We start from the raw sequence: 144,179 nt of genomic DNA on the forward strand, positions 1-144,179 counted from the left end.
TGGATCAGTTAATGCTCCTTCATTCTGCTTAAGATATTTTTCTTATAAATGAAGCAAAAGAATTCTCTATCTTTGTTTATAAAGCTGTTTTTCTGAAGGCTCTTTACCTCTTCATATCAATCAGCCAAGACTAATATGTGTGACAGAAAGTAGGACAGAGATCCTCAAAAAGGGACAAAAAAAAGGAAATGACAAATAAGCTGGAAAAGATGCAGGGTCATTTCCCTTTCAGCTTCAGTGAAATACCTTGCTTTATGAGTCAGCATTGAAGACACAAATAGTTTGCAATTATAAAAATAGTAAGTTGATGAATGCCAGACATTTGCAGAATGTATTTTGCTACTCCAGTTTAGCAAGGCAGGAACAGGACTGATTGGTCTGAGATATCACAGCTAAAAAGCTGTGATACCCAGGAGCTGAGTCCATGTTTTGGATACCTAATCAAGCAGCCAGAACACCAGGCCCTTGTGCAACAGAAGCAGAATCACCTCACAAAAAAAAACAGCCAAGCAGCCTAACATTTCATAGAATCATAGAACAGTTTGGGTTGGAAGGGACCTTTAAAGGTGGTTAGTCCAACCCTCCTGCAATGAGCAGGAACATCTTCAACTAGATCAAGTTGCTTAGGTTTCAGAAGCTTCGCTTAAGAAATCCTCATGTGCACAGAGACACACTCTCCTAGCCGCAGAAATAAACACTTTCCAGAACCTGAGAGAGAAAACAAGAGGCTCATTGTCCTGTAGCCTTCACCAGCGGTTCAATACTGTCAACATCCAGTTGAACTGCCAAGAGAACATCCCTTTTTTGATTTCTGACTGGATGAACAGGTCAGAGTAGTTCAGAAGGTCCACATGAGCTTCTACATTCAGACCTGACTGCCCTGCAATAAGACTTGAAGAATCTGGCTCTGGTTTTGCTTCTTTTCCTTTTATACTGGTGAAAATAATCTGATTTTTACCAATTTATTCCACTATCCCACAAGCATAAATAAGATTAAAATGTGTCTGGAAGGGTTTATGCTGGGTGCAAGTATACTCACATACTTACTTCCAGTGCATGGACAGCAGAACTTACAGATCCTTCTGAGCTGATGTTTAAATATTTCACCCAAATACTTATCTTCATGTAACCATGATTTTGACCTTGCTTTAGAACAGCAGTCCTTTTTTGAGGAAATGTGGAAAGCTAATTAATTTATATTGTCAGAGATGCTTTTTTTTCCCATTTAAAACAACTGTTGAGAGGGAAAAAAACCAAAATTTTGCAGGTGGAAAGAGTACAGATACTCTCACTTAGTGATTCTCTCCCTGCCATTCTCAGATGAGAAAAGTCATTTTCCAGGAGAGCTTTAAAGTCATCAGTTCTAATGAAAGTGACAGGTAAATTAAGCCTGATCAAGGAAAGTAAAAGGCAATGTACTCCAGGGGAAGGCTGGGTCAGGCACGTACAGAACTGTCCATGTTAATGCCAGGCAGCCAGTCTGAGTCTGAACAACACATACAGGGACGGGGAGCAGAAGATGCTAGTTGCAGAAGGTCCAGCCCTACAAATCAATATTCTTGTGCACCTAAAGCTTGTCACGTACTCTCTGTTCCCAATTTTTTCCATCTCTAAATAGGAATGATCGATACATGTCCACTGGGATACCATATAGCTCAGCTGCCTAATGTTTGTAAAGCAGTTTGACAGACCCAGATGGAAGCTGCTCCATAATTATGGAGAGTTGCCTCTACCTCCTTGACGCTACTGCACTTTTTAATCCACCCTTTTATCAACTGGCAGTTCACGCACCCTCCCTTGCAGCCGAAGCAGCGAGCGAACAGAAATGACAAAGTGCACTTCCAAACTCCCCTCCCACTCACCTCTCCTCCATCTGTTGGAGAGAGAGATTTTATTTGCTGCAGAAGTGCTGTCTGGCTAAAAATGTGAGCATTTTTTTACAGCATGATCCCACTCTCTCCTCCACACACACCTACTGCCCAAGTGCTTCATTTTGAAATATGACATCGCTTCTTAGCTAACACCCTGTGTAAGAAGAGGCTTCTACAGCACGTTTTATTAGGTGTTGACTAAAAAGCTGCTACAAAATCCCTCATGGTGTTCACTGCTGATCATCTCCACCCTACCTCTTAGGAGATGAAGAAGGACTTATGTCCTTAGGGCTGGTGATGGAAATAGGCAAAATTCACCTCTCTCTACATCCATATTCACAGTTCAGTAACAAATGGCAATCTAGTTTTAATTCCCAACACAAAAAATATCCCACACAACAACCAAAGTCTTCCCCCCCTACAAGAAGACTGCTGCAGAGCACAGAGCTATAAATACCCCAGCTCACAGGTACAGTTCATTGTACTACAAGTTTATTCCTTTTTTAAACATCAATGACTCCTCCAGCCAAAGTAAAGAGTGGTACATTGGGAAATTCCCTCCTATTAGCTGGTGTTTAATCTTGTCTTAACAGCATCGGACTGAAAAGCAGACAGATTCAAAGTGACAGGGTCAAGAAAAAGTGCGAGCTGCCCAGGCATGTTATTTACAGAGACAAGCAGAGTGACTTGGAAGCTGACAGGTTTTTTTCATTACTTATTCACTTCAGCTTGATTCCTCTGTTCTTTATGCATGTCTCCAGCCAAAAGTTCCTTGTTAACTGCTTAAAGTGCATCTTTAAGGAAACTTGACCATGTTTTATCTAGGAACTGTGGAAAATGTGGTTCTGCATGATTTGTTAAAATGAAGTATTTAAATGCTTTATACCTGCCCCATAATCATGGTTCAAATAAATACAACAGCACTGCTACCTTCCTCCAGCACTTTGCAGGGAAAAACTATCATATAAGATTGCAAAGCACCAGTTGTCCTAAAATCTCCCAACTTTGAAAATTGATGGAGTTATGTAAGCAATATTAATATCAGCATTTAATGGACACAGGGCAGAAGTAGCCTCATCACCACAGGGATGGGCTGTGAAACAGCAATCCTTGCCTTGAAGGTAATGTCACTTTGAACTTGATGCTGTAAAGGAGCAGACTGACTGGGGGAAGGGAAAGGGCTTCAGAAGAAAATGGGTGGGACTAGCAATTGGCCAATACCAAAACAAAGATATTTGGCTGCATCACCCTTGGTCTGAGCCAGTACCTCCATTATACACCCAGAACTGCCGTATTTTGACAAGGTTGAGCAGCTCAGCGTGTTACCCACCTGTAAGTCCAACCAGGATCCAGAAAACAGGCACCTCTTTCTCATCTTCTACCTTAGTTCAGTAAAGTATTCCCCACGGTTCTTGCACACCATGGGCATCCCTGTAAAACACAGAATGGTCACTATCGACTAGTCTCTGAATCAGAGCGCTCTCCCAGGGAACAGGAGATCCACATTTAACTCCACATCACCCATAGCTTCGCAGAGGACGAGCCTGGCTACCGGGCTGCTGGCATTTCCACCTCTCCTGCTGAAGCTGTTTCACTGCACGATGAATTCAGCAGTCACTTGTCAGAGAAAGGGGGCTCAACCCTGCCCTGGTGACCAAGCACCACAAACACTGGACCTACAGCTCCCCTTCCAAGGGCTGGGTGTTTTTTCACATGTAAGACTACTAGTGTTGACAGCTGCAACTGCAATGCATGGCTTCCCTTCTTGAACGAGTCCCTCTCCCACCCTCTCTCTGGTCCCTCAAAAAAATCCTGAATTGTCACCTTCAGCAGCAGCTGCAGTGAATGCTCCTCGAGGCAAATCAGCACATGGCTCAGAGCATCCTCCTGGGAGAGGCGAGTTTGAAACCTGGCTGTCTCAGCAGCCTAGAGAAGTACACCAGCCACCCAGCTGTTACATAAGTACTCATCATGTTCTCCTCCAAGTAAACTTTTTTCTGGTTGTCTCCTGGTGAAAATAAAGAACTCTGATCTCTTCTTTTGACCGAGGGACTACTAAAGGTTTCCATGCTTCACACTCTCCTACTCCAGGATTCCCCCAGTCAAAACTCTGATGATACAGAGGGTCTGAAACTCACCTGCATTCAGCGTTTTCCTTTCTGCATGTCTTTTGACATCTGAAACACCATTTCAGATCACCAGTACCTCTCTTTGCTCTGTACCCCATATTGAAGTACCCAACTTTCACCATAGGAAACAGGTACCTCATCTACTCCTGCTTCAGCGTCCTTTTAAGCAGCTCCACGTTCAAGGGCTCTTCTACTTTTGGGAACCCCGCCCAAACCTAGTAGAAATGCAAACTTCCTGAGAGAAAGACTATAATGCATGTAGAGTGCCCCAAAATACATAAATAGCAACTTTGCCTGGAACGTCACTAATACTGGAGTAACTCCAGTGTAGTGTTTTGCTCGAGCCTGTTTATTTCTAGGGAAGCAGCCAACTTTAAAACAGCTCAAATGTTATATTCCTGATTGCTTGAAGGTAAAAATCTCATCCCGTGATTTCATAAAGCATGTCTAGCACAAGACAAGCAAATGTTACACGGAATAGTTTGCAGAGAGGCACATAGCACTGAACTGGTGTGACAGCTTCAGTAGAGACCTACTCACCCCTTCACAAAAGGGAAGTACAAGGATTTACTTCTACAAGGTTTAATGAAAACTACGTTCTGGCATCACTATTATTTATCTGCCTGCAGAATGTCTTAGAGGTAACCTAATTCTGTCAATTGTTTGCTAAAATTTCAGCACTGGTTTACACGGGACAATTTAGAAACCAGTTGATCAGAAGCCCAATCAAAGTCTGGAGTATTGATATTATTTAAATCACTAGTAATTGCATCTTTACTTAAACCATGAAACTTTGTGTGCAGACTAAACAGAAGATGGACTGAAGGTAGGTAAGTCTTCTACCAATTTCTTTCCAAACACTATTTCCACAGATCAAGCAGCACAGAGTGATGGTAACAGACTTCAAAGACACTGCAACCCATCCTCTTGCAACAAGGCAGGATCAACACGGCAAAGATGACAATGAGAATACATACCACCTACGCACATGCACATACCATGCTCGGATCACAGGCTGAAAGCAGTATCAGAAGTCCACATCAGAAATCTGAAATAAATGCTCCAATTCTCACAGAGTATTTGTTTGTAATGGCTATTAATCTGAAAATTCAACTGCTTTGGTGTTTAAGTAGCTGACTCTTAAATCTTTCACGTTGACTTTGAGTATGTGTACAGTCAGTAATCTTGGCATACAAACGTAGTCTTGAAAACTACAAAATAAAACATGTGAACTCTTCCACTCCGCACCACAGCAGCTCTTAGAAATGGGCATTAGGGAAGACACTCAAAATTTCTGGCATCTCCTACACCAAGATAAACAAGAGTATGGGTGTTACCTGGTACTTTGCTAATACATTTCTAAGTTACATGCTAACTGAAAGCCTGAGTGATAGATATGCCATAAATCTAATACACAGCAAGACCCAGAGACACTTTATAAAGTGCAGGTGTGAAGGTTTTCATGAAAACTGAATGCTCCAACAACAAAGGCAGAAGCTCAGCAGCAATGGCTGTGGTCCCTTTTCATATAAGGATGGGTGCCTCATAATTGGTTTTCAGCAAATAATGTCATGGAGATTGCTGGGAGGAAAACCTTTTATTTACAGAGATAAGAAAATTTCTTCCCTCCTACATCTTCAGTGAGCATAAAGGCAAAAGGCTTCACTTTAGGAATGGAAGCAAATACTTAAATAAAAAAAAAACAGCGAGTCTTTAAATGTTTTGCTGAGTCACAGTTCGTAACAGCTAATGGTTAGGAAAGTGTTTTGGAATAAAACTGTGGGCAATATTATGAAACAATGCTTTTAAGAGGAATAAAGGAAAAAGGTGGAAAGTACCCATCACTTACCACACAGTCCTTTGGTATTAATGAGGTCCAAGCAAGTAAGAGATTTTTTTCTTGAGGAGTTTGGAATTTGGAGAATTATCATCTTTCAGACTACACCCCTGTCTTCCAACTAAACAGCTCGTTCTTCTTTTTCATTTAGGTGTCAGTTTTGTATCACCAGGGAGAGAGATTTTAAGTCACCAGTTTCTGTGCTTTTGAAGCCTTTTCTAAATTCTTTTCAACTCAACATGGCTTAGACAGGCAGAAGTGGGTGGATTAGCTTGACAGCCTGCATCCACTACTCAGTTCCAAGGTTTCACTGCAACATGCAGCTCGCACGTACCAAGGCACCTGCCATGGCTCTTAAGCCCTTGGAGTCAAAGGCTGGTGCCAGAACACTGCAGCTTCCACCAGGGGTGAGAAAGATTTTTAAATAAACAAAAAAAAAAAAACCCAAGGGTATATCTGGACAACCCCCTTTTGCTAATTAAACATTCAAATAGGATTAATGCACACAGATCATTATTATTGGAAGAGATTGCAATGGAAAAGAAAGGTTTATGTTTATTTCTGCATACCATCATAGCAGGAAAAAAAACCTTTAAGCACTGATATTGGACTGGAGATCCAACTAGATTTCCCAACTCCGCTTGAACATTACTGAAATCTTGGCCTCATATAGCTCGGAAACCATGAGCCCTGAAATCTGAATTGCCATTAATTTTGGCAGTATCTCACATGCTATTGAAATAAGTTTCATCTAGGAACACTGATTCGAAGTCAGAGAATGACCAGTGGTTTGTGCTGAACCAAACCAAGGATCACAGGTCCCTGTACCAAGGAAATGTACCCGAGATGAAGTTCTTGATGCAATATAACTTCTGTTCTTAGTTCTCCTCCTTTGTTTTCTCTTCGCTTGGCGTTTTGCAATAATGTTTTAAAGCTTTATTTTTCCCATAGAGAGAAAAAAAAAGTATGATCACTACATCTTTAAACTGTGGCCAGTAGGGATTTTTAAATTGTAATTGTCTTTAAAGAAGTTTAGGTAGCATTTACTGCCACAGATGTAAATACTCAAGCTGAGAAACTAAATCAGGAAAGTTTCTTGGAGTAACCTCAAATGCAAAATACACACCATTATAGAAAACAAAGCCAAAGAAGTTAGTTACATTAATGATCTTTCTTAATTCTTGATTTCTATACAGTGAAAGTGTACATTTCATCAACGTATGTTTTTAAACTATCTGCTAGATGCTTAAGCAACAAGGCTTCTTTAAACGAAGCACTTCGTTAACGACTCTTATGGCATAAAACAGCCATTACAGTGCGATAGATGACTATTACTGCTGCCCACATTGCTCCATTCTACAGTGGCATTTCATTTTTACTCCTGTAAAATGTCCCACTTCCATGACATTGAGCATAATAAGATGTTCTTAATTTTTTGGCAAAAGGTAATTATTGAAACAATTTGTTATCTATACAAAGTGGCTCCCTTTTCAAGACAAAATATTTCAACAACTAAATAACACTAATTAATTATGTTTCACACTCAAATGCATTAATTTAAAATGCTGCTAAACGAGACTACAGTATGTTGGAGAGCTTGAAATCCCAGAAGTAAAACAGTGTCGGTATGAACTGATACTCTAGACCCGACTTGTAAATCTCATCCATGCAGTCAGTCACATATGGCTATCAGAAAGCATTCAAAAAATAAGACAACATCAAGTGATTTTAAAAATCTTACAGGTTTTATAAAAACATTATTATACATTACAAAAAGGCTTTTATCAACTAAAACTTACAAAACACTTAAAATGTGTCATATATTCTTTTAAAGAAAGATTATCTGTATTTCAATATGTACAGGTAACAGTTTATAACAAAACTTGATCAAATAGAAGACAATCTGTGACTTTCATACCTATCTCATTAGAAGTATGTACACTGTCAAAAATATGAGTGTGTTTAGAAATTACTGTTCTTGTCTATAAAAATAGAAAAGAGAGATACTCTAAGTACCTCACCTGAAGACTCAAAAATTTCCAAACATAACAAGACTCAGAACACAGCAGGTTTACAGTGGTAACCTAAAAACATTGATTAAAACCTCTTAAAAATCAGAGAAACTACCCTTCTATTTTGCGGAGTATTCCAGCTCAGAAGAATGATGATGTAAATTAAGAGGGGAAAAAAAAGAAGACTGAGTGGAAAAATACCCCTGAGATAAGGCAGAAATGTGATTATTTCTTCCTACTTGTTTCTTTGGCTTTTTGTTACTTTCAAGCTACCACATAGGTTTGAAATTTATCCTGTTGTAGGTTTTAACAATTACATCATCACCACATACATGATTATTCTGACACATTACAAGTGATAAAAAAACAATAGCATAAGTTGCTCTTTTTCTTCAGACTCTTCTCATTTCTGACCCCATCCCTCTATTCTTTTTAACACATTTTTTTTTTTATTCTAAAACTAGATCGTTAAGAGGATAGAATAGCCACCTGCATATTTTTTCTAATTATCATTTCCCACGTCTTCCTTTTTTTCTTGAGGGTTTTTTATAGACAAGTTCTTCAAAAGCCATGCTCTCATCTTCCACTTCATTTTCCAAGTCTCTATCATGCACAAAGCCTGTATTAAAAAACAAGAAATTAATGCAGAATGGAAAACCCCAACACCTTTTCCTCTTGACAGTATGACAAGCTGTATCACTGCTATTTTATATGTCAGCAACATACCTTCATAGGTGTATAATCCTGTTTAAGAAGTATTGGGCTTAATATGACAATGTGCTTAAGAGCTCCGCTAGGAAGCGGAGACTGCTAAGCCACTTGCTGCGCTAGTAATTAATTTTTACACTGAAAATCTGTTTCTATTGTTATTGCTTTCGTCTTTTTTAAGAAGTATCTCCTTCCTCTCTCAAGGTTCAATTTCAGCAGACAATACATTTGCTTACTGACTTCAAAGACAGACTATAATGTTGTTTGTGAGACTACGAGAGCACCCCCACGTAGTCTTATTAACCACACCTTCCCTGGAATAGAAAGGTGTAACACAAGGCTTTATCACAATGAAATTCTATAAAATAGAGCTACTTTAATGCTTTACAGATAGTGCAATTTGTAAGCCTGATCACTTTGTTGCTGCCTTTTCATGCAATTGTTGCAATCCCACCACCTAAATATGTGCTTAAACGTAAACATACAGGTAGGCACAACGAAGTCTTAAACCTGTCCTCGGAGGTCTGGGATGCAACAGGCTGCCTCAATGTATGTTACTTTTGGTGTGAAGCCAAGTGAAATGGAAGTGAAAACAAAAGAAAACCAACTGCACATAATATTTTTCCACAGAACCCTTAAAAACAAGCTAAGGATTAGTTTTGTTTGGAAGCTGGTTTCCAAGAACTTGGATCCACACTGCCCATAAATGCACTGCTGCAGCAGAGTTAAGAAAGAGCAGTATCTTATTGGTGAAGATGAAGAGAGCTTCTTTTCTGTCCCCCCTGCCCAAGTTTCTATCCTGAAGACTGCACTTGAACCACGCTTACGTGTGCATCTGCGTGTGCCTGTGTGCACACGCATGCACACATACTTTATGCACGCTGGGATCCACTGACGGTCAGGGGAGGAGGCTTGCTCCATTTTGGCTACCCGGCAACCAACTGGGAGGCTCATGCTCTAAGAGCCACTGAGGGAAGACTGATTAACTCACGTTCTCCAGAGTGCCCCTATGGAGGTGCCCGTTTCTTGTTGCCTAGAGGGTAAGTGAATATCCACAACACTGCTGACTTGGAGACTGAAGTGATGCTAAGAGACCATGCCTGAACACTGTCTTCTAGGGGGCACAGAAACCTGTGTAATTTGAACACATACCTCCTCCTTTTATCCTATGAGAGTCCATTTTCTTCAGCCACTTACGAGCCTCATCAACGGTGACAACCAATTTGTTGGCATGTTTGGTTATTATTTCTTCAGCTGAAAGGGAGCGCAATGAACATTCGGTGAGAACGCTGGCCGAGAGATGGACAGCAGCTAAAAGCCAAGCACAAAACGAAGCTACACGGAGCTGTGTTGTATGATGATACTGCAAAGCAAGGAGTCCCAGTCACCAGTGATCTCATGGGCAGGCAAATTCACTCCTGGGGATGAAGATGCTGTATGTATTACTCCCCATTCCAATCAATATTATTAGCACTATGAGAGAAGCAGCTCTCCATCCTTGTGCTGTCCCTTTTAAGGTATACCTGAAACTCCTGAAAACATTCTGGTTTATCTGTTTTGGGGTATTGAAGTTCCTGGCTTTCATTACCCCTCTGAAATTATAAAAGTCAAACATGAACCCGAGATGTTGCAGCCCTTGCTTAACTGCACCATTAACGACTTGAAAAATGCTTGTTATAAAGTGAGAGGAAAGTAATCTCAAAGGCAAATCATTTCTGTAAATATATTTTCACTGAGTGGAAGAACAAGGCAACATTCATCAAGCAACTGTCATCATAAAATCAACTATCACCTAATTAAGTGTACTACATATATTCATCACTACCATGGTTCACTGAGCAGAAAGCCAACTAAATAATAAGCAAAATTTTATGGACTTCATCCATATATAAAAGCTTTCCACTAGGAGTAAAGATAAATGCTTACACATGAAGACCACAACCTAACATTTATTTACAAATTTAACATATTTCACTGATCAGAGCTGATGAACGTATCATATATTACAGTCTTCATTACTGTCAGACATCACAGGCAAAGTGACAACTTGACAGGGTTGGTGGATTTCTACAACTAAAGCCAGTAACAATGTTTTGATTTAAGATGTCACTTTCCCACAGCAAGTACCCGAAACAATTTTGCTCCTAGGCCACTCATTCAGTGATTCAATTTTGCTTCAAAAATCAGCACAGAATAATGCTTTAACCATATTGGGGGCGGGGGGTGTGTGAAATCAAATATCAAAATACATATCTCTTAAGCACCATTATTTACTGGACTTCATAATACCACGGTTGCCTTTAAGTGCCTGACACCCCACAAATTTGTAGTTAAGTATCAACTTTCATTCAGCCTTAGCAAAATTACAAGTTCAAGGACAGACTAGTCAGAGATATCCTTAACCAAAGACTCCGAGTACTCCTAACACTCTACCCTGCATATCCAAATTACTATGACTAGCAGAACTAAGTAAGTAGGAAATAGTAGAGAAATTAATAAAGATTACCTGGTTTAATGTAACAGGCTGCTGCAAGGCTCTATAGAGAACACAGCACATCTGATCATGTGGTTAAAATTCACTTTAATATATACTAAAATTCTCCATACTATTTACTAAAATCCTCCACTATTCACTTTACCTGTACTATCTGATGTATTACTTTGTGTTTGGAAGAGCTGAGAGTTTATTTGTTAATATTTTCAATTGTCTCGGTTCCTCTTTTCCTCCGCTACCTGAAATACCTGGAAATACCTTTCTCTTGACCACATTAAGATTTTCAAATGGAGTTTTGTCAGGTCTAGGAGTTTGGCCACAAATGACATAGTAAATTGTCTACAAGAAAACTGGAAAGGTCCTACCTTTAGCCCAGGCTTTTCTCTCATAGACTTCCTCTACTGCATCTGAAATCTTCTTAATATTCTCTTTGATTTTTCTCTGGCGTAAGTTGGAACCTTCTTTATATGCCAAATGGTCTTGGGTGTAAGTCTTTTCGGTAATGGCCTCCACTACTTCCAGTCCATCATGTATTATTGGATCTATCTTTCTTCTGAAAAAGTCGGCGTAGTATTTGTAGGCAGCATTATTATTTCTGTGTTCATCTGTGTTTCTGTGCTCTGTGTAAGCCTCACTGGCCACAGAAACTGCATTTCCTTCTGCATGCAACTTTTCTTCCCCACTGATGTCTGTCGGTGCCACAGCTTCAGAAGCGTCTGCCTCCATGTTTTCTGACCGACTGAAATAGTTCTCAGAGCTCTGGATGAATTTGACGCCACAGAGGTCACACTGGGTTTGGTCAATATCTGCTTTTTTGAAGATCTCTGATAAAAACTCCTCTCCTCCCATTGCAACAGGCTCAGCTTTGGAGCAGGCCTTCCTTTTCCACCTCATGCACAGAGAAACGAAATGGAAGACACGACGCAGCTGGCGTTGAGCAGATGCTTTCTGTTCTTGCTTCTGTTGCTTGCTGAGCGCAATGACTTCCAGGGGATCCTTTTGGTCCTCTAAGCAATGAACCCTTTCAAGTTCCTTTTCTAGCTCATCAGCGTATTCTGTCTTATCCAAAGAGGTCGTAAACCTGTCAAGGTTTATCGTTTCATACAGGACGCCCCGTATGGGTGGATGCCCCTGAGTGTACGCAGAGTCCCACTTCCATCGACAGTCAACTAAGTACTCTGCATCTCGCTCTGTCAGAAGCTCTTGCAGGCCTGTAACAATTTCTCTTACATGTGTAGCATCACTCACTTGTTCCACAACCCTTAGCAATCTTTCAGGCACTTTAGAGGGAGAGTCTTTTCTCATTGAATTCAGCATCGCCTTGATTTCAGTAAAGTGGTGGCATAAGAGGGATCTATATTTAGAATCCTGCACCTGGTCAGCATTCAGCAACATCACTAAGCACAGCACTACAGTCCGCTCAGCCTCCCCTGAAGTTATGCAATCAGGATCCTCAAAAGCATCCAGAAGGACATTGAACTTTTCATGAACTCCACACAAAACTTCTGCTAGATAACAGAGATGAGATCTGAAATTCTGTACAGCTAAATAGGCGTCCTTTGGTCTATACTCCTGGATAATAGAAAACGTGTCTCTAAGGTCTTTGTTATGGCCCTTGCTTCTGAACAAAAACTCCCAATAATGAATGAGAGCAATGTAGCTCTTCGGAAAGCAGAGAGTAATGTTCTTGGAGAGACGCATCAGGACAGCACAACAGAGAATATACTGGAATTCCAACAACATCACTGTATTTCCTATGCTTGGAATCAGGTATCTCGTGCATTTCTTCACCAGGACATTCATAAACCGGAAAAAAAACCTTTTACAGTTTTCCGGGTTCTTATGAACATAGAATTGCTCAAGCGAATTTTCAAGAAGTCGAATGAAGCACAAGTGCGTTGTCCCTGCCTTTTCGACATTTTTGTCAGGTAGCAACATACCATGTCTGCCCTCTATTCCTTTGGCCTTTCCTCCTTGGCCTTTACTCTTTTGGGAGTTTTTTGCCTTTGACGAAGCAAAGTTCAGCTCTTTGTTATAATCATCCTCCTCCTTAAAAAGAAGTTTCTCAAATTCTTCAGGATATCCCGAAGATAAGATGAAAACTTGCATGGCGCTTAGCCACAAGTCAGATGATTCTCTTCTGGCTGCGGTGTCTTCATTTTTAAACTTAAATGTGATGTACTCCTTCAACACTGTTCTACAGGGTTTGGAAATAATGTTACTGAACTCCAGTATTTCTTTGCATGCCTTTGGGTTCTCAGACAGTATTCTCAAATGAAAATGATTAGGAAAAAACATTTCTAGGAGGGCTTTACATGATGCGTATTTGTCAGCATTCAAAATGTCATCAAAGCTCTTGCACTGATTCAGCAGCTCTTTAGGGAAAGTGTGTGTGGCTTCCAACAGCAGTCCGTTTATTGCCACCAGATGCATTTTACACTGAAATATTGTCTTTGCTTCATGGCGCAACAAGGGCTTATGGTAATCTTCACAGGTTTTATCTTCGCATTTCAAGCCAACAATGAACTTCATACAAATAGCAGGGTAATGCTTGTTCAGTAACTCATGGGTGATAGAGCACAACCTGCTTAACAAGTGATGCTTCAAAGCTGATTTTACCTCCTCCATGCTTACTGAGAAATGGCCTCTTACCTTCTTCTCTTTTAGACTTGGCTTGTCTGACAAAAACTTGAGAATGGGTTCAGCTTCATTTTGAGCCACCTGGCAACTGTCACCTGTTGGGACAATCCCAAAATAGGCAAAACACGACTTCACCATGTCTTTCTCCGCATTGGTGGCTGCTTTCTTCAAAGCCCTTACCAGACTCAGAAGAGCTATTAAGCCACGCGCTGCCATGAAGAGGATGTTCTGGCTAGGAGCGCTGCAGCGAGATAAGGCAAAGAGAGCTTCAACTGCACCAGCAGAATGATTCAGAGATAGGAACTGACAGTACGCGCTGCTCAGCTTTGCAAAGTCTCCCTTCAGAGCTCCCTGCAAAAACACAGCCTCAGCAATGCCAGACTTCTGCTCAGTTTGTTCACAAAGTTCAAGGGCTTCTCTTAGGATAACCTCCATGTCCAGCAGGTCCAATTCTGAACAGCGAGTCACACCAGCACGTACTGCAGCAAGCAAACATGACGCACGAAACTCTTTTATAGCCGTGAGGTTGGCTGCTTCCAGAGCAAACCCATGTTGTTTCATCAACTTTGCAGCTTCTTCCTCTCGACCTTCCCTTTTCAATAAGTCTGCTGTTTGGCGCAAGCATCCACGAGACTTCAGAAACTCGAGCTGATCCTCTGTATCAAGTTTTGAGAGGACTCGCATCATTTCCTCCGTTCTGTTCATACTCAGGTACTTTGCAGCTGCTTCCAAATACAGCTGATTCGCTGTACATGAGAGTTTGGAAACCATTTGTCCTTTTGTATTTAACAGCTCTTCGTATCTGAAATAATAGATACATCAATTTACTACCATAGATGACTAACCTAGACAAAAAAAAAGACTGCATTTTTTAAAAGCCTCCAAAACATCAAACAAATAGCTGCCCCCAGAAGCCCTTCCTTCAAAAAGGCCAACTATTTCAAGTGATACGTCTGTCATGCGAAAAACAATCACCTTAGAAGATCTACAGAACGAATTTAGTTACAACATAAGGCTGTCTGAAGCAGGATCATTAAAACTTCTGGTACAAACAAGATCACAAGGTTTGCAGTATTAGTGAATCTTCCTCCATGCTGTCAAATCACCGTACAAATTATTTTAATCACATTTTGCCAGTGATAATCTTCTGTTTATTAAAGTAAGCCTCAATATAGAATGGGTGTTTACATGAACAAAGCCAGAATGAAATAAATCAGAATTGCAATGAATTAGGCCAATATAGATAATATTCTGCAAAATCTACATAATCTGGGCAGTTTAGAGAACTCTTTCAATTCCGTCGTATGTATCTACACATACTTTGCTACTTATTGAATGCCTGAGCAAAGTACCCGGTTGCATCTTTCAAAACACGCACTTTAAAATGCTCAGTCATTAATTATTATTGGCTGATGTGAAATTATTAAGATATCCCCTAAGCCAGTCTTGCAAAAGTATTCTCTCCTGCATGCTGAGAATGAGTAATTTTTTCCTAATGCGTGAGTAAATTATCATTAGCTTTTCATTTTCATCTTTTTCATGATAAATGTGGGAGTGCAGATTTTTGTACCTGTGCTGATGAATTCGCCTGAAAGACTTGGGGAAGCTGATTTAAAAGATCGTCAGTTGGTAAGGTGACTTTAATGCTTAAACTTTTTAATCAAACTAAGTATTAAACAAGCTTTAGTCCTTCAAAAAACAGCTGCCGTTATTAAAGGTACATCACAAAGGATTTCAGGGAAGGTGTCTAACAGTAGGCCTTGCTAGAATTCTAACTGGTGTATATATTCTTTCGAAGTCATCAATCAATTTAGGTGTAATGAAAGGTGCGGCCAATAAATGAACTGTTTACACAAGAATGTGCTAATGAGGTCACAGGAATGGTGCCAGATGCAAAGTTCTGTTAAAGAGATACTAATAAAATCAGTTTATCAAGCACAGTGCGAGGCAGTTCTTAACTGCCCTGAGCTACCAGAGGGGAGATGGTATGGAAAAGCTCATCTCAGAGACTGGGACCAAGAATCTGTCAGAGAGGCAGTGCAAGCTGGTCATTTAAATTACTATTCTTTACTTTAAGTTAGAGATTTCGAGGGACAAATAGTTCATTTGCCACAACAACTGCTGCATTACATACCACACATCTAATGGTTATACTCCTACAGAAGTCAGTGACTAAATCCATTATTATTTCACTCTTAAAAGAGAAGTATTTAATATTTCTGTTAAATGTTTTTGTCATATTTACCATAAGAGCTTGCTTCAGAGCACTGGCTGAAGGAGAACTTGCATAACTGGTAATACAGACTGGAAAAAATTCCCCAGAAAATGAAGCTACTCACTGCTCCAGCTGTGAGCGCAGTAGAACGCTCTCACCATGGTATCATTGCCCAAGTGAGAATTCTGATGAAGTTACTTTAACTTCATATAAAACAAAGTCACCAGCCAAAACTCTTGTGAAAACGTTATGGTGAGCCAGCTGTATTATGCTGAATTTGGAAATGGAAAAGAGAATTATATTCCAGTACCATCTTGGAAGACATACCTTTCAACTGCCTTTGCTGCTTCTTCATAGAGTTCTTGCTGACAATACATTTTAATTGCCAGATCAAACTCCTCAATTTGTTCATAACATTCAGATGCTTCTTTGTAGCACTGGCTTTTCTGATAGTAAACTGCAGCATCTTTCATCTGCAATGCAGAAGTCAGGAATGAAACTGAAATGCTCTAAACAGTCAAAACTACATGAATAGAATAAATTTAGTAATTCCATCATGTAGGTGTCTCATAGACAAGCACACTTTAATAAAGTGTAATTAAAGTATCTGAATGTAATCAAATACATATTTAAGTAACCATCATTAACACTGAATTGATTTTTAAAAATCTTCAAAATATTTGTGTCCAAAGAACTAGAATGTAAAATTAAAGGTAATATTCAGGATTTCCAAAATACTTTTTATTCACCCAGCCCTGCCTGTTGTTACAAAACACCACACACGCTTCTGTGGACTTGCAAATTTCTCAGAATCAACACGATTAAATTAAAACAGTTACAGATGAAGAATGGGAACCCTAACCTCGTATCTTTAAATATTTGGGAACATTCTTTACATTCTTTTAGTGGAAATGCATTGCAAATAAAAAATGTTAAATATCCTCATACACTTATTGTTAGTACACTACTTAACCCTTGCAAGTTTCAAGGTTCCATTTAGATGGCTGTAATCAGCGAAGCTTCAATATCATCAGAGTACTGAATGAAGTAACAGCTTAAGTTTCATGAAATCATTAATTAACTTTCGGCTGCAAAGCAGAAATGCCTGATGGTGACGCTTGAGGAAAGCCAAAGAAATAAACCTAGACTGCAGAATTGCATCATTGTCCTCTTCATTCCTCTTCTGGCTATTCTTTGACAAATCTTTCCCCTCTTGAACAGCCCAGCTTAAAGAGCTGTTTTAGTTCAGCTACTACCACGTCACAGAAAAATACTATTACCTTATGAGTAATAATGAGGGGAAAAAAGCTGTAGGAAGAGGAAAGTGATAAGGAGAGGATAGTTTAAAGGATTTAATACCTTTCCTAACTTTTTACACAGTTCTGCACAAAGCCGGAACTCCTTTGATTGAAACAGACATTTTAGTGATAGTTTTGGTTCTCCACATTCCAAGTAAGTTTTGGCCAATGTCATGTATTCCATCTGTTTTTCCCTGTAGAAAGTAAGAGGAAATTACCGCTTACATCCAAATTAAGTTTAGGATCACATGACCTGTGACTGAATCCAACCAACACTGACATCATGCCTTCTTCATCCATAACCTGATGAGTTATTACCTCACAGTTAGCTATATTTTGAGCTGGCACTGTTCTGTCCAGAAGTCTGTTCCAGAATCTCACCGCTCTAGCACTAAAAAGCTGCTTTTTTAAAAAAAATTCTCAAACTAAGTATATTAGTGTGGTTTTGTGTTGCTTCTCTTTTCTAGCTTAACTTGCTCCTTCTTCCTTTCTGATGTTTAGCCCCAGTGCCATTAAAGACAAGAATTAAATTCGTTCTCAGCCTTTGTTCTGCATAACTAAACAAGCCCAGCCTTCCTGGTATCATTGCAGCATGTCTATTTTCTTTCCAGACATAGTTTGAATTCATCATTCTTAAGCCTGGACGATCAGAATCATACAGAGCATTTCATATTAGAGAGCACAAAGGAATCTTACTTATGCTTTGTACACCAGCATTAATACCACTACTAAAAAAAAATGCCACTTTTGCAGCTTCGTTATTACATATGTTCTATCAATTTAACATGTCGTAATATACCCAATTCCTTCTTCTCAAATTTTATCCAGTTGACAAGCATCCCAGCTTACAGCCAACTGAAAAAAAGTTTTTTTCAGCCCCATCAACAAATTCTCTGTGATCACGAAATTTTATGAGAATCCTTATACTTCTAGCCAGGTCCACTAATATGAAACAGGTAATTAAAAAAGGTAAAACCTTGATTAACTCCAGTAATAACATTTTTCCAGACTGTTCCCCCTTCTCCCTTCAGTGCTAGCTTCCTCTGCTCTAGTCATTCCTTACCCACTCTGCTATCACTGCTAGTTTTCAGCCTCCCCAGCACAACCAGGAAGCAATTCATTTAGGTCTGGAGTCCTCCCCATGAAGTTTTTTTCCTGTCTTATTTGAGACAAGTCCCAAACAGTTTTTCAGCCTCTTCAGGAAACTGCAAACTTTCTCCCCTGTCAAACCCTTGAGCTATTTTGCCCAGCTGACAGCATGAACCAAGCGATTTATCTCAAAATCTGTCCCTTTAAAACTGCCCTTTGGTTCAGACTTTGTTCTGCTTGTTTAGTTTAGATTGACTCTAACACTAATTTTACCTCAAAGCTCACTTCTGTTCGCAGCTTTTCTTCCCCAAAATACAACACCATTCCTTCTTTGTTAAGTGAATATGCAATGGGATTAACTGGAGTTGAGCACTGCTGATGACATATGCTCTTCTATCTATATCTAAGAATATAAAGCCTCTTGAGGTGATGAAAACCCTATTGCTTTTCCCTCACAGAACCAGTAAGCCCTTTCAAGGGCCACATTTGATTTGGACAGCCTACGGCATACAACTGCTTTCACTCCTCCCCAAAGGGAGCAGTGCCCCAGATCTTGTTGGAGCTGTGCTAGACTTTACAATTTCTTAAATCTCTTTTGCCACCCACAGAAAAAGACGTGAAGGCATCTTGCCTCAGTGGTTCTCCGATGTCTCCAGTCTGGTCCCATAACTGTGGTGGGAATCTCCCCCTGCACACAACCATGAGGTCTGCCACCACAGAATGACACTCGCTCAGCTGCGTTTACACTTACCTGGGGCTGCTTTTCTTTAAGTGCACTTTGAGAACAGCATCGTGTGCCAGGGCCAGTTTTGACTTCTCAGCTGCTCCTCCCTTTTGGTAACATTTGGCTGCCACCTGGCGTGAAATCATACAGAGCATTCACACGTGTGCATCCAGCCCATGGCTTATCACATAAAAAGCAATACTTAATTTTACAGTCACTGTAATGGAAAACAGAAAGACCAGCAGTGTGCCTGGAAAAAGGAAAAGGTAAAACATTGCAGTGTATTTTCAGGAGAAAAAGAAAAGCTTTGAAGTCAGTCCACATGCGACTATCACAATTAGAATTTTAATTAGAGTGCTTTTATATGGAAGTAGTAGAAGCAGAATTCCTGGTAGGGGGATAGAACAAATAGCACATGCAATCTGAATGATGGCCTAAACCATTAATTGGTAAGTCACCAGGCACCCACCACATAAATTCTATTAATAAAAGTTAGGAGAACCAACGTGTGCAAAATTAAATCGAAAAGCATGGAACATTTATTCATGCTTTTACCACACCAGATACTCTTAGCAAGGTTCGCTTCATTATCACCTCGCTCATTCTGCAACACCACTATTTTTTTATTCTATCCATTAATTTAGTAGCTGCTTCTGTTTGAAAATTGCATATTGCAAGCCACTCTTAGAACTGCCAAATTCACCAGGTAATTTCTTTATGTAGCAATGATAAGCAAAGATCAGGGTTATAAAGAAAATGAATAGCAGATAATATAGCTAATATCTTTCTGATTTCACGATGAAATTTTTTCAGCTGTGTGTTTTTTATCTACACACTTTTCTGTCCATTTAGGAAACTGCCTTTTTTTTTTTTTTCAAGGGGAGATAAAGACTGTCTGGATAGTGGCAGCTAATTATTTTGATTTTTACCTTGTTATAAGTATCTATTTTTCCACACAAAAAAATTGCATGTTGCTATCAGCAAAAAATGGAGGCTCTCCTTCTGCCATGATCAAAAAAAGTATGCAAAATTCTATTTCATAGAATATCTCAAGCTGGAAGGGAATCATAAGGATCATTGAGTCCATCTCCTTGCTCCTCGCAGGACTCCCTAAAACTAAACCATAACTAAGAGCATCATCCAGACACTCTCTGAACTCTGACAGGCTTGGTGCCGTGACCAGGGAGCCTGTTCCAGTGACCAACCACCCTCTTAGTGAAGAACCTTTTCCTTATGTCCCATCTGAATTTCCTTTGACGCAGCTTCATTCCATTTCCTCGTGTCCTATCACTGGTCACCAGAAAGAGGAGATCAGCACCTCTCCCTCTGCTGCCCTCCTTGAGGGAGTGGTAGACTGCGACGTGGTCACCCTTCAGCCTTCTTTTCTCCAAGCTGAACAAGCCAAGTGACCTCAGCCACTCCTCATAAAGTCTTGCCTTTGAGACTTTTCACCATCTTGGTCACCCACCTCTGGACACACTCTAATAGTTTGATGTCCTTCTTACACTGAGGCACCCAAAACCACCCATGGTACTCAAGGCAGGGTCACACCACTGCAGCGTAGGGTAGGACAATCACCTCCTTTGACTGGCTAGCTATGCCTTGCTTGATGCACCCCAGGACACAGTTGGCCCTTTTTGCTGTCAGGGCACACTGTTGACTCATATTCAATTTGCCATCAACCCAAACCCCCAGATCTCTTTCTTCAGGGCTGCTCTCCAGCCTCTCGTCCCACAGTTTCTATGTATAACCAGGATTACCCCGTCCCAAGCGCAGAATCTGGCACTTGCTCTTGTTAAATTTCATATGGTTGGTGATTGCCCACCTCTCTAGTCTATCCAGATATTTCTGTAAAGCCTCAGAGAGAGTCCACAGCTCCTCCTAGTTTAGTATCATCAGCAAACTTAATGTACATTCAACTCCTGTGTCCAGATCGTTTATAAAAACATTAAAGAGCACTGGCCCTAAAATCAAGCCCTGGGGAACCCCACTGGTGACTGGCTGCCAGCCTGATACAACTCCATTTACTACAATTCTTTGGCCCAACCCACCAGCCAATTGCTCACCCAACATATTATGGACTTGTCTAGCTGTGTGCTGGACTTTTTGTCCAGAAGGATACTCTGAGAGACAATATCAAAAGCTTTGCTAAAATCCAAAACCACCGCATCTACTGGCTTCCCTTGGTCAGCTAGATGGGTGACCTTGTCATAAAAGGAAATTAAGTTGATTAAGTAGGACTTTCCCCTCATGAACTCATCCTGGCTATAACCAATGACTGCATTGTCTCCTAAGTGTTTTTGAGTAACTCCCAGAATAACCTCCTCCATAATTTTACCAGGCACTGAAGTGAGACTGACAAGCCTGTAATTACCAGTGTCTTCCTTCTTACCCTTCTTGAAAATTGGGACAACATTTGCCAGCTTCCAGTTGACTGGGACCTCTCCAGACTTCCAAGACTGTTGAAAAATAATGGGAGAGAGGTCCCGCAATAAATCAGCCAGCTTTCAGTACCCTGGAATGAATGCCATCAGGCCCCACAGACTTATGTGCATCCAGCTGAAGAAGCAAGTCTCAAACAAGTTCAGATTCAGCTGGGAGTTTATCACCCCCCCAGTCACAGTCTTCCAACACAGGGCTCTGGGGGTCCCCGGGCCCATCATTGGTGTTAAAGATATAGGCCAAGAAGGCATTAAACATCTCTGCTTTGTCTACATCCCTATTTGTGAGGTCACCAACCTCATCAGGTAACGGACCAATGTTATCTCTGGTCCTCTTCTTGCTGTTAACATATTTAAAAAAGCCCTTTTTGTTGTCCTTCACAGTGCTGGCCAGCTTGAACTCTAATCAAGCTTTGGCCACATGAATTTTCTCCCTACAGGGGTGAACAGCATCTCTGTAGTCCTCCTGTGTTGTCTGTTCTTGTTTCCAATATCCATACCCTTCCCTTTTCTGCCTAAGTTCTAGAAGAAGATCCTTACTCAGCCAAGCCAGCCTTCTGCCCTGCTTGTTTGACTTGCGACACTTTGGAATTGCCTGCTCCTGTGCTTTTAAAAGACGTCTCTTAAAAAGTGTCCAGCATTCATGGACCCCAAGATCTTCAAAAGCAGATTCCCAGGGGACCTTACTAACTAGCTTCTTCAGCAGCTCAAAGTCTGCCCTCCCCATATCCAGGGCCAAAGTTTTGTTCATGGTCACTGTGACTAAGACAGCCACCAATCACCACTTTGCCTACAAGTCCCTCTCTGTTTACAAACAACAAATATAGGAGGGCACCTTTCCTAGTTGGCTCCCTTAGTACCTGCACCAAGAAGTTACCTTCAATGTGCTCCAGAAATTTCCAGGAGCTGTTTGTGTCCTCTGTATGATATTCCCAGTTGATGTCTGGGAAGTTAAAATCACCCATAAGGACAGGGGCAGTTGATCTAGAGATATCCCTTAATTCCTTGTAGAATTATTCATTGGTGTTGTCATCCTAGCTGGGTTTTGCTTCCATTCCATTAACTGTCATCCCATATCGGGATTGTATTAACTATCAATTTAGGAAATAAAAGACTGTAAAACCTCCACGTTTTTTAAACGTGGAATGAAGCCATCATTTTGCTACTCTTTCTGCAGTTTTCTTAGTGTTCCCTTGGTTCTTACATGCTATTCTTTAATGTGTTTTGTATCCATCCCTAATTACTGTCCAAAAAGCATAAAAGGGCTCTGAGATCATCACTCAAATCAATACACTTCCAAGAAATGTTTTCATTTTCCTACAGTAATGTGTAATGATATTGTCAAGAACATGGTTTAGATTCACAAATTCCAGTCGTTGCTAATAATTGTTTTCTCCAACCATCTTTCATTTGTGTGCATTAAAATGTTTTTCCCTCATGGGACTGCAAATTTCTGAGTAGTGAAGTTACAACTACAGACAACAGGCTTGTTCTCCCTGCTTACTTCTTGCAAGTAGTTCACAAGTAGTCTGTGGACAACTACAAACCACAAACCAAGATACACTGCTACAGAGCAACTGAAGGCTTACAGATAATTTTATAGATGCAAAGAAGAGGAAAAAAGGTTTCAGAACAGACAAGAATCCTTATTTCAGATAAACATATGCTCCTACCTCCCAGAACTGATGTTTAGCATAGTAGTCTCCCTGTGCAATCCATTCTTCTGGAGTTGAAGTTTTAGCAAACATGCTGTCATCTAAGTCTAGAAGGTTGGGGTAATCATTTTATGTTAGAATGGCTAAACGACAGAAATCACTGTCCAAAACTAAGCATTAACATCTCATAATGTTCCAAACTATGATTTGTGCTCACATCAGTGAGGGTAACTATGAGTTAAATACATTTTATCCCTCTCAATCATGACTGAAAATCAACAAGTTTGGTTTGGTTTTGAAAGACCTTTAAAAATCATGCTTGTTTTTTGGACAAAACTTTTGAGTAAATACACTATCTTTATAGAAACCAAATTCTTTCATTTTATACGTTTCTTTTATCTGGAATGGTTTTCCATGAACAGCCTTCATTACTGTGCAGGAAAAATTATACTAATGAACTAGCAATGAAGTTATGTATTAACATATACAACCGATCTTTAGAGTCAAAAGAAATAAGACCCACTGAAATCAGTGGAAATTTGCAAATGAAGTTATCAATGTTAGAGGGACCACGGGATTTAACCTTCTTATTACACAGCCTAAAAGCAAGAAAGCATGAGGAGGCTGTCCTGTTTGACAGTCTTTTAAGAAAGTTTTAGGATAACTTTACCTTTCTTTTCATCTGCTTTGACAACCTGAACAAATTCTCTTTTGATGAAATACTTAAAAGCTGGAGCCCGTTTATCACTGTCTTCATCAAAGATCCAAAGATTGACCCTGGCTCTTGTAACGGCAGTATACAATTGCTTTAGTTCTCCATTCAGCATCTGAAGCAGAAACAAAAAGCAAAAACAAAAAAAAAAAACAAAAAAAAAAAACAAACCAAAACAAAAAGGAACACATCAAAATAAAATAAATGAAATACCAGATGAGCTAAATTGTCAGAAGGAAATGTACTTTGCAGTTGTAAGAAAACAGCTAATATATACAGAATGAATAACAAATAATGAAGTATCTTTAAGTAAGCAAGTCTAAACATTAAATATGTGATTTTTCAATTACAAAAGCCATTGTCCAGCTAATTTGCATGCTGCAGCAAATCTAGCAGCTGCAGGTGTGACAGTCCATTTTCCTTCTAATCACGTGCACATATAATTATGCATTTTTTACCATACAACCTTGAAAATATCTGACTCGCTAGATTCTAAGAAGTTTCCTTAATTTTAAGGTAGTGACACCAATCTGAAACCAGACTAAAGCAATAATAAATACTGGCAAGCTGATTTGCCATTTGCTTTAACCATAGCTGTTCTGTAAATATACCTAGGAGTCAATTTCATGTAGTTTTTGTTCTCTTATAAAATTACATCCACAAAAAGTCTCTTATCTTTCAAAATCAAGTTTATATTATACAAATGTGAACAACTACCAAAAAGATAAAGCAATCTTGATAAACACGGAACTACAGGGTGAAAGCATTTCTTGAAGAAATTTCCCTATTTCCAAGATTTAAGAATTTAGTTCATCCTTCCTATTCCCAATGTTACAAAAAACTCACCTTGTACATTTCTACATTAAAAGGAATTCTTTTCTGCATACCAGTAGCATCCTCTAAAGGCATTTCAATTAGCAATTTGCTTCCTGCTTGAACATCCGAATCAGGAGTATAAGAAGAAATAATCTTCCATTCTTTGCTAGCCTAAAATGTCAAGAAAATTAGGTTTACTTGTATGCAGCAATCACTACTGCCCACATATGCAAAAGGTAAGGTCAGACGTTGTGATCGATCAACACACCCCCAACAACGGAAAAAGGCTCAGAGGAGATGGGTGGAAAAAAAATAATTATCTCAGGGAAGAATGTAAAGAATGACCACCAATTTCCATCAAGAAAGCTGAACTTCATCTCAATACAAGCGGTATTAGAGGGTAACCTTTGTTTGAGATACATAGCTGTACCAGGCAGTCATCAGGCTGAATAAACAACTTTCCCTGAAACAGCTAGTGATGTCCTCCTGAGCAACAAAGAAAACAAACCTTGAAGAGTCCAACTGGCTTGAGCTGGCTTCAAGCTATGTAATACTTCCCAGGGACTGGGATCATGATGGTGGAGCATACAGGGACCACTAATGGGAATCACGTTTGCATTGTGATTCTGCTGTATATTGCCACTGTTATATTATGCTTGTCTTGTGATTTCAGGATACTGCTGTATCACCCTTCTAAACCCAAATCATATGCAACACCTAATATATCAAATAAGTAAATTTGATATTAAAGATGAAAACCTCCTTGGGTGCACTATAAATTTTCAGCTAAACTTGAAGATACACCCCTCCAATGGATGGCCCATCTATGGGGAAAAGGAAGAAATCAGGTTACCCTCACCATGGACGAGGCTCAAGATTTAGTCCTAGTGCTGGGGATTCTCCTACAAACCCCAATGCCACAACAGGCAGACTCACTGTGGGGGTATGCTGACTGCTGGGCCAGGCAGCTCCCTGCCAGCTCAGGGCAGGGTGAAAGGTGAATAGAGGTGGAATAACGCTCACGAGTTGCAATCTGTCACGCTAAAATCTGCTAAGACATGTTGGATAGATCCTAGCCTGTAGGTCAGGATGGTAACCGCCAAGTCTCCTTGACACTACAAGACTGACAAGCTCAGTGAGTTGCAGACCAGCTGGCCCACAACTCACCAACGTCCTCATCACCGTAGCACCAAGAAGACTTGGAGCAAGGCTGATCCAGACAGTGTTGCTCACTGTGCAACACCACTAATCACTAGTGCTGGTCTGAGCCAGGGCATGGAATGGCACCTGCCAACACACCCCCTTGGAAGAAAAAACATCCATGAAAAATACCTAAAAAAGCAGCCTGGTCAGAGGGTATTGGACTCTGACATAAGGACATGTGAGAAATGTCTACAAATGTGCACAAACATGCTTAAATATATGGTAAGTGTGGCAGCAGATTGGTGGTGTGCACTCTCACGCCATGTAACAAATGCCAGCTCCTGATCACAGCGTTTTGTGGGTTCCTGATCCCCCACAAAACTAACAACCCACAAAATCATAAGTATATTTTGAGTTATATTCATTTTTCCTCTTTTTCATATTTAATTGAAATCTGGTTACACGGTGCCAAGTTTCTTGAACAAAATGAAAAATACTCATAATAAGCCTGAAACAGTTTGGGTTTTTTAATATATATAGTTCAGAGCTTCAAGCAACCTGATACAGGTTAACCATCTTCCTAAGGGGAAAAATGCAAGAAACCTTTCTTGCAAAATGTATTTTGAAGTTAAGATTGCACTAAATCATCAATCAAAACACTCCTAAGCCCGCCATGGATTACAAAATAACAACAGCTAACGGTATCAGTTTGGTTAACAGCTTGCTGGGTTTGGGTTTTTTTTTTTTCGTTTTAGATCCTTCATTCAAATCTGCTTCTTGAAAAAAGACTCATTTCAAATCTCATTTTCAAGCCCAATAAAAAAAAACAAAACAAAACAAAAAAGCATAAAGAGCACACAGACAGGTGTTATTTTTTTTCAGGTTCTCCAGGCCTGACATACATTAGTCTAAGTTAAAATGCTCTACACAACTCAACTATGTTAAACTGATTCTGCTAAATTTGGATAAATGGTTCAGTGTTTTTCCTGAGCACAACTTGCATCACCAAAATGAAAACAGCTTTGAGAAATCTACCATGACAGCCAGTATCATACTGTCCACGAATCTCAGTAAGCCAGATACAAGGTCATTTACCTCAAGCTTTTTCCTTCTGCCCTCACCACATAATGTTCACTAAACTCTATGAAGAGTCACCAAGTCACCAGCAAGCTGCCCCTCAGTTTTCCTTTATACATCTGTAGTTTTCATCTGCTGAAAACCACATCTGAGACACTGTTTTGAGGGCTAGAGGCAGGGGGAATCTGCAACAGAGATGTTCACACTGAATGTTTAATTGCAGAGCAGCTCAGTCACGGGCATTCTCGAGTCTATGCAGGCATGTTCAGGAAGGATGCTGTCTACTGCCTGGCTAGGGGCAGGGAGCGGGGAGGCTCGTTGGTGCCCCAGCAACAACAGTGAGGCTGCTGTGGTTGACATCTCTTTGCAAGGAGCCTCGAGGACTGCACCCCTGCCAGGTCTGGAGTCACAGGAAACCCTGGAGAGACAGGGTCTGAGCTCCCCAGAGAACCATAAAGGGGGAAAAAGGAGTACATAAATACAAAACACAACACCTCCAGGGAAGAAAGTCGACTTTATCCGATGCCATTCTATAGGTGAGGGTCTCCACTATAAACTGTGAGACAGTCCCAAGTTTCCTGACAACTCCTGAGCTAGACCAGAATGAGATTTCTGGAGCTAAGCTGTGGATGGCTATAGAGCATGCTCCTCCCTGCTCTCAAACATGTAAACACACTATTTGATTCTAAACATAATTGTTTTACTAAGCTTTTAATTAAAAAAAAAAAAAAAAGCATTCTCTTTCATTTTGTCTGGGGCTAAGAAATGATTTCAGGTCCATGAGCTAGCACATCAAAATAACTGCACTGTGAACAGAGTGGTGATGCAAAGCAGGGTGTCTAAGGTGCTTTTTGGGGGATCCAGAACCCCAGTATAAGGTAAAGAATATGAGAGAGTGATAGAGTGTCCCTCCACCAACTGCTCTGACCTGACCAGGGAGCAGCCAGGAGGGACACACTATAACTAGCAGAGTAGTCTTGGTATGCAGCAGAAATAGGGGTGTGTGTGTGTGTGTGTGTACCTCACCTTGTGAACCCCAAGGCTCTCCCTTAAATTGCAACAGCCAATCTGAAGGAAAAAGACAGTCTCAATTCAAAAACCTACCAGTCTTGTTTTCTACTGTGATGAAACCATCCATATTTAGAGGAAACACGGAATCCTTCCCCAGCTGGAAACCAATTAGACCACATGTAAAATCAAGACTTAAGAAAAAAAACACAGAAAATGGGTAAGAATTAAATACCTCTGAGTCTGTGAAAAAGTTGTAAAGGAGAACATCATCAAATTCCAAGCCCTTTGCTTCATAAACTGTCAGTACAAGTGCTAAACTGAGTTCCTCAGGTATCTTCTCCTTTGCAGTTTCATTTGCCACTAATACCACCTGTCATAAAATACATTATAAAAAGAACATATTAGGAAGAAAAAAAAAGGTAACAGCTGCATAGAGAGAGTATACAAATATGTCATGATCATGCCAGAGCCTTCTCAAAACCAGACAACATTAACACACATTCCAGCACACTCCACAAAAACGGTCACAAAGCTGCCACTAGAAGACTGGCAAACGCGTGGTATGTGCAGACAGCTGTAGATCTGATGGAAGAAAATTTGGAGTTCGAAAGGAATGGGACAGGCAACACCTGATGCAAAAAAAAAAAAAAGAATAGAAAGAGCCAGATGTGTATTAAGAAACAGAAACCAACACAATAAAGATTTAAGTTTAAAAAGTATAATTTATCCGTGAGATACAAGGGCTTAAAAAAAGAAAGTTGTGGGCAGTCCATATAAAATGATGATTTAGCAACAGAGCGGGAAGAATCTGCAAAAAGCCTTATACCTAAGAAAAGCAAACCTGATGTGCTCCAAATTCAATGGGTTGTGTTTTCCTTTTGTTGCCTCTCAGAAGAATTGCTAGGTCACTAATACTGCAGGACTCCAAGACCGTAGGTTTTGGTCCATCAAAGAGACCGCAGTCCTTAGGAAGACGATCAAAAGATTCTGGGAAATAATGCTGAAGCAAATCAACCACTCCAGAAGCTAAACGAAGAATACCTGTAATAAACAGAATACAGATTTTAAACTTCAGTCTGACTGAACACACTTTTAACGGATTTTTTTTAGAATTTTGAAATTAAGAAATATCATGATAAAAAACACTAGTCAGAGAAGAGGGAAGCTGTAAGGTCCACTTTGCGTTTCTGCCATTTTGAGTGGACCTCATTCTTGGGCCTGTAAAGGTCAGAAAGCCGCTACAAAGGCTTAGCAGCATCCTCACAAAATGAAGGTCATAAATGAGAAACAAGTAAGAAAAGCAGTAGCAGCACACCAATGCTGCAAACTCTAGTGATTTGGGGATGGGACAACAGAAATGGGTATGGTTATTTGTTATGTTTTCCTTCAAATACAGTCCAAACATGCAGTAAGCAAGAGTGTTCAAAAAAATGACAATTTCAAAAATGTTCATTCTTGGTTTTCCAGTTGAGATGTCAAAATACCAAACTGGCAAAAAAATGACCATCTGATCTCTTAAAGAAACAGGCCGCTTAAAGATGCTTTGAATTGGCCAGTAGAAAACCTCAAGCATTAGTGACAACTGAAGAGCACAGGCTCAGATCATAAATAAATTTGTTACTCTACCTGAATGGGATCTGTAGTTCTGGTACAACTGATATATCCTTTTTGGTTTTCTAATACGCTGCTTCTTGTTCATGGAGTTCTTGCTTGCGTAATGAAACAGTGACCTCAGATCACTAAAACGAAAAGCAACTCCTTTCATTATGCTCTGGGCAGTGTCACCAGTTAGAAACATGGCATTAGGGTCATTGATGCATTTCATTAACAGTGCTAACTCAGCTTGGGTGAAATCCTGTATCTCATCACCATAAAACTCATGGATGGACCACGGCAGCTCCCTGAGCTTTGAGAGTCTTTGAGATAAATTATACAGCAAGTCTTCTTCATCGAAGTAACCTCTCTGTGATCGTATCTGCTGATAAAGACAAAAGAGGTGATAGATTTCACTCCTGTCTTCTGTGAAGTTCGGTGACCTCTTTCGGCCTAGCTTTTTGTACTGCTCCTCAGTAAGTTTACCTCCAAAGCAACCCAGTGCCTCAAAAGAGCCTTTCAGAAATGATTTTATTTCTTTCCAAACCAGTGCTGGATTGTAGAAGCTTTTACCTTTTATCATTTTCGGCCACATTTCATTTGCAAATACATCATAAGTCACAAAAGTCCGAGGATCACTTTCCCTAGAGTACACATCTGCAGCTCCTTCATCATCACCATGTTCTGTATCAACGTTACCTTCTTCATCCTCGTCTTGCCAATTTGGTACAACCAAGTCTTCCTGAGGACTCCAACCAACAATGGTTCTTTTAAGGCTTCCATCTTCGTCTCTTGGAAAAAATGGGTCAGGCATGGATGCATCCAGTAACAGCAACAACTGCTTGGAGGTGACAAACAGTGGAAAATTTTCATCTTTAATGTCCTGTAGCCTGTGAACATTTGGCTCCAGAGGCTTGAAGTGACTGGTTACCTTGGAAGACTTGCTAAGTTCAATGAAATTCTTCTGAACTTCTTGGCACAAGACAGGATTTTTTGTCACAAAGATCTGGTGCAAGTGCTCCAGCCTGTTCAAAGCTTCTGTGCTACGCATTTGGTCTTCTGCATGGTCGTCACATGCATTCATTTCCACAGCAGCTGTGCCCACAGGAACCTTTTCATCCTCGCTGTCCTCGTCTTGCTCGTCGCTCACCTGCTCCTCACTTGAATCGTCACTGTCCTGTTTTAGTTCACTCTCTTCCTTCTCTAACCTAGCTTTTTCAACCTCACTGCACCGTCTCTGCTGCCATGTTTGCCTCTCCAGCAGAGGACCATTTGCCAAGGTGGATTTTTCCCAGTACGAATAGAATTTCTTCCAAAGCCTATACAAGCAGCAAGTAGTCTTCCCTGTCCCACTTCGCCCGATTAAAATGATTGGTTCCATGGGCTTTGGATTGAGATCAATTACTGCGTACTCCAACTCCCCAACTCGGAATGGGTATTCAACAGAAGAATGTACATCATTTATAATGTTAAGTGCCATGTTAGTACTGAAGCTGTGAAATTTCATTATATTGTATTCCAATTCTGCCGCACTGGCTGGAGGGAAATACTCAGGTATGGTACGTTCTTTTGATTTTTCTGCCTCTGGGTCTTCAACATAACAACGTGGAACACGCTTCTGTGTTGTCACATTATGGTTCTGATGTCCTTCATTTATGCCCTTGAGCTTCTTCCTCAAGATGCAGGATAAACCACGATTGTAGGAAATACATATATTTTCTAAGACACGGTTCAGCTTGCAGTGGTCAAAAACAATGGCCCAGATTCTGATTATTTCCGTGTAAACTCTACCCGATTTTTCTGGAAGACTTTTTATCTGTTCTGTCTCCATAATCTTTTCCGCACTCTCACTGCAACGAGGAGAAAAGTCGATTGCAAGTTCCCATAGCATTCTTGCACCTTTGCCCAACTTGGCTTCATACAGCTGGATATCAGCTTTCAAGTGTTTCAGTGGCTTCTGAAGGCCCCTAGTCCATTCCCCATTGCCAAGCTGCTTAATTGTCATTATAGTTTTAGTTTTCAGATAACGAGGCACAGCTTTGCTGCCCAATGTCTTCAGCGTTTCAGGAGTGCACTCTATTTCCCAGGTCATGTTATCAAACTCCTGCACATATGCCTCAATATCCAGAATCTTCCCCTTCTCTTCCTCTCGTTCTTCCTTCTCTCCATTAGGCAGGGCCATACTAAACTCCCCTGCTCCTTTCTTTCTCTCCCAATCAGCCCCTTTTCCTTCAGGATAAACTATGCTTCCCCAAGGTTGCAAGGACTCACTTTTTCCCTCTCCTAAATTAGTCTGGGCTGAAGATGGCTTTTGTAGCAGAGGATGATCCTTTCTTAGGGTGTCACCCAATTTCAGTTGCTGAATTAAAGCTGTGATGGCCTGCACTAGACTTTCCTGCAGCGTTAAAGGGCTATTTACTCTTTCTGTTTCCTGCTTCACCAATTGAGCTTTTTTTGTCTTCACAGAACATGGGGTTTTTAAATCATTATGTGCTGCGTTGCCAGATGGTGCCTTTAATGAGGACCCAGATGAAGAACGCCCTGCACTCTTTGGCTGTGAAGTCTCAGAGGCTGGAATGGGCTTAGAGGTTTTAACCGACTGCCCTGCTATATCCTGCCGGTACTTTTTTTTCCCCAAAGCAGCATTATTCCAAGCAAGTAGCAGTGGGTCATTTTTTTTAATTCTATGCCTCACATCTCTTCCTAATTTGTTTTTTATATTGAAGTTAACATCAAATTTTGCCAATGACTCCATTATTCTCTTAGCCTGTTTTGAAAATCCTCTCTGAAAAATAACATGCATCACTGTATTTCCATTCTCATCTTGCATGTTTGGATTAAGATACTGGAAGTCAGAAGGTCTTGAAGCAAAGAGATCAAGTAGGTAGTTCAGGATGTTTAAACCAGTGCCATCTGAAAGTAAGAGAACAAATAAAAAGGCTGCTTTGTAGGCCAACAATTTTTAATACTTTTTTTCTGCAGCTGTTAAATGAAAACCAATTTGCTTTCAAAACAAAACAAACAAACAAAAAAAAAAATCTACATTTCATGTTTGTAAAACATGCTTATTTGAAATGGCTCAAAAGTGAGTTTTTCTAATACCGCTCTGGGGTCATTTGGTTCATTGTAATATGCCACCCAGAAATAATCTGCTGCAGAAAACTTTGGTTTACTACAACAACCTGTGGCAAATCCCAATGATTTCCTGATATCTGAGGCCCCTAGAGAAATTTCATACAAAATAAGATTAGTGCAATACCTCCCAGGGCGGGGGAAAGGGGGAAGAGAGAAGAGATATTCTACAGCTTTCTAGATTTAATCCAGATTATATATGTGATTTAAATCAGATTATATATGAAACATTTCTTTCCTAACTGTAAAATAGTGACACACAAAAATGATTGTAAAGAAATTCCACCTCAAAAACTGTACACAGTGAAAAATACTTATGAGAAGATACTGTCATTTGGCCTCGTAATCTTTTGATTTAAAATTTACAAGTGGCATTATCTATGCTTTTAATCTCTCTAAAGCTATTAAGTGAAATGTGTGTGATTTAAAAATGAATAAATTCAGTATTTTTAATTATTTTAATACTTCAACGCAAAAATGCATTTTTTTCTTAATTTAAAATCAAACCTGACTTTGGGGCTTAATTTGACAGTTTATCTGAATTTCTTACATTTTTATGTAAGCCCTACAGTCCTCTCACTCACTCCTCCTCTGAACAAAACTTTGCTTGATTTACAATTATACAAAAACACAGAAACAGATTTCAGACACCACTGTAGGATTTCCTTCAAAGCCTGCTGCCATTGCTCTGCCTTTACCTTTGTTTCTTCCTGGCTCCTTCCCATTTACTTCCTTCCCACCTAGTACACATTTTACGGGGTTTCAAAGAGGAGCCTTCCTTTCTAAAGCAGATTGATTAAACAAGAATATGCTCACAAACCAGTAACTGATGGAGACAGTACAGCTGCTTGATTCCCCCTGGTCACCTGAGCTGCCATTAACTCTCCTCATAGTCCCAGCCACTGCAACCACAGAGTAGAACACATCAGCTTAAAGACTGGTGCGTATCCTCTGGCCTGCAAACTTTGGGAGCTGAGACACAGTCAAACATCCCGATCTGCTGCTATCACATCAGTAAACAGCAGCAGACAGGGCAGTGGGCTGGACAGGCAAGAAATGGGGAAGTTTTCAACAGTTGCTGTGAAAATGAATGGTGGACATCTGCGAGAGCCCTTTGTGCCCCCTAGGCCCAGGCACACAAAGCCTTACCTCTGTTATTTAAACAGATGAAAACTGCAGCATGCAAAGGAGTATCTCCTTGAGCAATGGAGACGTTTTGAGGATCTGCACCTCTGGTCAGCAGCAAATACACCAGTTCAAAATAATTCTTTTTGAGGCATATTTGCAGCGGTATTTCAGAGTCACTTCCAATCCCATCTGGCAGAGCTGGTGTGAAGGACATGGAAATACCAGGCGTTAAATCTGACACGCTACGTCTGCAAACCACTGAAAGTTCCAAACAGGTGAAGGCACATGCTGATTGCTGAGCAGGCGACATTTTTTTTTGTCAGCTTTTTACATGTATCTGTTAAAGAGCTATTGACTAAGATAATCTTCAGAATCTCCTCTGATCTCCCATTAAGCTGAGTAACTAGTCCTCCTGTTGTGATAGGAAGACAGAAAAGCCAGAACATATCTTCTTCAAGTCAGTCACTGACTGAAACAAGAAGCCTCCTTGCACCTCTGGCACTCGTAAAGCTGCAGCAGGACTGTGTCCATAACTTAGAGCTAACATCAAAGTTATACCATGAAATTAAAAATGCCAGAGTAATCCTAGAAATAAACCTCATGCAAGCCAAGAAAAATGATGATGCCCACACTAGCTAAAAGACAGACATCTGGTCATGCCTTTGAAATCACTGAAGTAGTCAATTACTTGTAACCTAACAACAGACTGAACCCAAAGACCATGGCTTACAGTTTCCATCAATCAGGATAACATTGTGGCTGAAAACAGAGAAATTAAAAACCAAGCAAAGGAGCAACAATAATATGTGGCCTTTTACCAACCCTGACAGCCAAATTTCATTTGAAAAACATCTTCCATCCCATGTAGACTTACTAGCTTCCCCCTGTCACATGCAGCAGATGCAGCCAATGGACTGCACTCCAACAAGCCACTGCACTTACAGAGCCACAAAAAACATGCATTGGTATTTCTAAAACCATGTTGCTCCAAACATGCCAAACAAAATATCTGCTCTATTATTACACATTAATATTGCACAGTTTTTCACCTCCTCGTTCAATCAAGCATCTTATGAGGGGCACTTGCGTATCCAAACTGTCACACCGTTGGATAACGTTGCCAATGTCGACGTCTGAAAGGCTGCAGTTTTTGAAGAGTCCTACACCTGACGGCTCTTCCCCACTGGCTTTCCCTGTTAGCAGCAGCAAAACATGATGCCACATTTGCTTCTCCAGCAACTGTTTTATGAAGCTGTTAGCACAGGCATGGGAGATGTTGCAAACCACCCCTTCAGGGATTTCTGCAAGACAGTAAAGACAATGTAACTCACTCAAACTAAACAATAAAATCAATCTCACTGTAAACTGATTTCAGAATAATGAACTCATTGAATTGGAAGTACAGAACAGCAAAATGCAACACTTGCATTTTTTTTGTCCTGATGCTGAACATTTTGATTCATCATACTGAAATGTTGTGCATATTCTGGTGGTTCTAAGTGCAAAACACAACAGCAAAAATAAGTAAAAGCACATTGTTCCAGTAATATCAGTTGCAGAAACAGGGAAGGAAGGGTAAGAGAGCAAAAACTGTATGTTAGCAAACACATTTTTCACAGCAATTAAGTTTTGTGAAGGGGAGAAATGGGAACTTGCTGTACCTTTCACAGAAGACAGCAGTTTCAGAAATCGCTTAACTGCATCTTCCTTCAATACATTTTTATGATGTGCTCCATTCTCAAGTTTGTAGAACTGGACAAACTGTTCAAGAACATCCCGGAGAGAATCTGTATCAGCTATGGCTCTGCTTTCATTCCCCCCTGCAAAACATCACAGAAACTGAAAACCCAGTTCTTTGCTGGGATGTTAAAATCAGATGGCTGAAACTCTTGCTGCCAAAGCCAGTCCTGTGATGGACTTCATATCCCAAAGGATATTTGATATACTCATCAAATACACTCTTTACCATAACACACTAAGCTGAAAATTGTTATAGTTCACAAGCTGATCTGCACGCAGGCAGGACACTGCTGCCTCGCAGCGATATCATTGTTCAGAATTTTTAGAGTACGTGACTAAAACCAGTAATGTTTTCAGTGTAATTTTTGTCAGGTGTCCTGAGCTTGTCCGATTCCTCAACGGCATTTAAGAAATACAGCCATAAAATGATTTGTCCTCTTAAAAGAGAAAAACAAAATCAAAACAAACCCCATCACACCAAAATCATACCTACAAGTTTAAGAGATACTTAGGTAATGGGCAATGGCAGATTTTAAATTACGTCCTAAAAAATGCCCTTAAATGAAAACTGACAGACTCGGCCTGACTTTCCTAAAAGCTCTGAGGAATTCAAGTACATCAAAGACCAAATAAAACAGCAGCTTTATCCCTTAGGACAAAGGGATGGACAAGGTTGGTCATTTATTTAGCAACCAGGATTAACCTCAGACTGCTATCTGTAAAGCAGAGGCTTATTCTCCAGCCTCTCATTTTGCACTAAGCCTGGAAAACTCTTGGGGGCTGTGCATTGGCAAGAAAATGAAAAAATTGACCACAAAAGACAGACTGAGATGCCTGGAACACCAACCAAAGCAATTCTCACCATAGGGGGACTGGTGTTAATGTCCTGAGAACCACAGGGCTAAGACCTTCTCCAGAGCAGGGCGGGGAAATCTCTACAGTAAAGAAAGAGGAACTGTGGGAATCTACTTGCCAGGAGCCACAAGATGGAAATGCCACAAAACCCAATGCCTTCCAGCAAACCTGTATGTAATACACACATGAAACCGTGGATGTAGCCTAAAACTTCGCTTTTTTGCCAAGTTTGATTTGCCTGTGCAGTCTTTTGCTCCTTCTGTGCTTTGAGATCTGCATGACATGAGCAAGTTCTGGTTTGAAAAGGTTATGCTTTGGGCTAATACAGTAATAATGCTAATACAGGTGTTACCTGAGAGTTCTGGTTGGTTAGTGCCAAGGAAAACAAGCAGATCAGGCACCAAGCCATCTCAGAAAGACTATACTGAAGAAATGCCTTCAAGATGAACAACGTCCATGCTTGGGACTTACTTTTAAACAGCAGTCTAAACCATGGCTTGAAAAGATCAGCTGCAGGATCTGCCTCCTGAGTTTCTCAACCTGAGAGTCCTGCAAGAACATCTTGCCTAACCGGCCAATCTGTCAGTTCTCACATGGATACTCATAAGAACTTCTCCGAATGGCCTCCTACAACTGGATCCTCTGCTTGAAATGTCTGTGGCCCACCACGGTCTCTTTCAGAGCTAGGATATAAGTAGCAACCAAGCTGTTGCACCATGCTGCCGAGAAGGTGCATCCTACAGGGACCCTCCAGTCCAGAGGGTAGACAGCTCTCCATCTCCTGCCCCAACTAGCAGCCCTCCAACCATACCACAGCGCAGGCAGCTCAGGCTTGATCCATTTGGTAGTGCAGACAAACTATATAACGGTTAGCCAGTCTCAATACTGTCACCCTGGGGTGGTATTGTACAATTTGTACGTCTTCTCGTTCTCATTTATTGGTGTGGAAGAGGAAATCCCTGTTATTTGGGTAATCACACTTGACACATTAGTTTCCAGAATGGCAAATTATAAAAGAAAAACCCAGACAAGTCATAATCCTTTTCAGAATGGACAGGCTATTATAAAAAAAGCAGACTGGAAACCAGTTTATCACCCCAGTTCATGAAATTCCATATTAGTGCTGGGGCAATTAAGATTTGTGTCTTTCTGTATGACAACAGGTCCTTTGCAAACTGCCTAGAAATATCATTAATAATTTTTAAAATGCACTTCGAAGTTTCCCCATACTTAAGAGTGTAACTGAATTTTAGCTCCCCTGTTTTGGTTATGAGAGGCTCTCGTAGTTGTAGCCTGATAGTCTGCTCTGCTACTCTTTTCCCTTAACATTAAAATTTTCCAAGTAATACAGGAGTTTTAGCTGCATATCACCAACATATATTAAAGATGGCTAAAACTTCGTGAACAAAGAGCTCTTATTAAAATGTTATTTTGTTTTTTAAAAAAGTCAGTGACTTCTCACTCACGTTTTCATCATTTTCACAGCCTCCCTTTTTTTGTCAATATTTTTTATTAAAAGCATTTTAAATATGTCACCAATACTTGAACAAAACGTTCCGCTTTCCAAAAACTAAAGTGAAGGTAAAAGGTTAAAACTGAAAAAGCATCAAAAGCGAAAAAGCATCAAAAAGAAGCAATTTCTATGGCAGGGGGAGCCTCATGTTAAGGGTGAGGGAAAAAAAACAGTGGCTTAGAGTAAGTTAGAGCAACTTGTAGTTACTTACGCATGATATACTAAGAACATTAGTTGGACAGGAGTCACCTTCAGGCAAGGCCATCACTGACTGATAGGAGATCAGGGTGACAACTCATAGGAAAAGTTACATAAAACCCACCCACTATTACCAATCACAAATAAAACAATTTTGTATCTAAAGGATATAGTTTTAAAACAGGGAAAGCACCCAGTCCACGTAGTACCTGTCCGTTTCTCAGAGGAGGTGTGTTTCTCAATGTGATCTCTGACTGCTCTTACAGCACCGAAGTTTTTGTTCTTTTTCAAGATATCTATGACATATCTCGACCGTGCATCTGGAACCGTGGGGTCAACCCCAAAATTCAGGAGCATGATCACATCTTCTGTTTGGCCTAAAACATGAATAAGTGTTAGAGAAAGAATAATTCTCATTGTTCAGGGGTTTTGTTCTGTTTTCCTTTGTATTTTTCATTTCCTGGCACAATTTCTAGCATAATTTTAATTAAAAAAAAAAATCTAAATTTTTCCAGTGTCATAAGAATGAGGTATTGTTACATATCTTTCCCCAAAAGAAACACCTTCAAAAAAAATTAAACTCTATCTATCTTCACTATTATTAATTGGGAAATGGGAGCACAGAAAGTGCTCATGAGGCACCCAGTCATCTCACTGGCCAGAGGCAGTATGTGGAATTCACCTCCTCCCTTATGCCCCAACCCTGTTCTCCAGGCTCTAGGAAAACTGCTCTGTACATGAAGAGAAAACAAAACAATGGATTTTGCTACTGTTTAGAAGGTGACTCAATAAACCAGAATATTTCACGTATTCAGGCATGAATATACACAGCTAGGCACTGAGTTTCTTTCCTATGCAAAACATAACACATGATTTTCTTGGTAATAAGCCTTATAACAAAGATGTCTGGCTTGACTAACAGTAGGTACCATTGCTTTCAACAGAAACTACTGTCCTCTACAGCATTTCACAACAAGTATTACAGCTCACACATAAACACAATAAATATAATGGTGATTTAAAGCCTTGACACAGTACCTAATATCCTGGAAGATGACACGCTCCCTTCTTAGTATGTCACACTGCACTACCAGGGGAAACTTTACAGCCCTGCCTGGGCTCCTCCTGCCTCAAAGAGGCACATGTGCTATAAGCCACACCATCAGAGCACCTGGGAGAGTGCAGGAGCACCAAACCACCGAGTCAGGGAGGAGAAGACTGAGCAATGGTGAGCAAAGAAGTGTTAGACCACCACGTGTGCCCCAGGCACTCCACCACAGCACACAGCCTCTGTTACTGCATGTGCCAAAGGCAAAACCTAGGTGAGGAAAAAATGATGCAGGCTAACACCAATGTCTTGCTTTGTTTGTCTAAGCTTTACAGTTAGAGAAATTTTAGGGATTTTTTTTGCTAACAGATAGGTACAAGGGTTTATTTTTATATGTATATTTTTATATATTTATAAATATATTCTGTATAAAAATATACTATATAAAGAAATAAACTTTAATAAATAAATATATAAAATTATATACTCTATATAAAATATATACACTATACAATTATAAATAAATAAACTTTTATATATATATATACACATATATATATATGGTCTCTTCTGGAAATGCAAGAGTCATTTAGCAACAGATGGAACTGCTGCAAAAGACGTGTTACACCTTTCCAGAAAATGAAATTATTCAGTTATAGGTTGTGCACATTTCATTCATACTATTAGCGAGAACCACCAGAACGTCATTGTATTTAATGACCTAAAAGTTTGGTGTTATCTTGGCATTGGTGATGCTTATTTCCAGTTGCCACCTCGTGGGCAGAGTAAGAAATACAAGAAAAGACAGGCTAAGGGAACATAAAAGAGTCTAAGTTTCACCCTCAGTAAATTTGCAGATGACACCAAGCTGGGTGGGAGTGTCGATCTGCTGGAGGGTAGGAAGGGTCTGCAGAGGGGTCTGGACAGGTTGGATAGATGGGCCGAGACCAACGGCATGAGGTTCAACAAGAACAAGTGCCGGGTGTTACATTTGGGCCACACCAACCCCATGCAGCGCTACAGGCTGGGGGAAGAGTGGTTAGAGAGCGGCCCGGCGGAAAGAGACCTGGGGGTGCTGATGGACAGCCGGCTAAACATGAGCCAGCAGTGTGCCCAGGTGGCCAAGAAGGCCAATGGCATCCTGGCCCCTATTAGGAATAGTGTAGCCAGCCGGTCTGGGGAAGGGATTGTCCCTCTGTACTCGGCACTGGTGAGGCCGCACCTTGAATACTGTGTCCAGTTCTAGGCCCCGCACTTCAAGAGAGATGTTGAGGTGTTGGAGCAAGTCCAGAGGAGGGCGACCAAGCTGGTGAAGGGTCTGGAGGGTCTGACCTACGAGGAACGGCTGAGGGAGCTGGGGGTGTTTAGCCTGGAGAAGAGGAGGCTCAGAGGTGACCTTATTGCAGTCTACAACTACCTGAAGGGAGGTTGTAGTGGAGTGAGAGTCGGCCTCTTCTCCCAGGCAACTAGTGATAGGACAAGAGGACACAGCCTCAAGCTTCACCAGGGGAGGTTCAGGTTGGACATTAGGAAGCATTTCTTCACAGAAAGGGTCATTAGATATGGTGGAGTCACCATCTGTGGATGTGTTTAAGAAAAGCCTGGACATGGCACTTAGTGCCATGATCTAGTTGACAGGGTGGTGCCAGGGCAACGGTTGGACTCTATGATCCCTGAGGTCTCTTCCAACCTGGTTGATTCTGTGATTCGATTCTGTGAAAAGGAATCCCACAGAACACGTGAAGGAAAGCATTTCATTTTCCTCCTCTGATGAGGTACACTGTTACTTAGGTTTTAAATCTTCACCTATTTAAAAGACCAGGATAGGTCTCCAGGCAGTCTAATACGATTTTAAGGGCATATCAAACTTTAGAAAGTAACTTCTATGATTCTAAAAACTGCAGCATACTTGTGGGGAACCCATAACCAGTCAAACAAAAGAGCAAGGAAAATGGTCACAAATCAGGTATACAATTTTAAAAGGGAATTGTTAATATGTTTAAATATTAGTTACCATTACAAAGTCTACATTCAGATAAAAAGACTTTCTCATTTTCTTCCTTAGCACGAAATAGTGAACACTAGGGTCTGAAATTTTCTTCCATTATTCGTTTTTCCATATGAAAACAGAACACCACACACACACACACAAAAGAAATAATTGTATTTACTGCGTTTCTGGGAATATTCACTGGAAGATGCCACGATATGCAGGAGGGTGCATCCATCTCTGTCCCGCTGGTTGACCCTATCCTTCAAGTCTGGCCTCTGAGTCAGTAACCACCTGAAGAGATGGTTCTTTCCTGAAACGATTAAAAAAACCCACTTGTTACAAATGGTAAACAGAGATACAGCAAAAACAGACCCTGTTTTTTTTTTCCCCCTATGGAGTGGCAAGATGCATCTGTATGAAACCTTTTCTTGAAGATGGGAGTTAGCAGAGGGAAGAAATATGGGAAAAATCATGGTAAGAGCCAGCTGCATTGTGGGAGACGTGACGCTACGTTCTTGCTGACTTGCAGCAAGCACAAATGCGAGGTTGATTCACAACCCTTTACCACGCATAGAAACTGTTGCTCCACACTGAGGTGCCAGGAACACTGTATTTTCGTCAAAGCTGATATATTCAGGTTATGAAAGACCCACATCAACCACACTTTTGCTTCAAACCATGGAAGAGAACAACCATATTGGGTTTGTACCACTATCAGACACAGATGATCAAAGAGAGTGTCTACAACATTTTCAAAATAGTGCCTTATTGACACGTGCAAGGTTATACCTAGATGATCTGATCTCACTAGCTAAAAATAAAAAATTAAAAAGCTCTAGCTGTCGGTTCTCTGATGAAGGCCACCACTGTTTTATTTTAGCTGTGGATGTCACTCACTTGCTTTGATACACAGTCTGATAACAGCATGAAGCAGATACACTCCAATGGTTTCAACTTTAGCCCCAATGGAAATTAGCCACTTCACTAACTCCACTACTTCTTGCATCTTCTCACCATGCCCACACAACTCAGAAGTCTGATAACAAAGAGAACAGTTACAACACATTATTTTACATACACAACGGGCATTTCTTTTTTAATCCTATTTCCATGTTTTTTATTACAAGAATCAGTAGAACAATAACAATCAAGCCATATCCACTGTAAAATGAAACATTTATTATATATGAACAATCCCAGTAGAAGCTCAAAACAAATTCTTTTCTCCTAAGAGATGTTCATGAATCTTAAAAGAACCTTGTCCTGCTTTGAAGAGGTTATATTTTATAATATTTATTTCTATATTTCTGCTCTGTAATTGACTGCAACTTTCTGCCTTACACTTGTCTATATAAATATTATTGTACCTTAGTGCAAACATTGCCGTCACCAGATATTGTGCCTTTTTAAGCTTGGATGATGCAGCTTACACAGGCAGTTACCCCAAAGCAAGAAAAGGCTGGAGAAATACTTGAAACTGGGAAAAGGGAGTTAGAGACTGGGGGAAGGAGGTTTAGGGAACTCAGGCAACCAGTCCTTTTACAGCTGAGGAACCCTGTGGATGGAAAACAGGGCAAAGCCCTACTCTGAGCCAGCTCAGGAAGCATCTGGTGTTATTAAGACAATAATGATAACATGCCTGCTTACACAAAGAAAAGGTGTTAGCCTTAGGAGACAGATTTTTGGCCAGATAAATTCCTAGAAGGTGATCTGATAAAAGTATGGAAGTTTACAGACCAAGATTGAAAGCACACAGCTTAAGCAGAAGGTGGCTGAACTGAAAAAGGATGTTCCAGCAAGGACTTAATGAACACGAAGCACAGTCTGCAAGGGGTACAGCAACACGGGGAACTCTGGAGGTGGGCAGAGGAAGCTCAGATGGAAATTGAGACAATATGCCAGAAGGATCAGGACATGAGGGGGTGACTGGAAAGTGTTCAGACATAATTTCTCCACTTGTGCCAGTCATCTTTTTAAATAGCAGTCTTCACACATGCTTCCAACATCCACAAATAAATCTTCTTCTAACACCTTATGTCAAATTTTCACTGGCAAGAATTACTGTTTATGCACAGTTCCAAAATCAAAATACAACAAATTACAGGGAGTATGTAGTGGCAAAGGAAGTCTGAGTTGTCAGAAAGCTGCATTTTCTAATTTTTGCAAAAGAGAAGCAATGCTTAGGGATCTTTCGTCTTGATTCTTTCAGTCTTCCACACGTGCAGCAAAGCCACTAGAAGAGCTAAGACTGGTGGGGCCAATTCTGCAATGAAGGACATACTATTTTTGCAAAGGCAATCCACTTTTACCCTCCTTTCCCAATGAGGCATTTTGATTTGCTTGCCTAGGAATGAAGATTTTTTTGCTAAGACACCCTATACGTGTCCTCTACTGCATTGCCATGCTTTACTGTCGGTGTGAGGAGCTCACTCACACCCACAGAATCACAGAATCAACCAGGCTGGAAGAGCCCTCTGGGATCATCGAGTCCAACCATTGCCCTGACACCACCATGGCAACTAGACCATGGCACTAAGTGCCATGTCCAGGCTTTTCTTAAACACATCCAGAGATGGTGACTCCACCACCTCCCTGGGCAGCCCCTTCCAATGGCTAATGACCCTTGCTGAGAAGAAATGCTTCCTAATGTCCAACCTGACCCTCCCCTGGCGAAGCTTGAGGCTATGTCCTCTTGTCCTATCGCTAGTTGCCTGGGAGAAGAGGCCGACTCCCACTTCACTACACCCTCCCTTCAGGTAGTTGTAGACTGCAATAAGGTCACCTCTGAGCCTCCTCTTCTCCAGGCTAAACACCCCCAGCTCCCTCAGCCGTTCCTCATAGGTCAGACCCTCCAGACCCTTCACCAGCTTGGTCGCCCTCCTCTGCACTCGCTCCAACACCTCAACATCTTTCTTGAAGTGCGGGGCCCAGAACTGGACACAGTATTCAAGGTGCGGCCTCACCAGTGTCAAGTACAGAGGGACGATCCCTTCCCTTTGCCTTCCCCTTCTTTTCCAGAATTACTCCTGCTCACACTGTCAGCCACCTAACTGAAACACATTTATGGAAAAAGCTCCAACTTGAAGTTATTATGGCAAAAGTACCACAAGCACTGCAACAGCTAAATGGCAAATTCTGGTATATTCCATCAATCAGCCCTAAACTGCTGATTTTCCAGCCAGTAAATGCCAAGCAAATGTACTGTGTAGCCTACAGTTAACATCTTCTAAAGCTGCTCTCAGGAAAACCACAGTGCTGTCAGAAATCTAGCATGCTTCAGCATAAAGCCTAATGGAACTTATCAATGAATGTGTAACCATACCTTTTAGAAGTAGGTTACACACAGCAGAACTACAGTTAATTAATTTATACACACAAATAAACTGAAGAATAAAACAAATAAAATGCATACAGAGAATAATTTTTTAATGGTCCATGAGAAATGCTTTACGTAGGAGCAACTGAAACAGGCTGGGCACCCACCGCATGGTAACACCCATACACTGTGAGATGCCTTTAGAAGGCTGGTATGTTACTGCCAGAAGGGGCCAGAAGCAATGGTTGCACACCCCTTCAGACCTTCAAAGCACTTTGGCAGGATATCCATGCACAACAGGCAGGGGCAAGCAGCAGGGAGCCCTACAAGACCACCTAGCTCCCACATTGATGTGTGCAGAGCCTCTGGGCTGTACCCATGTGCACGGCACATGCACCAGGCAGGCACAGGCAACCAGCAGCAAAGTAAGCACGAGCACGTCAGCTTCTGATAGCTGGAAGATTTTATTGTATCCTGCCAGCAGAGAAAGCTTTGGAGGTTCCCAAACGCTGCAGAACATGAGGAATCACAAGATAAAGCAAAGAGCAAGCTTCAGAAGAGCAACACAAAGATCAAATTCCACTGTCTGCAGATGCCACCATCTCAGTGAAAGGCATTAGGAATTGCAGCTACTTGGTCTACGACTACATGTCTCCATCTTGCCAAAATCCTTTAAGTCATTTGGAAAGTATCAAAGCCTCTGGGGAGAAAGTTTAGCAGTTGCTGCCTAGGTATAAGGCAACCTAACAAAACCTTGGAGCGTTGAGGGAAGGGAGAATTCCAACACTGCACCCAGCTCAATTTCCTGTAATCATACCCAGCACCGTGAAGCAGTCCAAAGACAGGCTAGCAAAGTATAAAAATACCCTATCCCATGTATATCGTAAGTTCTCCTGGCTGGAAAACATCCAACTTAACTGATGTCAGACATCTTTCTACATGAAACTCTCATGAAGGGAGGTTGTAGTGGAGTGGGAGTCGGCCTCTTCTCCCAGGCAACTAGCGACAGGACAAGAGGACACAGCCTCAAGCTTTGCCAGGGGAGGTTCAGGTTGGACATCAGGAAGAATTTCTTCTCAGAAAGGGTCATTAGCCATTGGAAGGGGCTGCCCAGGGAGGTGGTGGAGTCACCATGTCTGGAGGGGTTTAAGAAAAGACTGGACATGGCACTTAGTGCCATGGTCTAGTTGACAGGGTGGTGTCAGGGCAGCGGTTGGACTCAATGATCCCAGAGGTCTCTTCCAACCTGGTTGATTCTGTGATTCATGACATGAATAGCTTGCTGTAGTTGAGAGGAAGATGACTTCTTTTGATCAAATTAAAGGCAACATTAAATTACATGCAGAAGTTATGCAAATTAAGGATTTTTTAATGTTCAAATGAAAAGCGACAGATGATTTAATATAATCATACGAAGTCCATGTATTATTTTCCACTTTATTTTTCTTTGATCTGTTTTAGCTTTGCACACAAGATGGAAAATCTCTCACTAAAGCAAACAGGAAGAAAAGAAATAGACACAAGGAAAAAAAAAAAGATGCTACTTTACCTCAAAGAGATTCTTCAGTGATAACTGGTTAACTCTGAGATTGGTGGGCAACGCTTTCTTCTCGGACAACAACAATAGACAAGACTGGAAAAAAAAACCCACTAGTGATAAGCACATTTAGAAACTTCGTTTTTCACTGCTTTCCTACAAGATCTGATGAGGCAAACAGGAACTAACAACATTTCAGATCTTTTTTTAAGATTATAACAGATTACTTGAATCTCCCTTTCCATTTTTCAACTGAATTAATGTAATATACAGTGGACTGTGGGAAGCTATGACTGATGAAAGTTTCCTCAGAAATAAAAACCATGTTGAAAGGTCAGGCCCTAAAAGTCTCTCTGATACACCTTGGAAGTAACCGTTCGCTTTAGGAATGGACTTTTACCTTCATGGGGATGAGATTCCCCAGCTACACCAACATTCTGAGCAGAAAATATGAAATGCATCCTGTATCTTTTTCAGTTTTCACAGGTTCCCAAAAAACTTTACCTTGCTCCTTGAAAAGTCACCTAGCTTCACCAGAGGACAAGGGAAGAACTACACATGTCATCTCCCTGGACTTCTGTAAGGCCTTTGATATTGTCCCCCGCAACATTCTTAGCTCTAAATGGGAGAGATATGAGTTTGATGGATGGACAAGGAATTGGCTGGATGGCTGCATCCAAAGAATCATAGTCAATGGCTCAGTGTCCAAGCGGAAATCAGTAATGAGTGGTGTCCCACAAGGGTCCATACTGGGACCAGTGCTATTTAGTATCTTCATCAACAACATAGACAGTGGGATTGCGTGGTGCGCTCAATCACTCAGCAAGTTTGCAGATGGCACCAAGCTGAGTAATGCAGTTGATATGCTGGAGGGATGGGATACCATCCAGAGGGACCTTGACAGGCTCAAGAAGTGGGCCCACACGAACCTCATGAAGTTCAACAAGGCCAAATGCAAACTCTTGCACCTGGGTCAGGGCAATCCCCAGTATCAATACACACTGGAGGATGAATGGATTGAGAGGAGCGCTGTGGAGAAGGATGAAAATATTGGATATGAGCCAGCAATGTGCGCTTCTAGCCCAGAAAGCCAATTGCATCCTGGGCTACCTAAAAAGAAGCATGGCCAGCAGGTTGAGGGAGATGACTCTCTCCCTTTACTCTGCTCTGGTGGGACCCCACCTAGAGTACTGCATCCAGCTCTGGGGTCCTCAGCACAGGAAAGACTTGGACCTGTTAAAGCAGGTCCAGAGTAGGGCCACAAAAATGATCAGAGGGATGGAACATCTCTCCTATGAAGAAAAGCTGAAAGAGTTGGGGTTGTTCAGTCTGGAGAAGAGAAGGCTCTGGGGAGACCTTATTGCAGCCTTTCAATATATAAAGGGAGCTTATAAGAGAGACTTTTTAACAAGGCCTGTAGTGACAGGACAAGGGGCAACAGTTTTAACCTGAAAGAGGGTAGGACATAAGGAAGAAATTTTTTATGATACAGGTGGTGAGACACTGGAACAGGCTGCCCAGAGAAGATGTGGATGCCCCATCACTGGAAGTGTTCAAGGTCAGGTTGGATGGGGCTTTAAGCAACCTCATCTAGTGAAAGATGTCCCTGCCCATGGCAGGGGGGTTGGATGGGGAATGTGGGGCTGCAGTCAGTCCATAGCAGTCCCTCTCTGTCACTCCCTTCTCCAGTGTGGGTCCTCCTTGGGCTGCAGTTCCTGGCAGGAGCCTGCTCCTGCATGGTCTCTCCAGAGGCTTGCAAGGGAACACCTGCTTCGAGTCTGGAGAACCTCCTCCCTCTGCTTCTCCAACCCTGGTGCTCACAGGGCTGTTTCTCACTTTTTTCCCCCCCTCACTCTGCCAGGCAGTGTTTTGCCCTTTCTTAAACACGCTTTCCCCAAGGGGCCACCCACTTGGCTGAGGGGCTCATCCATGCCCTGCAGTGGGTCTACCAGAGCCAGCTGGAACCAGCCATACTGGCACTGGGCAGCCCCAGCCTCTCCTCACAGAGGCCCCTGCAGCCAGCACTTCGCCACTGACACCCAAGTAATCATGACAATGGTCAGTTTTTTATACAGTCACCATAGAAAAGAGGATTAAAATAATTTCAGGTGATTCACCTTCCTATTTTTCTAAATTATCTGGTTTTGTTTAATAACCATGTGCTTCCACTGAGATGCTCCTTTATTTGTGGGTCTTTCACAGACAGCTTCAAAAGTCCAGCTTGTCATACAGAAGGAAAAGTAAAAGGGACCACAAATAAACATGTATTTTTTTCCCCTCTAATTTCTTTCAAGAATAAAGACACCAGATAGAATCATAGAATCGTTTTGGTTGGGAAGGACCTTTAAGATCATCGAGTCCAACCATTAACCCAGCACTGCCAAGCCCACCACTAAACCATGTCCCTAAGCACCACATCTACACATCTTTTAAATACCTCCAGGGATGGTGTCTCAACCACTTCCCTGGGCAGCCTGTTCCAATGCTTGATAATCCTTTCAGTGAAGACATTTTTCCTAGTATCCAATCTAAACCTCCTCTGGCACAACTTGAGGCTGTTTCTTCTTGTCCTATCACTTGTAACTTGGGAGAAGAGACTAACATCCTCCTCGCTACAACCTCCTTTCAGGTAGTTGTAGAGAGCAGTAAGGTCTCCCCTGAGCCTCCTTTTCTCCAGACCAAACACTGTAATTATAAAAGAGTCAACAGAAAGAGACAAGCAGGATTTCAAGTTCATTGTATCCCTTCGAGAAATGAATTTCAGAAATGACTTATCACTAAAAAGTATTTTTCAAGTCTTAAAAATCAAAATGTTTGAACCAGGGAACAATAAATATCCATTGTTTTGGATTTTAAAGGTAATACGAGCTTACCCTGAAGAGGTAAGACATAAGCACAGCAGGAGGTAACGCAGCCACAGACTTACCCGCCACTTCCCTTTCTGGGCCAACCTTTCTATCACCACTTGCCAAATCAGTGCATCAAACCTTGCGCCGAAAATATAATCATACGCAGGGGGAAAAGTTGGTGGAAAGACTCGTTCATCTGCAAGAATTAGCAACGGAGAAAACTATTTAGTATACACAGCACTTTTAAAGTTGGGGTCTTAACTAAATTACTTCATTGCACAGTGACAGTTGTAGCACTGATTAATACCCAGAAGACCAAATGGGGGCTTAAATACCCTCGGCCACCCAACTGATATGGCACCTTGTTATCAGTGGCCAGTCTCCATTAAACAAGGGGAAAAAAATTAATCCCTGCCCTCAAGAAGCACCTCTAAGCCCCAAAACATTGTGAACCTTGTGGTGGCTCTTCCACTTATGGGTGAGCGCAGCTATAGACGCTGCTAAAGCTAATGAAGGTCCTTGAACACAGGGCAACAAGTCCAAGTAAATGCAGAAGGGGCACAACCTGAAATCTCCTGGCACGCCTGCAGGCCCCATCAGGCAAAGCCTGTGAACTGGACAAAAAAGCAAGTAGAGGAGGAAAGACTGAGGAGAGGGCAGGGAGACAGCGTGGATGTTGTCCAAAAAACCAAACCCACACAATGCCACAGAAAGGCCAGATTCCCTCTTCTCATTGCTGCCCATTACTAGCTGACCCCCACACTGGAACACACTGCACAGTAAACTCAAGTTTAAGCTGAGCACCATCTAATTATTTTCAAATCTACCTAGCTAAAAGTAAACCAGAGTGGTTTGGACAAAAACCACTAAAGCCTTAGGGGTCTGGAGCTCAAAATCTCCAAACTTGTCTTCCTGACTCTGAATTTCGACCTTTTCTAACTATTCCACAATTGACATGTTATTGTGAGACAATACGCTCCCCTGCACAGTGTTCTGGGATTGCTGGCATCTGCTGTATACAAACTGGACCAAGTTCACCACATCCTTTTGATTAGGCCACTCAACATATTTATAATCCTCAAACAGACCTGTGGCACTACGGACCAAACAAATGATCTCACAAAGGACACCCTACCAAGGACTTGTGTTGTCATCACTACTGAAAGGCTCTTAGAAAAATTAAGCTCTGAATTTGAGTTTACCGTTGACACTTATGAAGATTGCTGCTACAAAATCAGCAATTTGAGTTCGATCTGCAGAAGCATTCAGGAGAACCAAACCTTTATGAAACATAGAAATCGCCTCGTAAGAGTTTTCTAACATGAGCAATGAGTGGCCAGCTCTATAATAAGCCTGAGAAAAAAAAAAAGAGAACAAAAAAGACCATTGTTGGGAAAATATTCAGAGATCTTTACTACAAAAGAAAATGCTATAATTTTTTCCTAAATTCTCTAATTATGCTATAAAAATGACATGTAGTACTATTTTTACAGCTTCTTACACACAGATCCAAAAAAAGTGCAACAAACATCCCTTGAAATTCACAATATGCTACTGATGTCATCACAGATACTATGAAAGAGTGATAAATCCTGGAATATAAAACTTGGAAAATAACTACAGGATAAAAGACATACTGTTAGTGACTATATTTTAATTTTCTCTGGACAGGATTTTTTTGCCACAAGGTCTAGAATTGTGTTTATGTCCCCACATCACTGCATTTCGCAGTATTTACCACAATGCATATATTCTTCAGCCAATGGCACCTAAACATCTTTATATTCGCCACTGAACTAGGTTGTACTGGCTCAGAGTCACAGTGGAGTCCATTTGTTCAAACCAGATAACTGGCACGCTGCAACACAGCACAAGTTAAATTGATATTTGCACACAATTTTACCACATCTAAATCAACTATCTTCTACTGAAGTCTCTGGGAGTCTGTAGTGGTTGGTCCAGAAGACTATTTATTGTACATAAAAGCTAATCCAAGCGTATGCCTCCGTACCATAAATACTGTACAACCACTACTTATTCTTAACAGATGAGAATTTGAGTCAATGTGTACTTAATCAATGTGTACTTAATCACAAGAGTGTGTAGTGTATTGTATTTCCAGTGGACAGAACAATAAGACCTTGATCGCCGTGTACTGTTCCCAGGAACTGAAGGCTTATTAACATGTAAAGAATATTAGGGCACACTGCCCAAGGGAGCCTTCAAAGCTAAGTCCCCACCCCAGACCTGACTGCTGTCAGTGACTGATGAATCTGTACCTTGAGCCAGGCTCTGTAAGACCACAAGTGAACACAGAGCTGGTGAACCTCACCACAGACAGCATCTGCACAGCATGCTGTGGCCTGACCAGAGGCTCACCAGTGCTGCGTCATCCCCAGGTCTCCAGCATCACAAAGGCACGTAAGGTTTTATTACCTGCTATCACCTTGTCTGGGATATTAATAAAATAGTTATCCTTCTTGAAAGCATTGGTGCCTCTCTTGTTGGGACCCAGAAAGAACCAGCATCTCCTGGTGCAAAAGAGAGCTGCTTCATTTTATTAAAAGTACTATTACAGTAGTAACTCTGATGCTCATGTACAGAGTCAGACACCGATTCTGGAATTTTATGCTATATTTGCTTATCACACCTCAAAACCAAAACACAATAAAAAGCAGTTATTGACACTTGTTTTAAAAAGTAAGGCATGAAAAAACTGCCAGCTTAAACACCTGAATACCTTAACATACTCCGGATCCCAGCGTAAGCTCTGGTAGGCAGAAAACACTGCTTCTGTCCATTTATGAAGATTGTACAAGGCAGTTGATTTGTTGCAGTGTAACACAGCTATGTCCCTGGAACACCTGAAAATACGTTTTTAGCATAACTGTTTATTTGCTTGAAAAAGGACACATCGTACTTTATAGTTAGCAACAAGAAAAAAAAGAAAAAAGTCTATATATCACCCACCTAACAAAATCAGAGGTAAAAATGGAATTGGAGAAAATAAAGAGCATTTGAACATCAGCTATAAAATCTCTTAGTGACATCCTAAATGATACCTTAGTGATATCCTGGTCTCTTCTGAAGCAGAAAGCCAACCCACTGGAATAACGTAGTATGAGGATTTAGAAAGAGTCTAGACCATCTCGACACACCTAGATAGGGCTCAGGGAAAGCCAGTGGCCAAGAACAGGAGAAAACAGACACACGAATGGAAGCTGCTAGATGAAAAGAATGCTAAACACATTTTAGTCACCAAAAAACAACCTAAAAATATTTTACTCTATCACCAGTTGATGAAGTCAACAGAATTATCCACATTTACATCAGCTAAGAAATGTATTTTAGATAACAGAATATACTGAAGTACTTAAAGCACCTGCTGGATCCAAGAGAGCTTCTGGAAAGAGCTGCACACAAATTACAGGACTACAGTCCATGGTGTACTGGGGAGCCTGTCTTGTCTGCTCTCAAACATTACGTGCCACGGTGCTGCGTCCTTCATCTTATTCCTGTCTACTAATTTACAGTCAAGAAAGTTGTTTCAACTACACTGAATGTGTTCAGAGCACACTCTTGCAAGCAAGCAAATCCTGAGAGGCAACCCATGGCAAGGGGAAAGGAGACGCTGAGGAGCAGATCCCCACGGTATGACGAAGCCCCACGGCCTGCGAGGGGCAGGCGCGGGAGGCAGCCCGCTTGGCTCTGTCCTCGCTCGGTCCTACCCCCTGCATATGCTCCAGACTTATTTTACTACTTAGTCTAAATGGCCAATAGTGAAAATAAATGAATGGCCGGTGTCAAATCGGGTTAACAGCAGTGCTAAGGTACGGTAGTAACGAATATTTAATAGTTAACATAATACTCAAATATTTAATCATTAATAACATTAGCAACTGATGTTAACTGATGAAAACAAGCACTTAACATTTGGAAAGAAATACCCAAACAACTCTTCTGCTGAAAAATTATTTTTTAACAAATCTGAGAATACTAAGAAAGACCAAATAACAAGAACAAAGTAACTTGCATGAGTCATCTTAAAGATAATCCATCAGATGACCCGTGTAACCATAGGCCATAGACATGACCAGTACATGGCAAAACCACAGCCAGATTAATCCACAGCATGTCAGCTGAGAAACAGAAGTAATTTAACAGAAACCAACATGGTTTATGGAAAACTAATTTGAGCTTTAATTACACATAGAAATATTCAGATTACAGTCACTAATTAATCCTATATGTATGTCAGGAACAGCAATTCCTCTTTAACTATAAAACCAGTACACTAAAGAGTATGACAAAAGATACAAGAAAATCAGGTGTCAGGGAAAGAATTACAGTTCTGAGTTAACTGTAGTACTCTACAAATTTCAGACTTGTCTTATGGTTTACATCTTGTAATTCAAGAATACTTACGGGACCCACTGCAGTAAATAACCGAGCGTATGTAGAGCTTGATCGTACTTTCTGATGGCCAAAGAGTAATTTCCATTTTTAAAGTCCTGGTTCCCAGCTTGTTTCATCATCTGTGCATGTTCCATGGCATCCATGCTAATTAAGAGCAAAAAAAAAAAGTTAATCAAATAAAAGCATTGATTTATGAGACACTTCTTTCCCTAAAATCCACTTAAATTTTCACCTTAGTTTTTGCATATTTCAGGGTTTAGGCCCAGCCAGTGACCGAGCACCCTGCAGCTGCCTGCTCACTGCCCCCCCCACCCAGTGGCACAGGGAGGAGAATCAGAAGAAAAAGGTAAAACTTGTGGGTTGAGGTAAGGACAGTTTAATAGGACAACACGAGGAGAGAAGAAGTAATAATAACAATAATACTAATAAAAGAATATACGAAGTGATGCACAATGCAATTGCTCACCACCCAGAACCCAATGCCCAGCCGCTCCCCAGCCACAATCCCCATCTTCCCCTGGCCAACTCCCCCCAGTTCATATACTGGGCATGACATCCTATGGTATGGAATATCCCCTTGGCTAGCTGGGGTCAGTTATCCTGGCTGTGCTCCCTCCCAGTTCTTGTGAACATTAACTCTATCCCAGCCAAACCCAGGACAGCATATTTGAAAAGAAGGACAAAAAAGCACATTTTTTTTTGTTTGCTGCAGTTGGAATAGTAAAATATAACTCAGGTGATGGTAGTGTCATCTTTGCTGTTGATGCCTCAACTTCTCATCTATTTTTTAATCAACCTCAGCTAACCAGATCTACCACTGGTTTGCAGCTTTTTTCAGTGTTTTTCCTCAAGTCTTAAACTGTATTTTTTAATTTTAAATTAAGATTCCCAATTATTTAAATGTGTGCACACACGCTAAATGTGGGAGGAAATATCCACGAGAACAGAGTTCATATTGATACCAGAGCGTTTAGTAAAAGTAAGCCTCAAAGTAGGCCCTAAAAGGCCTACTCTGTGTAACCTTTAGGCAGAATCAACTTTTCTTTCAGCAATTTTCCTTTCAGCTAAAATAACAGCACGTTCTGAAGCTAACGGCACGTTTTGAAGACAGGGTCTGCTTCTGGGACTGATAACACTTAGAGTTACAGTCATCACTGATTCTTGCTTGCACTTAGTCTTAGAGAATCCAAGGTCTCTGTTAAATTCCTCACTAGTTACAAAGAAGGGCCAGAGATAAGCAAGACTGTGAACAACATCTTTGCAGTGTCTTAACTGACTTGATTCACAGCTCTGGCGCCAGGAGTAGAGATAAATCCTATAGGAATCAGAACAATATATTTTCCTTGGAGCCACCTGCATGTGTCAGCAGAAAGGCCTCGACCACGCTTGCGCGGAAGCGGGGTCATACAGCGGACAGCAAAACTATGGGGGGGTTACAACCACTAGAGACCCCCAGAGCCCACCCAAGACCCCTTCCCCAATTTAGTAAGCATGTGCAAAGACAATTACATAATGTATTAGCATATGCATAAGGTTTCTTGGAATAGGTGGGCTTTACTCGGAATTCTATGAATATTCATTTTTCTATAATGTATATAATGAGTGTGCTTTTGTCCCTGGGTGTGCATGCCAGGAGGAGAGATCCCCCATGCACCCAGTGCTGCAATAAACCAACATCTACTTTCTAAACTATCATTTGGTTTAGAGAGTTTTCTTGGTTACTGTTTTCCAGTAACAATATGCTTAAGAAATACATGAAGCTATACATCTCAATTAATTAAACACAAAACTCATTTATTTGCTTTTTATTTATCTTTATGACTTTTTTGTCCAGCTAGAGAGGCAGTGTTTAAGGCCAGACTGGATGAGGCTTTGAGCAACCTGGTCTAGGGGAAGATGTCCCTGCCCGTGGCAGGGGGGTTGGAACTAGATGATCTTTAAGGTCCCTTCCAACCCAAACCATTCTATGATTCAATAACTCAATGTATACAAAACTGTATTGAAACTTGATTACTGCATGAAAATACTGTAACATAAGTACATTAATAGAGCATGAGGACCTTGAATCGGATTTTAACAGTTACTAAAATGAATGTACCAAGCACATGAAGAAAACAAAGGTTGAAACAGGCATCAGCTGCAACTGACTGAAAAAATATTTCATCATTAACATTGTAAAGTCAGGTTTATTACATAAAACTAACCACATGGTCAAGCAGCTAGATAAAGGAAACAAGCACAAGAGTAAAAACAGCTACGTGTACATTGAGAAACAGCACATCAAAATCACAGACCAAAGAAAAATCCGATGCTAAAGCCTTGTGTAGAATCATTCCTCACGGATGGATTTTATGGTTAAAAGCCATTTCCATGACTTGCAAAAACCTGTATGAATCTCACAAATCTCAGTACTATTAAATAAGATTAATTCACCAAAAAGGAATGCACAGATCCACTTATTATCCAAGTATTAGCACGCCTGGAACAAAACCAGTAACAATCTGTAACTCCGCAGTCCACTAACATAATCTGCAAGATCCCTTCACAACAGAGCAGACTAGATATTTTTAAGTACGTGAACCTACAGACAAACCAAGAAACACTACCGACATGTTTTCTCTATAGTACTCCTCACGACAAACCTGAAATGTTGAGAATCAGTACTGTACTAAGCAAATTAAATCATCATTTCATTGAGCAACGTGCATATAGTATATATTTTAAAAGTACTACTTAACCAGGCAGCGAATCAAGTGTACTCACAGCACAAGCAGGCCTTTTTTACACTGCACGGTATGAGCACCAGTGAGGTGAAGACAAAAAATATAGAGCAACAGTGCAAAGAATAAAAAGCAAGTGCTAAAAGATGGTTCTGCCTCGTTGTCGTGGTTTAACCCCACCTGGCAAGTAAGCACCACACAGCCGCTCGCTCACTCCTCCCCTCCCCAGTGGGATGCAGAAGAGAATCGGGGGAAAAAAAAAAAAACAACCAACTTGTGGGTTAAGATAAAGACAGTCTAATAGGACAGAAAAGGAAGAGAAAATAATAACAATAATACTAATAAAAGAATATACAAAGTGATGCACAATGCAATTGCTCCCCACCCACTGACCGACGCCCAGATTACCACTGTATGTTGGTTTCTATTTACGCAAACTGTTATAAAGCAATTACTACTAATAACTAATTAGTTAACTGGATGTCTCCAGCTAGCCACATACCAAGCTCATGTAGCTGACACTGCTTTGCAGCTCAGTTCCTTTTCAGATGCACGACCAGCAGACAAGACCACAGAAACAGGACCCAAACCCAGCCAGAAGTACTGGGCCAGCCCTGCTGACTTGCAGCAATCCAAGCAAAACCTCAAGACAAAGACGCTACTAAAATGTTACAAATAAATCCTCTGGAGTAGGGATTTGTGGTTGACTTGCACACAGGAAAGTTACCAGGCCAGGAAGCAACACAGCAAGGAAATGGAAATCAAAAGCATGTCACCAAGAACAAGACGAAACGAGACGGGTACACACACCCCAGGACACCAGCTCTGTACCTGCTTTATACCGTGAGCGCTCCCCGTGAAACCAGAGTTTTACATCCATGAACAGGGCAACAGAAAGCTGGCAGACTGGCTCCTACAGACCACTTGCGATGTCCTCAGCCCATCCATAAGGTATCTTCGTGTCACTGAAAATACACCTCATTTTGGGAAGCCCCCTAGAAAAATTACAAGGGAAAAATAACACTATTGAAAGATAAAAATAAATCACAGCTCTCTCAGTTTATAGGCATAACATCAACATGTTGCTGATTAATTTGGTGACAAAGGTCCTCGTATAAGGCCACGACACATCATCCTGAATTTAAGGTGGCATCTCAGAACATCCCTCCTCCTCTCCTCACAAGCTGAACTCGTGCCAAGCATATCGGACTAGCTCTCATTGAAGACTGCTTCACAGCTTGCACCAGTGACAGGTCTGGCCTTATTCCCCAGCACATCCTGTTTTGCTAAGTGAAACAAAACAGGCTTTTTTTGCTTTCAGTTTCAAATGATTCTCCCCTTTTTGTAACCTACCAGTAACAAGAGAACATATAGTTAAGGCACGTGTGGAGTTAGATTTTCAAGAAAAACTCTGTGCATACATCCATATACTTATGATTTCCAGTAAACTAAGAAAGGACTTGCATCTCCCATTTTATGGGCAGAAAAACTGACGCAAAAAACAATATTCCACCTACAGTGTCATTACTGGTTCACAAAACAAAAAACACACCAAAAACCTCACAAAACAGTGTCAACAGTTAACCCTGCTTCCTATCCTCTGAAACAACAACAATCTTGAAACCCCGAGTCTAGCTCAGCCATACGAGACCTCTCTCAGCCCAAGAGGGAGGTGTTTACACTGCTGCCCTTGTTTGCTCAGCCTAGCAATGCTCCTGTCCTCAAACAGAGCTGACCGGGTAGGAAAGCAACAGCAACAAAGCGCCTCAATATTTCCTTTGCATAGATGAGCCCAAGATGGTATCACATCTGGAATAGGGGGAAAAAAAAAACCAAACAAACTAAAACCAACAAGATTCCCCTAAGAGCAAGGTTTTCAAGCTTGCACACAGTTCACAGCCAACGCTTGACAAGTTTAATTGCGTGAAGGCAAAAAAACTGGTAGGAAACACGCCCTTTTGCATGTTTTCATGCGAAAGCAAAGCCTCTGCCCATTCGCACTAAGGCCGCTCTATCAACCTGAAGTTCCTTTTCTGTAAACCGGGCAAAAAATACAAAGACTAATGAGAGATCTTTATTTTTTTTTCCTTCTGAAGCGCACGCTGCGCCCAAACTCCTTTTCAAATGAAAAAGCCTGTTTTGCTAAGTGACCACTCCACGACCTTGTATGTAAGAGTTCTGCTTTTCAGGGGAAGGATCCAAACCCCCTGCAGACAACGCCGAGCTCGGGGCCGTGCCCAAGGAGCTCTCTGTCTTCTTTCCAAGCACGGACACACCATCACCTCTCCCCCAGCTCCTCCGCGCAAGCTGTACCAGGCCGGCACGCACTCCCAGGCGCCTGGCAGGAGCAGGACTGCGCTCTTCCCTTCTCCTCCTCCTCCAGCCACCCCCCGCACGCCCTTGGCAGGCTTCCCAGCCAGCGCAGCCACCCGCGCTCCCTGTCAGGGCAAGCGACGCCACAACCCCCCTCCCCAAACCGCGGCGACCTCCCGCTTCCAGCACACCGGGAGCTCACGGCGGCTCGACCCCAGGTGGGAGACCACCGCCCCACCACCCCCACATGGGGCACCGGCTGCCGTGCGCGCAGGGTCGGTGCCGCGGAGCCCCCGCTCCCCCCCACATCGCGTACCCGGGGGAAGGGGGGTGGGCACCTACCTGCTGCCCCCCGCCACCGCCGCCGCGCACCGAGGCCCCCGGGCCGCGCCCCGCCCACCGCCTATAAAGGCGGGCGCCCCTCGCCCCGCCCCGGCTCCGCCCGCCCGCCTTGCCCGCGTCAACGCGGGGGTGGGGGGCGCGGGGAATCGAATCGAAACGGGGAATCGAAACGGGGAATCGAATCGAAACGGGGAATCGAATCGAAACGGGGACCCCCGGCGGGTCCCGGGGCGGGGGTCGCGGCGAAGGAGGGCGGGGGGTGCGGTTGGGTGGTGTCAGGCCACCGCCTCCTCCCAGCGCATTCGCAAACCTGACGGCTCCGCGCTCCCGCCGCACCAGGAGTGTAAATGCCTTTTTTGTTGTTGTTTTTATAATGATGTAGCCGTGTCTTCAGCGTACGCGGAAGATCAGCGTTCACCCTGAGGCGCGTTACTGTCTCCTGTGGCTTCTCAAGACAGCCCCTTGCTCGGAGGAAGCGGCTCCTGCTTCGGGCTTCGGCGGTGTAAGGAAAACCTAGGGAGCGAGGGCTTCTCCTGTTGTAATTGTTTCCTAATTCATCATTTCCCGTTGGCTTTTCACACTGGGAAAAGTGGACCAATAAGGCAAAGAGTAACACTTCGCAAGAGATCATTCTATAATTCACTTTTCTGCGAACTACATTTTTAATGGTTTTTTTTGTCATCAAGTATTACCGTCGCGCATCTTTCTCACATAAAAATGAATTTCTGCTAACCATCCACCTTCCACGCTGAGTTTGCACATAAACTATCCTGCCACTCATTTAAGGACTGGAGAAACAAAGTACTGCTATCCTTAGCGTGGGTGTTTTTTGCCCTTCGCTCCAAGTGGAGCGCATCCAAATAACGGGGCAAAGCCACTTTAAAAAAAAAAAGGCAGACAAAATACAGCCACAGTTGTTTTGGACTTGCATGATATGAGGTGGGGAAACTGCATGGTCCCCAGTGTAATCTTGTTTGCTACGTGACTCAAAGAAATCAAAGTCCATGGGTGGGATTTTGCCGTTCTTATTCAGGCAAAAATGCTTGTGTGAATCAACAGAATGTAAATGTTGAGAGGAATAAGTGGCTGATGGGGACTAATGTATCTGGCATTTCATGTAACCTCTGAACTCTGTGGTGTTGTCCGAAAAGCAGATTTGTGCCTGGCGTGCAATAAACCAATCTCACACGCTCAGGAGAAATTTTGTATTTATTCTGCGCAGGGTGCTTGGTGGAGTCACCCACAAATCAAGCACAGCTGCCGTTAATCCCATCACCTCTTTTATACACAAAGGATTACATGAAATCATCCCTCTATTTGCATGCCATATTTTCCCTCCGTTAACATATCTGATTACAGTTAACATATATGCTTACTCATTCCTATATGATCTACGCATGCTCAGGGGAAGGGTCTTCACCTGGGCAAGGGTCTTCACCTGGGCAAGGGTCTTTTTGACCTATGGGCATGATTTTTAGTATTATAATGAGCGTAGTTTACTTCAGGATGTCGTAAGACCCATCTTTCAGCCAAGGTTGGTTTCCATTAAACAATAGTTATTAGTTTGTTTTAAACAGACCACTGATTAAAGTCCTTACGTTCCAGGATACTCCTTTGTTCTTCTTCTTCTGGCATCCTAAGATGTAGATTAGGACAATATCTTTTCACTAGATGGACCAGATGTAATCTGACCAGATGTATCCTGCATGCATCTTTAAGCAATTATCAACTACACTAAGTGAATGTTCAAACATGAATACAAATGTCACTATATCAATTATCACTGGTATTTAGGCGTGTTTCACTTCGGTGTGGAGAAACCCAGGACCAACCCACCTCAGTTCTGGTGCAGAAAGTGGAGAACACTGCTTTTTGGCTTGGAAAGGACTCTGACCTAAACACTGGCTATGTCTGTTTGCAAGCCACGGGTGTGTTTATCAAACCAGTCACCAGACCGAAAACGAAACTTTTTTTGTTCTAACTCAGCTGTAAAAATGAAACTTAGCAGCTTGTAAGCCTCTCGCTGGTGTGCAGCAGGGCGTTTCCTTCTCGTGCAGAGCAAAATACTACCAAAAGCTGCGTCCCTGCCACGCACACACATTGCCGGTGAATTACTGAGTCTGCAAATTATTGCATTTCCTGATTGTAAACGGGCAGAGAAGGAACAGAAACTCGAAGGGGTGGACCCACTTGGGGAGGCAGTACCGCACGTCTGAGTGCATGGGCACTCGGACAGGTAAGAGGCTCGGCGTGCTGGCTGATATGGGGTGCTTTGGCGCAGAAGAAGGAGTGCTGGGAGGAGGTACTCAGAAAGTCCAGCAAGGCAGCGTAAAATGATGTATAAAGCCCCTTCTACCTAGCTCCTACGCTCCTTCTGTTGCAGCTGTAGAGTAGAGGCGTTGGTGTGGGTACATTTCCAAGGGAAAACATTTCTTTTGGATGGGAGAGTGAGTAACAGATCCCTCCACTTCCTTGTCACTCTGATACCAGACGGTTTAGTAAAAGTAAGCCTCAAAGTAGGCCCTAAAAGGCCAACTCCATGTAACCTTCAGACAGAATCAACTTTTCTTTCAGCAATTTTCCTTTCAGCTAAAATAAGAGCATGTTCTGAAGCTAACGGCACGTTTTGAAGACAGGGTCTGCTTCTGGGACTGATAACACTTAAGAGTTACAGTCATCACTGATTCTTGCTTGCACTTAGTCTTAGAGAATCCAAGGTCTCTGTTAAATTCCTCACTAGTTACAAAGAAGGGCCAGAGATAAGCAAGACTGTGAACAACATCTTTGCAGTGTCTTAACTGACTTGATTCACAGCTCTGGCGCCAGGAGTAGAGATAAATCCTGTAAGAATCAGAACAATATATTTTCCTTGGAGCCACCTGCATGTGTCAGCAGAAAGGCCTCGACCACTCTTGCGCAGAAGCGGGGTTATACAGCGGACAGCATCACTATGGGGGGTTACGACTACTAGAGACCCCCAGAGCCCACGCAAGACCCCTTCCCCAATTTAGTAAGCATGTGCAAAGACAATTACATAATGTATTAGCATATGCATAAGGTTTCTTGGAATAGGTGGGCTTTACTTGGAATTGTATGAATATTCATTTTTCTATAATGTATATAATGAGTGTGCTTTTGTCCCTGGGTGTGCATGCCAGGAGGAGAGATCCCCCATGCACCCAGCGCTGCAATAAACCAACGTCAACTTTCTAAACTATCATTTGGTTTAGAGAGTTTTCTTGGTTACTATTTTCCGGTAACAACTCCACACATGAACCCGTGCACCAGAGCTTGTGATGGAGGTGCATCCATTGCACGGAAGGGATGGGCCTTGGCACAAATTGTGCTTTTTAGCTCTGCTCCTTTTTCAATGATGGGAAAACCTCACTTTGAGGGGAAGAACACCCTTCGTAACACATCCAGGAAAGGGAGTTGCAGCATGTGTCGCAAGCCCTTGGCCGTGCTGAGCTTGAGGGAGCTACTCCACCAACAGCCCTTGCTTTTCTGAGCAGCCAGCATCTCCTGGCTCCTGAGAGTGCAGCGCTGAGCCCAGGTCAGATACTACTACGTCTTACCAGAGACCTGTGTCTGGTGGGATGCAGACTCGGCTCCCAACTGAAGGCGTTGCATCTATGGTAGTGGCAACATGCACCCGACACTGATGCAACCTGAACTGGTTAATCGACATTGTTCTCTCTCCCTTGAGGGCCCAAGCAAACTATACTGTATGTCAGGGCCCTGGGACACCAATCAGCCTTAAGGGCGCTGACCAACCTCACTTGGGTCACCCCCCCAGCCCATGGGCCCAGCGATCACAGGGCTGTGTCTGCCTCTGGTTCCTGTCACTGGGCCTGATCCTGACCCCCACCCATAGGCTGACATCCCAGCCTGGCCTCAGCCTGTTCCCATCCCCATGGAGCTGCCTGATGCCCTGGGCTGGGGCTGCGCCCAGCTGCCCTCCAGCCTGCCCAGCTCCCTCACTGGCGGCTGTGGGATGGACTCTGGCTGGGGATGCCCTTGCCTGGGCGGTCCCCTGGCGATCCCTATGTCTCCCCATCCCTTGGGAATCAGCTGGCCCTTGCTGCTCCCTGACACCGTACACAGGAAGACATGTTTCCTGGTATACCTGCCCTGCACGAAAGAGTTAGTCAACAAAAATACACTGGCCATAAATGATGTCTCCAGCTATTACAGCTATGAGGGCAAAAGTTTGTGGTGTAGGTGTGGTTTCGTGGAGGTATCCATGCTGCAGCTTCTATCAGGGTGATTATTTCAGGATGTTTGCTTTAAAAGCGTATCTCCAAACTGACGTAGCAATACTGGTGATGAACTGTTTGCCCTAAGTTTATTTCTGAGGTCAAGAAACTTGTCCCAGAAAAATCAGCTACTTCAGAATAATAGCTTTAAGAGAACTCTTAACGGAATCTTAAGCACATAATAAGTAAAAGATAATGCAGCACAACTAATGGCAAATATATGCCTATTTTATGATTTGGCTTCTAGTTGTCTTAATGCTGAAAAATCCCTTCACATCTCTCCTGTCTAATGTATCTTGCCTATTATCCTTTCCTGTTACTCCTTTTCCTTAAAGCCTGACTGCTTAACCTTGCCTGTGTCAGCATCATATAGGCTAGTGTACCTGTAAACCATCTGAATGTCTATTAAGGCATTTTATAGCCCTCCAAGAAAAGGTCTTGTTATGACTAGTTCATAAATCCCTTGGAGTAAATTAAGGTGAAACGACACCAAATAACTGGTATGGAATTAAGAACAATTTATTAATAAAGGGAAAGTAGCATGGTCATAAATGTCTTGGGTTTCTAAAGGCACTGAGAAAAGAGAGAAAGGGAAAAGAGAAAGAGGCTAGAGAATATGAGAGAGGAAAAGAGATATCACCACCCTTGGATCCAGTGATGTAAGTTTTTTGTAGAGTTGGTCCTCTGGTAAATTGCTTGCAGGATCAGTCCTCAGGTGGTGGGCGGGGAGCTCACACCAGCATCCCAAGGAGAAGTTCTAAATACTTTAGGTCATTTGCACGCAAGATAGGAGAGGGTGGTAACATCCCTCTTGTCTCCCCCTCCGCTCGCTTTTCATGCTAATCGGGACACCTGCTCATTTGTAGTCTTAGGTTGTTCTTGAAATGAGTCAATGGTCACCCAAGGGTTGTCTGGTGGTCGTGATCCCCCCCTAGTTGTGGTGTCCGTTGTATGATCCCACTTCTGCACAAGCGCGGTTGATGCCTTCATGTTACAAAGATGTTGCACGTGTAGGTTGACCCCAAGGAAAAGATACCATCCTGCCTCTGCAGGACTTATCTCTTCCTCCAGCCAGAGTTGTAAATCACATCAATTAAGGCACAGCAAAGGCATTGTTCTGCTCCCAAGGCCCTTATCTCTTGCCAGACTTGCAGGCCTCCATAGCACCCATCCCCTCCTCCAGCCAGAGTTATCAAACAAGTTGTTTAAGGCACACAAACTCTGTCTGTCGCAGGTCTGTATTATTGTACAAGCAGTTGTCAGTGATCCACACACAATTATTGGTGCTCCTTGCAAAACGAGGGGGTTTATTCCTCCTGTTTTTGCCACCAGCACAGTCCACTGCCATTTTCCAGTGTTATTATTTATACACTCAAAAGAGTTGTGGCACAGTATGTCCTGAGCTGGGACTGGAGTCCTGTGACAGCAAGCCCTGTGTGTCTTGTTAGGAAAGCAATATCACCTTTTACACCACAAGGCCTGCTGTGCATGGAAGGACTGCTCTAGGGATGCCTCTTAGCTAGACTTTAACCTGGCTATTGATAGCAGCATTAAAGCTGCAGAAACATAAAACTCAGAATAAAACTTCAGAATATACTAAATCCCAAAGGAAAAAAAAGTGACAGAATACATACAGTGTTATGCAGAAGTGTTACACCATCATACAGAAGTTAGCGTCCAGAGCTCACAAAATGTTTTATAAAGATAAGTCTTACATTCTGCAGAATACACAGTCACATGGAAAATAAGTTACAAAAATGAAGGAAAAAGAATAGGGCTTTTGTTTCATACTTCCCGACACCCTTGTGTCAAAGGAAAAGATAAGTAGAATATCAGAAAAACTAGCATCATCGTGAGCAGTAGCTTGGAAAAATCTAAACACTGTGGAACGATGCAGTTACTGTAACGGGGAAAAAAAAAGTTGGCATAAATTTGGTCTCATAAATTCCATCTTTATACCATTTTAGGCACATGGAAAATGCTGCCTCTGTATCAATGTGTGATTAATTTACATAAGCATTCTGCTTGTGATGGTTTTTAATGTCAGATGAAAAGAAGAGATAACAAGTAATGTTCCAGTATGTTTGCAAAGGACAATTACAGAACGCCTTGCCTACAGCAGTGCCCTCCCCAAGAATCAGGACTTAGACTGCAGCCAAGTAAATACCATTTTTTTCATTAAAAGTGAAAGGCTGAAGGATTTGCACCGGCTTCACAGGGCAGGGTCTCAGCACTTGGCTGGGTTATGTTGGCCTAAGCTGATTTTGCCTCATTTTAGGGGTGATAGCAATTATCTAGTGGTCAGGTTGGGTTTAGGTTAGCTTTAGTTTACTGTGACAACATGTAGTTGTTTTTGGTTGACTGTGTTATCTGTTATCCTAGAACAAAATGGCAGGTACAAGAATCAAAAACGGGATGGTACCAGAGGTCCCAGGCTATGAACACAAACCACAGTGGTCATTACAGGAGGATAATCTTGTTAAACCAGTTTAGATATAAAAGAAAATACAAATAACTGAACAATTCAGAACCAATGAAAAGCAAGTTCACGTAGACAGATTGCATTAAAAGAATATATAAAAATAATACCAGGCAGTGCCCGAGACCAAGGAGGAAAGGACTGTTACAAATATTTGAAATTAAAATGAAATTCAATTTAATCATAAGAAGATGAGTTTAGTAGAATAGGTATAATGGGGGAAGGGGTGCTGTGTTCTGCCTTAGAGTCTGTGAAGTTAGCTATAGGATTGCTAAATTTTAACAGGTAACCATAGAAACCCCACTAGGGAAGTTACTGGACTTCTTGTCTTACTAGAGACCGTCATGGACACTAGTTGAATACAATAGAGTTACTGGACTTCTTACTTTAAGACCAGCCACAACTGGTCTTGAGGTTTGACTGAGAGCCAAGGGACTACTACGCCTGCTCAAGAAGGAGAGGTGAAAAGTGCACAGCGAGGAAGACATACGGCCTTCATCCCTGAGACCCCTGCCCACGACCACCAGAAGAAACTGCGCGTGCGCAATCGGGAGGAGCTACAGGTGGAGACTATGGAAATGGTTTCTCGGAACTCATTATAATAAAGACCACCTTTTTGGGGAGAAGTTATGAATATGGATAAGCATCCTTGGAATTGTGATGAATATGTAATATTTTACTACATAAATACAAGGTGAACTATCGAGGGGGGCGCGCACGATTTTGGAGGGACTACCCCTCGTGCTGCCCAGCGCTGCAATAAAGGTGTGCCTGCTTCTTAATGCTACATTGGTGTTAAGAGGTTTTATTCCCAATTTCGGTGACAGTACTAGCAAGACTTCCCTGTATTAATCTGGACTACAAACAGTAGTAGTATTGCAATTGGGCTAACATTAGTGCTTTGTTGGATGTTGGTTAGAATGTCAATAAATGCTTAACTGCACATATATGGTGTGTTCCACCTCACCTGTAAGATTTGGAGTGTAATAAGTCTTCAGCTTGTACAGCAGAGTAAATTATTTCTTTCTAGGAAATGCAACTATGGATGTTGTAAAGTCCATGTAAATAAATGCCCATATTCTAGGTAGAGAAGTGATATTATGGTTAACACATTGACAAAAAGAATGAACTTTTATTTCAAATTATATCAGGCATGTCCTATAGGGCCTTGCACAAATTATCCTGCTCATCTGGGTGCTCCGAGGTCCTATAAAGTGGACTTAATAATAATTCCTTACCTGACAGGACTGCACGCACAGGGTATGATGAGGGGATATAAATACATAGCTTATGGACTTCAAAATTATTTTCTCATCATGAGCTTCCAGAACCTGCTTTCCGTCAGAACTCATAAAAATGCACTATAAACTAGGGTGAAAAATCTTAATTGGGGCAACATTTTCTAGCAAAAACTCCTCTTGCAATATGTAAATGCCTGAGGCTATGTATAAAGGCATGCGACACGTAGTCTTGAGCAACTCTTCTACTCATAGAAGCGCATGTTCACCTCGCCCTGAACCATGAAATACCGACTCAGAATATAATTACTGCAGCTTAACAAGTGATCCTGTGTCGGGTGAGCAAACAGTAACTGTCTTGAATTATATATGGGATAATTTGATTTCACTGGAACATGAGTCTGACGCTTTTTTCTGTCTTGGGGTGGGGGTTTGTCCTGGTTTCATGGGGATAAAATTTATAGAGTTACTTTTCTGTTACGTTTTATTTCAGTCTGTGGCCAGCTGTGGGATGGTGATCAAGGCCATTAGCAGTGAAAGCCAGGGCAGCTGTCCCAGGCTGGCCCACAGGTGTGTTCTGTAACATTAACATCAGCGTCACTATAAAAGGAAAAGCTTGGTAGGGATGGGGGTGTTTTTTGCTGTGCTTTCTTATCTTTTACCTCTTTCTCCTTCTCCTCTCCATGGTTGCTATCCCTGGAGGAACTTGTGACCACTCTGTGGGCTAAGTATAATGTTATGTCTCTTTTATTAGCATGGATATTGGTTTCCTTATTTTATTAAATCTGTTTAAATTCAAACCCACAAGTCTCCCTCCTTTTCCTAATTCTTTGTTAGGGAAGGGACATTGGGTGATAGAGCAACTGCTTATTGTTTAGCCCTGAGTGTGGGCTAAACAAAGATGTGGTTATTGTACGTGGGGTTTTTTTAGGTAGGCACTGCATTAACTTGAAGCAGCTTCTTCTCTCTAAATGGGTTTACTGATATATCAGTAGCGGCAGTGATATTGTTTTTGGTATTGATATATAGCCAAGCATTGTAGCACAAAATTTGTGCTAATATTTCATTCTGTATCCCAAAGCTGCATGAAATATCACTGCAAGATGAGTAGGTCTGTAATCAGCAATGGTAGGGGTTAAAAGAACTGCCTGGACACTCTCAGTGCTTGTCAAGACAAGCTGAAAAGAAGCAGAGGTCTGTGAATCAAGGTTATTTAGTTTGCATTCTTTCAGTTATCTCTTTCTAGCCAACTGGAGACAGTTTTAGAAACTGTATAAACTTTGCTGCTCTTTGGCAGTAAAAATTATAAGAAGGGTGAAAGATACTATTTCCCCATAATGTGCACATCAAGGAAAATTATTTAAGGACAAAAGAGAAGACATTTCCAGAGACTGGAATATCACCTATGAAAAAAGATGTTTCTTGCAAGGAATTTTATAAAAGTATAGTGTAGAAAAAAACCCTGGTACTTCCTGGAATGCTGCTCAACTTGCTTCTCTTTAAAAAAAAAAAAAAAATAATCAGGCTTTTTTGCTCAAGCAATCCTCCTCTTCTGCTTGAGCTGAAGTCTAAATCCCTAATGATTTTAACCTTTTAAATTGATTTCATCACTATTCAGTCCTTTCTCCAGTGTAGCAGGTCTCTGCCTTTTTGTAGTCTTGCCTCATGTTACAGGGTGTAAGTCTTGGGTTCTTGTTTTGTAAAGGAGAAGATAGTGTTGTGCCACCCAGGATTTACTTGTTTCCCCTGTGCTACAATCCCATGCTCTAATTCGTCCTTAAACCTTATTTACTATTTCTTAATACTCTCTTTTAATTGCTTAAGCCAAATAAAGGAATGTTGACTTTGAATGGGTCACTAACAAATTACAAATCAGTTAAAAACTGTTTTCTGAGCTTCTTAATACATTTGAGTTGGTAAGTCCATGCTGCAGATAAGAAGTGGGTAAGACCTGAAAATGGTATTCAATATAGTAGATTATCAGACTGAAACCTACACGGATCTCTGCATTTAAAAAAATAGTTTTTATAATAAAAATCAAAGAATTCAAAATCCATATTTTTTGGTGGTACTTGGGCCACCTCTTCTTAGCAGTGAAAGGTTTTGGTAAGATGGCAGTTCTTCCACTGCATTATTTTTTTCTTTTTAATGTTAGTTTTAAATAGAATGTATTGCTCAGTCTACTATTTAGCATTAGGATGCAGGGGTTACAGCATAACGTGCAATTTGGTATACTGTTTGTTTATTACTTAGCATGAGTAGATAGTTTTGCTGAAGCCTTAGGCCGCAAGCTGTTGATGTTCACCTAGATATGCTTTCAGCTGGGATAGAGTTAATTTTCTTCTTAGTATTTGGTAGAGTCCTATGTTTTGGATTTAGTATGAGAATAATGTTGATAACATCCTGATGTTTTAGTTGTTGCTAAGTAGTGTTTATCCTAAGTCTAGGACTTTTCAGCTTCCCATGCTCTGACAGCAAGCAGGTGCACAAGAAGAACAAACCAGAAGATAAGGAGGCTACAACTGTCAGCAGAAGCTGCAACTCGACAAGGTAAGCATGGTTAATGGCCTGCCTGGCTACAGAGAAGGAATCCACTAAGGTGTTAGAAGATCCCAGACCAGAAATCACCGTTGGGCCAAAAAGGTGTGTGAGGGGCAGGTGCATTGACTGTAAGGGTATGATTGCTCAGGGGTTTCTTTGTTTGGGGTCCCTCTCTGGAGGCACCCAGCTTGAGATGGATTTTTTTTCCCAGCTGTAGCATCTGAATAAATTATTATTTTTTTTTAGATAAGATTCAATACCTGACACTCTGCTATGGGAAACCTAGGGCGAACCTGAAGAAAAGACAAGCACCCAGGAGCGAGAATGTGCATGTGAATGGAGTCAAAAGGGGCACCTGATGGCTCACTGGAGTCACCCACTGCAAAGGGACTTTGGTCCTAGTAGGAAAGACTCGGGTGGTGTGTGTGCCAACTCCTAGGATGGTGTATGTGTGCTTGAGTGACCTCTCCTTTAACATAGAAACAAAGAGAGAATGGTACACATAATGTTACGTGCCTTTTGATGCTGGGAACCTCAAGTTGTGCAGCATTGAATGGGTCTTCAGTGCATGTGCCATGCAGACCCCATCCGTACAAAGGGTTACCTCCTTTGGGTCATTCAAGCTATTGTGGGATTTTCTTGCCTGAAAACAACTCCATTCATCATTTCTACTTGTCAAACAGAAAGGATGTTCACATGAGAACTTCTTGCTGCATTTCTAGATAAGGGCAAGGCCATGCAGGTGGTGTAATTGGCTTGGAGGGGGAGCTGCCTGCAGGTCCCTGTCACAGTGAGCTGAGCTTGTCCTGCAGACACGGGATTTGTGCAGCACAACACAGGCCCAAAGGCCATGTAGGGTGTGGAGCCGTTTAACTCCTGTGTGGTCCACTAACTCCTTTGCATGCAACGATCTCCCAGTCAGGATCACTCCAAGAGCCAAGAGGTTTCATTGCGTCGTGGCTATGGTCCTTCCCCAGCTGCAGCCAAGGGAAGAGGCCTCTGGTCCCTCGGACACCGGCCACACTCCGACCACGAGACCCAGCACAACACACGGGGCCGTAGGCGCTGGCGAAGAAAGCCAGAGCTCTGCGGGCCAAGTGTCTCCAAAGCCCAGGAGACCCCAAAGCTCGGGGCTTGCTGCCAAGTTTTAGCCACGCCACAAGTAATTATCCGCTTTACATTTTTGATCGATTCCTGAGCTTTTAGCGTTAACTCTGTGCGCGGTGATGGCGCAGCGCGACCTCCTGCCCGCCAGGCGGCGCGCTGCTCCCCGGCGGCGGGCGCCCCTCCAGCCCCTCAGCCAATCGCAGCGGGGCCTCGTGGTCCCGCCCCCTTTCCGGCCCTCCTCCGCGTTTATTTTGCGGCCGTGTGATGGGCACTGGCGTCGCCCAATCAGAGAGCCTCCCGCTAGAGGGGCGGGAGGCGCTGTGGCGGGAGCGGGTCCGCGCGGACTTCGCTTACCCCCCCCGGTCCCCCCCGCCCGCCCCCGCCCCTCTCTTCCCTCATCCGCATCGTCCGCCCCTCGTACCCTCCCTCCGGGCTCCCGCGGGGGCCCCCTAGTGCCCCTTCCCGGCTTCCCTCCCCGGGCAGCAGCCCCAGCCCCCCTCCTCTCCCCTCAGAGACCCCTTTGCTGGGGTGCAGCAGCACTCACCGCCTCGGGCCTCCTTTCCTCCCCCTCGCCCTTCCCGAGCCGGGCTCCTGTCACGGCACTGATGGCCGGTGTAATCCGGCGGCTGGATGAAGCCGTGGTGAACCGCATCGCGGCCGGCGAGGTCATCCAGAGGCCGGCGAACGCCATCAAGGAGATGATAGAGAACTGGTAAGGCGGGGCCTGGCCTTCCCGCCGGGCTGGAGCGGGGGCAGGGGGCTGCGGTGGGCGCTGGGCCGCGGCCCGGCCTTGCCGGGGGCTGCTCGGGGGCAGCGCGGCGCCGTCCGGCCCCCGGGAGAAGGGGGCTGGAGGCGCCGGGCGGGTGGTGTCTGTAGCGAGGGATGGTAACGGGTGTGTGTGCTCGTCCCGCACGCACAGGGCACCCCCGTTCAAAAAGACCTGTCTAAATGTGTGCGGGGGTTTGTTCGGTGGGTGTTTGATAAGCTGATGAATCATTTGCTTTCAGTGTCAATAATTCGGTTGTTTGTTTTGAAGATAAAAGTCTGACTGCGATTAAAGTTGCTGCCTTTTCGCTAGTGAGTGCAGTGAGCTGTGTCAGGTGTGTGGAAGCGAGCAGCTGAGTCTGCAGTAGGTTTTGGTGACGGGGAGAGAATGTCTATTTCTTGGACTGGGCACCTTCCTTCTTAATTTTTGAAATTTCTGAAAGTTTGTTGTGGATGGTGATTTAGAATAACATATCCCTGTTAGAAGAAAAAAAAGGAAGAGGACAGTAAAGATTTATTTGAAACAGAATAAATTCCAACAGGAGTGACAACTAGTGTGGAAACAAACTATCACTTGTGTGAGAATGAATTAAAATTCACTTTAAGTCATGTAGTCCTTTATTCTCTAGAATTGCTGATCTCTAGAATGCTTTCTTGATTTCTGCAGTTTGGATGCTAAATCTACGAGTATCCAGGTAGTAGTTAAAGAAGGTGGTCTGAAGCTCATCCAGGTCCAAGATAACGGCTGTGGTATCAGAGTGAGTAAACAAAGCTGACAGCTGCATGCTGATGTTTAATACTACCTTTTAAAATGGATTTCAATTTATAAATGTGTCTGATCTTGAAAAAACTTGGAAAGTGACTATTACTCGTCCCTTTCACATAGAAAGAAGATCTGGACATTGTATGTGAGAGATTTACTACGAGTAAACTGCAAAAATTTGAAGACTTGGCTAGTATTTCTACATACGGTTTTAGGGGTGAGGTAAGCTCTTCAGCAAGGTTTTGGGAGTGTCCATTGTTGTTATCCTGTTGTAGCGGGGTTTAGGATGTACTATCCCTTTCCCGATACTCTTTACAGAAGGTTCTGTTTTCTGAGAGAGTCTGCTTTGTGAATATAATTCAAAATGCATTTCTCTGTCTTTCAAGATCAGATGAATGCCGAGGGAGCGGTATGGATTCTTTTTGCTTTCTGGAGTAAGATTATTTTTTTTTTTAAAGTAAAACTTTAGTTTACTAAAGTAAACAGTAAAACTGTTTCTCAAATGTTGCTTCAGGAACCTACGGGTAAAATCAATGAAAGATTTGAGTGGAAGGTGAATCTTTGATGTCAGACACTTGTCTAAATACAATACTTTAAATATTTGAAACGTACCTTTGTCTTCCTTTGCTTTTGCTGTTAGTTAAACTTAGTATCTCTGACCCCTCAGAGTTCTAGTTCTCCAGATTCTCATAGGCTGTATCTAAACCTGTCTGAAAGAACAGTCCAGGATGAGTTCTGCTTTTCCCTCCAGATGGACAACAAGATAACATAAGTGTGTTGCTCGTGCTCGGAGACATAGATCCTTGCATGCTCCAGAGAGTAGACTGTGTGAGTCCTCTCCTCACACGCTTTCAACATAATCAGCTCCACAGCCAGTGGAGTCTGGTCCTGAGGCTGGTTTCAGCAGACATGTCCATTGAGTTTTCCAGTAAAACCATTATTACCTAACTTTGTAATATTACCTACAGTCAGGAGAAGAACTTGGGCAGGGATGAGGAAGTAACAAACAGCTAAAACCTTCCCGCTGTGTTTTGTTAACATGGAAGAAAGAAAAGGGCACCACTGCAATAACTTTGCAGATGTCTTCTAGTTATGTTACATGGTTAGAGATAACGAAATGTTAGAAAAGCCAAAAGAAGGTCCTGGATAAAAGTCACTGTTACAGGTACTAAAAATTGTTAAAGCTTTACTGACCTGCAGTTTTCTTGTCAGGGTTTTTATTAATTACTTGCAAGCGGTATAACAATATTTAGTGATGCTGTTTCAAGTGTGGACACTCCTTCAGCAATCAGTGGTCTCCAGAGCAAGGTTTACAAAGATGCTTTCTCTTTCTCTAGGCATTGGCTAGCATCAGCCACGTTGCCCATGTTACAGTAACAACTAAAACAGCTGATGCAAAGTGTGCATACAGGTATGCTACCTATTCTCCGAGTGACTTCTGCTGCATGTAACAATGAACAGATGTATTTATTTAATTCTCTTTTCAGTGCTCTTATTAAAGGGGAGGGTGGGGTATGTGTTTCTAGGGTAGTTACAAAAAAGACTCAGAGAAAACATAGTTTGAGTGATTTTTTAAATACCAAATTGTAAAGGTAAGCTTTTAGCTAAAGCATACATTTTAAAAATAGGGGGGAAAAAGGTAATCTTAAAAGGAATTCCTCTTCAGTAGCCAATTCAAGGCAAACTCTTGTCTTTTTATTTGTATTTTCTGCTTAGAGCTACTTACAGTGATGGAAAAATTAAAGCCCCTCCGAAGCCCTGTGCTGGAAACCAAGGAACTCAGATCACGGTAGGTTTTTGTGCCTGTTCTCTCTTGTCCCTCTTCTGTTCCTTGGTTGTTACACTTGCACCACTTACTGGTATGTGCTACGTTGTAAGGTACACTACAGTATCAACTTGTTGAATATTTTCCAAGTGATGTTGCTGTGTGGTTTGGTTCACTCTCTTACTTAGTACAAAGGGGAAATTGAGGTAGAATTGGGCTAGAATGATTTATACAGAGATCGGGAATGGACATGGGTAGAAGGGAAAAGGGTAAGGAAGACCCTGCCGTTGAGTGACGAGGTTCAGAATGGACCCCCTTGCTTTCTCAACTCCTCCTCAGAGAGGAGTTCAACAATCTGTTATAGTTGATACACTGATTTAGTTAAAGATTTTAAAAGTTACTCGAATCAAATTGCATACACACACACACAAAGATAGATACAGGTATAGATATAGAGGTTAACCTGTAATTAAGATGTTTCTTTTTCTGTAGATCACAAATTTTTGGAATCCAGTGATCTTTGAAAATCTTGAGACATCAAAATGTAGTGAATTCTTCCCTATATTTCTTAATGTAGCGAAACCCAGTTGTAATGAATTATTCACTCTGCCTTCATTGGCATCTGTCAGTGGATGGCCTAAATTACCTTGCAAGTCTAGCCTGAACGTCAGGGAATCTGCCCTGAGAGGTGTCCCAACTCAAGAGGAGACGCAGGGTCGCAGATTTAAATTCATTTTAAATTAAGACGATTTAAATTAATCTTAAAAATCACTTTTGCTAATATCTTTGACAGTGATTCTTTAAGCGACCTAAACCTTAATCACTCTCCTCCACGACACCAGGAAATTGCAGAACTGTTGTTTGTCTTTCAGTCGTATCTTTCTTATACCCATCAAGCTTTGAATGTGGGTTGGGATTAGGATTGGCATTAGGATTATGAAGAATAAGGAGCTTGGAATGGGAAGGAGTGTGTGTGTTGTAGGGTGGAAAGTGGACACCTGGCCTGGGAGTCTGCGGGTGTGTGTTTGTCTTGCAGTGGGAGCACACCCCCAGCAAGCTTCACAGATCAATATTTAGGATAAGGTATCTTTAAAAACAAGCTGAACTTTAAATTTCTGCCTTTCTCACTATAGCAGAAAAATAATTTGCATATTGCTTAAATAAATAGTAAAAATTAACAATTTAAGCGGCTGTTTTAATGACATTAACAGCCTTGATTGCAGCAAGTGTTTTAACATTTATTTGCATTTCATTAAAACACAGTGTAATCAGGGAATCCATTGTCATCTGCAATGAAAAGCATGTAACTGTCACTGAGGAGGGAGTTGTAGAGTTATTGGTAAAAATACTGATGTACCAAAATCCTTGAAAACATACATTTCTCTGGAGTTGCATTTTGTTAGGTGAAGGTAAGGAATAAATTGAATGTCGATCCTTCATGAACTAAAATGTTTTCAGAAGATTTTGTAGTACCTTAATAGGTACTGTTAGATAGATTTAGATGAATTATATAGTAAGAGAAGATTTTAAAAATTATTTTTAATTATGATATTTTTCTCTGTAGGTTGAAGATCTTTTTTATAATGTAAATACAAGGAGGAAAGCTTTAAAAAATCCAAATGAAGAATATGCAAAAATACTAGAAGTTGTGAGCAGGTAAACTGAAATGGGAGGCTCCAATGTTTTCTACTGCCCTCAAGAGTATTGGGGTTTTTCATAGGGACTGGTGTATGTGTGTGGTGTCATTTTTGTTGTTGTTTTTGAGGTTTTTTTAGCTATTTATTAGTATATGGTGTCAGATAACAGTCCAGTTGGATACAGAAAATCCAGAGGAGAAACAGTGTATTCAGTCAATGACTATTATTAGTAAGAATTCCAGCAAACAAATGGTGATAGACTTGAATGAGTGAACTCTAAATGAACTTGGGCTGAATAGAATCCAAGTAAAAACTGGGCAAGAGCATTGAGATTTGGCTGAATATGAAAAAGCTGAATGGTGATTTCATGTCCTCGAAAAAAAAATAGTATCACTTTAGCTACCAGATGTTCATAGAATCGTTTGGGTTGGAAGGGACCTTAAAGATCATCTAGTTCCAACGCCCCTGCCACAGGCAGGGACACCTTCCACCAGACCAGGCTGCTCCAAGCCCCATCCAACCTGGCCTTGAACACTGCCAGGGAGGGGGCAGCCACAGCTTCTCTGGGCAACCTGTTCCAGTGTCTCACTACCCTCACAGGAAAGAATTTCTTCCTAATATCTCATCTAAATCTCCCCTCTTTCAGTTTAAAACCGTTCCCCCTCATCCTGTCACTACTTGCCCTTGTAAAAAGCCCCTCTCCCGCTTTCCTGTAGGCCCTTCAGGTACTGGAAGGTGCTAGAAGGTCTCCCCGGAGCCTTCTCTTCTCCAGGCTGAACAGCCCCAACTCTCTCAGCCTGTCTCCAGAGCAGAGGTGCTCCAGCCCTCTGAGCATCTTCGTGGCCTCCTCTGGACTCGCACCAAGAGATCCAGAGGACCTTCCTGCGTCCCTTTGTTGCATCTTTTGCCATGTGCAGAAGCAGGATCTACACAACCCAACCAAAGTAACTGCTTTGCACTTCCAGTAAACACAAAAGCTAGCGAAGAGTAGCAAGGCTGTATGCTAAGTGTTAGCTTGCTCCCTGAATGAGCTACTTCAGGGTCTTTACTGGCCAGGCAGACTTTAGCCAGGAGGTGAAGGGTCAGGTCCTGCTGCTCTGTGGAACTGGCTGATATGGTGTCTTGCTGAGTTGCAGGCTTCCAACTCATTTTATATTTTTTCCATTAGGATTTTCCATCTTTTCATTTTGTTTTTTTGATTTGTTGAGTTACTAACTGTCCCTGTCAGAACAGTCTAACCTCTGTCTGCATTTTTACATTTCTCATCTTGCAAGGTTCTACTGTGCGTTCTTTCTCACAATTAGCAACTTCCCTAGAAGTCTGAGCCAGGGTTATGCAGCTGTAGTGTATCAGAACTTGGCCCTGGGGTCACAGGCAGCTGAACCATCTGGGTAGGGGAAGTTAGAAGGCGACCCAGCCATTTTTCAGATCCTTCTCCATAGTAGTTGAGACTTGATTCTGTTTCACTGAGGAGGTTTGGCTGTTCTTCTAGTTAAACCTATGCAATGAAACTGAGCTAACCAGGTCTATAGACGTTCATCAGGTTTTTTTGAGAAATAAGCTAAGCTGATCCTTGAATTTCATACGGTTACAGGTGAGTTCTAAGTAGAAAGCATTTATTTTTATAGCTGTTTAGTCTACAAAAGCACAGTTTGGCTCAAATCACATCACTGTGTACAGGAAATGAAACTGTTTGCCCCTGTTACCAGCTGCTTTTCAGCATTCAGTGGAAGTAACCTTTTCTTTTACATACTGCAGTCTTATGTTTACCTGTTTTTCAGGTATGCCATCCATAACTCAGGCATCAGCTTTTCAGTTAAAAAGGTATGTAAATAAAGTCTTTCTAACTTCACCATGTGCCTGTATGTATATATATATAATGAATGAAAATGCCAGAAAATTTGCACTGCATCTTTTGCCATGGGAATAGTGTCTAGAGCCTTCCCTTGTACTGAAATGTTGATGTTGATGCAGTTTGGATAGAAAACACATGAGTTAAAAGTAAACAAAACCATATTTGTCAGGAGTTTGGAGTTTTCTACATGGTCAAGGTGTTTTGTTTTAGCTTTATGAGCTGTTTCAGCCTCTTTTGAGGGTCTGGTTGCTAACAACTGTATGAAAGAGGATGGGGTGGAGTACCTTCATTTGTGGCATTATTAGCCTGCAGGAGTCTGATGTGATGTAGCAAATCTTGTAATCCTTTGCCATGTACCATCTATTGCTTTTCTGAACACAAATAAGGAAATAATAATACAAAACATCATAATGATGTTATGTCCCATGCCTTTGTGTTAGAAACGTTATTGTTAAGTTTAACATATTTCTAGAACTTCAGCCAGTACCTGAATTGATTGATGCTCGTTTCTGCTCTCTTTAGCAAGGTGATACCGTGTCAGATGTTAGAACCTTATCAAACGCCTCAACAGTAGACAACATTAGGTCCATCTTTGGAAATGCTGTTAGCAGGTATGTTGATGTCAAGTTCCCTTTTGACAAGAAGTTTTCTAGTAAATCTTTCTCTTTTAAAGAACATGAGCTGTGCTAACTTTCCTGCTTCCTTCAAGGTGAATTACAGAGAAGAGTGTTGCAATACTAGAGCTCTCCCTTGTCTTGTGGAATGTGTGACCTCATTTTTTTCTTTTTTAGCGTATCAAAGGAAAGAGGGAAGTTGCAAAGCTCTTCTCTTAAGGCACTAAAAGGGAACGAACTGCTTGTAACTTTCTGTGTGCTCATTTAAAAACAGCAGGCCGTACCTGTGTGCTCCACAAGTTCCTAGCCTCTGCCAACACCCTGAAAATCTTACCACTTCTTACCACACTCTGCTATATCTGATAAATTTTGAAGTCTCCTCACATTCGTTTTTCTGAAATCTTATGGTTTAATATTTTGACAAAAGCTGCGTTAGCTGAGGCTGAGTAAACCAGGCAGAAAAGTTGAAAACAAATAAAACCAATCACCTTTTGAAAACACATCTGCCACTTTAGGAAAAAGTCTTTCTTTATATGACGTTCAGCTGTGAAGAAATCATTGAATGGAGTTGTGGAAAGGATTTGTCCCGTGAATACTTGGGTGTCAATTTGATTCAGTTACTACAGTCACATTTCACGTGTAAGGAATGTAACTAGTCTACCTTGTTATTTTGACTTAAAAAATGAACACAAATAAAAATGTCACTGAGTACATATTGCAGCTGAATGGGAAATAAGTAGCCCATAAGCCTTTCCTATGTGGACTTCAGAAGCTGGCATGATGCCTTGCTAGAGAGCTGTGCTTACCAACTACCAAAGTGGATGTCCTTGACTAATGAATCATGAAAATGACAAAAACTGTTACAAAAATTGTTAACGACGTTAGGATCTATATGAATGAGCAAGAAAAAAAAATGTTTACATTTATATGACATCTTAACAGCCCACCAATATCTATTAGCTGGCAAAAGTGGACAGAGTAGTTCAAGAAAAAGAATATTCTTCCCTGGCTGCTGAAAATTTTGAAGTGTCCTTGTCTGTCAATGACTTAAACGGTGAAATGCATATTAGAATTGTCAGTAGATGGTGGTAATATTATGGACACTGTGATATGTTAAGGTATTAAAAAGGTACTGTGGATAGTTTTGCAGACTCCAGTCATACTGTATTACTATTTTATGTTGACTTAGAAAGAAGAAACAATGAAGTTCAGATGAAATAATTTTTGTGACTCAGTAATGAATGTTTGAACTCTCAAATAATTCTAATGTTTTCATTAACTGTGATATAAATAGAATATAGAACAATATATTGCTACTCGTGAGCACTGTTTGAAATATGCATCAACAGAAAAATTCTTTTGTGTGTGTTTCTGTCAAACTGTCAATAGGGAACTGATAGAAGTGGGCTGTGAAGATCCAAGTCTGGCCTTTAAAATGAAAGGCTACATCACGAATGCAAACTACTCTGTGAAGAAATGTATATTTTTACTCTTCATCAACCGTAAGTTTAAAAAAAAAAAAGCAGCATGTTGTAGAGTCCTGTGGCTTACGTGATAATCAGAAGAAAGAAACTTTCTGAAGAACTGAAAAACATATGGGCATTCTTAAAAACATTGAAGAATAAGTATTACAGTTAATTGGAGAGCTTAAGGTGTTTTTCTGTTTGTAATGTGCAAACTGAATAGTGGAGAGCAGCTAAGACTGGGCCTAAAGAAACTTAAGCTTGTGGAGTATCAAGGTTATGATTGTGTCCTGCCAGCTTATACACAGTGGTCTCTCCATTCTGTAGCAACAGTGGCATGGGATGCAACAAACCTTGACTGTATGAAATAATGAAAATATAGTCTGGTTATTTCAGTATTTGTAGAAAAAAATAATTCTAAATACAAAACATACGAAGAAGATATTGCCTATGCTGATTTTATGTGAAGAATAAATAGGTCTGGGGGGAAAACTGGTATAACTGATGCCCTTTGAAGACAGGAAGCATGAAGGTGTTGGGCTGAAGGGGCAGCTGGGCACTGTGCAGTGTGTTTCAGTGGGGCTCTTTGAAAACAGCCTTTTGTTCTGTGTTTCAGATCGATTGGTAGAGTCAGCCGCTCTGCGGAAAGCCATAGAAACTGTGTATGCTGCTTATTTGCCAAAAAGTACACATCCCTTCCTATACTTAAGGTAAAGTAATAGGAAGTAGTAGCCTTTTAATACTGCCTTGTAGGATACAGCTAGGGTGAGTAGGTTTAGAAGGACATTTGTGTTCCTGATAGTAGTATTAAGCACCGCACTGAGGTACTTAATTGTCAGACAGGAGAAATTAAATCACATTAATCTTCAGAAGATGGGCCTTATTTTCAGAAGTAGTGAGTGTCTGTAATTTCAGCTTAAGTCCTTTCATATTATGGATGCTCTTCACTTAGGAAAAGGAGTTACACTAGGAATACAGCAGAGCATTTAGGACCAGTCAGATTATTTATTCCAAACTCATGAATGTTTTACCTTGCTGGGATTTATATTTGTATCTGTATTTTTAACAGTTACTGTTCTTGGTATGCTAATGCAATAAAATGAAGTGAATTGCATACTGCTTACAGGAAATGATTTTTTTGAAGTCAAGTAATAGCTAAAATTGAACAGAAACTGTCCTTTAAAAATTGGAGGTAGAATGGAAAACCTGGCTTTGTAATTGCTAAGCAATTGAATCTTGCCATTCACCAGTGAAACTCAGTGATATCCAGTGCTTTCTAACAATAAAGTTCTTGCATTGCAGCATTTAATTGAATTCCTGATGGGGATTATTGCTAAATGACAGGGCATCAGAAGTCATTAACTCATGAGACACTGCAAGTAAAAGATAATTCTAAGAACTGTTTTGTAGTAGTACAACGGAGAGTTTGGTTTAAGCTGATTTTGGTGAGTTTGGAGTAGAGTTCTTGGGAGTAACTATTTTTTAACACACTACAGTCAGATTTGTTTGGTATAATTTTAGCAGGTTTCATTTTGGCTTCTCTGCATGGAGTAATGGCCCTGTCTGACAAATTTTGTACTTAACCAATTTGTGCCCTCTCTGCCATCAATGGGAAATTTTAGGTTAACTTCTTTTAAAATGTTTTCCAGCCTGGAAATAGCCCCCCAGAATGTAGATGTGAACGTGCACCCTACAAAACACGAGGTCCATTTCCTTCATGAAGACAGTATTCTGGAGCGTGTGCAACAACATGTAGAGAGCAAGTTATTGGGCTCTAATTCTTCAAGGATGTACTTTACTCAGGTGAGAATACATGTTTCAAGTGACCACAGCTCTGCACTATTTTAACTGTTGTGGATGTATTTACTCAGTTCAGTAGTACAATTTCTGCAGTGATTGATAGTCATCAGTGTTATACTGGTAGCTTGAGAGCTTTGCTCTGTTTCAGGGATAAAATTGCCTTACTACACCAATTAAGGCAAGTGAACTTACTGGAGAAAAAGTGCATGAAAACATTCTGCATACCTTTCTGTCAAGTATCTGTTCAGTCTTTTATTTTACAAGTATATTAGCCTTCACGTGTGGTGAATTGTTTTTATTCAGCCTTGGTTTATGTGAAATACATGTGACTGAGGAAATTGATTGTATTTTGACAACACTTTGGATTTAATTAAACAAAAAAAATCAGGAAAAATATTTCCTAATCTCTCTTTATGTAGAGCACAGTAGAAGAATTATAATCTTAAAAAAAAAACCAAACCAAAAACATTTTCCTTGTGCTTTTTTTAAAGATTTTCTCTGAGACAAGGGAATGCTAATTAATGATTTTGCCACTGGCCAAGATGATGACACTCATGCTGTGTGTATAGCAAGTGCAGAGCTGGCAGCCTGTTTAAGCAGTTTGTGGGGCTTGAAAGTTACTTGCCTCTGAGCAGTAGGGTGCTGGGAGAAATGCGGCTGCCTTGGTGGGTTGTTTTTCTTGTTGTTGAATCTCTTCTTTTCACTTCCCCATATCTGAACGAAGACACTGCTTCCGGGGGCCGACTGCTCTTCCAGTGAGGTTGTAAAACCAGCAGCAAACTCTTCTGCAGTTACCAAAGGAACCAGTGATAAAGTTTACGCCCATCAGATGGTCCGCACGGATTCCCGAGAGCAGAAATTGGATGCTTTTCTTCAGCCAGTGAACAACCCCCTAAGTACGGGCCCCACTGAGGTGACCACAGAGGTTAATGCAGGACCTTCAGAGGGTGTGGGCAGGCCACAGGATGCTGAAATGGAAGATGACAGCGATCTGGTTGAAATGGCTGATGTTCAGGAGGACACACAGATGCCTGGGGGGCCGAGTGAGAGCGGACACTTGTCTCCTGAGCCAGTGCCTCCTCGGTAAGTCACCTCTTTCCTGAGGTCATGGAAGGCTGCCTATTTATTTCATGGCATAGCCCTGAAACTGAAGATTTTTCTGATCTCTTTGCACTTCTGCTTTTTCATAAGGCAAAATTTTCCTGGAATAACTTTCTGTGGTGTTTTAATGAGAAATTAAACCTGTAAATTACATAACTTGTGATAAACTTTGTAACTGGAATGGGATTTCCATGCGTACCGAAGGGCAGAAAACAGTACAAATAATGGCATTAACTTTAGGGAGATAATACTGGTCTGTCTCTGTTTGGAGGCCCTCCTTTTGTGAGGGGATAGAAAGGTAGAAACTACATCACTGAATTTTGCAGACATTACCCTAATAAAGATGAAAGCACTGTAATCTTTTTATAGCTCCTGCAGGAGCTGTTATGAGAGGCCAAAGTCTTCTGAGAGAATCTGTCTGCTCCCCCCCCCCAGTACTACAGAAAAATGATAATGAAAAAAATCACTAGAAATATCAATATTTTTTGATGTGTCCTTTAGGGCCCAGTTGTCTTGGTGCTTAAACAACAGGCGTCTGATGTGATTGGTATTAGAGTCATAAATTCCCTTATCAACTACCTTTTCCTAACAAATTATGCCTTGGAAGTAAAATAAAACATTCTTTCTGGGAAGCTTTGGGAAGCTTTCTGCATTTCCTGTTAATGTACAGCCTGTGAATTGAGTATCCCATCTGCTGCATGTGTGTTTTGCCTAAGTACGAGGAGAATTGAACATAATTCCTGTTGTTTTGGTGTTGCAGAAAGAGACCACGGGAAGACGTGGACGTAGAAATGGAGAAAGATGACACAAGGAAGGACATGACTGCTGCCTGCACCCCTAGGAGAAGAATTATCAACTTGACCAGTGTATTGACTCTCCAGGAGGAAATCAGTAACCAGGCCCATGCAAGTAAGCAAGCCTTTTGCTTCTCCAGGTTATTGTTACTCCACCAACTCAATAGGATTGTTTGAACTGCTGAAGAAAAAGATATTTAAAAGGTGGCCCAGTCAGCTCACTGTGCTGCTCAGTCAGTTTGGAACAAAAACACTTGTTAAACATCAAGGGCCAAACTTTGCCATGCTGAGCCACGCTGGAGGACTGTTGTAAAAACTTCTGCATTCCTTTTTAGTTGATAGATGTTTTATGCATTCTAAATATTTTGCAGACCTTAACTTGCATCATAACTAATAACACTATAAAATCACAGCTTGAAAAGCTAAGTTGTTTTGTAATTTTCAAACAGAAATGGCAGCTACAATGTGGTCATTACAAAAATTCTGCTTAGTCACATGACAGGCTTGATAATAATTTTCATTTATGCTTTTGCTTTTTCATTTGTATCTGTCCTACTTATGAACCCATATTATTCACTTAGTCTAAATGTTGTGAACCTTGTGTTCTGGGGGTTTTGTTGAATTTATTTTGATTTTTCTGGTAGTAAGAATTGGGAACTCTCCACGGCTAAAATGGCTAGGCTAACAGGCATCTGTAATAAACAACTTTTCTATAAACTACTAAAAAATCATGATCTTTAGAAAGCAGGTACTGACACTTGCGCTCCAGAAAAAGTTTTGAATTAGGCAGGTAATTCTGAGCTGGTAATTCTGTATCTGACTGTCACTGTTTAAATACTGAATTCAGAGTTGTCCCGGAGCCATAAAATGTCCAAAAATGTCTCCAAATACATGGTAGAACTTGTGCAGCTGCTTGAGGTTGTGTCTTGTCTTTGAAGTATGTCTGTGTTCCCTTATTAATCTCCTGTGGCTGGAAACTAATTTTGAAAGGCTGTTCAAGTCTCAACTACATAAATTAGGGCAGGGTTGCAAATATGAGATGTTATGCTTTTGTTTCTTCCCCACCCCCTCAATTGTTTCAGATCTTCAGGAGATGCTACATGATCACTCATTTGTCGGCTGTGTCGGTCCTCAGTGGGCTCTGGCCCAATATCAGACAAAACTGTATCTTCTCAATACAACAAGACTCAGGTAAAGAAGCTGTTAGACTTGTTGGCAGTTGAAATAAGTACTAATTACCAAGCTAATTGGAAGAAGGAAGGAATTGACAGGAAAAGCAACATCGTGTTCTTGTTCCCTCTCCGAAAAGTCATGAGGCTGAAGATTAAGCCATCAGTTCAGAACAGTGGAAACAAGTCTGGCGTGCTTGGGAAGAGTTGCAGGGAATTAGTGTAATTAAAATGGCAGCTACTGTCTTGTGTGCTCAGAGACTGGGAGAAGGGAAAGACACTTTATTTGCTTCATGATAGTCTACAGAAGCGACTGGCCTACAGCACACTGTATAAAGATGAGCAAGCAGAGGCCTCAGAAAAGTCATGTAAAACCTTGTATCTGGTCACGTTAAGAGAAGCTGGAGGACATGATCATAACACAAAGTTTTGTGGTTTTGCTTATGTAGCCATACAGGGCCAGCTACGTAGATTTTGTAACAAATAAGAGAATATATTTGAGAGATGTGTATCAATTTCCAAGCTCCTGTGCGTTTCTCGTAGTGCAGCAAAGCGTAAAGAGGCTGAAATATAAGGGAATAAATTGATAGCAGCTGCATGCTTGAGTATGTGACATTTCTGCACCAATGTGGCTGATGAGGTCAGAAACCAAGAAACATTTAACTGTAAACATCTAGATAGTTGTTTTGCCAGTGGATGGGGTCAGCAGAAAGGACACGGGCAACAGGTTCAAAAGAGAAGCTTACTTTTACTTTAGTTTAAAGCAGCAAAAAGCAAGCAAGCAGGCAATGCACCTCATCATCACTACATAGAATTAAGTATAGTGATTAAGATACATCACCAGTTGCCCTAATACTTTACCATTACCCAGATCTGCAGTCGCTGGGGAGCCCCAGTTGCAGCGAGGATTTGGAGAGCCCTTCCCGGCAGTTGGGAGGTCCTACGCAGTGCGGCCACTCGTAGGTGAGGCCTCCAAAGTCGCTGCAAGAGGGTCCAGCTTTTATATTATTGAATAAACAAGTTTACATAACTTCAAATGCGGAAACATCTGGTTTCACTCTCCTGTCAGATGCCACCCAAAGCCTGGCCAGGGCTCAAGGAGGAACTAAGGGAGTTTCTTTATCTATTTGGCTTTGACCACCTATTTCCAAACAAGGCCAGACATCTGGTTTCATGGCCTTGACAACCTGCCTCTAAACAAGGAAAGACAGATACATTCTCATGATATTTCATCTTCACTAATGATTATATTGTATCTAAGCTACATCTGTTGCTAATGATCATACATATTTCACTAATGATCAGATACTAATATTATAGAATGTTTGGTTGGAAGGTTCATCTAGAGGTCAGCTTTGGTTCTGGGCCTATTGCTCAGGCCTCAGTACTTCAATAGTGCATGTGGATCTTAAACTGTTTAGTTAAAGTAAGATCTGTGTTAATAGGGATGGATATGTACGTCTGATGTTTCCAAGATGACCCTTACTTTCTCCTCTTAATTACGGTAACTTGGAGACACGTGATCCTGTCCATATCACTAATTTTTGTCCTTCAATTTAGCCAAGAACTCTTCTACCAGATACTTATTTATGACTTTGCAAACTTCGGAGTCTTAAGGTTGTCTGTAAGTATAATTTCACATGATATTCTATATAAAAAGATTTTTTAAACTTTATTTACAATAAGCCTGTCCTTTCAGACAAATGTATCGTTTTACAGGTTCGTTTTTGTCCACTGCAATTTATATAGTTTATATGTGAAGGAAGAAGCTATAGATTTTCAATAGAAGGTGTTGATCATTAACAACAATGTTGCCTTCTCCCTTTTTAGGAGCCAGCTCCTCTGTATGAACTTTCAATGCTTGCTTTAGAGGATCCTGAAAGTGGGTGGACAGAAGAAGATGGCCCAAAAGAAGGGCTTGCCGAGTACATCGTGGAGTTTCTGAAAAAGAAGACTGAAATGCTGAAAGATTATTTTTCTCTTGAAATTGATGAGGTAACTGCTATTACTTCTGACAGTGAATGAATGGTGGACTGGGCAGTGTTAGGTTTACAGTTGATGATCTTAAAGGTCTTTTCCAACCTAAATGATTTTATGATTCTACATTTTTGGTAACGGATAACTGCAGTAGTTTGCGTGTAGTACTTACTATCACTAAGCATTAGCTCCAGTAAGATTTAGGTGGCTTACCCCTTGCATTAAAAACACTCAGGACTTACGCTGTTTTTAGAAGGGTGCTACAGAAATAAGTTTATATTGAATTAGCTACCAACTAAAATAACTTAGTCCATTGTTTCCATAACTAGAATGCAGATCTCTTGTCCAACAGCTTCACCAGCTCCCCAGCCAGGCAGGGCTATAGCATCACACTGCTCTCAATGTGTCTTTTTTTTTGTGTGTGTGTGGCCTAATGCATCCCTTACTCAATACAAAACCAAATAGCTTCACTGAGGGTCATATAACCCAGACACTTCACTCAAGATGTTCTCCTGGGGTCTGAGGTAGTCAGTGGCTAGAGGTAGAGGAGGAGGCTGAACTCAGGTCTTCCTGAGCTGAGCAGCTTAAATCCAGGCCTTGGGAAGTTCACCACCACCACTAACCTTCTTCCTGCAATGTCTGCCTGGCATCAGGCTTTAAAAATTTGTAATTTCAGATACCCCTAAGGCTCACTAAGTTTTTGGTAAGAATCAGTCTTACAATATCTAACAGTTTTGGTGCATTTACTGCAAGAAAGAACTTTTTTTTCTGAAGCAGCAGCGTTGCCTTGCAGGAAGGAAACCTTCTTGGGTTACCACTTCTGATAGACAACTATGTTCCGCCGCTGGAAGGACTGCCTATGTTTATCCTGCGCTTGGCCACAGAGGTATATTCTCTTAATGATTTTATTCATTCATAAATGACTTTTTCTACATAGAAAAGAATGAAGTGAATCAAATTAATTCATCAGAAGCTGCCAAGGAAAGGCTGGAGCTGATTAAATGTAGTTATGTGCTCCAGCCACTTTTGTTATGGATACTGATTAGTTGTGCTTTGCCTCTGCATTCATAACTACTAATTGAATGAGGATATATTTTGATTTGAAAGTGTGTGCTTCTGCCCTCTTTTGGTTGTTCTATACCTTTACCTTATCAGCACAGAAATGGCCAAGGCATTATTATGACTTTACCATATTAAGAATTTCTGTCTGAAGTCTGACTGCTACCCAGGTTCTATTAAATGACTTCTTTTTCTTGTAACAGGTAAACTGGGATGAAGAAAAGGAGTGTTTTGAAAGCCTAAGTAAAGAATTAGCTATGTTCTACTCCATTAGAAAGCAATATATAATAGATGAAGCCAACCTGACAAACTCTCAGGTACAAGAATGTGTAACTAGTCATATGAACAAACAACCACCACCACACAGGAAGCTGCTCCTTTTTCAAATATAGAATTCTCGTCCCAACTTTACTTTCAGTGAAGTGAATCAAGGAGCAGTGTGGCAGGATTCTGAAAGAATGTGGCTTAAATTTTCTGAAGTATTATATGTATTAAGAGAACCTGTTAACTTTGGGGTTTGCAGTGTACTTAATACAACAGCCCTTGCTCTCTGAGTTTGGGATGTATTTTATAACCTGTGGAGCTATGATAAATTTCTAGAGAAGAATAAGGATGCATAGAAATTAAAAATATAGTCTGCTTGTGTCTGAGTACCTGCTTAATCATGACTTGCCAGAGCTTAAAATTAACTTGACTGTATAGAATGAACTTCTCTAGTACTAGCAGAATTTTACAATCCCTGTAGTCTTACATAATAAAGTCTCTTAAGAAGTGCTCTCCTCTAGTAAAAGAGAATTTCAGTTTAATTGTCTTTTTTTTTTTCTTTCAGAATGAAGATTCTGACTCTGGTTCAACAACATGGAAATGGACTGTGGAACATGTACTTTACAAAGCTTTTAGGACACATCTTTTACCTCCTAAACACTTCACAGAAGATGGCAACATTTTGCAGCTTGCGAACCTGCCTGACCTGTATAAAGTTTTTGAGAGATGTTGAGCAAGGAGTTACTATAGACCTGTGCCTGTCTGAAAAACATTCATGCTACATTTTGTTTTAGTTAGTAGAGGATAAAGATGGAATCCTGATGGAGGAAAGAAAAGGAGGGGATTTAATATCATACTAACATGATAGCAAATGGTCTATTTTATTTCTGTTGATCAAAGAATAAAAAGAATTGTTTTAGCTATGTCTAAACTCAACTGAAGTTCCTCAAAGAAAATCTCCACTTATGCTTTCAGTTTCACTATTAAGCAATATGCTAATAGAATACAACTTCTAGTGAAGAAAATTAATTGGGTTAAGTAATTGTGAAAGGAGAGAGAGCTTAACTTAATGGAAATGGGAGTGCTTTAACTCCACTTGCTTCTTGAAAGCAATACAGGTTACCTACCTCCTTTTATTTTAAGAATGAGCGTTGCATGACAGAACTTGCAAGGTGAATGTACATGCAAAGCACTTAAAATCATTTGTTACTGCAAGAGCTAGTCTTGTACTATTTCAGACCCCCTGCTGAAATAAGGCAAGTCCCTTCCCTTTTAATCAAGGAGTCTGAAAATGGAAACAGGAATCCTCTGACAGCAAAGGAGAATGCACCCATGACATTCATTTCAAAGCATTGCAGCTGACAGTCTAGCTCCAGGCCTCAGTGTGAGAGGAAGCTGTTAGTGTTAAGGATGATAGACTGCCTACTCTTTTAGTCATACACTTATTTATGGAGCAAATTTGGAGCAAAAAGGCAGGTGATGATTTTACTGTTAAAGCTTGATAGCAACTAAAGTGAAATAAAATAGCCGTGCAGGTATTCTCAAAACATCTCCTTGAATGTAGCTCTTGCAGACTTCAAGAGCATCACTTCCATTTCCTCCTCCTTTCCCCTTCTGCTGCCCCCAGAATCGTCTTTATTCAGTGCTGTAGCCTCAACTCCAACAGGACAACTAAGCAAGCGACCACATTAATGACAGAGCCCACTTCTAATAAATAATCTCCCAGCCCACCTGCAATGTCTCATACCCAAAGCTGAAAAGACAAAAGAAATCCTGCATCCACCCAGCCCTACACAGTGCTGAACACTGGTATCCATCTGCCCTTTCTGGGGCTCATCCAGCTCCCGGCTGTGCGTTTGCTGCATTGGCTTACAAGCCCCTGCTGCTGGTTTATTGATTTGTTGAGACTGAAGAAAAAATCTGCACAAAATCTACACAAACTGGACTCCTCATTACCCCACAAGAAATAAAGGAGTGGTACCTGCGTATTTTCAGTTAAAGCAACAAAATATCATAATACATTACCCACGTTTTAACATTTTTATTTTAGAAAGTGAACGTATCCATTAAAAAAGAAAATGCATAGAGTTAAAAAAAAAAGCAAACATAAAACTAATGACAAATTTGCAATAACATAAAATAATTTTACTTAGTGAGTCCCAACAATTATTAAATATACTTCCACCGTAGAGAAGTTTTACTTCATTATATTACCAGCCTCTTGATTAGGTACACAAGACAACACTTTCCAGTAATTACCTAGTCATTAGAAGATCAACTTCAGGAATCACTGAATAATAAAATACATCATGGACAAATATTTTCACACTGCCTGGGAGGCAACCTAATATACACATGTCAACATCTTTGTGAGGTATTACAGTACATGGGAACCATTCCCTTTGCTTTCTAATGAATAAATTCTCCTGTCAGCAGCTCCACCAGCAAGTCAGCCACAGACTCTGTTGCCAGTTTCCAAACCCCAACAACTTCCCTCAGAGATTTTCTTTCTGTAACAGATTACACAAGTCAGGATGAATGAAGATGCAAGTCAAGAAAACAGATATTGAAAACGGGGAGACTGAAAAGAAAAAGTCATCCACTCTTCCAGACGAGCACTAGATTTCAAATCAGAAGCTTTAGCTTCTCGAGAACATTTAGTATCTCCCCTAGCTTGGGCTTTGCCATGTGTGGTGAAGTGAAAGCATGGGGCAAGATAATTCCAAAAGTAAATGAAGTGATTTCTAAAATAAGGAAATCACGCAGCTGCTCCAATGCAACCCATTTGTAGTATGAAACAGACTGAGGACGGGAAATACCGAAGTAGTTTTGCCCATGCAATCTTCAAGATGAGTATATCTGTCCCAGACCTAAAAGAAAATCTCTTCCTAGCACTCTTGCATTGCCATCTGCAAAGAAATCTCTCCCCACTTCCAAAAAAAGCTTTTACACATCTGGTCCACCATTGTCCATTCCAGGACAACCAACAAATAAACGCTGGAGGTGTTCCACCCTGAGCCTACAGCCTTGTGCACTATACTCCAGCACAGCGCTCTCGGACCCCTGGGCCCGGGTTAACCAGAACTCAGCAGCAGAGAACCCCACCTACAGGCTCTCAAAAGCCTGGCAGGATTTCCTGCTCGAAGGTTGCTAAGACAGACAGCCTGCGTTCAAAGATGATTAACTCCTAAGAGTTAGCCCACCGTTCAAGTTATATGGGAAGGAACTAAGAAGAAAAAAAATATTTTGAGGAATATTCAGGTTCTGTGCAAAGGAACTTACCTGCTTTTTCACGTTTGCTATACAACTGGTTTCTCACTGTCTTGTTTTTCTTCAGAGTCTTCATCAGATCCTGAAAAGGAAGACAAGATGCTATTAGATCAGTGGGGAAAAGGAAAAGAGAAAGAAGAACGAAGAAAGAGAAAAAAGAGAGAAAGACAAAAAAAGAGAGAAAGGCAAAAAAAAGAGAGGGGGAGAAAAAAGAGAGGGGGAGAAAAAAGAGAGGGGGAGAAAAAAGAGAGGGGGAGAAAAAAGAGAGGGGGAGAAAAAAGAGAGGGGGAGAAAAAAGAGAGGGGGAGAAAAAAGAGAGGGGGAGAAAAAAGAGAGGGGGAGAAAAAAGAGAGGGGGAGAAAAAAGAGGGGGAGAAAAAAGAGGGGGAGAAAAAAGAGGGGGAGAAAAAAGAGGGGGAGAAAAAAGAGGGGGAGAAAAAAGAGGGGGAGAAAAAAGAGGGGGAGAAAAAAGAGGGGGAGAAAAAAGAGGGGGAGAAAAAAGAGGGGGAGAAAAAAGAGAGAGGGAGAAAAAAGAGAGAGGGAGAAAAAAGAGAGAAGAGAGAGAAGAGAGAGGGAGAAAAAAGAGAGAAGAGAGAGAAGAGAGAGAAGAGAGAGAAGAGAGAGAAGAGAGAGAAGAGAGAGAAGAGAGAGAAGAGAGAGAAGAGAGAGAAGAGAGAGAAGAGAGAGAAGAGAGAGAAGAGAGAGAAGAGAGAGAAGAGAGAGAAGAGAGAGAAGAGAGAGAAGAGAGAGAAGAGAGAGAAGAGAGAGAAGAGAGAGAAGAGAGAGAAGAGAGAGAAGAGAGAGAAGAGAGAGAAGAGAGAGAAGAGAGAGAAGAGAGAGAAGAGAGAGAAGAGAGAGAAGAAAAGAAAAAAGAAAAAAAAAAAAAGAAGAAAAAAGAACAAGCAGACCACCACTGGTAACGGCTTATCAAAAGTCAATTCAAAGCAACTATTTCCCATAAAAATATTTACTTTTTATTTTAGATTTCTTATCTTTTCGTATGTTTCCCATTAAAGGCTTTTTTTAGCAGTTATCAAACCCAAAACCCAGCACTGGGATCATTCTTGACATACCTACCCTGTCAACTGATTCAGTAAGCAAGTGCTTCAAGTTTTTACTACAACACACTCAGGACAATCAGCTCCACATTTGCTCACTAACAAGCAGATTCTCCCACTTGCTACATCCTGCCCTTTGGAAGACAACTTCAGAAGACACTTTCAAACCTTCATTTTGAAGCTTAAATTGTACAAAAACTGTAGAAATTTACTCTTTCCAGGCTGATTTTCCACTTGCTATCTCCAGAATGATAACTTGGCAACCAAGTCTAATACTGAAGATGAAGAGTCAACCCATATAAAGAAGTGGATGGAAAAGAGTATGGCCCTGGACACATGCATCTTCAAGGAAGACATAAAAAGATAAATACGCTGAAAATTCCAACAGAGTTTGTTTTAAATGTCACCTTCTTAGAGCAAAGATTTGTTTTTAGACATGTTGCCGTGTCAGCAGAGGAGTTTATTCCCCTCTGCATGTTCATATTCCCCTCTGCATGTTCAACCTCTACGTTGTCTCAATGCTTTGTCAGCCCTAGATGGAGCTCTAAGTCATTCATTATGCCAAGCTGCTCAGCAATCATGGAGACAGCTTTTAAACTGAAAAGTATCACCAACATGTTTAACTCTACAATGCAAGACAGGCAAACGTATCTGTAGCAATTAGCATATATTAGTATTTTAAATATATTGCATAATACAGCACAGCTTTAGAGAAGAGATTTACATTTGAGGGTAAAAAGACTGACATACGATTTGAGGGTTCACACTGCATCCTCAAATACCTCAAATCACAGAATCACACACAGAATCACAGAATCAACCAGGCTGGAAGAGCCCTCTGGGATCATCGAGTCCAACCATTGCCCTGACACCACCCTGTCAACTAGACCAGGGCACTAAGTGCCATGTCCAGACTTTTCTTAAACACCTCCAGAGATGGTGACTCCACCACCTCCCTGGGCAGCCCCTTCCAATGGCTAATGACCCTTGCTGAGAAGAAATGCTTCCTAATGTCCAACCTGACCCTCCCCTGGTGAAGCTTGAGGCTGTGTCCTCTTGTCCTAGCGCTAGTTGCCTGGGAGAAGAGGCCGACTCCCACTTCACTACAACCTCCCTTCAGGTAGTTGTAGACTGCACTAAGGTCACCTCTGAGCCTCCTCTTCTCCAGGCTAAACACCCCCAGCACCCTCAGCCGTTCCTCGTAGGTCAGACCCTCCAGACCCTTCACCAGCTATCCACTCAACCCATAAAAAAAATACTAATTTCCTTGAAACGCCTGCAAACATATCCTTAAATCTTGTAGTATTTCCATTTATTTTTTGGCTTACTTAGCTCATACCTCAACTAGAACAAAGCACATGATACGCAGAGTTAAGATGTAATTAACACTTGCCCTCAGTTTAATATACGCACACAGCAGCCTTCTTACACAGAGAAGGCTTGTTCTGTTTGTTATGAGAAAGGAAAAGAGCCTCTGATTGAAATCTCAGTTTGCTTTAGAGCATTTTCAGGTTCACTGTCTTTGCTAAGACACTTAAGCTCCATGCTTAGGCTGGATTAAATAGTGCAGTGCTGCATAAACACTTGCTAGCAGGTAAGAGATCACAGAATATCTCAAGTTGGAAGGGACCCGTAAGGATCATCGATGGCAGAAACAAACAATAACTGCTTTGTTATTGTGGTACCATTTTCTTTCAGACTTATCTTGTTTTTAACACCTCCAGGGCATGTCAGAAACCCCACTAACTACACGTACTTCACCTGACAGGTAGTAAGTAACTAAGCTGAATTACTGAATAAAAAAAGAATCTTTCATTTTAGGATTGTGAAGTACATTTTTCATTTAAAAAGGAAAACATATTTTGTTCCCTTCACCCTACTCCTGCCTTACCCTCTGAAGGAGGTTAAATACACAGGAGTTTTATGTCAACACGAAAAATCATTCACTATGTGAACATAAGTACCTGCTACAGATTCAGGAGGAGAATAGAACTGCCCATCAGAGAGGACTCCTGGGTGAAGAAAAGCTGCTCGTTCAGAAGCATCCTGTGCTATCAAAAATCCTAAAAGGAAAAAAACAAAAAAAAAACAAATCCTCAATGCCTCTTAAAGATCAAGTATTGATGAAGAATCTTAAAAGACTGATGTATTATATTAGCATCCCTAACAAGTTCCCTCTATAAAAAAATATATCAAAAAAGCAAACTGTTAATTTATGTCTTCCATGTAACTTCAGGCAGCTAAGGAGACACACTTTTGCAAAACAGAGGTACTGTACACCTGAATTAAGGAATCCTTCCTTCTACTGTGTGCAACTGCATGATTAGGATGCCATATGTAAATCCATCAATATTCACTGGCTAACTAAAACTCTGAAATATATTTTTAATGATCAGTGAGCTGCCACGCGTAACCAAATACATTATTTTCTCACTTTGCCACTGTTAAGACTCCTGATTAATGCCTTGCTTTCACCCATCTGTCTCAACATACCTAGCTACTCCAACCTGCAACTCCTTTTGGGTCAATTTCATCTAATATCAGGAAAATGATTTGGAAATGATATGGTGTTGTTTAATACACCAGAGGGGTTGGGAGAGAAGAGAATTCATCTCATCCTCGCTGCCATCAACAGGTCTTCTGATAATAACACGGCCAAGATGGCATTTTAGGGCAACGTAAGGCTATTGAACTTCCATCCTTTACTCTTTGCCACGTGAAGACTGATGGGAAAAAAAGAAAACACAAAATCTTGGTGTTTTACTGAATCAGGAGAGCTGAGGTAGTCAGCAGTTATTAAAAAAAATCTCTTTCCAACTCAAACTACTATTTCTACATACCAATTGGTTTTATTAACCAGTTCAACGTCTCCAAAGGAGACATCTATTTTACTTATATTTCCACTCTGTCCAAAAGAAGAAGGTCAGTCGATGTGTCACAAGATGCTACAACACACATACTGGTTGGATTTTGGTTTTAAATCCTGCTCGCAGAAGGAAACTATCAGACCTGGAAGTCTTCAGTGGAAAGACAGTTTTGCCCTTTTTTCTTCCCTCTTTTTTTCTTTTTTAAAGTTACAGACAAAATATCTCTAAATTACGAGCACTGTTGCATTAGGCAGAAAATTGATGTGGTGGGTTTTTTGGTTTGGTTGGGTTTTTTTAAAATAAAACAGTAAGATGGAAAAAAGTCAGCTTCCACTCCCACTAGAGACAGGAGAGAAAAATACCTGTTCAAAAAGCACAAACTATTACAATCTGTTTTCATTATCTGCCTCAGATTTAAAAGCAAATAAGGCACTACATAAGTACCACCACACAACACAATCCAAATGTGCGTATCATTTGTCTGACTTAATCACTTAAAATCAGCATTTTCCAGTGAAACCCCGTCTTTTTTTGGAAATATGCAGAGTTTAACTAAAAAACATGTATTTCTACATAAATACCATCTATTTCAAGCTCAGTAGGAATGAAGAAAAAGAAAGTGTCGTTGAATCCCACAGGGATTTAGGAATAATATCTCAATTTTACGAATATGATCATCAAGCATTTACATGTGTATGTATCAAATACTTTCTTTCTCTGTAAATATTCAGCATAAAAAAAATGTAAAAGTATCTGAACTGCTTAGATTTCTTATCTATTGAGATAAAAGTGTGATGAAGCTGTATTTCCTCAGCCCCTAACACACCACCTGTAGCAGATATCTATGCTTGCTTTCTCTCACCACTCAAGCAACACTCTCTTTCAATAAGCCAATGGGTTTCCTCTATTTAGTTGATGACATCAAGTGTCAGACGACCTGCTGCCTCATCTTGAAGAGGCTGAAATTCATACTTGCTCTGGTCTCATTCTGCCTGTGTATGAAGCAGACTCTCCACAATGCTTCTTTGCTTTCCCTTTTCCACCTCAAAAGAAGAGTTAGTGACATTGAGTTAGTTATTGTGTCTACTCTTCTGAAGAGAGGAACCAGACACTTATTCTATGCATTACCCAGAAAGTAAAATTTTACAAGCCCCAGTCAGTTAAATTTCCATGTCTGAAGCATATAAAATTCTATACGTTCCTAAGTGCTTGACAAACTGCTGGTCTGGCCCTTGTAACTTTTAACTTTTCCTCCCTAAATTAGTTAAAAACCCACTTTTTGAAGGTATATATTCCTTTCCAGAAAATGAAAAATTATGCCATATGATTTCATTTTTCCCACAGCTCTTCCAATGTCGAGAAGCTGAAAGCAGCATTCTTCTGCCAGATAACATGGGATCGAATGTTGCCAACTGCAGCAACTGAGAGGAAATATTAAAAGCTTACTGTTTTCTTCCTCAGCTTCTTGTGGCAACACTTTGAAGTCCAAGAACCAAGTTTCAATCCAGGCAAGTATGAAGGATATGATGGGCAGCATGTAGCCAAAAGCACCCTGTGAGAACAGCTTGAAGAAAACAAAACCACACAACATTACAGAAATCACCCTGAAGAATCTTGCTTTCAAGAAAACAACAAAGTAAAACAAACATCTGATTAGAATATATACCTGTGAAATAATTACTTTTGCTAATAAAAAGGCACTGGTCACTGCTGTTGTAAACTGAAAGAGACAGGGTAAGAACAGTTAAGACTAATAAATGGATTTACTTTCTCATTTCTGCCATTATCTATCAGTTGCAACTTTAAATATTTACCAATAACAGCAAGATCATAGATTAATAAAGTGTAACAAGTATGATACAATTAACTTAAAGTGTTATTAAAATAACCTCCTTAATAAAGATAACTTTTAATATGGACATCTCCAAATGTTGATTTCCACACAACAGATAGGCATGTTTAGATGCTACACAGATGCTGAGTTATATAAACCGTGATCTTACTGTATAATGAAGATGCAGTATTTTATTCACCAAGTCCCTTAAAAAAAAAAAAAATCTATGTATTTGGGAAAAAGCAAACAGCAATTGCTCCAAACGCTCTTCACTACCATCCAAATCAAAAGATCCATTTCAAATAACAAAACATCTTCGCAGGAGTAAATTTGAATTAATATTTTAAGTCACATACTGTTATTGGGAAAAATGAATCACTTTGAAGACTTGATACTCCCTGACATATTTTAAAAAACAGCAGGCTGCATAAAACGTCTGAAAAAAACCAAAAAAAGCAGTGGACAAGTACTGCTGACTTAAGCAAGGCTTCTAACTCTATTAGTGCATTTGGGTCCAACAATTCTTTAAATAGCAGAACCTAACCAGCTTCTGGTAAGCACAAGTAGGATTTTAAGATTAATGGCTTCTGCAAAACCTTCAGTGAAGCTTTATATATCTAATTGCTTACTACCATGATGGGTTGGCTCCCACCACCTCACAGACAACTGCATCAAGTTGGAGGATGTCATTGGAAGAAATACTTCAAAGCTACACAACTAAGAGTAAGGGATTTTGAGAGGCATGCATTTAAAAATAAACACAATCAGAGCAACAGCTACTATTCTGTATGTGTTTGTGCCATGCTAATAACACAACTTCAAAAAAGTCATGGCATGTCATCTCAGACTACTAAACCAACCACGTGCTACTCACTGGAAGGAAGTTATACATGAACACGTTCTGCATGTACCTACCACAGTGTAAGGGAAAAAAAGTCTAAGATTTACAACGCACTAAGCCAGCAATATCCCTATTGTAGGACAATCTACAGCACTGACTGGTGGAAGCATGAATTTGTCGTCAAGTTTTGCATTCTTTCTCATCCACACAGTACAGCTGCATTAAAGATATTTGCTCCAGTCCACTGTGATTGCCTACAGGTCTCAAGAACTTCCTACAGTTCTCAAGAACTTCATTAAAGATATTTGCTCCAGTCCACTGTGATTGCCTACAGGTCTCAAGAACTTCCTACAGTTCTCAAGAGTTTCCTTTCTAAGAAGGGGTGCACATTCAACACTTTGTATTGGAGCATGCAGCAATACAGGTGCTCATGCTCAATGGGTGGCACCTAAAACTCTAAAAAGCTAAGAATGTGGGAGTTAATGGACAGCTGGATCTCTGGTACAATAATGCCAATTCTTCGTTTTGAATACAGTTCACTATTTCAAATGTAAATATATTTCAAACATTGATTCACAAGTCAGAGGTAACAAGCAGTTACAACTAGCCATCCATACCGGCTTCAAAATAAGTTTTCAAGTTGTATTAACACGATACCTAATGAGGACCACATCCAGTGTGCTATTAAATTTTTGTCTTTAGGCTGAAAATCTTCCAGAACAGAAGTTTTTGATCTGTTACTGTACAGCAAATTTTTATATATAGCATCAAGATGATTCTTAACATACAAGCGTTAAGAGGCATCTAAAATTTTGTCTGTTTGATCCATTCTAGTTAAAACTCCGTTACACTTGGCTACTACTCACAGCTATTGCCCACCAATGGCGCAGTCTGCACATTGCATATGCAAGTATTAACACCTTAAATCGAAAGACTGCCAGTAGCTATAGAGAAAGGAAAAAAATATTTGTTGGTTAATTCAGAACACAGAAGAACCACAAGATTCTCAGCTCACTGAAAATACTAACTGCTTACAAAACAACTTAAAAACAGGACAATCTAAGTTCTGTTCTTAAGAAACAAATTTGAATTTGAATAAAACAGAAACAGAACATAATTTCCCATTTGTAAAGCAAATGGCACCACTCATATGCCTACATAGGCTCAAGTATGCAAGCATGTGCAATTCCACAAATACATTAGAAACGTAAGATACACAAAGTATGTTCATGATGATTTTACACGACTGGAATCTAAGCAGTTAAATCTAGACGCAGTTAATCCAGCAAATACCTTGAGCATCACTGTGCATCTCACTGATCTTAGTGGTGTGCTACTGCACAAGAATATCATTAAAAACTGTAAAGGCTTCACAAACGCAATCAGAAAACAGGAGGAATTTTTAAAAACACTTTTCTACTTACAAAATTTTTAGTATTTATTGAAATATTAATATTGCAACAATCAATTACTCTTTATGAAGACGCCTGCAATAGCAAGACATTCCAAATATTTTGCAGTAATGAAAGGTAAGTTATGGTATTTCTAAACCAGAAAATTAAATGAATAGCAGACAGACGAGATTTCTGCATCAGGGACCCTAACCCTCAATTTCCCTGTTTATTCTTTGATACTAGATTGCCTCCAACTTGTTTTAAAAGATGCATTCAGAATCTAAAAAATGTGAAACAAACACTTAAAAATGAAGAGAAATCAAGGACAGACAAAGCTGGAGGTACAATGAACCCCTTTAATCTTATGCAAATATATATGTTTCAGTGATGTGCAGTAGAAACAGAAGAAATCCTGTATAAGCCCACAAATCATTTTGCAGAATTCAATGATCTAGTCCCTTCCCAGAGAATAAAAGTCTATTATTTTGCATTACATGGTTTTAACCCTTGGTTCAACTATAGGGCAAAAGAATTTCCAGAGCACCAACATTTACAGGCAACATTTTTTGCTTTCTGCAGTAAGGTATATCATGGAGAATCTGCCAGCAAAATAATGATGAGAGAGAAAGGGAGAAGCAGGATAGTGAAATTTTTGTATCTGGTATCTCATTCCATTTGACACAGCAAATGGTCCAATGCAGACGCAAGGACAGGTTTTTACACCAGTTTCAAAGAGAGATTCTGGATATAGTCATCAATATAAAATGACAGATCCCAAACCAATTCACCTCTGCCAGGCAACCAAGATCTGGTAGAATTAATCATCTTGCAAAAACATGGGGCCCTTTACAAGAACTATAAAGAAACAGCTTTTACTTAGACATCAGTAACTTGGTCCATGCAGTGCAAAACGTATTGCAACTACAGAGTTACAGCCTTGCTGGAAGACAAAATTCCTAATGCAGCAGAGCTCCTCTCATGTGCCCAAGGTGCTTATCCATCGTAAAGGAGAATCGTACTTCATGTCATCTCTTTTTAGTACAATGTTTAAAAACCTGTTTCAGTTAAAGCACAAAAATCTGACAAAACCTGACCTACACAGGCCAACCTAGGATCAAGTCTTTCCTCACTGCAACTGACTGACTTCTGTGGGAGGACAAAAACGTCACTTTAAACAAAATGATTTTACAGCTGGAGGACTACTGGCCTTGTCCTCTTGAGGAATTATCTTTATGTTACATCAGTCTCACATTCCTGACTGAGTTTTTCACCTGCCTTTCTGCGCCCCCCAAAGCAGAAGATGCAATTTAAGTATGCCCAAGCATCTCTATCTACAGGCTTCATGAGCCTGATGCCAAAGCAGGACTGGGCAGCCCCTAGACAGGTTAAATTTGGCACAAGTCCTTCCAGTTTAACTTATTAAAAGGTCAACCCTTTCACAGGACTCAAACTAGGGAACATCTGTGGAAGGAGGAACATGGGAAAACTATACTTTTGCTGCTTTTTTCTTTCCTTTTTTAAAGAACACTTACAAATATATCAAAATATGAAGAAGAGTAGTCATAGTGTAGGACTTCTTTCTCTAAGGCAGTCTCAATGCCTCCTTTTACCTACAAAGAAACAACGACACAGCTTTAGAACAGAAGTTACTGAAGCCAAAATACACAGAAATCTGAAGCGTGAAATTAATAGTTCCCCACTAATGTACAAAAAGATCATTAAACTAAGTACAGGGGACATACATGCTAAGAATGTCAGTTTCAAGATTAGTGTCCTTATTTGTTCTTCATGATTATATACAATTTTCAAAGTGAAAACATTTCGGATTATCACCTGGCCTATGCAAGCTACATTTCAGAGTGTCGCAAAACAAAAGAAAACAAGTTGTTGAAGGAAGAAGAAATAATTAAATTATTAGGTCTGTTACACAAATTCACAGAGCATTTTATGTCTTATAAGGAGGATCAAAACAGCTGATCAAGAAGCCACCCAGAAACTAGCTCTAGTGAATCACACATTAGCACATAGGAAACAAAACAGTAACTGAACTCATACTCCAGATCTTTTCCTTATCAGCATACATACTATTTGTTTTAAGAGAGCTGAGCAAAAAAATCCACTGTAAAAAACACAGAAGCTGCAACTATTAGATCATTCTCCCACAAATAACTAATGCTCAAGTTTAATTCTTTCATTTGCTTGAGAGAATTCAAAGTTACATCTTCCTTAGCCACTGTGTTTCTTTCCAGTGGAAGGATTTGTCACTTTCCTGTTCAAACTGGGTTAGTAAGAAAATCATTTAGGATGTGTTGGGTCGGAGAGGGAGAGGAGTATGTATCTTAGTTGGGAGCAAAAAACCTTAGTGTCCATATCCTGTTGTTTTTAATATTAAATTCAATATTTAAGCAATGCATGAAATAGTTATGTAACGCACTGGAAAACACCACCAACAGAAGGCTTTGATACTGAGTTTGCCCACTGTCAGCCTTTTAAAGAAAGGAAGTACCAGAGCACTCCAACAACATACGCTCACCATCTCAAAGCAACACAGTCCAGACACTTCAAAACGTTTCCCAACTGTATTGCTGGACAGTGTTTCCCTGAGACTATTCACTCCAAGCCCAAATTTCTTCTATTTCTTCTCCTCTCCCTCCCCTCTATGGCAACCTGACAAATAGCTTTCTAAATATACCTTCCCCTTGGTTCTCTACTGCATCAGGTGTGATGATCATCTGTTTCCAGCATAAATAAGGAAGACCAGCTTCCCCCCGCCGAGCTGTTCAGTGCGTGGCTGCACGAGTGCCATGTTAATACAAGAATGAGCTTGTCAACCATGACAGCCTTGATTTAGGGTTTGCTCAAACGGCCATGGGGCTACTCCCTGAAGTGTTTAAAAATAAATTACACCTCAGCACACTGGGTATCAGCAACAAAGGGAAAACAATACTTACAGGAACTCTGGCAGCAATTCTGAAGTCCCATTACTTACGTACCAGTGACAGCCCTAACGCAGTGCTATTTGACTTCCCAGTGAACAAAACTTAATTGAAAAAACAGAACAAAAAAGCCTAACCATGCATCAGATCCCAGATATCAAATGATGGTCTCTAATATTATGACTGACGAAGACAAAAAACTGGTTTTCATTCTTGCTGACATTTGGCAGCACAGGACTCTGGTTCATAGTATGTTCTCCTTCAAGAAAACTGCTAGGATCTTGAGGTCCCTTAATGCTGAAGCATTCAAAATGAAACACCATGAGTTGGTAGCATTTTCTGTAGAGAATCCTAAATATTCTGAGAGCACTAATATGAAAATCTGTACTCTTAATCCCTGACAAGAGATACAAACCCAGACTCTGCTCCTCTTAGTCGAACAAGCTGTTGAGAAACTGGCCTAAAAAAAGAAATGCATCAGAATTCTATGCTGCTTTTCTGAGACAAGCTAACTCTACACACTGGATACAACAGTCTTTCCACCTAGAGAGACAACAGAAGTCTAATCCCAAAATTACAGCATTCAGGCAAGCAGACTCTGCTTTCTCAAATTAAATCAGAAAGTGTATTTTTCACTCTATCAATGAACTACTTGAACAGTCAGCTACTGAAACTTCATAATGTCACATCAATAAACAAGGTTATTCATCTTGTAAAAGACTGCTGACAAAAAATATTTACTCAAGATCTTTCTCGTTTAGAAAAGGTTTCCCTTACATTTTTCCTGTGTGTCCTTTCTTAAATGCATGCTTTAGATTATAGCTTAAAACCCAGCTCAAGAACTAGGATGCTACTTATGAAATAACAACAAATCAGCTCTCCTATTGATAGGAGACATTTCAGGAGAACTGCCTCGTTTTCCAGATTACAAATTCTGGAGTTAAAAAGTGGCAACTGTGGGAGTTTATGTTGTCTCAATGCACCCTGCCATGCACAATGTACAGCATACTAAGTTTGTCTCAAAGAAAATACATCACAGCAAAATAAAGGTTTTGGCCATTGGAAGTCTTTCCAGGGACTAACACCTCAGTGAAGTATCACTCACTGAGTTACTCAGAAGGCAAACTCTCAAATCCTGTTAAAATTCACCCTTCTTGCCAAATTCAAAGATGTACAGTAACATTTTTGTTTACTTGCTGCCTGAAAAGTTCACTGGATTTCCAATGGTTTCTTCAGCATGGTTGATAAGACTACAGGAACATCAAAAAGTTTAGCGATAAGAAGATAATAAAACATGTATCCTAATGACTAAAAATAGATGCAGTTGAGTAGATACTATGTTCATGAAAGCTTAAAAGTAAGAAACTGCTTTAATTGAAATAGATACAAATAGCATATAATTTGGGGTAGAAAAGACCAACTCCTGAAGTGAATAAATAAATCAATAAAGTCTAAAGGTACTGAAAAGACAACTCACATTTAATTCTATTATCCACAGCAAGGTTATGAATAAGAGATCAAATGTAACAAACAAACAGAAAGTCCTCCTGACATCTGATATGCCTTTCTTCTCTCTGCCTTCATACGACTCAATCCTTGCCATCAGGTCCGCTGGGTTGATGGAGTGAACATCCCGCAAGGAAGGACAGGATTCCACACTGCTGCTGTGAGTATTTTCTGCATCACCTGGCACCCGATTCATCCTGGGTTTGCTTAGAGTGGTCTTCTTCCAGTTTCACCATCACTAGAATGCTGATCCATATAGGAAAAATTTCTAAACAAACAAACAAAACCAAAACACGTTAGTTGCCAAAACCCCAGAATTCCAGTAGGTGATTTCATCTTTTCTTGTCAGTTTGCTGATTCTGATTTAAATGCTATCAATAGAAAGCCAACTCAAAGGAAGTTCTGCATACAATTCCTGAAAAATGGCAGTGTTAGCTACCAGCACATCCAGAGCTGACACAACCAAAAGATTAGAAGTCCATTAAAAACCTTGAATACTGCAGTAATCATTCTACAAAGCAAAAACACTGCTATTTGCTCTATAGATAAATTCAGCTGCTATGACAACTTACATTGCCAGACACAGTCTCTCTGATATGCAACCCCGTGGTTAAAGGTAATGCAATTACCCTAAGTCTCTTCTGATTATAAGGCTTTTAAAAAAAAAAAAATCAGGTTAAATTTCTTATAAAACTGGAACAGTTTGACATACGATTCATTATGTTACTCCATGAGAAGCTTTTTCCAATTAAAGCTTCTAGAAAGAGTTGACTAAGAAGGTCACAAAAGCTTCAAGGAAACACACAGAAAATTTAACTTTATGCAAAATACTCAGAAGATTAAACTATACATCCTGCAATACAAGTCACATCAGCCAAGCTTTTTGAACGCTGGGGGAATAAATTTTTGAAATTCAAGAACAAAAGTGTCTCTTTCTGTGTGGGCTTTCAGCAAACAGCAAAACAGAAAGAGAAACCCTTCACACTCTCTATTCCAACAGTGTTTCAACCACCAAGTCTGCAAGAGGAGAGTCAGTCAAAGCACAAGAGGAAACGCAGACAGGGGATGTGTGGAACATCATTAGGCAAACACGATGATACAAGGACACAGAGGAAGAGGAAAGGTGGGGCAGGGAGATGCCAGTGCACACACATCACAGCCGAGGAAGAAGCAGGCCAGCCAGGCATGGCCAATGTCTAGGTCAAGTCACACATACAGCCTGCAGGCAGTTCAAAGTCTGCTTTTTTTGGGTAACATCATGAGAACTGTAACAGACCCGCACCGAGACAGACACTACTTTGTCAGCTGAGTCTGTGCCTCAAGGGAACAAGCAATCAGAGGCAAACCAAGCCAGTACCAATCACCATCTCATTCTGGGATCCATCTGTGGGCTGAACCAAGCACAGGCAGGCTACTGCCATCCTGCTCCTGCTGACAATCAACCCCAGGACACTCCTGCCCGTGGCTTTCCAAAGCCAACCCAAGATGTACATCTTCTGGTTCTCAGCCATAAGCCATGGGACCAGGAAAGCTGACAGGCCTTTTGCTGGGCCTAATCTCCTTTAAAGAGGTGTTAGCAGAGCACACGTGACCAGAGAAATTAAGAAGTGGGAATATGAGATTGAGATAATCAGCTTCATCATCAACTGGAATAAAAATAAAGACAGAAATTGTTGTACTGCACTCACTCCTGTTTCAAGATCTTTTCAAGTAGATTTACAACCAAGCGTCTTCATTACTTCTCATTCTCACCCTCTTGTTTACCCAGTTTTGGGCGAGAGGTGTCAGGATTTGTGCAATGACTTTTCCCAGTAAGTAGCAGTCTCAACTCCGTAACACGTGCTCCCTCACTTCTTCTGAGTCACACACAAATTAGAATTTATAAACACCATTAGGCAAGTGAACAAACTTTGAAGTCAAACAGAACCTGTATCAGGTTTCTACCTTTAAAAGAAAAAAAAAACAAACCACCACACTTGTACTAGGAAGCTTTACAGTAGGAAAACAAATGTAGACTTACTCCACATTAAGAATTCCAGTGAACCTGCTTCTCTCTGACTATCCCATATTAATACACATTTTCAGTCAGAAACTGTTTTGCAATTACTTCTATACCTGTCTCAAATCCAGCCACTAAACTTTATTCTACAACTCACATTTATCTTAGTTTGATAATATCCACACTAAAATGCCTGTCTACTCAAACCAAAGTGCATCATTTAACTATTCACTGTGCAAAGACATATTTCAGTACAGTACACAGTAAGGTTGAGCAGAAACATGGTTACCTCGTAACATCCTCTAGTAAAGACCAGTCAATACCCAAGGATTCATGTTGCTGCTTTGAGGAAAAGAAGAACATTTTGAAAAGTAAATAACACCCTAGGTAACTGCAGGCTGTCAGATGCTGATAGCAAAGATCAGCGACAATGTTATATTCCTAAATGGTACAACCATTTTTACCCAGCTAAATCTCCATCCTATAGAATAAAATGTATATTTATTTGCTGATCAATTCTCTTACAGATGAATCCTCTCAGGACAGCAAACTCATGAGTCTGCATCAGCAACATTTGATCCTAAGATGATTTTCTTAAATCACTGACATAATAAATAATGCAACTTGTCAGAAGGACTGAACTCTGAGTAACTGCTCTCAACTGGCATTCAGCTTTGAAAGAAGCTGCTTCTGTTGTGGGCTTCAAGAGGGGCTCTTGCCTGAAGCTTGCTACCTTTCCCAACCAAACCAACTGAGCTAATGAAAGATACTGCCTCTTCCTACAAACCTTGTCCTGTCAAAGGGATGGGGTTTCTTTACTCGTGTGCACACTCAGAACTCTGCAGATTTCTAAAGAAAGATGATGATTTATGCCAGCACAGCAGCTGTTCCAGCTCTTTTTTTTAGTCAAATGTGCTTGTTTGAACACAGAGCAGGCCACGAGCAACAGGCAGTGTCCCTTATCATGGCAGAAAGCTCACCCAAACTGATGATATTTTCCCCTGTTTCTGGGCTGCTGGGACATCCTAGACTGGAAATTCCATTCAAGGAATGTATAAGGTTCATGTTCCATGTAGGTGAGAATAATAGAAAAACAGCTGTGAAAGAGCAAGTTGAAAAAAAGAAAGGAGATGAGGCAAAATTAAAGTATGCCAACAGTGGTAGCCCAGAAGCCAGTCAACCATGCCCCAAATAAAAGAGAAGCATCTTTGGCTGCTCCTTCTCAGCCTATTTTATGGGTTTATAGAAAAGACATGGGGGATGAAACCAAACGTAAAGGTTCCTAAACATCAGCATTTCTTCTCAGACAATACAAATCCCTAAAAGACCTGACCAACCTGAAGAGCACCCGTGGGGTTTGCTCACCCGGACACTGCTCACTCAAGCGCCCAATGGCCATCCTCCCTACCAGCTGAAGCTCTGACAGAAGAGACATCCCCTGCATCAATAAACCCTGCGTGAAGAACTGAAGGGTAGAAATAGGTAACACAACGTCAGGTGGAGCGCCGTGAGTTTCTGCTGCAGCTTGGAAACATCAGAGTGGGCACGAGTAGGTCACAGGATGACTACGAACCACGGATGTTCGTAGTCATCCTGTGATGTGACTTTATGGTTTTTTTCTGGGAAGAGCCTTCTTTGTGCATCAGTCAGTTTTCTGCTTTCCTGTTTCTAGCAAAGGTTAGTATTTTAGAGTTCATTTTTGTTTTTTCAATATCACTAACATGTTTTCAGGATTGTTGTATCATCTGTGGGTTGACCCAGTGTCTGCCCCTGATTCGAAGGAGGCTGGGTTCAGCTGGCTCCCCTTCTTCGGCTCCAGGCAGTCCCATTGTTTGGGTTACTCCATACGTCAGGCTTCAGGATGGATGTGTGGTCAAAGTAAAGCATGTCCTATGAAGGAATGATGTTTACAGACCGGCATGTTCATTCTCTTCAGTGCCTGGGTGAAGGACATTCCCCAGGAAGATAAACAGCCTGTAATTCATGATATTGCAAGAAACTCTATGGGCAAAGTTGCCTGGAGAGGTGAAGTTCATAGTCACCGTGCTGGATACTAAGTGTGCCTTTAACTCCTTGTCACAAGAAACACGTGAGTGAGCCAGAAATCGGTATTCCCCGTGCAGTCTCAACAGCACACGGCTCTCCACAGGACGTAGGGGATCTGCGACTTTCTGTAGCTCTCGGACTTGCCTTTGCCAGACTTCAAGTGATGTTTTTTCAAGCTAAACTGAGGATTGCATCAGCCTGCTCCTGGCTGCACTTGTGCAGTGTGTTAATGCTTGTGAACTTCTGCCCTGAAACAGAGTCAGAAAAATAAAACAAAATCCTGTTTCCACTTGTACCCTTTGTGTTATGTGTCCTTGAAAGTGCTTCTGGAGCTGAAAAACCCCTGGCAGTTCAGGCAAATAACAGTCTCATCGTTAGTTGACTCATCATGAGTGCAGGAGAATAGAATAGAACAGAACAGTTTAATTTAGTTCAGCTGGATGGGACCTACAAGGACCATCTAGTCCAACTGTCTGATCACTTCAGGGCTCACCAAAATTTCAAGCATGGTATTAAGGGCATTGTCCAAATGCCTCTTAAACACTGACAGACACGGGGCATTGACCACCTCCCCAGGAAGCCTGTTCCAGGATTTGACCACCCTCTCGGAAAAGAAATGTTTCCTCATGTCAAGTCTGACCCTCCCCTGACAGACGCAGCTTTGAGCCATTCCCACATGTCCTGGCACTGAGTACCAGGGAGAAGAGATCAGCACCTCCCTCTCCCCTTGCCCTCCTCAGGAAGCTGGAGAGAGCAGTGAGGTCGCCCCTCAGCCTCCTTCTCTCCAAACTAGACAAACCCTGAGCCCTCAGCTGCTCCTCAGAGGACATGCCTGCCAGCCCCTCCACCAGCTTTGGTGCCCTCCTCAACTCATTCAAGCACCTTCACATCCTTTTTGAATGCTGGGGCCCAGAACCACACACAATACTCGAGGGGAGGCCGCACCAGTGCTGAATACACTGGGATAATCACCTCTTTTGACCAGCTGGTCATGCTGTGGTTGATGCACCCCAGGATGCGGTTTGCCCTCAAAGTCTAACGAAGACTTTAGCCATGGTGAGAGCTGGCCCATGATTTTCAGGTTACATTTACAATCAACACCATTATTTTCACTCGTACTGACAGAAGCAGATGGCACATATCGCACGTGCCAGTTTTACATCTATCTTAGAGAAGCAGGATCAGAATGGTGCTTCTCTTTTCTATCATTATTCTACCTCTATTCTTCCATTCTACTGTCCTTGTTTTAAATTATTTTCGCGTTTACCACGTTAATGTATCACACGTGAGCACCAGCCCAACTTATGTTACTTTTTTCCTTTCCAAGGAAAAAAAACACGCAGCAGAATTTAACTGAGAAGAGATAAGAGAAGTGATAAAAAAAGAAAAAGGCTCACTCAAAGGGCTATCAACAGCTCAGCAAAATCAAAAGTGAAAGTGTCACATGGAGGCAATTTTAGAGAAAAAAATCAGAGAAAACATATTTGCACAAAGTAACTACGTGTTGAAACCTACTGAAAACCTAGAATACTTTATGTCTATGAGAACACTAAATACTGCCCAAGAATTCCCACCATAAATAGCTTTTCTCCAAAAGCTAAAAAAAATATTTTCAGATTTTTTTTCTTTTCAATTAGTAAAAATAGGATGACACAGCCAATACAATGACCTAGATGCTAAAGTATTGGGAAAACTACATGTTCAGTACTAAATAAAGTCTTTCCTGATGAGAAAGCTGACACTGAAACCGTAGTAATATGTATTTATAACAAAACCAAAAAAAAGCACTTACTTGCCAAAAAGTTTCCTCATATAGAGATAAATAGAACATGACAGCTCTTTACCTCTCCCTCTCCTTACCAAAGGAGTTATTTTCTGATAAAAGGACTTGCATTACTGCTTACACTACCTGTTAATCTGTAGGAACACACTACGCGGCATAATAAAAACAAAATTCCTTAGCAGAGCAGAACTTAATACGGTAACTGGTATTATAACCCTAACATTCAAATATTTAAGTTATACTTAAAGACAATTTCAGATAATTTTAACATACATTCGTGTAATATAACACACAATGATGTATAAGCATAACAGGAACCCTTTTGCTCTCCACCATCACAAACTCCAACTTCATTCTTTAGGCACAGACACAAACTGCTCTGGCCAACACGTTGGACAGAATCTACAATTAACTAACTGCAATGTGGTGTACTGCCTTGGTACACCACATACGTAAAGTCTAATAAACTGAGAATATCTGGTGTAAACCTGCATTAACCTGCAGGAGTATTAGCAGAATTCTCTCAGTGTGCTTTCTGACAGTCCCAGCATAAACCCAGATTAAGAGCCAACACAGATAAACCCGACTTCTCTGAAGATGAGGTAATGCTAACTGTAAATCGGGGGGGAAAAAAAATCCAAAGAGCTGGAGACTGTCTCCAAAGTTTACCTGGCTAGATTTTTTACACCATTCTCTACTATAAATGAACCAAAACCATTCTGCTGACACACTTTCTCCATCTTCTGTTTATATAACTGAAAGAACTAATTTTCATGAAATCCGCTTGTAGTGAACACATTACTAGTGACCTCCTGATAGTCATTGCTCCCTTTCCTGAAGGGCACTTCAATCCTTTCCAAGCTGCACTCATGCTGTCTCTAGCTGTGACACATCATTGCTTCAGAAGCATTTTAAGGTTTCAATGCCTTTAAAAATACTTCTCAGTCTGAAGTAATGCTCTGTTCGAAACAAATGTTCCTTAGGAAACATGAGAGAATGCTTAAAAAAAAATAAACAGAGCATACATTTGGGGAAATAGACCATCTTAATTTCAAAACTGATTCAGTTAGTTGATATTACAGCCTTATCTTGAAAGTACAGAATTTGGAAAATGGAAATATCTCCAGATGCATTTCCATCTTGCAGATCTGGGTTTTAGCTAAACAAGAACCAATATTATAAAGCCCTTGAATTTCACTACCACAAAACGCTGGTCTGGAGATGGTCAACGACAGCCTACTACCTCCTGCACGTTGACAGAATAGCATAAGCAGAATAAAAAAAGACAAATTCATATAAATCTGGACAACATGAAGCAGGCACACGGTTACAGAAAACACAATGAAAACTCACTAATTTGTGTAGCCACAGAATCACAGAAATATTGGCTGGAAGGGACCTTTGGAGGTCATCTAGTCCAAGCTGCCCAGGGAGGTGGTGGAATCACCATCTCTGGATGTGTTTAAGAAAAGACTGGACGTGGCACTTAGTGCCATGGTCTAGTTGACAGGGTGGTGTCAGGGCAACGGTTGGACTCGATGATCCCTGAGGTCTCTTCCAACCTGGTTGATTCTGTGATTCTGTGAAAAGCAGACCAGCACTGGGCTGGACCAGTGCTAACACTTCATCAGCTGAGGCTCTCAACAGCCGGGTCCTGAAAACCTCCAACAGTTTCTCTCAGTAACACGTGCTAGTACTGCACTAACTCTTACACAGAGTTTTCCTACGGTTCAACCCAAGTCTCCCAAGCTGCCCCTGCTGCTACTAAAATGAGTTTGGCTCCATCAGTCACTGCTTTAAGACTCAAGCTCAGCTGCCCATATCGGTTAGCCAAAATTCAGGCATGAAAGGAAGCCATGAAAAAAAAAATAGACTTGCCATAGCAAGTAACCTGTAATTATTTTAAGGCAATTCCAGCCTTTCCTGAACTTTCCGTTTCAGAAAACTAGCTAAGACTCATTGGGAGATCTCACCAGCACAACTCTGATAGCCAACAATACTCAGAGGTTTATAGGACCACCTGAAGACACCTGCTCTACATACACTAGTAGCCTTTCTAGTCATGAGAAGTTGCCTAATGAGTGATGCACCATGTAGTTTATAACCCTGCTTACTCCTTGTCACGTTAGATCAGAGACACAGGATTTGAATCTTGAATCATATGAAACAAAAATATTTCATGCTGTACTTATTCAAATTGACCTAATTTACCTGTTTTCCTACGCGTTATTTCACAGTATATTTGGGAATTTTAAGACTACTCAGCGCCCTTTCTCTACAGATGTTCTCATTCCAGTTAAAGCACAAAGTCCACAAAAATACTTTGTTTTTATAATCTCTATTTTTTAAATAGAGAAGCAGCAATTTTTGAACTACATAAATAGGTACACCATGGTACTGGACATGCCTATTCAAAACTAAAATCTACTGAATAATAGAGGACTTCAGAATAACCAAATACAAGCTAAAAGAACAGCTGTTAACATTTAGAAAGGAGACTAAAACAGGGAAGATATGTCACTTTCATTGACGAGACATTCTAGTTAATATTCAGGTCACATAATATCACCAAAAGGCCCAAACATAGAACCACCATCTACAGAACTAAAAGCAGTTCCTTCAAACCAATATTAAGTAGGTTGTATCTGAGGAGCAGGCACAACTTAAACTCATGGCTGCATACTGCACCAAGAGGCCCAGGCTCTGAATAGTGAAACTAATTAGTATGAACCAACGTGAAGGTACCAAAGACCACCTGAAGAAGCCTAATGCTAAAGAAAAACCCAACATGAAGGTACCAAAGACCACCTGAAGAAGTCTAATGCTAAAAAAAACCCAACATGAAGGTACCAAAGACCACCTGAAGAAGTCTAATGCTAAAAAAAACCCAACATGAAGGTACCAAAGACCACCTGAAGAAGTCTAATGCTAAAAAAAATGGTACCATAGATACCAATTCCAATAACTGTTCAGTCCAAAGAAAGTTTTCCCTCAACCCAAAAGTCTGTCCTTTGTTGTTCCTGACTTGCACAGGATTGTATTTCCTTTACATCTCATTTGTCTTCTGTGGCTCCCTTCCTCTCCTCTTCAACTTTATTCTCATGGAATTCCTGCACACTAGTAAAGCACACCTTCCTAACCCATCTGTAGGATATGGTAAATCAGCTCCACAAGCCTGCTCCAATGTTCACTCCAACAGAGATTTCATCTAGTTACACAGTTAAAGATACACCTTATCTTACAGTCTACCCTCTAGACTGAGTTTCTAGGTAGTTATTTACTGAAAAAAAAAGCATTTAGATAGTGTTGTATTCAACATGTACTAGGGATTTTAATCAAAATAAGACTGAAAAATTCAAACTGATGCCCACCAAATTCCCCAAACATGCACAAGATACTGTGTGTAACTTTTTGGCAATACTCTACATTTTCAATTAAGCAACAAAGCAGGAATTACAAGTTACAAATGTGCAAGACATTTAAAGACTGGGAAGATTTCCCATCCAAGGGGCAGGACAAGACTTATCAGCATACAGGAGAGAACTCCTTACAAAGAGTTTGGCTTTATCTGGACATTCAGAACTAGAGTAGCTCTGCTTGACCCTGAAGAAGCAGCTCCTACCTATCCCTCAGGCCAAAAGAACATTTCTCATCCAACATGCAAGATGAATACACAAAATATACTCGAGTACAGCTTGTATGGCACACAAATCACTCTTCTATTCATAATGCACATCTGGTTTCATACCAATGACCCTGAAATAACTTATCACGAAGATTTTGAAAGATATGCCACCAAGCAGAAGGCTAGATGTCAGTCAAAAATAAAGCAAGAAGAGCAATTAACATGTCTTGGTTAGAAAGTGAGTGGAAACACAAGTATTTGTGCTTTTTCTAGCAAATTAATGATGTTTTGTTTTGCCTACTTCCTATTATTTCTTTCACATGAGGTTTAAGTTTTATTTTCTGCAAAATGATTACACAACTTAATTCTAAAGTCATGCTATTTATTTAAGAACTGTATTTGAAAAAATATTCATATAATTTCTCCCTGTAAAAAAATCAACCCACCGGGTATTTTTTAAGCTCCCTTGAGAAAGAGGTTTCCCTAATTTTCTATGCTCTAATGGTGACCTTACAGAAGTAACATGGCAGTTGCACACACCCCACATTTGTACTGGTCAATATTTTTCTCAGCACACTGGAAGAAGGTGCTAAAGAGTGCAGGACACAGTTTGCAAGCTAAAAAGAGAAAGAAAAAAAGTAAGTCAATCTTTTGGGTCAGCGGGACATCTGAGGGAACAGCAACGTCACCTTGAGGTGAGACTCACAGATTCGGAAAGTCAAATCAAAGCGCTCTGACCTTGGACTAATTTTTCCCTGCAGCTGAAGAAGCCCCACTACTGAGCAGTGTCCTGCAGAATGCTGCTGTCCTTTCACAATCACTTCACTTCGTGTGCTACAAGAGCTGAGCAAAAGGCAGAGTAAACAGCTTGTAAATTCAGTATTGGCATTGCCTCACTTTTATCTCCATTGGCACTTTTCCCTTTGGGTTCCTTCTTCACAGCACATTTCAGACTTTTTACTTCTAAAATGAGCAAGGAAGTCTTTGTGCCTGCATAAGAGTATACTCAAACCAAACATGGGAAGCAGCATATGTAAGAGCAGTTCTTCAGAGTTAAACCAAAGTGACTTTGAAAAGATATTCATGCTGAATTCATGACACACTTGAAAACACACTTGCCAGAACTCAAAATGTGTGGAGTTCAGCTTTTGTTTAATCAACAGTGTGACCTTAAACATGCAACTATATTATATTTTAAGAAAAATACTAAAAGCTAACATACAAAAGGGTGCACCATCACACATTCCGAAGGTGTGCCTCAGATCTCAGCTGCACTCAAGATCATAGAAGCGTTTTGGTTGGAAAGGACCTTTAAGATCATCAAGTCCAACCGTTAACGCAGCACTGCCCAGTCCACCACTAAACCGTGTCCCTAAGCACCACATCTACACATCTTTTAAATACCTCCAGGGATGGTGACTCAACCACTTCCCTGGGCAGCCTGTTCCAATACTTGACAACCCTTTTGGTGAAGAAATTTTTCCTGATATCCCATCTAAATCTCCACTGGTGCAACTTGAGGCCGTTTCCTCTTGACCTATCATTTGTTACTTGGGAGAAGAGACCAACACCCACCTCGCTACAACCTCCTTTCAGGTAGTTGTAGAGAGCAGTAAGGCCTCCCCTCAGCCTCTTTTTCTCCAGACTAAACAACCCCAGTTCCCTCAGCCGCTCCTCATAAGACTTGTGCTCTAGAAAGATATTTAACTGCAAACTACAAAACTGAAGCGTGTGCATTTTATCACTGTTACATCCTTAGAACACTCAAAGGTCGTAACAGAATTGACGACACACCATCTCATTTGAGACTAATACATTCCGATTGATTCACTTATTTAACTAATTACTAAAACTAAGTTATTGTTTTCTTAAAAATAAAACATCACCTCTTTTTTGGTTTAGATGTTCTAGACTAGTCTTGCCAAAGACCTGAAATTACATCAGGATTTTAAGGTCAAATACAATCAGCTCCCCACAGTTATAGCAACGTTTGTATACAGTGTTTTTGTGTGTTTTACATATACATACACATGCCCGTGACATGCAATAGCTGCATGCAATAAAAAAATAAAATAAAAAAAAAATGAAGCCACTGATTTCTTGCCAAAGCAGGGGGGGAGAAGTGGGCATAAAGAGGAAGTGATACAAAGACAGAGAAAAGACAATTAAAAAAACTCCACCAAATCTGGTCTTAACTGTTCTTCACACCTATTAACCTGCTCTCTGAAGTTGACTTTGTAGCCCATCCGCTCACCGAAATAAAGATTTCACTGCAAATTTTACTTTGCTAAGCATTAAATACTATGCAACAAGGGTTTATAATCCATTCAGTTTCCCAGAGGTAAAACAACTGTAGGCCAAATAAACCTTTCAGGTATCAAAAGCATCTATTTTATTATGTCAGCATTTCTCTAAATACAAAATACAGTTCTTTAAAGAGACCAAACGTCACACACAATACTGGTTTATTACACAGGATACTCATACACATTTGTTTGTTTGTTTTCTCCAATTCAACAACAAACATATGCCCCAGGGCTGCTAGCCAGATACTACTTGGACAAGAAAAGCTCTTCTTTTACTAGCACAGAATTGTGGGACTCTCCTGAAATACGTCAGTGATTTTATGTATTAGTGGGAAACACTCAGGATTCCATCACCTCCTGAAAAACTATTCAACAAAATGGTGTGAAAGTTTTCTCCAGGCAAACTCAAGCCCTGGAAATTCTTCACAGTTCTTAAGAAATAAGAGTATTTTAAAAAAAATTACATCCATCTTAGATTAGAAGGCAAACTTTTGTAAGATTTTCACTCTTAACTCCTATTTTATAGCTCTTGAAGATGCTTCAAAACAAAAGTATCAGGTTTTACGTATTACCTCCATTTTTCTCCTTACAAGGCTTAAAGGACATTGTAAGGAAATAACTCCCCAGTCCAAGCAGCAGCAAATTCTAGCAAAGATCTACATCTGAACCTCCAGCATTAAATATTTATTCTAACACACCTCCATATAATTCATCTAGTTTTTCTGTCAGTGCTAGACAGATGTCAACTTAAGGGTCGGTACTGGGACCAGTTCTATTCAATATATTCATTAATGACTTGGATGAGGGAATAGAGTGCGCTGTCAGCAAGTTCGCTGATGACACCAAACTGGGAGGAGTGGCTGAGATGCCGGAAGGCTGCGCTGCCATTCAGAGAGACCTGGACAGGCTGGAGAGTTGGGCGGGGAGAAATTTAATGAAATATAACAAGGGCAAGTGTAGAGTCCTGCATCTGGGCAGGAACAACCCCATGTACCAGTACAAGTTGGGGACAGACCTGTTGGAGAGCAGCGCAGGGGAAAGGGACCTGGGGGTCCTAGTGGACAGCAGGATGACCATGAGCCAGCAGTGTGCCCTTGTGGCCAAGAAGGCCAGTGGCATCCTGGGGTGGATTAGAAGGGGTGTGGTTAGCAGGTCGAGAGAGGTTCTCCTCCCCCTCTACTCTGCCCTGGTGAGGCCGCATCTGGAATATTGTGTCCAGTTCTGGCCCCTCAGTTCAAGAAGGACAGGGAACTGCTAGAGAGAGTCCAGCGCAGAGCCACGAAGATGATTAAGGGGGTGGAACATCTCCCTTATGAGGAGAGGCTGAGGGAGCTGGGTCTCTTTAGCTTGGAGAAGAGGAGACTGAGGGGTGACCTCATTAATGTTTATAAATATGTAAAGGGCAAGTGTCATGAGGATGGAGCCAGGCTCTTCTCAGTGACATCCCTTGACAGGACAAGGGGCAATGGGTGCAAGCTGGAACACAGGAGGTTCCGCATAAATATGAGGAAAAACTTCTTTACGGTGAGGGTGACTGAACACTGGAACAGGCTGCCCAGAGAGGTTGTGGAGTCTCCTTCTCTGGAGACATTCAAAACCTGCCTGGACGCGTTCCTGTGTGATATGGTCTAGGCAATCCTGCCCCGGCAGGGGGATTGGACTAGATGATCTTTCGAGGTCCCTTCCAATCCCTGACATTCTGTGATTCTGTGAACTTCTGATGTCTGAAGTGATGCTGTTTCAGGGCTTCAGCTGATGACCGAGCAGCTGATCTTAACGTGGAAAGCGTGATGTCATTACAAGATATTCTTTTGGTTCTTTACTAAGATTTTTTTTTCAACCTTTCATTTTTAATCTTACTCCTAGCTGAAACTGACACAGCGAGACAGAAGGGTAATATACAAGTTGTCTTCTAACACGATCACTAAGGATTTCAAATTAAGAACAGATTTTTAGTAGATATAGTTAAATTAGAGAACATTTAACGTGCAACACATCTGTGATCCTTTAAAGTGACTCAGCTAAGTTGCTGGATGCTGCTGGCTAACCCTGCGAAATCACAGTTTCTGCTGTCACAAGCGTGATTTACCATTAACATGTCACCAATCTCTTCTGCACAAGCACTGACTTAATTCACTGAATGAAATCCATTAATCCTGCTTACTAGAAATTAGGTTTGGCCCTGTAAAACATTTCAACAAACACAGTTATTAAAACATATGTTTAACTAGGACGGTCTGACGAAGTTTAAAATGGTAAAGTCTAAATACATTCTTTTGCATGAATGAAGGCCTACAACACTTGTGCTAAACTCATTTTGAAGAGCTCATGGCAAAACACTCGAGAATTTATGAAAATTAGAATGCATCACATCAAGAAAACCACATTCTAGCCCAAATGAACCAAAAAGAATGCCTAATCAATCTGAACTGAGTTTAGTAATTCACAAATTTCAGCATCGTTAAAAAGGTCGAATATTTCTTTCTCGACGTACCAAGTCTATAAAGAACAACATTCATCCTGAAAAAGTCTAACACGCAAATAACAGAAAAATACTTAAGGTTCTGTGTCATAACAAGGGGACCGCTGGTGCATTTTACCCAAAGTAAAAAAAAACCTCTTTCTTCAAGTTTAGCATTTGTAGTGAATATTTTTCACGTTAAAGTCAATCACTGTTATCTACCGACACCTGACCACTATGAAATTGGGAACTGACTCAAAGTTAGCACTTCATCACTGAGTAACTAATGATCAAACTGCTGTAAGCTTAACCAGTTCACTCTGCAGATGTACCAGCGTAACCCTTAAGATATATGCAAAACGTTGTATTTCAAGAATCAGAATCAATCAGGTTGGAAGAGACCTCAGGGATCATCGAGTCCAACCATTGCCCTGACACCACCATGGCAACTAGACCATGGCACTAAGTGCCATGTCCAGGCTTTTCTTAAACACCTCCAGAGATGGCGACTCCACCATCTCCCTGGGCAGCCCATTCCAATGGCTAATGACCCTTGCTGAGAAGAAATGCTTCCTAATGTCCAACCTGAACCTCCCCTGGCCAAGCTTGAGGCTGTGTCCTCTTGTCCTATCGCTACTTGCCTGGGAGAAGAGGCCGACTCCCACTTCGCTACAACCTCCCTTCAGGTAGTTGTAGCCTGCACTAAGGTGACCTCTGAGCCTCCTCTTCTCCAGGCTAAACACCCCCAGCTCCCTCAGCTGTTCCTCGTAGGTCAGACCCTCCAGACCCTTCCCCAGCTTGGTCGCCCTCCTCTGCACTCGCTCCAACACCTCAACATCTTCCTTGAAGTGCGGGGCCCAGAACTGGACACAGGATTCAAGGTGAATGATCCACTTCTAATTCGGATGCTGAAACCGGGCAGTGCCTCTCTGAAGTTGCCTAAATTCAGTCCGACGCTAAAATTAAACCTCAGCATAACATTCTTCCCGTGATGGGAACCAGCGGTTCGCACGCCCTGGTTTGCTCACACCGTTACCAGCACAAGCAGGCCGCGGTACCGCCGTGAAGATGCGTTTGCTGGACTAGGATCTCACAGAGAGGGTAAACGCAGTGCCGGGCCTGCGGGAGGGAGGCAGCACACGCAGCTCCGCCGCTGAGCACCCCCTGAGCCCCCGCAGGCACCCCCCTTCCCGGAGCGGGGACCCCCGCCCCGCCGTCTCCCGTGACATCCCTCCTCTTCCTCCTCTTCCTCCTCCTCCTCTCCCCGCCATGCGCCGTTTCTCTCCCCGCGCCCCAGCGGGCGCCGTACGGGGAGGGACAAAGCCATCCTGAGGGCGCGGGCCGCCCGCCGGCCCCCCCTTCCCCTCCCCAGGCCGAGCGGCGGCAGCGGGGCGGGAGGAAAGGCGGGGACGGAGGGCAAGGCCGCAACGGCGGCGGCGCCGGGCGCTGCCCCCCCGCCCGCGCGGGCCGCCCTCGCGGGCCGCCCTCGCGCCGCTCCCCTCAGCCGCGGCCTCCTGGCCGGGGCGGCGGCTCCCGCATCGCGCCCCGCATCACTTTCGGCGTTTATCCCTCCCCTCGCTCCCCGCTGCCGGCCGAGGGGCGGCGGTGACGCTTACCCCAGGCGCGCCGCTCCGGCCCGAGGGAGAGGGCCCGCACCGCGGCCAGGCACCGCCGCAGGCCCCGCAGAGTGGCGGGGCGGGGCGGGGCCCGGCGCGGAAGGGGGCGGAGGCGGGCACCGGAGGGGGCGGGACCCCTCCCGGAGGCGGGGCTCAGCCCGCGGCTCCGTCGGCGCCGCGCGGGTTTGAGTTTACCGCAAGGTGCGGGGTGCGCCCCGCGAGGGTCCCGGTACCTCCCCGCCGCTGCCGGCTGGGGCTGCGCCGCGCCCCGGCCTTCCCCGCCGTGCGAGGGCTCGGCGGAGAAGCGGCGCTGGGGGCTGAGGGGGGGCGGCGTCTTCTCATTACAGAATCACAGAATCAACCAGTTTGGAAGAGACCTCAGGGATCATCGAGTCCAACCGCTGCCCCTACACCACCCTGTCAACTAGACCATGGCACTAAGTGCCATGTCCAGTCTTTTCTTAAACACCTCCAGAGATGGTGACTCCACCACCTCCCTGGGCAGCCCCTTCCAATGGCTAATGACCCTTTCTGTAAAGAAATTCTTCCTAATGTCCAACCTGAACCTCCCCTGGCGAAGCTTGAGGCTGTGTCCTCTTGTCCTATCGCTAGTTGCCCGGGAGAAGAGGCTGACTCCCACTTCACTACAACCTCCCTTCAGGTAGGTGTAGATTAAACGTGGACACCCCCAAACCGTAACGCAGCCATCAAAGCGAGCAGAGAGACTGATCGTCTGCCGTTGGCCTGAATTCTGCTTAAGCTCCTGTCTCGTCGTAGCAGAGCCCTTGCATTTACAGAGATCAGCACCAGAAGATCCAAGCGTGACTGGGGTAATCGTGAAACTGTGACAGAAACTCAACCAACCAGCCACCTAACCGAACCACCCTCTCCTTGGGGAAGTGTGGTCTCCATCCTTATCAAAGCCCAAAGCTTGTCAAATGCTTATATAGGTCCTATGGTTTGCCTGCAGTTCAGTGTTGCAGGCTAGATCCACACCACCTCTTTTCTAACAAGAAATCAATCTGCTCTGCTGTATGTACCAAGTTTATACAGAGAAAAGGAGAGCAGAATAAAATTCATCACAGCTATTACATTAGAGCAGTGAAATGGAGGAAGAAGGATAAATATGAGAAAAAACTTCTTTACGGTGAGGGTGACCAAACACTGGAACAGGCTGCCCAGAGAGGTTGTGGAGTCTCCTTCTCTGGAGACATTCAAAACCCGCCTGGATGCGTTCCTGTGTGATATGGTCTAGGTAATCCTGCTTCGGCAGGGGGATTGGACTAGATGATCTTTCGAGGTCCCTTCCAATCCCTGACATTCTGTGATTCTGTGATTAAAGGAAAGGTCTAGGAAAAAAGGCTGCAGCTATCCAGCTCATAGTCACCCACCCCACCCTGCCTGGCTCTGCAAAACCCCACACATCTTCAGGGAGATCAGCACACAGCAGCCACAGCAAGGTGATGCTGACTGCTGGGATGTTCAACCTGGTGTTAGCACACGCCTGAAAACAAGTACCCTAAGCATTTACTGTAATAAAAAACATCATGGTGAATGGTAGCTGAGGTGAATCCTTCACCCTTGTTCCACAGACCCAGAACTTGCAACAAAATGCCCTGTCCACTACTGCCTCTCATTAATGGGAAGGGAGAGGGATTCCTTTAGCTGTGAGGAAAATCTTGCAAGATCTTTTTTTTTGCTAATCATTTTTTCTTAAAGTCTGTAAACATGCAATCACTTTATGCACTTTTATGCTTTTTACCCATGTTAGTTTACTTTGATTATCTTTCTTTGGTTTTTCTCAGAGTTATTGTACTCTCAATATTCCTGCACATTTCTGGTGGAATAAATTACTATAAACCAATAAAGAAACATGACAGTTATAACCAGCTGAGACTCAGGCCTGATAGCCATACCCATGCACAGAACCAGGCAGCTGGCTGGTTTATGGTGAAAAGGAGATCTGGCTGTAAGTAAAGGACTAAGTAGAAGGTGATTAAATTATAGCTCCAAAATAGCTATTCTGTTTTGTAGTTATGCTAGACACAGTATTAGAAGAACAGCAAAAAAACCCCAAACCTAAATTCCTGAAAATGTAGCAGTAATGTAGAGTAGCACTGAGATCAACAGGGAAATCCTCTTGTTTAATCTAGTCACGTGTGCTAGCGCAACTTGTCTTTCTTCTCAAGCTGCTTGTCCTGTTGACAGCTCTTCTAGACCACTGGTGAGAACAGGGAGAGGTTAAGCTATAGAGAGGTGGAGAGCTAGAGAAAGGGGTGGTTTGCTTTAAGGGAAAGGCATGAGGCAACTGTGGAAGTGAGGGGGGAAAGGGATCCTGGATCAGATCTAGGAGGGAGGAGAAACCTCTGTCTTAAAATAGCAAATTTATGTCTGAAGACCTGTGGGATAAATGTTTGAGTCTCCTCCTCCTAGGTGACCTAGCTCCTCTCTTCCACTAGCTTTGTCAAAATACTACCTTAGAGAATCTCAGCGGGGAGAAAACAGTGTTTGTTCTGCTTTTCCTGTTCTTCAGATTGCGTGGAGGTGATCCTGACAGGTGAAGAACTGTTTCAGTTCCTACTGCAAGGAGTCAAAGACATCATGTCTTGCATTATTCAAGGAAATAAAAGTAAGGTTCGCTGAGAAGACTATTAAGCTTTACTAAAAATAGTAATTAAAGTGTTTAGCCCAATATGCTAAGGCTATGCTTCCAAATCTACTGAAATTCTGAGAACTGAAATATCTTCTTGTGTATCACACACAGTATTATTACTAGATGCCTTAATTTCAGATCATCTTAGTGAGATGACACCTTAATTTTGGGAGATGATAATCAACTTCTGCTTTTGGATAAGAAATTGAGAGCTTTATGGGTTTACATTCGGTAACCACCCAGGTAACTTTAGACAGATTGAATTACATAGAAGTTGGACTTTGAAAGTCCTTATTCATGAGCAAATTTAACCAAGCAACCTTGTGATTGCAATGCTGTCCAAAGAGAGGACATTTAGCAGTGCAGACTTGGAAAAAATGAGCTGAGCATGGGCTAATGGGCTAGTTTTTCCAGGCTGTGCAGATGTATTTTCCTAACCTTCAGCAGATCTGAACGTAGGAAAGGACAGACAACGTTAGATCGTGTAAGGAAGGACTCTACAGTTTCTTCAGTAGTGCTTTACACACAGAGGCATGTGTCTCTGTCCTGACACTGAAGTTTGAATGTGAGCAACTGAGTTCTATGTGCAGGTAATGGAATGCCTGCTCCACCTCCCAAAGGAGTGGAGCAGGTTGCATGTAGGTCTTGGACAACATTCCACCTAAATTGTCACCTTGGACTGTGTTCACATGTGCCTATTACAGGGCATTAAGGAAAGAGTGTCTATAATTTTCTGGAGCAAGAGAAATAGAAAGAGAAGCGCAGGGTCAGGACTCATAATTTACATCCTAAAGCCTTCCTCATTTAGTTTTCCTCTGCTTCTACGTTATTCCTATTTTCAGTCTTTATGTCTGCTCCCACTGTAAAAAGCGTGTAGCAATAATAGCTTCCTTGGTGGAATAAGTAGCCAGCAACCAGGACAGGTTCATATTTGTGTGTTGTTCTTAACATGCTTATTCTCAGGTTTATATTCTTTCTTTCTGGGGAAAGACCATTAGGGTTCAGTATTTCTGAGGGCTGAAGGAATCCTAATTCATATTCAAAAGTGATCCCTCACCCAGGGCAATCAGCAGGTCTAAAGGCAAGGTGTCTCACTTAAGGCAGGGCACTGGTCTTTGCTGTCCATGCTGGCTTTGAGACATCAGTTAGTTGTTCTCACAGCAGATAATGCTCTAAGGTGAAGCCCAGGCACTGCAACAGTTATCTCTAATATGCCTCATTACATCACGCAGGTGGATGTAAGATTAGCCACCTTCTGATGTAAGAATCTCAAGTATTTCTTCCTGCTCTTTCATGCTGTGAACAGCTGAAATGAGTCAGTTGGTTCCTGCAACAGAACATCGACAAATAATCCTGTAGTTAAAGATAGTGTCTAAAGATAGACACTAAGATGTACAAAGTCATTACACCCCAAATCTCCTTTGAAATTTCAGAACTGATCTGCTTAAATATGTTTAAGGATGTGATGGAAGGTTCATATTCCTGTGCACGACTGGTTCTCAAATCTCAAGCTGCAAAGCCATGAGCAAAGACATCTCTTGCTAGCTGGGAGTTAAGACCTCTGCTTCTCTATCCGGTAAGCTCTTAATGCCTACTTCTCCTTCAAGAAAAGTGAAGTAGGTTACACTGGGAATGATCAAATTGCCTCCCAAATAGATAATACAGGTAGGATGTGATTAAATATTTCTACAATAAAGCTGGAAGAAAAAAAAAAAATCTCTTGACTAAGAAATTATGAGGCGAGTAGAGTTAGGATTCTCACATAACTTATCTGTTACACTTAAATGTTAAAGCTGATGTTGATGCTTTCTTCCATGATGTGGTTCGATTTAAGTGAATGAACCACCCCGTGCAGGAACTGTAAGCTCACCCTGTGGCAAGAAAATGACTAAGCACAATGAGAGTCAAACTCCAACCATTTGTCAGGCATTGAAATAAAACACAGCCTTTTTTAGGATGACATGATGGTATTAGTGCAAGCAGTAGTTGCTGCTTAATATTCAGCACAGTAGCTGAGCAGCACTGTTCAGCATATTTCATAACAATACCGTATTAAAAGGCTGACATGCCACTTTTGCAGGTACCTTTTTCATGCTGTGAAATCAGATACCTCCCACCTACACTTGTTTTCTCAAATGCTAAAAGCCCCCAAATTTCTAACGTGTGCCTGAATCAAACTTTATAACCCTGTGCTCTAAAGGGAACCTCTCCTTCCCCGGAAAAGAAACAACCCCAAAATCCCACTCTCTCTGATCTTAATGGGAGCTTTATTTGGCTGAAATCCACAGCAGTTTGCCAGTCAGCTCAGTAACAGAAAATGTTCTTCTCTGAGCTCTTGCTCATCACCAAAGCAAGACAAATCTTAAAGATAAGAGCTTATTCACTTGGGAGGAAGAAAGAAACGCTTGTACTTTGGTTTTAAACAAAAGACCACTTTGAATTTCTGTTGGCTTTTTGAAAGCGCTTTGAACACGCAGAACTCTGACAGGCCATTTCACAGCTGACTCTTCATTTTTTGGCTGTGCACATGCATGTTCTCTCTCTGCAAATTCTTTGTCTTTTCCACTTCAATTGCCTTATTTTTCTAATACATATTATTGTTTTCTATTATTTTTCCCTCATCAATTCCTCTCCATTCCATGTACAGAGGCCTTGTTTCTTTTTTATCCCGTGACTTTTTCAGATTGTGCTTCCTTTTTCTTTCGTATCAAGCCTTTGCCCCAGGAAAAGTGCTCTCACCCACAGCTGGAATTTACGAGTTTAATTGAGAGCAAAAATGAGCAGTTTCAAATATTTAATGGAATTTTTACAATTTCTTTTACCTAGAAACTGATGATAAACCCTCTACCTGTACCTAAAACTATCTTGCTATCTTTATCAAAAGCCTTCTATATGCAATCCTTATAGACATCAATAATTACCCAATTTTTAGCTATGTTTTTGTGCATAAACTTCTATATATACACTCTACTCTCGATCTGCTTTATTATCTTTTATTTGGTTTTATGTATTTCTGGGTTTAACTCTCCACAGATTCCACCTAAACAAGTTCCTTTATGTATGGAAATATATCTAGTAATGGGAATATGTGTATATGCTTGTAGGACCAAATAAACATCTGGTAGCTCAATGGAGCTTAGAAAGGAAGACATTATTTTTATCATTCTTATGACCAGACTTACTGAAACAAAAAATGTTTAAATGAAAAAGAAGAAGTAAAAATTACAGAAATACCCTAACACCCTAGGCTGGAAGTTTTAAGTATGACCCTTTGGTATGCTTTATTCTGCTAAAAGAGGAACTACGTCCAGATTACTGTACAGAAACAGCCCTGTAAGCAAGACAGGGTTTTTCACCAAACTGGACTTTACCCAAGAAGTATTTATAATGCTCATTCTTCAAAGCCTGAGACAGCACATCAACAGAGTGAAGTACAGTTGCAGCCTTCAATAAACACATTTACAGTTATGTATTACCAGTATGACCATCATAATCTCAGCAGATGGTCAATACCTCTCAGATTTTAGACTGGATAATTTGCATATGTGCAAAGTCCTTTGCCCCCAGTTGTGTTCAATAACATTTTCTGAACATAAATATACTGAACTCTAAGGAAATTATATATATTTAAAGCACCGTCAGTTCTAGAAAAGTTGAAAATGCAGATGTTGCTTCAGCAAAAGGGTTACTTAAAAGAGCGTTTTGACAAAAGCTGTTCAAAATAATTTTTAAAAATATCTACAGTCATTTCTCCCAAAACAATATACACAAAACCAGCAGAATAAACTGCAGAATCCACCTTTTAATTTTCTCTAATCAAATTTAATGAAGCTTGTGTATTCTGTTCTTTTAACTCACTCCTATCTGGAAGATGTCATCTACTCCTTTCCATCTCATTTACTGTTCCCACAACTGCAGTTTCTTGTGAAATTCCCATGCAGTTTAGGTTTGTTTTCTAAAATAATACACACGGACCACATGAAATATATCGGGTGCATTTTCAGTTGAAGTTAGTGAGGTGAGACACTAAACTGAGAGGCTTTTGAAGCTGCTTTTCAGGACCTGTGCTGGCATAGAATCATTTTGGTTGGAAAGGACCTTTAAGATCATCAAGTCCAACCGTCAACCTATCACTGCCAAGTCCACCACTAAACCATGTGCCTAAGCACCACATCTACTCATCTTTTAAGTACCTCCAGGGATGGTGACTCCACCACTTCCCTGGGCAGCCTGTTCCAATGTTTGTTAACCCTTTCGGTGAAGAAGTTTTTCCTAATACCCAATCTAAGTCGCCATGGCACCTACTTCATCAGACAGGTGTCCTGCAAAGCCCCTTTTGGCTCGAGGGGGATAGAAAGCATATCAGAGCGACACTCAAGGTACACAGTAAGGATCTTTCAAGCTGCTCAGAAGTGTAACGCTCTCTGACTGCGGATGGGTACAGCCGCGCCCCTGGTCCTTTGTAATTGTCCTACCAACAAACCCAGGGGAGATGCGTTTTTTTGTGGCCATCAGCCGCTTCTCTGGCGAGCGCAGAGCAGAGACCAGAGGCTGGGTGACGGACGGGGCGCCCGGAGCGCTTTTTGGGGGCGGGGAGCCAGCGCCCTCTTCTGGGCAAGCGGCGTGCTGCACTGCCCGCTCCTGCCGGGCTCCAGCCGAGCCCCGTGCCACGACCCAGCGCTGCCTCGGAAAGCTCCGGCTTTTATCTCCGTACGCGGAGACATTTCTCCAGTCCGTGGTCGGAAGGGACCGTAAAAGTCACCTGGCAACTCCATTTAGCCCACACCCAGGGCTAAACAATAACCAGCTGTTCTGTCACCCAGTGTCCCCTCCCCGACCGAGGAAGGGAACTGGGGAAAGGAGGGAGACTCGGGGGTTGAAATTAAACAGAGTTAATAAAATAAGGAAAACAATATCGATGCTAACACGAAGGACACAAAATTATACCTGGCTCATAGAGTGGTGGCAAGTCCCTCCAGGGATCACAACTGTTGAGAAGAGAGAAGAAGGGGGGAAAGAAGAAGGGGGGAAAGAAGAAGGGGGGAAAGAAGAAGGGGGGAAAGAAGAAGGGGGGAAAGAAGAAGGGGGAAAGAAGAAGGGGGGAAAGAAGAAGGGGGGAAAGAAGAAGGGGGGAAAGAAGAAGGGGGGAAAGAAGAAGGGGGAAAGAAGAAGGGGGGAAAGAAGAAGGGGGGAAAGAAGAAGGGGGAAAGAAGAAGGGGGGAAAGAAGGAGAGAGCAGAGCAAAGAGCCCCATCCCCATCCAGCTTTCCCTTTTATAGTGACCCTGACGTTAATGTTACAGAACACACCTATGGGCCAGCCTGGGGCAGCTGCCCTGGCTTTCACTGCTGATGGCCTTGATCACCATCCCACAGCTGGCCACAAACTGAAATTAAATGTAACAGAAAATTGATTCTATAATTTTATCCCCATGAAACCAGGACACTTGGAAAGGATGAAAGTCAGAAATTCATTTGGCCCTGAAAATGTAGAAGCTAGATGCTAGGGGTGAGATGAAGATACAGAAGAACAGCATACGCTGACACAAGGCCTTCAGATGCGTGAAATATCTTGTCAGCATTGATTTGGCTGTCAGCCAAGCTAAAACACTGCGCTACACTCGTTCGTGGAGTTCAGTCTAGCACTCCTGACCCACTGCACTATAGAGAGAAGGAAAAAAGACGTCTATGAAAGCTAAAAAATAGTGTCTGACCCACTACAGCTGTATTTGAGTTACCTCTTGTAGAGGCTTTACAAAAGAACAAGAAACTTTATTTCCAGGTTTTTGTCCAGGAGTGTTTCCTTCTTTCCAGGAAATAACATGCTGCAGGGGAAAATCCTTGTTTTGTGCAGACATCTTTTTATCCGAGAAGGCATTTTCGTCATCTGTATGGCAGTGGGCTGCAACTTTCAGAAAACAGGGCTGGATGCAATAGGTGAAGTCCACGTGCATGACAGACATTAAAGGATTCTTTACTTAGTGAAATGTAGATATGAAACATATTACATTTCATAATAATTTGTGCATGTGTAGATTAATTTGGATAAATAAATTAATTCCCCAAGCAGCAAGAGCATTATCTTTCTTCACATACATATTAGAGAAAGATACTTCATATGTAAGAGTAGAGACCACATTTTATTCCCTTTTATGATGACGTTGCATTCAGCTGTAATTTATTTGCAATAAATGGTTCTGCAACTTTAAAATCATACAGATTTTTATAGTGATGTATTTTTTATAATCTTATACTGGTACTTACTGATAGTAACACAAGTGAGAGAACACCATTTATATAGACAGTATATACATAAGAGAATACCAGTTAAAGAAGAGGTAAGCAGATCATCACCTTTGAAAATCTAACCTTAGCTTTAGAAAATGAAGCTTTTCTTAAGCAAATGTTGGTAATAATTTGTATTTTTAACTAAGAATTCCTAAACCTGATTAATAAAATTCCTAAAAGAAACTACTTTGAGTTTGAAGAGACTGTAAACATAAAGTGTTGATAGGTTGAGAAACTTTGTGTTAAAGCTATTTACTTCAGTTGCAAAATGATGTGCTTGGTATAGCTGCTTAAAAAGGGAGAGAGGCTGCTGTTCTAATGCTGTATTGAACTCTGTCCTGCACTACAGAAATAGGGAAGGAAATGCTCGTGGTTTTCAGTCCCTGATACAGAAGCCTAAAACCATCCCTCCTTATGGTGGGAAATCCCCTCTATGAGGTGGAGAGCAGGGAGCAGTGCAGGCAGCTGTGGGCTGCAACCTCTGTCACCGACTCTGTGGGAGCTGAATTCAATTTTTGAGATCTGTTTTGACTGGTAGTTCATTTAGGTAACACAGCCAATTCCCTTTCCAGCACACAGGAGAAACTCTTGAATCACCATCTCGTGGCACTGAGCCCACAAAATTGTGTCCCCTATGGGGACAGGCTTTGATTTTGAACTCGCACCTTATTAAGGATTGGCGTTGTTGCCAGTGTTGTGACTTCATTTGCACAAGCTTTGTTTGGTCAGGAATACCTCACGGAACTTCTCTTGAAACCCTCCTGCCCTGGGCAGTGTTACGTCTTGCCGCACGCCAGGCGACCAGGGGGGATCTGGTGGGTGCGTTGCTCCCAGGGCGAGGGCTGATGGAAAAGATCCCTTCCTCCTGGCTCTGCTGACTTCTTTCCTCTTGTTTACAGTAGGACCATGCTGCGATTATCACACATTTCCCAAGTGCGTTCACAGTTACACGTTGTTGCTTCCTTGCTGGGAAATATTGTCTTGTTCTCTTTTTGTGATTGCCCTCGAGGGAGAGAAACATGCACGCAATTAATGGGTGGTTATTCAGCTCCAGGCTGGCACCTGTGGCTGCACAACAGCATTGGCAGCTTAAGCCTTTCCCACACTGGGTAGTAGCTCTGCCAAAAGCTGGTGTCTGACCACACGTGGCAGCAGATGCTGTCTGTAAGCATGGTGGGCACCCATGCGCGTTCCCCCCAAGCCTTCAGGATTCTCTGAAGTAGCAGCAGATGCTGTCTATAAGCATGGTGGGCACTCGGGCATGTTCCCCTCAAGTCTTCAGGGTTCTCTGGCTGCATTGACCAGCAAAGGGATGCAGAAGGTCATTCATCCCAGGCTCATTTCACAGAATCACAGAATCACAGAATCAACCAGGTTGGAAGAGACCTCAGGGATCATCGAGTCCAACCCTTACCCTTACACCACCCTGTCAACTAGACCATGGCACTAAGTGCCACGTCCAGTCTTTTCTTAAACACATCCAGAGATGGTGACTCCACCACCTCCCTGGGCAGCCCCTTCCAATGTCTAATAACCCTTTCTGTAAAGAAATTCTTCCTAATGTCCAACCTGAACCTCCCCTGGCGAAGCTTGAGGCTGTGTCCTCTTGTCCTATCGCTAGTTGCCCGGGAGAAGAGGCCAACTCCCACTTCACTACAACCTCCCTTCAGACCTTGGGAAGCTTTGGAAACCATCTGCACCTCTGTTTTGTTAATCACTGCATTGGCAGGGAACACTCCTGGGACCTTCTTCAGGGATACAGGATTTAAAAGCTGCTCTGTTGAGCTGTTAAAGTTGCAAACTTACTGTGTTTGAGGACAGTAGCTAGATTTCAGGGGGCTGGAATAGGAACTCCCAAAGGTGGATTTTTCCTGGAAGTGCAGTTTAGCACGTGAGGCATCAGATGAAGATCAGAATAATTAACTTAGTCTGGTACCAAATAAAGTATTCAATTTGAAGGCTACATATGAAGGCTGCATAGTTAGTAGGCCATGCTTTATGCTTTAGGGGCAGAAGGGCAGGTCAAGAAGACTAATGCAAAAAGGGAGTTAGATGAATTAATAGACAACAGATCCATATACAAATAGCAAATCTGTAATATGTAGAGACCAAATTTTATTCCCTGTTAGGCTGAAGTTGCATTCAGCTGTAATTTATTTGCAATAAATGGTCCTGCAACTTTAAATATCTTACAGATTTTTATAGTGAGGATACATCAGGATCCATTAGTGGGGAGGTGCAGAGACATACATACACCTGTACCAGTCAATGCTTTCATCTTCCTAATTTTTGAAGACATAACTTATGGTATATTTAGGACTAATTAGAGAAACATTTTACTATCTTGAACCTGTGGTGAAGTGTGAACTAGTTCCCTTGCATTTTGAATTATGTTAGTTAATTCTGAAAGTCAATAAGAACGGCTCATGGCACGAACACAGTAAGGCTGTTGCTTTTTGAAAGGGGATCAGACTGCATTCCCTGTGTGGCAACACTTTGAAGAGAAGAATGGTAACTACAAAAGTGCAGGTGAGGTACAAAGTACACAAAACAAGACGAGCCTTCAACGACTGCTGCTACTGCAAGAGCAAGATACTAAACCAATACCTCAAAATCAGTTCATAACTGACTTTTGACTTATATGCAGATCTCCCAGAGACTGTTGTTGGGATCATTCTGATAACAAAAATGAAAGCATTACAGCGAATTTGTTATCTGTTCCCTAAATTCCCAAGGTTAACAAATACAGTTGAGGGACTGTTTAAGGATGGCGACGTTGCCAGAAGTACAGATAACAAAGCAGCAAATCAGTGGAGAAAAATGCATCCTCTGGGTGCAATGGGTAAATGGAAATGTTTAAGAAACTTTTCTATTGAATAGGTACCTTAGTAAAGAGGAATTCAGCTAAGCATGGTTCATCAGGCAGATGCCATACAGAAAGACAATCAGGAAAGGAATCTTTAGAAGAGATGTCCAAGTCCAAAAAGTATGTTCTACTGAGGTATTAGCAATATCTACTAATAAAGCAGACTAAGCTAAGCAAGCCATGTGTTGGTAGAATTACGGCAGTGTTTTTATAGACAATTCTGCCTGCAACCTAAAAAAAAAAGCAATAAAGACTTGAAAATATTTGTTTTTACTGATCAAAGTCCTGTGTATTGGGCAGTAGCGCAGAGTTACGGTAAGCATGAACTTTTCACATCTCATTCATAAGTGATGGGACGGGATAGAAAGCTGATGTTTCAGTTGTGGCTTGGTTCTACTCTATTGTGTTTTATTATAATTACACTGGTTTGAGAGTGAAATTACTGATGAAGTGGTGCATGATTCCCATGTCAACATAAAACCTCTACAAACAAGGATTTGGTCTCTAAAATACACACATCACAACATACTATCCTATCATTTACATCTGACAAGACATATCCAGTATTTTGGTTGGCCATCAAATGCAAGGGAACAGCCAAGTTTCCAATAGCTTCACTTTCCAAACTTTAAATGAGACTTCAAAAGCTGTAGAAATGCAATACAGAACTATGAAGTCCTATACATACAGTATCAAATCTTTCGAGAAGAAGTGTGGGTGCAATTATTGTTATGCTAACTGACATAGTTTCTGGAAATTGCTTGGGATTTGTTATGAAGGTTTTAAAAATCTTTTCCATCTGTTCTTTCTTTAGGTTATTTTAGGGTGCATTTAGAGAAATACACCCACAATATATTGCGGCCACAATACATAGATAACATTTGAAATATGCATTTCCACTATAAAGCTATGTTTAAAGTAATATGAACACTGATTTCCCTAAAGAGGCATCCAAAGTAATGCTAGGACTGCGAGTGACTGAAGACTCAGACCAATAGTCTTGGCTAAATAATAGCCTGAGGAAAGAAAAATTCACTTGGTCATTAGTCTCGGAAGAGCGAACATTGTCTTCCTGTTCAATGCAGATCTCAAGCCTGGGAAAGGACCGAGTTTTTCTTCACACAGACATGCTTCAGCAAAACAGGATCCAATCCATGGAAATACCCATCCTGCGAAAATTGATCATCTTTTCCACAAAAATTAGGAGGCTGCACATCCTGTGGTAACAACAGGATAGTTATTACAGGTTAGTTATTAGCTAGCCAAGATGCTGACACTATGCAAAACACTCTCACTCAGTAAGTCTTCAGCTGTGGACCAGTTAAGTACATGCTTTCCTCATGCTGACTTGGTTATCTGAGAGATCTGGCACACCAGACCTTTTCTTCAGCTGCTTTTCAGGACAAAAGTGCTTACAATACTAATATGTAAGTGGAATGGAGTGGTTCAAGTTGCAGATGAAAAAAAAACCCTGAGGACCAGGGCTCCAGGTCATGGCTTAGGCAGTAGGAGTGCGAGACATCTGGGCTGCAACCAAAGATGTCATCTTTAAGGGGAAGCAGTAGACCTCTTTCTGGAACAGCTATTGCATGTAAGGCACTGAATTTTGCAAGCATTCCTAAACCCATTGACAAAAACTGTACAGCAGGGATGTAAGGACGGCAAGGTTGCCAGAAGTACAGATAACAAAGCAGCAAATCAGTGGAGAAAAAATGGCAGTATGGGTAAAATAAACATTTTCTATTGAATAGGTACCTTACTAAAGAGGAATTCAGCTAAGCATGGTTCATCAGACAGATGCCATACAAAAAGACAATCAGGAAAGGAATCTTTAGAAGAGATGTCCAAGTCCAAAAAGTATGTTCTACTGAGGTATTAGCAGTATTAGATGTATTAGAGGATTGATACGGTCTTCAAAGTGCTACAGCCTCATTAGCATGAAATTAAACTTATGAGCGAGTGGTGAAGGAGTCAGAAGCAGAGACACTCAGGTGACAGCTCTGGAGAAAGTATTTTTTTGTATGTTTGTTTGGATGTTATCCATAAGCTTCTGCTAAGATTCCATCACAGAAGAAGGGGAAGTGGAGGGGCTTGTTGCTGTTTGATTTTTTCATTATTAAGGGCATTTGTGCACTTCTGAAGAGAGGTATTATTTTTCCCTCCTGGGTATGCCTAAAGTCTTAAAGAACTGTAATGTTCCCATACACTGCTGAAGCTCCTGCAGAGCTGTGGTGCCAAGAAACTATCTCAAGAAATTTTCAGAGTAGGAGAGGCAAGTTGGCACAAATCAGTCTATGGAGGATGAACATTGCTCTACCTGTCTGGAGGAGTTCTACAAGTAAAGCAATCATAAAACATAATTAGAAGCTGGTGGGATCTTGAAAAAAATCACATTCTAGTCTATCACTATAGTTCGCTTTTGCAAGGATGTACATACAAGGGAAAAGTTGCATTCCCTGGCCCTTGGTCTTAGGCCCAGGACTAACATCTTCAAGCTATGGGTAGGACGTGTGAGGTTGCTCAGTTCCACACGAAAAAAAGAATAATTGTTATTTTTCTTTTTAGACACCAGATGCAAATCTAGGCATGCAGCCAACTTTATGTATCCTTGAACAGAAATAATAAGACAGACCTTCTGGGAAGAGCAAGCGAGGAGTTCAAAGGGCAGATACACTTCCAGCTGCATTTATGTTATGCTTATACAAGCCTCAGCACCCACAGCAAAACTAAAAAAACACTGGAAAGTAAAGTTAAGCCCAACTGCAGGTAGTTAGGCTATCATCACAGAGGAGCAAACTGTTATCAATGCATTAGTTACCAAAGAAATGCCAGCGGCCATCATCTTTTGCCAGTCATGCTAATCACAGCATTAAGTGCAGCATCATGTAGAGTGGAGGGTGACATGTCATCCCCAGAGAGCATCCAGGTCCAGCAAATGGCCCTTGGGCTGCTGAGTTCACTCCACCCCATTGAACTGTGAATAAATACCAGACGTGGAGGGAAGGGGATGAAGAGGAGTGCTTATTTTGCTCATGTGTGGGCTGAGAAGAAAAGCAGACATCTCCTCTCTCCGCTTGTAAGAGAAGCCTTGTGGGACAGATGAGGACTTGAGACTTCTGCTACTGATCTCTCTGAAGAACTGAAGCGCACAGAGCGTCGTTAATAAATTGGTGTTGGTTTCAGCTTCTTATTGCTGAAACTGATGGTGATAAAACTACTTTTTCTGAAGAATGTAGAAACCAAAATAAGGCCTTTCTTCTTTGTGTGACAGCCTGGGAACTTGCTAGTGGAATTTCCTAATGCATTTCCTAATCCTTATTTATTTGTCCTTCTGGCACATCCATCAGGGTGGTTAGTAGAATTTAGGGACGTGGTGAAATCTGTGGGTGCTGAAGGGGTTGAAACAGATGTTTCTTGATGTGACTGTGGGTGAAATCTGTGAGTGCTGAAGGGGTTGAAACAAATGTTTCTTGATGTGACTGTGACTGCTAAAAAAGAAATGCCTAGAAAAGAAGCCTGGAAACCAAACTTTATCTCCACAAAGTTCTAGTACTGACAGTCCTCAGTGTTGCCTGGGAGGTCAAGCAAAGAACATGGATCTGCAGATGAATAAGCTGGTGACCGAGTGGTTGTGGAGTACTGGGTAGCAATGGGATAGTGACCACATCTGCATGTTCAGTGACAGGCTGAGAAGACAGTGGATAGGTACACAGTGACATGGAGGGTTTGGCAGGCACCAAGTAGCAGCTATTAGAAGTATTGTTAGTAGTTAGTAGTTAGTGAAGGGGTGCAGAGGTAGCTAAGTCCCCATTGCAACAGCAAAACTGTTTTTGATAATGATTTGAAAGAGCTTTTTGTTTCCCACATTGCTGACCTCTCTCACTGCACCAAAAGCCTTAGTTCTGAGGTCTTCTGGCCCACACCTTTGCCAGCACTTTACTGGCTGGTCATTCATTTGAGCCTCAGGAGGGAAATACACCTGGAGGACCACAAGGAAATATAGTATATGATACCATCTGTGAGTCTGCTTAGTAGGAAGAGAAATACTAACACAAAGTTAAATGACCAGAACAGCACCCAACAGCAATCTATAGACACTTGCATCCTGCAGCATTGTTGTGTCCTACCTTGAAAGTAAATGGAGTATGACTATTGAGGTAACAGGTGAGGCCATCAGAAAAAAGAAGTGACATTTGGGGAAGTCAACTAGACTGTTCAAACTTGTAGCAGCTTGGCTTCCACTATGACAACCTCCATGATCACAAAACTATGTCTTATAAGACCCTGAATCAAAGAATAACATCATCATTGCAATAACACTCTAAAAGCAAGGTGGGGCTTTTTCCATCCTGGAGGACCTACTGACACACATAGCTGAACCACACCAGACAAAAAAGAACAAACTCATGAGCAGTTCATGTTCCACAGCAGATGCACACCAAGTGATTGTCACTGAATGCAGTACTTGCTTTGCTTCTATTTTATGAGCACTGGATGAATATATTTAGCAGCGTCTATTGATCTATTTGAATTTGGAAAGAATCTGTTGGGAAATTGAACCTCTCCTAGTGATTACCCTTATTTATCAACAGGAAATTCAACTATTCCTTAAGCATCAACTATTACAGAGACCCATCCAAGTAACTGAAAACAAAATGATATTAATTTTTGCTGAAGGATAACATTTATGAAATCACACCTGTCAGACTATTTGCTGTGTCTCACTTGCAAAGCTTTGGTTGATGTATTGAATTCCAGATGTACATTGTATCTACAGCTCAGTTAATCTGGTGAAGGTTTAGTGAATCTGGATTGAATGGTGTGGTTTTATGTTCACCCCTGCATGGAGCAGACAGCTATGCTCCATAGCTTTCTCTCTCTGGACAGGCTCCTCAGTCGCATAGGAAGAGGACAGACCTGCAAGAACAGTTTTTTGCCTCCTCAAGTCCTGAGGTCTTCCAAATCTGTCTGAGGTCTGGCAACACCTGCTGCAGTTCCGTGGAAGGATTAGGGGGCAGAGCAGTGTTTTGGATTAGGAGCCTAAAAGGAGACCAAGAACACCAGCATCTCTATTTTGGCAGCCAAGGTCTGCAGCATCAGTTGTCCTTGACTGTTGTAAGGTTGCATTATGGGTTTCGCAGGACCGCCACTGATTGAATGGAGCAAGCCCATGACCAGTTTCAGACTCAGTGAGTTTATTTTAACCATCTAGGTCCAGTTCGAGAACATTTGTCCCTAACAGAAGCAACTGGATCAGAGAGTGCCCACTGGTGATGAATACTGAGGACTTCAATCCTTCCAAGTCTTATTCTTCTTGTTACGTCTCTAGGGCTGAAGGATCTGAATTTCTAGCAGCCACTTCTAGCCTTTAGAAACTTTAGACTAGCCTTTAGAAATACCCTGGTTCAGATTTGTCAATATTTTGATGGCATGGTTGTCTTTACGAACTTCTCCTGGCACCAATCCATTTGACAGAAGTTGGTGAAACTATATCAGTTTTTTTCTGGGTCTTCTTTGCTTCAGATGCCTAAATAAATTTTGTCAGGACTCAGATATGTGAGATCTGAATTCTGATGTGGACTTTCACTTTTGTCTCTAAATCCTGCCCAACCCTTTCACTGCTGAAGCTTTTAAGCCTGTTCTCCAGATCTAGCTTTCTATGCCTTTCTAGGCTAAGGGCGCTGAAGTTGTCCACTGCCTCCATAATTTGTTTGCTCTCTTGAATGTCTTACAGCTTCATGGTTTGGGCAAAGAAACTGAGTTTTCCCCTTTGCTCAAGAAATCCATAGGGTAAGACTACTGTCACACCTGAAGCTTGCTGGTACTCTTTTGAGATATGTCCTGTCTGAAAAGGACTTCATCAGTTTTGTATATGAAAATATTTGAAATACAAATCTATTTTTTGTCTTTTTTTTTAAAGGCATATACTAAAGAACCTTAAACTCTTTCTTTTGGGAGAATGTAATGCACAAATTTATGTCAACATGATAAAGTCAGGGACTATAAGCATGGGAAATGTTGCAGTGAGAGCAACAGGGTTTTTCCTTTAGGTTTTTAAATAAGGGGTTTGGGGTTATGTATCTGGACTATGGGCTTCTAACTTCCGTGAAGGCTAATTGACCAGCCACTTATAAGCTTTAACCCTTTCTAGATTAACTGTGCTTCATCCCATCGTTTGCTGTGGAGGAAAACTGAACAAAATGCCACAGCGTGGACACAGGGTCTTCTTACAATGATTAGGCATAAAATAAACGTATTTGTTTTCCAGTGGTCAAAGTGGTGTTTGAAACTTTATATTACTTGTGGCCAAAAAATATTTCTGAGAGGACTTTTGGTCACAAAGGGAGACTATGTACTCCCATGGTTGGTGTAGCGTGTATATACAATAGAGTGTGCAATACAAGCTTTTCCTTAGCTTATTAAAAATTCTCATGCAGAAAATGCTTTAATATTTTTTAGTTTCATAAAATTTTAAAAATTAAATGTAGCTAAGAATTATGTAGCCATTTTCTTGTTAAATGGCATATAATGTATTTTTTTAGTACCTTTTTTCTATGAAAATGTACGCCAGCAATGAAATACAATATTATGGGATTAATAAAAAAAAAAAGGGTTGTTTAACATTACAAAACCAATAAGAATCATTCTGATAGTATGTTAAACCTCGTACAACAGAAATTTTTTTATAATGAAATCCAAAAATAACAGAATCACAGAATCGGAATCAATCAGGTTGGAAGAGACCTCTGGGATCGAGTCCAACCGTTGCCCTGACACCACCATGTCAACTAGACCATGGCACTAAGTGCCGTGTCCAGGCTTTTCTTAAACACATCCAGAGATGGTGACTCCACCACCTCCCTGGGCAGCCCCTTCCAATGGCTAATGACCCTTGCTGAGAAGAAATGCTTCCTAACATCCAACCTGAACCTCCCCTGGCGAAACTTGAGGCTGTGTCCTCTTGTCCTATCGCTAGTTGCCCGGGAGAAGAGGCCGACTCCCACTGCACTACAAGCTCCCTTCAGGTAGTTGTAGACTGCACTAAGGTCACCTCTGAGCCTCCTCTTCTCCAGGCTAAACAACCCCAGCTCCCACAAAAGTCTTTAACAGGTTTGTAGATGATGATACCTGTGCAATTGACCCATTAGAATATATGCTATGTTTGTTTGACAGACAGCAGTAGCTCAGGCAGCTGCTCCCTTAGTTAGACACAAACCAGTACACCAGGCAATTGCAGGGGAATGTTCTGAAATGACTCACTGGGAGAGCAGGGTGTTGAAGGGTGAGGTGGGAAGACAAACAGCAGAGTCATCATTAAATTTTAAGCAAAAGGCAGATAAAATCCATGAAATTGCTCATCTTGAGAAATAATTGTTAACCTAGACCATAGAATAATTTGTTTTAGTTAGAATAGGCAGCTCCATTTTCCCTGGAGTCAGCAACATGAATTGTTAGGCCAGGATTTTAGACCGAGTTTTGGCATAAACTGAAGGGAGACTTGAAACTCACTGAAGTAAAATTCTGTAGATAAGCACAGCTAAAATTAAAATCTTGAAAAAATAAAAACGTTAAAGTAACTGATTAATTATGATTAACTTTTTTTAAAAAAGAATCTGTATTATGTATCTTCACAAGGTATATTCAGTGGACTGGCTATTGGGCTTTGCCATCTTTGACCGTCCTTCGCCGAGGAAGTGATTGCTCAGATTCCATGAAATTAGACTTCAAAGCCAATGGTCTGACAAAACACCTTTGCTAACAAGGAGTTTTAAAAGGTATTCAAGAACTTGCTTGGGTAGTCTTGTAATCAGTGGCATATGTGGTGTTTATGAATTTGCCATATTTTCTTTGCTGCCAGAAGGCACGTCCTTTATTCAGAGCGTTCTCATAATAACTGAAACCCTGCTATTTGAAAAAATAAGTACTGCCACTGCAAAACATCAGGGATGCCAAGGATGAGATTCAGTTTTGAAGCATACTACCACTGCTAAGGAAAGTAACTGACAACAAAGGAGAAAGAATAGAAAAATTAGGAGGATTCATAGCCTGTAATTAAAATTAAAAGACCAAATAGCACAATATGCGGATAGACACGGATTTAAACTTGGGTTTCTTTCTGATGATCACAGGAAGAACCCACCTCAAGTTCTTGGTGTAGAAAATGGAGAGAAAATATGTTCCCCCTGCCTTGCTGAGATGCATCAGCTGAGCCTGCAAGGCTTATGCGGCCTACACGGAGGGAGATCGCCGATGGAGATGAACTGTGTGAGGCACCGCTACTGTGCTAGCAGCAGGGAATTGGAGGGGCTGGCACCAAGGAGGGCAGTGCTTTCTTCTCCTTGGTGCCAAGATAGAGCTGGAGGAGCAGAGGGTGCTGAGCCAAGCCCCACTGTGACGATGCAGGGCTGTGTTAATGGCAAGCAACATGGAAACACAGAAAGGAGCATTAGAAGCAAAACACAAGGTCTTCCAAAGCCACTGAAGCAGCAGCAATGAATGCCCCAACAGTAATGCCTGGCTGCACATGTTTCCACCCAGTAAAGCTCTTGGTGACAACTGACCTACCCAACAACTGTCCTCCAACAGGATACATCCTGCCTTGTCTGTCATCCCATGAAGTGAAGATTGGTTGTAGAGGATTGTCTGCAAAATATTCTTTTTTTACTGTGGTGGGGCAGGAAGGTGATCACAGGCCATTGAGACCTGCTGCTGCTGGGTTTCCTATGGCAAGGTGCCCCTCCGGCTACTGCTTTTCACCACGAATGCCCATTTTGCCTGTTGAACACCTTTGCAGCTGGCTGGCTTGCTTGCTCTGCTCTCCTGTAGTCATTTCCTCTAGCTATGCTGGCTGGGGTGGACCTCGTAGCAGCCTATTTCAGAAACTGATTTCTTTAAAGAAGGTGCAGTGGCGTGCAGGATCCACACAGAGTCCTTGCCACATAAAAAATGACGGCTTCCTAAAAGGAGTCTTTTCCTCTGTTAGAAAACCTTCTTTGCCCAACGTTTTGCTGGTCTATGACTTTAGCCTCTAATTAGGGAGGCCATTCACTCCAGGCATGTCTTGTACAGTGGAGTTGCCTATGGTTTTCCCTGCAGGGTGGTAGATGTTCGAGTTTCCCCACCTTTAGGAACTCAACAGCTTTTTAAATGAAATATCCCAAAATATGGTATCAAGGGACACAAATTAGATCTATGTAGGGCTGCGCACCAGTCCTTTTGCATCAGCTCTCTGAAGGCTCCCCCGTGAGTCAGCCAGGGCTCGGATGGAGGCAGCCACCAGCCACCCTGGACTCTCAGAAGGGAGCTGCTCTTGCCCCAAGCCATCAGCAGACCTCTTCAAGGAAAGGGGAGGTTGCTTAAACCAGCTGTTCTGAAAATTACATGCTGGTGCTGGATGCAGAGTTTAAAAATATGTATCTATATATTTATTTTTGCAAAATTGACAACAAACATTGTCAAGCTTTACTTCAGGTAATAAAAGCAACAGCTCATGTCGCTGCATGTTAGTTAAGAGGAACAGCAATTTCGCCTTTTTGCTATATTAGGGGAAATTTCTGAAGAATGCCAACACACTAATTCCCACTATTTTTTTTTCTGTTGTTTCTGGAATTAATATGATAACCATCTGTAAAGTCGTCCACAAGTTATGTTTCTTTAATGAGTATCATCATGGCACCTTTAGTGGATATTTTCACTGTATGATCCTGCACAGTGCTTTGCAATCCCCCCAAAAAACTCAGGGTTGCTTTTAAGCATAGTCACAGGTTACGAAAGAATGTTTTTCTAGTCTCCTGTTCTTACGTTGTGGTCCTGCTGTCCATATGCAGGACCCTTAGATACACACATGCAAACACACACACACACACACACACACACACACGTATGTATGCACATCTATATTCAGACACACAAAGACATATTAAATTGTTTCCTGAGAAAAGAAAGCATATCCAGGATATACTTGGTTTTATTATTTTCTACTTTTTTTCTTGCATAATGTTTTTCAATAAAAGTCTGAAGGCAAAACCACTTCATGGTAAAGGCAGAGGAAAGGGAGAGCAATGCACACCTTGGGCAACTGTCTGAGCTACAGAAATTGCTCTCATGAAGCCAAACACGAGGTGCAATGCCTGTAGAAGGCTTAATATCCCAATTGACTGGTGCAAAGACTGTAGAAGTTTTAATATCTCAGTTTATTGTGTTTGATGAAAAAAACATGGGGACAGGAAAATCAGAGGATCCATTAGCTCACTCTGCTAAACGTGCAGTCACAGAAAATAGCCATATAGATCATTGTGCTGGGAGTAAAGAAGAGCAAACCCACTCCTTTTGCACAAACCCACTCCTTTTGCACAGCAGAATGAGAAGTAGCAACTTCAACCTTTAATCTAAATCTTTATTTTATGGGTTTTAGTCATAAACGCAGACACCCTAACAGCTACCATGATTTTCCTTTTGGGAGGTGGGGGAGGGGGTGCATGTATTTAGAGAATTTCGAGACTAATCTTAGAAATGCTTATTGTCTTAGTGACCAGCGTGGCTGCCTTTTTGCTGTGTTTTTTGTTTTTGTAGAAGCTAAAAATAATTTAATTGGTTTGTGTTAGCAAGAAACGCTTGGTTTTTCTTCTGTGCTGCCATGTGGCATAGTCTGGGATGTGGGTTTTTAATGGCCCAAGTAGTTTGTGCTTTGTCCCCACAGTATCATCAACACCACATGCTCCAATGTACCCTTATGTTTGTACAAGAAAATGAAACCTCCAGGCACTGCAGCCTTTCTTTTAATAACTCTTCCACCTGCCAGACCTGAGCCAAAGTTAGACTATATAGCTTTCGAGTGTTGTATAATGCTTTGGCAGAAAGCAGAGTTTAAAAACAACAGGGGTTGTTCAGAGATGCTTTTGGTACTCTCAATGTGATTCTGTTTTTAATTAATATTTCAATACTCCTCACACTGGACCTCAGAGCTACCACCTTCACGTATTAAAAAAAAAAATTAAAAGACATTCTAGTGGAGGACAAGGCTCCCAATGTCTGAGTTTAAGCAGATTTATGGACAAAAGGAGCTGCATGACCCTGGTGCTGAGTTATTGTTCATTGCAAATACTGAGCCTGAGAAATTGAACACGAGTTGCCGGCTTACACTGCCATCTGTAAATCTTTGAACTTCTTGTAGTTGAAATTCTATACTTGATGCTACAGGTCTCTAATCAGCTATCCTCTTGGACCTGGGAGGGAAGAAAGGCAGGGATGGGGAAGAAAGAGGAAAGATCACTCACCTGGTAGTCATATATTACCTGGCATTTTTATTTCAGTATGAATCATCCTGTAGCACTATGTCAAAGTTTGGAGGATAAGGCAGGGTATATTTATCCCAGAATATATGAAGATTGTTATGCTACGCCACTAGGTCATGTTTCTCTTGATTAAGCCAGACAGTGCTTTCATGTTTCAGTCTGCAAAATTCTGGCTTCTAGCCTTGTTCAAGGAGAGATTTCAGCTCAGGAAGGAAACTGGGCAGTGTGGCAGAGCCAGTGGTGTTACTCAGCTCACTAGTGTGACAGCATCTAGTATCAGGGCACTGTAGAAAAGTATATCTTGCAAGAAAAGCACAGCTAATGATATATTGAAAAAAATCCCCCTTCAGCTGTATTGTCTACATATACTATGGACAATTTGGATCTACAGAGTTTCTGGCAGGAACTGTTTATGAAGATGAGAGTAACTTTCTCCTTTCTGTTGCTACACCTTCCTTCCCACTCCAGCTCAGAGTAAAACTCCCCTACGCAAATTGCTGCTGTCTGGGACTCTTAAAAGAGCCTCTGCCTGATGCAGTTAAAGTTTTGTGTCAAGATTCATGCTGCTTACAGGCTTCCATTGTGCTTCAAATGAATAGACAGCAAGGCTTGTATTATGGTTAGTCCAACCATGTGAAGTTTGCTTGCTCTGATATCAAACTCCTTTCATGTTTTTCACTTACAACTGAAAGAGCTCTAGCCATGTCTTTTCAAGGGGCATTTTCAATCATGTTCCACTGATTTTAATTGCTATGTGCATTTAATTTGCATATGGGTTGGTGAATGACTTAAAAATTTTCTTTACCATAGGATTCTCCATTGATCAAAACTTAAGTATCCCCATGAAAATGTCTCAAATTATTGTTCCTTAAATGAAAATAGCAGTTATATCAAATGAGTGATAGAAAAGGTAATCCAATCTCTATCTCATCTGAATGTAGTAAAGCACAGATTTATGTGTGGATACTCAAGAGTGCAAGGAAGGTTTTGCCTTCCCCTTTGTCCATCACCATCATCTGTCCCCACTGAGGAGGCACAGCTATGGAGCTCCACTACCACCTCCATGGCTAGACCACCTCCGCTAAGAAATAAATGCGTGCATATTTAACAAACTGTCCCACTGGCTTCCTGTGATTTCCCTGCAAAATGGTTATTTTGTTGTACTTTATCCAACACCTTAAAAGCTCATTTAACAACATTCTAAATCAAAGGACTGATTTATTTTAAATCAGTCATTCACCAGTATCCATGCTGAGTTTTCTCTGTGCTTATCCTAAGTTTTCCTTTAGGTTTTTCTGGGTATGTATACAGTAACTGTGAGCAGGCACAGAGCTGGCAAGGTACAGAACAGCTAGAGGAAACATTAATCTACCATGATAAGACATGAACTATGGATCTGACTCAGGGACCAAATTTGTGAGTAAATGCTAGTATGTGGCTAGGAACCGGGGTATAAAAGCCGCCGTAACCAGCCAGTTAATGCCACTGAACAATGAAAACCATGATAATTACATGGTTGTATTTGCCTTTACAGCCATAGGAAATTTGTGGTAAAGCACAAACTGAAAAGCCAGCACAAAAACACCATCAGTATCTCCAAACGGGTGTCAGCTTTTGACAAGAACTTAAAGAAGTAATTTTTCAAACCTCTTTTTTTAATCTACTTTGGTGTCCTAAAGAAGAGAAAGACCAAAAGCTGTAGTTGATAAGTTTGTGAGCAGCCCCTAAGATGCAATCTATGTTGCCCTGCCCTGAGAGGAGATGGGGAACCGCTGTCTTAGCTGCTAATGGGGACCAAATAGTCCCTGAAGGTGCAGCCCGGGGGACTCCCTGCAAGCCCCGCTGAGGCCTGAAGAGCTTCAGTGTCACCAGGAGCAGAGGCAGAGGGCAGCAGCCGCATGTCCTGTAGGTAACCCTGGAAGTGGGATTTCACCTGCTTGGCCTGTCAAGGCAGGGTGCTAAGGTACAGCATGGTCTTTGAGTTGTCCTAAAACATTGATTCATCCTCCAAAGTTTCTGAAGTCAGTCTATTTTGCAGGTTTAGGCAGCAAGAAGAGGAGCAACGTAGTGCTCCTTGAATTCTTTATAACCTTCCAGCTATGCTCTCAGCAGTGTCATGGTTTCTAGGGAAGAAAGGGAAGAGAGGAGGGTAAAGATTTTGCTAAATAACCTAGTCTTTGTCTACAGATTATTTTGGGGGTAGTCTTTGGCCATTTGCCTAGAGGTCAGTCCTTTTTAATAAATCAGCAAAGGCTTGGGACATATTTATGACTGCTTTCTTAAAATCCCCAACTTGATGCGAACCCTGATGCTTCAGAAGGTGCACC

At 41.5% G+C, this 144,179-nt stretch overlaps 3 protein-coding genes across 8 annotated transcripts; 1 reads left to right on the forward strand and 2 right to left on the reverse strand.

The window, feature by feature from the left end:
- Positions 1-7,639: 7,639 nt before the first annotated feature.
- On the reverse strand, positions 7,640-56,876 carry TRANK1 (tetratricopeptide repeat and ankyrin repeat containing 1). Its single transcript, XM_068405254.1, has 24 exons — positions 56,742-56,876; positions 53,200-53,334; positions 51,515-51,638; positions 49,977-50,127; positions 48,852-48,970; positions 45,938-46,021; positions 41,970-42,108; positions 41,251-41,382; positions 38,241-38,408; positions 35,387-35,545; positions 34,775-35,026; positions 33,747-33,923; positions 29,499-32,378; positions 28,714-28,913; positions 28,105-28,242; positions 24,672-24,812; positions 23,784-23,940; positions 23,132-23,220; positions 19,045-19,148; positions 17,266-17,398; positions 16,234-16,379; positions 11,417-14,493; positions 9,710-9,811; positions 7,640-8,468 (listed from the first exon to the last, which is right to left on the reverse strand). Exons 2-24 carry the CDS (start codon positions 53,331-53,333, stop codon positions 8,359-8,361), a joined length of 8,916 nt encoding a protein of 2,971 aa, XP_068261355.1. The 5' UTR covers position 53,334; positions 56,742-56,876; the 3' UTR covers positions 7,640-8,358.
- Positions 56,877-70,699: 13,823 nt separating this feature from the next.
- MLH1 (mutL homolog 1) lies at positions 70,700-88,131 on the forward strand. 2 transcript variants are annotated; one of them, XM_068404685.1, is made up of 19 exons: positions 70,700-70,898; positions 71,619-71,709; positions 71,838-71,936; positions 73,052-73,125; positions 73,431-73,503; positions 75,044-75,135; positions 76,898-76,940; positions 77,494-77,582; positions 78,975-79,087; positions 79,665-79,758; positions 80,698-80,851; positions 81,573-81,931; positions 82,710-82,858; positions 83,826-83,934; positions 85,473-85,536; positions 85,743-85,907; positions 86,683-86,775; positions 87,152-87,265; positions 87,778-88,131. In XM_068404685.1, the coding sequence occupies exons 1-19, from the start codon at positions 70,792-70,794 to the stop codon at positions 87,943-87,945; spliced, it is 2,250 nt and encodes a 749-aa protein (XP_068260786.1). In that variant the 5' UTR covers positions 70,700-70,791; the 3' UTR covers positions 87,946-88,131. The 2 variants fall into 2 exon arrangements, with proteins under 2 accessions (XP_068260786.1, XP_068260787.1); XM_068404686.1 differs by lacking the exon at positions 87,778-88,131 and having other exon boundaries at positions 86,664-86,775; positions 87,152-87,259.
- STARD3NL (STARD3 N-terminal like) lies at positions 81,126-118,838 on the reverse strand. Of its 5 annotated transcripts, none has more exons than XM_068404688.1 (9): positions 118,754-118,838; positions 102,889-103,185; positions 100,008-100,085; positions 97,948-98,025; positions 96,073-96,126; positions 95,853-95,970; positions 93,504-93,602; positions 90,495-90,564; positions 81,126-81,816 (listed from the first exon to the last, which is right to left on the reverse strand). In XM_068404688.1, exons 2-8 carry the CDS (start codon positions 103,111-103,113, stop codon positions 90,512-90,514), a joined length of 705 nt encoding a protein of 234 aa, XP_068260789.1. In that variant the 5' UTR covers positions 103,114-103,185; positions 118,754-118,838; the 3' UTR covers positions 81,126-81,816; positions 90,495-90,511. The 5 variants fall into 5 exon arrangements, with proteins under 5 accessions (XP_068260789.1, XP_068260788.1, XP_068260791.1 ...); XM_068404687.1 differs by lacking the exon at positions 81,126-81,816 and adding an exon at positions 89,336-89,722; XM_068404690.1 differs by lacking the exons at positions 81,126-81,816; positions 97,948-98,025 and adding an exon at positions 89,336-89,722.
- Positions 118,839-144,179: the final 25,341 nt, after the last annotated feature.

Source organism: Nyctibius grandis, chromosome 7 (genome assembly GCF_013368605.1).
Source record: "Nyctibius grandis isolate bNycGra1 chromosome 7, bNycGra1.pri, whole genome shotgun sequence".
Lineage (NCBI taxonomy): Eukaryota > Metazoa > Chordata > Aves > Nyctibiiformes > Nyctibiidae > Nyctibius > Nyctibius grandis.

Excerpts from the sequence above, each read along its gene's own strand:
- TRANK1 (XM_068405254.1), bottom strand. The coding sequence starts at position 53,333 with ATGGATGCCATGGAACATGCACAGATGATGAAACAAGCTGGGAACCAG. Across the intron at positions 33,924-34,774 it reads ATGCTTGATTGAACGAGGAG|CTCTGCCAGATGGGATTGGA; the intron begins GTGAAAAACTGT and ends CCTTCACACCAG. Across the intron at positions 28,914-29,498 it reads GAACTACAGATCCCATTCAG|GTATTCTTCGTTTAGCTTCT; the intron begins GTAGAGTAACAA and ends TGTTTATTACAG.
- MLH1 (XM_068404685.1), top strand. The coding sequence starts at position 70,792 with ATGGCCGGTGTAATCCGGCGGCTGGATGAAGCCGTGGTGAACCGCATC. Across the intron at positions 71,937-73,051 it reads CATACGGTTTTAGGGGTGAG|GCATTGGCTAGCATCAGCCA; the intron begins GTAAGCTCTTCA and ends CTCTTTCTCTAG. Across the intron at positions 80,852-81,572 it reads CAAGGATGTACTTTACTCAG|ACACTGCTTCCGGGGGCCGA; the intron begins GTGAGAATACAT and ends ATCTGAACGAAG.
- STARD3NL (XM_068404688.1), bottom strand. The coding sequence starts at position 103,113 with ATGAATCGGGTGCCAGGTGATGCAGAAAATACTCACAGCAGCAGTGTG. Across the intron at positions 98,026-100,007 it reads CTTCATATTTTGATATATTT|CTACTGGCAGTCTTTCGATT; the intron begins GTAAGTGTTCTT and ends CTTTCTCTATAG. Across the intron at positions 96,127-97,947 it reads GCCATTGGTGGGCAATAGCT|TTTACAACAGCAGTGACCAG; the intron begins GTGAGTAGTAGC and ends TGTCTCTTTCAG.